The 144,179-nt window shown below is 48.9% G+C and overlaps 1 protein-coding gene across 1 annotated transcript; it reads left to right on the top strand.

The window, feature by feature from the left end:
* The first annotated feature begins 30,912 nt into the window (after nucleotides 1–30,912).
* Nucleotides 30,913–143,248, top strand: CLMN (calmin). The gene is given in 16 exon segments (XM_070357905.1): nucleotides 30,913–31,221; nucleotides 108,965–109,026; nucleotides 112,764–112,859; nucleotides 115,187–115,270; nucleotides 117,936–118,028; nucleotides 118,910–119,100; nucleotides 121,116–121,309; nucleotides 124,569–124,651; nucleotides 129,615–130,326; nucleotides 130,329–130,889; nucleotides 130,892–131,110; nucleotides 131,113–131,246; nucleotides 135,028–135,224; nucleotides 139,238–139,298; nucleotides 139,952–140,022; nucleotides 142,929–143,248. Coding segments are annotated over 16 exon segments (3,009 nt in total). The 5' UTR covers nucleotides 30,913–31,139; the 3' UTR covers nucleotides 143,098–143,248.
* The last annotated feature ends 931 nt before the right edge of the window (nucleotides 143,249–144,179 follow it).

Genomic DNA, 144,179 nt, shown 5'->3' with positions numbered 1-144,179 from the left:
TATTTCACCTCCCCTGGATGCCTTCTCATCCCACTCTCAGTCTGGAGAATTAACGTCTTCCTTCTAGCCCTTGTCACCTCATAGCCACACTGGCGGACGATTCAACTTCCCCAGAAAAACCTGACCCTTCTCTTATTCTGATGCTCACAGCATCTAATCTGCCTTCATCCTGACATTGATCCCACCCACTGCATGACCTTCAGCTGATATCTCACTCCCCACATGTACACACACACACACACACACACAGGATTTTGAACCATGGCTTATGTATTTACACAGCTCTAGTGGACCTGTCCTCCCGGCCGCCGCCCCTGGCCTTGGGCGTGGGGTAGCTCCTCTTGGCCGCTGCCCCTGAGCTCGGACTTCGGTAGGTCTTCTCGGCCGTTCCTACGCCGTCGCAGCCTGGCACTCTCGGCCGCTGCCCCTGACCTCGGACGTGGGGTAGGTAGCTCCTCTTGGCCGCCGCCCTTCAGGCATGGGGTCCTCCCGGCTTCTGCCCCTGACCTCGGACTTGGGGTAGCTCCTCTCGGCCGCGTGCCGCCGCCGCGCTTAGTGCGCCGGTCGCAGCCGCCACCGCCGCCGCCGCACCGCGCTAGTAAAGTAATGCTCAAAATTCTCCAAGCCAGGCTTCAGCGATACGTGAACCGTGAACTTCCTGATGTTCAAGCTGCTTTTAGAAAAGGCAGAGGAACCAGAAATCAAATTGCCAATACCTGCTGGATCATGGAAAAAGCAAGAGAGTTCCAGAAAAACATCTATCTCTGCTTTATTGACTATGCCAAAGCCTTTGACTGTGTGGATCACAATAAACTGTGGAAAATTCTGAAAGAGATGGGAATACCAGACCACCTGACCTGCCTCTTGAGAAATCTGTATGCAGGTCAGGAAGCAACAGTTAGAACTGGACATGGAACAACAGACTGGTTCCAAATAGGAAAAGGAGTACGTCAAGGCTGTATATTGTCACCCTGCTTATTTAACTTATATGCAGAGTACATCATGAGAAACGCTGGACTGGAAGAAACACAAGCTGGAATCAAGATTGCTGGGATAACCTCAGATATGCAGATGACACCACCCTTATGGCAGAAAGTGAAGAGGAACTAAAAAGCCTCTTGATGAAAGTGAAAGTGGAGAGTGAAAAAGTTGACTTAAAGCTCAACATTCAGAAAACAAAGATCATGGCATCCGGTCCCATCACTTCATGGGAAATAGATGGGGAAACAGTGGAAACAGTGGCAGACTTTATTTTTCTGGGCTCCAAGATCAATGCAGATGGTGACTGCAGCCATGAAATTAAAAGACGCTTACTCCTTGGAAGGAAAGTTATGACCAACCTAGATAGCATTTCAAAAGCAGAGACATTACTTTGCCAACAAAGGTCCGTCTAGTCAAGGCTATGATTTTTCCTGTGGTCATGTATGGATGTGAGAGTTGGACTGTGAAGAAGGCTGAGTGCCGAAGAATTGATGCTTTTGAACTGTGGTGTTGGAGAAGACTCTTGAGAGTCCCTTGGACTGCAAGGAGATCCAACCAGTCCATTCTGAAGGAGATCAGCCCTGGGATTTCTTTGGAGGGAATGATGCTGAAGCTGAAACTCCAGTACTTTGGCCACCTCGTGTGAAGAGTTGACTCATTGGAAAAGACTGATGCTGGGAGGGATTGGGGGCAGGAGGAGAAGGGGACGACAGAGGATGAGGTGGCTGGATGGCATCATTGACTCAAAGGATGTGAGTCTGGGTGAACTCCGGGAGTTGGTGATGGACAGGGAGGCCTGGCGTGCTGCAATTCATAGGGTCGCAAAGAGTCGGACACGACTGAGCAACTGAACTGAACTGAACCAAGTGGACCTGTACTTAGCAAGGATTCTAGAATGATTGTGTGATGAGTGAATGCAGAATGGATACGTCAAGGAATAAAAAAAAAAAAAAAATCCGTCCATCCATCCATCCATCAGTGAACTAGAAGTGAAATTTTCCTCAATGAATTTTGCCCAAAGTTACCACCTATACTGAGTATTTGTTTTTGTTTTTTGAATGTTTATTTATTTATTTGGCTGCATTGGGTCTTTGCGGCAGCACACAAGATCTTTGTTGAAGATGAAGGACCTTTAGTTGTGGCACATGGGATCTAGTTCCCTGACCAGGGATGGAACCAAGGCCCCCCTGTGTTTGGAGTGTGGAGTCTTAGCCAATGGACCACCAGGGAATTCCTCCTGCCAAGCATTTGAGTGGCTTAAGCAAAGCTTGGGGATTTTCTCTGCATAAAATTGTATCTAGATTTCACGATGCCATTCACCTGGAAATATAGACTGGTGGGAGCAAGGGTGTGGTTCACCTCAGGTCCTCAAAGCAAGGCATACAACTGCCTTGACTCTGGAAAATCCCAAGGTCCTGAGACTAGTACAGTCAGTGCTTTGAGTGGCGATGGTCATTCCTTCACTTTTCACTGAGGTTGCCATTCTCATGATTCAAGAGATGGGAGGGACATATTCCCTGTGGAGTAATAGTGATTGTGATCTGTGAGTTCTGCATCTGACACTGCTCCTTGACAGTTTGACAAGGAAATTCATTTACCCAGTCTCACTTTTAGTCAAGTCTTTACACTTCCAATTTGCCAAATCCAACGATCAATTTTCACTCCCATCTTCCTGGCAGCATTTATTAATAACACTGTTGATCACTATTTCCTCTGCCTTGAAACACTTTCTCAGACTTTCATGGGTTTTCCTCCTACTTAGCTGGTTTCTAATTCCAGATTCTGTTCTCCTCTGGACTTTTCCTTTCTTTCCCTTCCTTTCCTTCCCCTCCCTTCCCCTCTCTTCTCTCTTTTCCTCTCCTCTTCCTACAACTACACCTTTAGTGACCTTGTCCATTCTCAAGGCATTAAGTATCTTTTTACACTGATGACTCTAAAATATTCATCTCCAGCCATGCCAGCTCTTCTGAGCTTCACAAAGCCAACCGCCTATTTGATACTGCCTCACCGTGGATGGGCTTCCCTGGTAGCTCAGCTGGTAATGAATCTGCCTGCAATGAGGGAGACCTGGATTTGACCTCTGGGTTGGGAAGATCCCCTGGAGGAAGGCATCACAACCCACTCTAGTATTCTTACCTGGAGAATCCCATGGACAGAGGAGCCTGGAGGGCTCCTCTGGGGTTGCAAAGAGTCAGACATTACTGAAGTGACTTAACACACACACACACACACACACACACACATATACATACCTTGGATATCTCAGACTTTGGATTCTTGATTCCCACTGCTCATCTAACCACATTAGGTTCCCCTGGCCTTGTTCATCTCAGTAAATGACAGCATCATTCATCCAGACCAACAACCTCACATAGTCATTCTTACCTTTTTTCTTCCCCCTTATACTCATATACTCATAAGAGATGGTTGGATGCCATCACTGACTTGGTGTAACTGAATTTGAGCAAGCCCTAGGATTGGTGATGGATAGGGAAGCCTGGCATGCTGCAGTCCATGGGGTTGCAAAGAGCTGGACACAACTGAGTGACTGAACTGAACTGAACTGATACTCATATTGGCAAATTCTATTGGCAATGGCTTTAACGGCAGCTGACTGCTTGTCTCCTTCCAGCTCCTGCCCTGGTCCATGTCACTGTGATTTCTCGCCTAGTTTATTGCAAAAGTCTCCTTACTTGTCCCCTTACTGCCACACCCTGTCCCATTTGTTCTCCATACAGCACCAAGAAATATCTTTCAGAACAAGTCATAATATGCCTTTCCTTTGTTTGAAACTCTCAGGTTATGTCCCAGCCAATGCAATAAATCAAGAAAAAAAATAACAAGATTGTTAAAAAAAAAAAAAAAGAAGAAGTAAAAATGGCATGATAGAGTCTGGTCATAAGAAACCTCAAGTTGCATTTTGTTGTCATTTCTTTTCAGTCTCTTCTGATGTGAAATGGGCTCTCATTCTTTCCTGCCTTTCACATCCTCAACAATTATGTGGGATGATCTTCAGCCTGTGCTGGCCTGACCCATTTATTGGTAAGATATATGGTATGTTCAGTTTTGGTAGAAACAGTCAAAAAGTTTTCCAAAGTGGCTGCACTTACCTTGCATTCCCACCAATAGTTTGCTGCACATCCTCATAAACACTTGGTATTTTCTGTTTTGCTTAATTTCAGTCATCCTGGAGGATGTGTAATAAAATCTCAGATAATGTGAACTGGCATTCTTCTCATGACTAATGAGGTTGAACACCTTTTCACGTGCCTACTGGCCATTTGGAGGTCCTCTTTTGTGAAGATCCTATTCAATAATTTTATTCACTTAAGAAGTAGATTTGTCTGGATTTTTAAAAAACTTTTTATTTTGTATTGAAGTATAGCTGCAGGTGAACACCTAAATAGTTTCAGGTGAACAGCAAAGGGACTCAGCCATACAGACACATGCAAGCATTCTCCCCCAAACTCCCCTCCCATCCAGGCTGCCGCATAACACTGAGCGGAGTTCCATGTGCTATACGTAGGTCTTTGTTAGTTATCCATTTCAAGTATGGCAGTGTATACATGTCCATCTCAAAATCCTAGCTGTCCCTTCCCTTCATCCTTCACCCCAGCAACCATAAGTTTGTTCTCTAAGTCTGTGAGTCTCTTTCTGTTTTGTAAGTTGTTTATTTGTAAATCATTTCTTTTTAGATTCCAGATAAAAGGGATGTCATGTGATATTTCTCCTCCTCTGTCTGACTTACTTCACTCCGTATGACAATCTATAGGCCCATCTATGTTGCTGCAAATGACATTATTGTGTTCTTTTTGATGGCTGAGTAACACCCCATTATACATATGTACCACACCTTCTTTATCCATTCCTCTATCAATGGACATTTAAGTTTTCCCCCGTCTTGGCTACTGTAAAGAGTGCTGCAATGAACACTGGGGTGCATGTATCCTTTCAGATCTTTTTCTTATTGATTTGCATGAGTTCGTTATATATTTTCAATATGCCTTGAAATGTTGAAAATAATACAATAAAGTTTCTAGAAGAAGCAATATTTTTGTGTAGGCAAAATTTTATTTAAATTGTTTAGGCAAAGATTTCTTTAAATCAATATAAAAAGCTCTAACCATAAAGGAAAAGATTGATAAATTGAATTACACTAAAATCAAGAACTTTTGTTCACTGAAAGATATTATTGAGAGTCTAAAGGCAAGCCATAAAATGGGAGAAGATACTTATAATACATACATCCAATAATGACATTTGGGGGCCATATTTACTAAAATTGATCATTTCTATATACTATGAACTTGTACTAAACATTCCTGTGTACATATGTAACAGAAATGCTTACATATGTGTAACAAAGGCATGAATAAAAATGTTACTAGCAGGATTATTCTTTATTTTTTAAAAAACTCTTTATATTACACTGGAGGATAGCCAATTAACAATGTTATGATAGTTTCAAGTGGACAGCAAAGGGATTCAGCCATACATATGCATGTATCAGCAGTATTACTCTTAATAGCTACAAACTGAAAACCACCCAAATGACTAGCAACGATAAGAATGGATAAATAAATCATGGTGTGGTTATATAAAATGAATAAATATTTAGTTTAAAAATAAATAGTTATGGGGGGAGAAAGATCTAATTGCTGCATGTACAGATAGGGATGAAATCTCAAAGACAAGGTTGGTCAAAGAAAGACAGGCACAAAGAAATATGTACAAAGTATTTGCAGTCATATGAAGTTTAAAAATAGGCAAAACTGCTTTTTACTTTGTAAAAACTTATCACTGATGTATTTTCTTAACAATTGTATAATTCATAGTACATGAAGTATTTTGATTAAAGTTAAAAGAATGACAAATGGTACTCTAGCAGCTTCCTATCGTACTCAGAAGTCCAGGTTCTTATCAAGACTGTATATTATTGGACGCCCTGGTCACTCACCTCAACTTCTACCTCTTTACACCACATTCACTCTGCTCTAGCCATACTGACCTTGTGGCTGACACTTGAACACACGAAGCTAGCTTCCACTTGTGATAAATAGCACCACTGTTCCCAAGTCTGCGTCTTCTCTATATCTATGCACTTTGCCACATGACTTTGCAATCGCTATAAATAAAGTATATCTAGTATATTTCCACTATAAATAAAGTATATCTAGTATATTTCTCTGCCCCATGGATGTTAGCCTCAACATGGGATGTACTTTGCTCAATGAAATATGTTTAGAAGCCATAGTGTGCCAGTACTAAGCCTAGACTGTAAGAGAACTCATCTCTTTCTGCTCACCCTATTGCTCTTCTACCTCCATCTTGAGAATATATCCTTCTTAGCCAACTGAGCCAAAGAGGATGAGAAACACAGATATGTACCCTGGAGCCAAGCCCAGATGAGGCCACCCTGGATCAGCTACCTACTAGTGGATCTGCAGAGGCATCATCAAGAATAAATAGATGTCGTCTTAAGCCACCTCATTTGGGGATGTTTGTTATATGGCATCATTGTAGCAACAGTTGACGAATACATCACTTCAGGGTCATTACCTTCTGCCAGAAAAGCTTGTTCTCCAAATTCTCACACGGTTCACATCCTTATTCTAGTCTTTGTTCAAATGCCACTTCTGCAAAGGTGCCTTCCCTAACTATTCTACCTTAAATATCCCCATTCCATCCCTTCATTCCTCTCCAGCTTCCTACCCTGCTTTGTATTGCTACCTAACATTTTATTGCACAGAAATACAAAGTGATCAGATGTTAGGTTAGTAGAAGAAAAAAATACTAAAGCAAAAAAAAATCTGCAAAATCCACAAACTGTCATACCAGCCCCTGGGAAAACAATTCCATCATGATAATGATTGGATATGAGCTACTGGGTGCCCAGGGAGTCCAGTTTCTCAGTCCATTCTTCCCAGAGCCCTTTCTGGGGCTTCGCTGCAAGAGAACATGCCCCAGGCAGGAAACAGCTACGCATCAGTGTGGCGTTGCGCATTTGCCAAACACCACCCACATGCCAATCTTTCTGGAGTCCAACCACTGGCCATAAAGAGGAATGAGTGCCAACTATGTGGCTAGCCCCATGCCAGGGTCTTTGTGGGATTTATGACACAACATTCCCAAGATCTCACCAGGTAAACAGCATCAGCGTTACTGTTTACCAAGGAAACCACAGCCAGGGTGGTTAAAGAGCTTGTCTAAAGAAAAGTGGCAGAAGGATTTGAACCTCAGTCTGGACGGGGCTGAAGCCCAAGTGGCCACCACATTATCAAGTCCCTCTGCACAGAGAGAGACAAGGGTGACTGCACCCGAGCTGGTGAGTCTCAGGGCAGGTATTTGAGCCCCTACAGTTTTAGAGTCAGGACTTTGATTTTTACCACATGTTCCTGGTTCTGGAATTCAATTTTGTGAAAGCATCATCTTGAACCTGACCTGCTCATTGTGAAATATTTTCGAGGTCTTAGGTGGATAAACAGACAGTTCTCAGTTGTAGCTTCAGATCCCAGCCTCCTCTTGAAATGCTTAAATAAAGGTGGGGGAATAGCACATTCATAGCACCTATAAAGGTTGGTGCAGGCATAGTTAGAAAGGTGTACAATGGTTGAAAAGAAAGGAGGAAGTGGCCATGGACATATTTAGAGGGAATTGACATAGAAGGAAGGGAGAGAATAAAAATTGCCTTGCTTCTACAAGGAACTGGCACAGCAGTTTGCAGGGTTATGTATGCCGAAGCCTGTGGCAAGAGGTAAAGGAAAAAATGCAAAAAGTTTCTCATCAAATAACTTTCCCAAGTACAGTACAAAGGTCTCTGGGTGTGTGCCCAGCACACCTCAGCCCAGAGGGAAGCAGTGGGAGCTGGAGGGGGGTAGGGGGAGCAGGACAAACTCGTGAGAACAGGCAGTTCAGGTCAGTGCTCACCAGCCTGGAAGGCAAGAGACACTGGGTCCTGAATCAGCCTGAAAGAAAGAAATCCCATATGACTGCTTTGCGGCTCCATAAACCTCCCATGTTGGTGGCCCAGGTTAGTGGCTGAGAGCTGCTGCAGATATTTATTACTGCATGTAAATTGTCATAATCTTTGTGGTACTCCCAAAGAACCTTCCCCTCTGCATATTGTTCATACTGTTCACTATTTGTCTGCAGGAGACCCAGGTTCAATCCCTGGGTAAGGAAGATCTCCTGGAGAAGGGAATGGGTAACCCATTCCAGTATTCTTGCCTGGGAAATCCCATGGACAGAGGAGCCTGGTGGGCTACAGTCCATGGGGTTGCAAAGAGTCAGACATGATGGAGTGTCTAAACCACCGCCACCACCACCACCACCATCTGTCTATCCCAGTGGAATACCAGCGCCATCATTCTGAGGAGTGAGGATGCTGAGTCCTGGGCTGCATGCTGAGAACCTGCCCAGGGCCGCATACAGCAGGAGTGCAGAAAGGGCTTGGGGGTGGGGTGTGAACATATGTACCCCTAGGAGCTAGGACAGGCCCTTTGATGAGCTCAACCCTCAGTGGACACTGGCCAGCTTGCAGCCCCAAGAGCTCTGCTACCTGCCAGCTGTAAACTCCTGACAGCACTGTTGATAGATTCAAGGTTCAATCTCCTGGAAGCTTTCCCCTCCCCCTGTCCCCCAGTCAGAATGAATCCTCCTGCCCATGGCTTCTGCCATGGCCTTTATCAGATGCACATGCCTTTCACAGATGCCAGGCGCTTGGTCAGGGACCTCCATGAATCTCCCCCTGGCGGAGTCAGGAGCCACAAGGTTGAAGCAGAAAAGCATCCCCTTCTGAATGAAGTCTTAACAGGATCTGTCTGGCTGCTGGGCTGAGCTTAGTCTGCGGCAGGCCGGCAACGACAGACACAAGGAAGCTAATTCAGAAGCAACTGCAATAATCTCATTGTGAGAGGATGCAGCCAGTGGAGGGGGGTTGGGGGAAGAAATGATTGGATTATGGATTGTTAATTTTTAGGTAGAATCAATAGGGCGTCTTAGGCACAGAGAGAGTACCCAAATACTAAGATCTGGAAGACGCGGGGAGCCAGTTTTGGAAGAAAAATAAGGAAGTCAGTTTGGGATGTGTTGAATTTGAGATGTCTGTAAGGCATCAAAGTAGAAATACCAAGTAGGCAGTTGGATCTATGAGACATAAGTGTGGGCGCTGTCAGGGTGGAGTTAATGTATTAAAGCTAAGAGTCTGCTTGGGATCACTGAGAAGCGAGGGTGAAGGAAAAAAAAAAACCAAGGAACTGATCCCAGGGCTTGACTACACCTCGCTGAGCCCAGCTTTGTATTAGGAGCCAGGGAAGTGCACAGATTTAAATGAGATGCAGTTTCTGCCTTCAAGGAGCTCACGGCCTGGCTGGGAAGATGGAGTTTGCATCTCACCCATAGATCTAATGAGCTGGGCAACATGGAAAGAACTCTAGCCCCGAGCCAGGCAAACCTGGGCTGGACGTCTCCCTCCACCATCCTCTCCCCACCCGCTGACCTGCCTTATCCCTGCTCTACAAGGATCTCTGAGCCTCAGGCTCTTCCTCTATAAAGCAGGGATAATTATACATCTTGCAGAGAAGACGCTGAGAGATGTAAAGAAAAGAGAGGTGCTTGGCGCAAAGAGGGCCTCAGCATCCTATGTTTTATGATTTGCTAGCATGTTCCCCTCCCTTAACCCTCCTGTTCAGAACCCCTTCTTAGCTCATAGCCTCGGTTGGGTTTCCGCGGGGCCTGGTCCCCAGGAATGGGCCCTGGGACCCCCTTGCCTGCTGCCCACCCTTCCTCCATGGCTGCTGCCGCCTTGTGCAGGCTGGGGACGTCTGGTGGCAAGGTCAAGGCCACAGCTGCCCCTTGGAGTAATTGAAGATGACAACAATATTTCGTGTCTCAGGGAGACTGGTAGAGATCAAAGGCATTGCAAACGGGCTGCTGCGACAGGCAGGAATTCCCCGGCAAAAGCCACCAATTACCCCAAATTGGCTGCAGTTATGACTATTACCATTAAGGGCTGCCTGGCTTCCCCCAGACTGCCGCCGAAGCGCCCTTTTGACGGTGTGTGTAAGAACATCCTGGCCGGGCTAGAGTGGGCAGGTCAGAGAGAATCCCAAGGGTGTCCACCTGCCACACCTCAGGCTTCAACATGGATTATGGGCCAGAGACAAGCAAAAGGGAATCTGGAAATGTTCTCTGAGCAAATAGGATTCAGGGTCCTGGAAAAATGTGTGGGGAGAGAGGCTGAGCTCTTGTGCCCAGCAACGAAAATAACTGTGGGCTCTGGACTTTATCTCCATGAGCTGTGGCTGTGCCTCACCAGAGGGCCGGGCATCAGTCCTCGGCCCAGGGTCCTGACCAGAGGGCAGGACTCTAAATGTTGTGCCAGGGGATGGCCTCACTCTGGACCTGAGAACAAAGCAAAGGGGACCTTGACAGGATGCAGGAGCCTGAACAGAGCTCCAGGGCTCTGCTGGTATCTGATGCTGCTTCACTGCCTTCTGGGCCTGGCAGTGGCTTTAGGGAGAAGCTCCTGAAGAAGATGGGCAGCCAGAGAGTGATATCTAGGCCATTGACCTCTAGGCCAGCATATCAGAATTCCAGCAGGTGCCAGGGATGAGTGAATAGTACAGGAGCAAATAGTTCCTTCAAGGCTTTCTTCATTCTAGCCATGAAATATCATGGATCTGATCTCTGCCTCTAACACCTATGAGCTGTGTGACCTGACCTCTCTGAACCTCTGATTCCACATGTGAAAAGTGAGCAAAATAATACTGACATCAGAATCATACAAGATGGCACCATAATATGAATCATGAAATTATTATCACTGCTAAGAAAAGGTCCAAGACTAACTGCTGCTTGGTGATCTGAGAGGGGTCCTTGCTGTCCACAAGGAACACACAGACCACTGTTTCTTGTGCTATCAATCAGCTAGTCAACGGGGATTGAAGGCATCCTCCTGAGAGTAAAAAGCAAAATGACTTTGTGTTAGGTGCTTTGGGCTGCAAGTAACAAGATGCCTAATTGACAGGGGCTTAAACAATGAAGATTATCTCAGCCAGCAGCTGAGGGGGTAGGTTTAACAGCTTGACAAATCAAGAATCCAGTTCCTTTCTCTCTTTAGTCTCTGCCATCTCCAATTAGTAGTCTCAGCCAGCACCAGCTGTATGATTTACAGAGCTCGATGCAATGGAAACGAAGGACCCCTTATTATAAAACAGGAAAAGAAGCTCTGTAAAGGGTACTAAAACATAAAACATATTCCTTTCTTCCACAGTCTCTTTCTTGATATATGGTGTTTTTATTTGCTATATAATGCCGTGCTTCATCATGAGGGCCTGGGGGTGGTGGGGGTCCTGCCCTGCAACTGGACACTGCCGGGCTCCTCTCCCTCAACCTTGGACTGACATTTGGTGGCCAGATGGGACCTGGAGCAGCAGGGGAGCAGACAGCCAAGAGACCCCTTGGGAAGGCAGTGGGGAAAACCGAGGATCCACTCCTCCAGGACATGCTCCATTGTCCCATGAGACTTCACTCATGAAACAAGAACTCAAAGATAAAATTATTCAGAATTTTAATACAGCAACTACAGAGCATGACACCATAAGCACAGGGACCTTCAAAATGACTGCACTGGCCACACACCCTCAAAGCCAGCCCTGACCTGGGCTCTGCCCCCAGCGTCTTCACATGATGACATCCACAGGTAAGGAGAAAAAGGGCTTTCTCCACACCCTCTCCCTTTTGCGAGGGGAAAATAAATATTTCCCTGAAGCCTCCCAGGGACCAGCAAGATGAAAGAGGAACTTCTGTCATCTCATTGGCTAAACTAGGTCATGTGACCTCTGGTAGCCACAAAGGAGTCTGGGAAAAGGAGTATTTAGGATTTTCAGCTTCTGGAGGAGGAAGTGGGCAGGGAAGAAAAACCCTGGCAATAGCTGCTGCCTAGACAATCAACAGTGTAGACCACAGGCAGGTGTGGGAATTGTTCCTGAAACCCAGCTCCTGTGACCTAGATCCGCTTCTGGCTGATGGGTCATCAGCTGTATGGAGTTCAGGTCCACTGACCAGAGGGAGGGGTGCCGGGGACTGAGCAGGCAAACATCACGTGCCAGCTTCCTGGACACAACGCATCTTTCTCGCCCCAGCCTAAGGGACAGATGGTGTTAGTCTCACTTTCTGCAGATTGGAAAACTTGAGACTCACAGCTTCAAGTAAATTGTCCTAAATTCACAACAAGTGAATTAAGTGAGAGGCTGAGAACACGAGCAGACATTTCTCTGACTGAAGCCTCTGCCACCTCCTGTATCTGGTCCAAGGCCAAGCCCCCGAGGACAAGAAAGTTCCAGTGGCTTGCCTGAGGGATGGGGACGGGGCAAGGCTCCAAACCAGGAAGGGTGTGAGGGAACATTCTCCAGAATGCCACAGCTTAGTCAATATTTATTGCCCCATTGTTAAGTGAAATGAGGAAACCTGACTCAGGATGCTTTCCACTTTTGCTTTTAAAAATATGTGACAAGCTGAGGACTTGAATAGCGAAATAGTTTGCTGAGGGGAGCAGTAAAGATAGTCCATGAAAAGGCCACAGAAGAGGGTGTGGTGGCAGGAGCTCTCAGGCTTCCCAAACCTGCCTCCTGTGGCTGCCGTCAAAGCTCGCCTCCCACACATTGGCCTCATGACAGCTCCGTGACCCCGAGGGCACGTGCGTTCCCATCAGGGCCTTTGCTGATGCCGCTCCCCCCGCCCCTCACTGAAGGCTCTCCCCAAGGCCACTTCTGTGGCATGGTGGGAAGAGCACTGGCCTGGCAGCCTGGTGACGTGGTCCTTGTCTTGACTCTGCCACTTCTCCATTTGTGACCCTGAGGACTCACTTCCTGTGTCAGTCAGAATTTGGGGGCTGCAAGCAACAGAAACCCACCTGGCTGACTTAGGCAGTAAAGGGCAGGCCGTAGACGGTTTCAGAATTAAGAGGAAAGTGAAAGGACCCGATTCTGAAGGCAGGATAACGCTTCCCAGGGTGGGGCTCCACGCAGCAGGAACTGACGAGCGGGTTTCCTTCACAGGCTACCGCACCCTTCTCTTCTGGCTGTATCAGCTATCCAGCCATCTTCAGTGCTTGAAACTCGGGGTTGAGAGACAGAGCTTCTGATGAGTTGAGCTGGGCCCCACACCCATTCCTTGGCTAGAAGATGTGGGCACCTTGATAAGTCCACTGGCCAGCCGACCACGAGGAGGAGGTAACTCCTCCCAAAGAAGTCAGAGTACTATTTTCAGAAGAAGCAGGAAGCGATATTGGTCAGAAAAAAGTCAACACATGTCTACTACAAATCCCGCTTCTGGAGTCTCAGTTTCCCCATCTGTACAAGGGAGACAGGCTTCCCAGGTGGCGCTGGTGGTAAAGAATCCACTTACCAGTGCAAGAGACATAAGAGATGTGGGTTCGACTCCTAGGTCAATAAGATCCCACTGGAGGAGGGCATGGCAACCCACTCCAGTTATTCTTGCTTGGAGAATCCCATGGGCAGAGGAGCCTGGCAGGCTGCAGTCCCTAGAGTCACAAAGAGCTGGACACGACCGGAGCAACTTATCACACACACACACAGTGGAGGCGGTGATACCCATCTAACCTGAAGGTGGTGCTGATCCGGAGTAGCTGTGTGTGCCCCACACCGAGTAAATAGTGACTGTTCATGCCGTAGCCAAAGGGCTGTCGTGAGATACCAAGACCATCCTTCACGTGGATCTCAGCTGATGGCTGCGCAGTGGGACTGGATAAGGACTCGGTGTTCAAGCCCACTTATTGAGTCCAGAAGGTGTTTCCTTCCAGGAAGAAAGAGGTGAGCCATATGGACATTTATGCTCATGTACTCATTGTATCCAGCCCATTTTCCAGATGGGACCCAAGTCTCAGAGAATCTAAATAGCTCGTTAGTGTCAGGCACTGCTGAACCCAACTCAGGTCTGCGTGACTCCAACGTGGCGAAGGCAGTCACAGCTCAGGGTCTCACTGGCGCCTCTGGGGCCACCGCCTCCCTCCAGAAGGGCCTCGTGTGGAATTTATCACCGAGGCTCCTGGGGCTCTGCAGATGGTTCTGCTTATTCTCTAAGGGAGTATTACATGGATTCACTTGCAGTCATTTTCTGGGGGCAGGCAAGTTACCAGATGCTGGTACGTGGCCTCCCCCACACTCTTCCTGAGAGGTATGAAGCTTTAATTTTTGCTTTTCTTAAAAAATAATGGTTCTTGGGGCAGGAGGACATGTAAAATGGAAAGGAAATTGCAGGCAATGTGCAGACAATTCTTGGTTTCCAGATGCCTATCAGCCACCTCAGGAAATGGGCCCTCCTCACAGGTAGGAGCTGCCAGAATCCCTTTTCTGCGGCGGAACACCCTGGTGGAGAATTAACGTGAACTCTGCCTTCTCACCAGGGACCCTTCTTCGTATTTAGCGGCATTTAAGAAACAATTCGCCATCACTGCTGATTAAGAGGTACATCAGTTTTACTGGAGAGGTGATACCAATGTTTGGCCACCTGCCCTCGCTGCAAGAGGTCACCCCCTTTTCTGAGTGTCTGCATTTCTTTCCTTTCCAAATTAGGCCCGGGTGTGTGAGGAGGCAGCCTCTGTCACTTCATGGGACCTGGGGTCCTCCTGGCAAAGATACCCAGTGGAAAGAAGGGTCCACTCATCTGTACAGGGCTGTGGGTCGGGAGACAGGTTACAGATTTTTCTGGCCCTGAGGTGTCACCTAGATGTCACTCTGGGAAACGTGATCACCCCTCCTCCAACCACAAATACTCCTTGTGTGATGTTCTCTCTTGTGTTATGTCATGCCCGTGTGAATTTCCAGCAATCAGGCAAAGTTGAGGGCATGCAGATTGCAACTTTCCAAATTCTGAGCCAGTCAGTTGTTCCATGTACAGTTCTAACTGTTGCTTCTTGACCCGCATAGTGATTACAAATTGGGAAAGGAGAACAACAAGGCTGTATATTGTCACCCTGCTTTTTTAACTTATATGCAGAGTACATTATGCAAATTGCCAAGCCGGATGAATCACAAGCTGGAATCAAGATGGCCAGGAGAAATATCAACAACCTCAGATATGCAGATGATATTACTTTAAAGGCAGAAGGTGAAGAGGAACTAAAGAGCCTCTTGATAACGGTGGAAGAGGCGAGTGAAAAAGCTGGCTTGAAATTCAACATTCAAAAAACTAAGATCATGGGATCCGGTCCCATCACTTCCTAGTAAATAGAAGGGGAAAAAGTGGAAGCAGTGACGGATTTTATCTTCTTGGGCTCCCAAATCATTGCACATGTTGACTGCAGCCAAGAAATGAAAAGACACTTGTTCCTTGGAAGAAAAGCTATGGCAAACCTAGACAGCATATTAAAAAGCAGAGACATCATTTTGCCAACAAAGGTCCATATGATTTTTCCTATAGTCATGTACAAATGTGAGAGTTGGACCATTAAAAAGGCTAAGTGCTAAAGAATTGATGCTTTCAAATTGTGGTGCTAGAGAAGACTCTTCAGAGTCCCTTGGACTACAAGAAGATCAAACCAGTCAATTCTACAAGAAATTGACTGAATATTCATTGGAAGGACTGATGCTGAAGCTGAAGCTCCAATACTTTGGCTACCTGATGGGAAGAGCTGATTCACTGGAAAAGACCCTGATGCTGGGAAAGACTGAAGGCAAAAGGAGAAGGGTGTGGCAGAGGATGAGATGGTTAGATAGCACCATCGACTCAATGGACATGAATCTGGGCAAACTCCAGGAGATAGCAGAGAACAGAGGAGCCTGGTGTACCGCAGCCCGTGGGGTCACAAAGAGTTGAACATGACTTAGTGACTGAACAATGATGACAAATTGCAACTTGTAAATCAAAGAGAAGTTGAATAATTGAATGGAAGCCCAGTCTTCTTGGGCTGCAAGTTTCACGCTAATCTCTTTACCAAAAATTTGCTGAGGCCCAGCGAAGTTATGGATGGGTTTACAGCAAGCAAGGAATGGAGAAAGAGAATGGACACCATGTGGCCATCAGTCCTGTTTAAATTCTGTGAAAGGCTTCATTCATGCTAATCAGATGTATCGGTTATACTGCTGTAGTTCATAAATCCAAAAAATAAGTATTGATAAGAAAAGGTCATTCTACGTTTACAGAAGAACATCCATGCTAGCTATGACGCCAAGACCTAGGGATGGATTGAGAAATTAAACAAATGCAGGACTTGAGCCTGGATTCATTTTTTCATTCGTTCATTCATTGCCACTCATTCATTTCCCCAACCAACTTGGAGGGTTTCCCAAGTGCCAGGCAATTTTCTAAACACTGGGATCCAGAGATGAGCAAGGCAGACAAGATCCCTGACCCTGCGCAGCTGTACCTCTGGGGTTGCGGCACCAGGGCCATGGAGGAGAGAGAAAACAAAAAGAAGCAAATATTCACATCTTATGGAAAAACCTTAACAAACTTCTTGGCACACCAGCCCATAATAACTGCTAACAAAGACCCAGGATAGTATGATAATAATGGATTTCTTACTGCAGGTTAATGCACATGGATGTTGCAGGTATAGAGATACATGTGTAAGGAGTCTAATTCTCCTGGAGAAATTGGGCAGGAAAAGCTTCCCAAAGATAAGTACCATTTTTGGAATGCTTATTATGCAGCAGAATTTGTATCAGGTGTTTGACAGGTATTTTCTCTAACCCGTACAATGACCATCATTGTCCTACTTTGTAGATGCGTAACATTGAGGTTCAGAGAAGTTGTGCCTCTTGTCTAAGGTCACACAGCAATATGAAGCCAAGTGAGGGAGGACCCCAGGCCAGTCTGTGTCAAAGGGCACAGGCTGTTGAGTCTCACTCTCTTTGCAGAGGTTGTAAGGCCTGAGTAGGTGTTAACCTACTGGGCTGTGACTGCAGGGGTGGGAAGAGCATAGTGAGTGAGTCAGGTGAGCAAAGAGGGTGGTGTGTAATTGTCTTAGTATATCTTTCCTTTTCTCCTTTGCCTTTAGCTTCTCTTCTGGGGAAACAATGGAAACAGTGACAGACTTTATTTTCTTGGGCTCCAAAATCACTGCAGATGGTGACTGCAGCCATGAAATTAAAAGACGATTGCTCCTTGGAAGAAAAGCTGTGACCAACCTAGATAGCATATTAAAAAGCAGAGACGTTACTTTGTCAACAAAGGTCTGTCTAGTCAAAGCTATGGTTTTTCCAGTAGTCATGTGAGGATGTGAGTTGCACCATAAAGAAAGCTGAGCACTGAAGAATTGATGCTTTTGAACTGTAGTGTTGGAGAAGACTCTTGAGAGTCCCTTGGACTCAAGGAGATCCAACCAGTCCATCCTAAAGGATATCAGTCCTGGATATTCATCAGAAGGACTGATGCTGAAACTGAAACTCTAGTACTTTGGCGACCTGATGTGAAGAACTGACTCATTGGAAAAGACCCTGATGCTGGGAAAGACTGAAGACGAGAGGAGAAGGGGACAACAGAGGATGAGATGGTTGGATGGCATCATCGACTTGATAGACATGAGTTTGAGTGAGCTCCAGGAGTTGGTGATGGACAGGGAAGCCTGGTGTGTTGCAGTCCATGGGGTCGCAAAGAGTCAGACACGACTGAGTGACTGAACTGAACTGAATTGCCTGGTGTGATCCAGGAGCCCAGTGTGGCAGGGAACAGGCATGTGAGATGAGGGGTAAGGCTGGAGGGCCTGGTGAGAGCAGGAGCCAGTGTTCAGCACCAGAACTGTGGAGGGTGTGAAGCCAGGGAGGGCCATTTGTAGGTCTTTTCCTATCTTAGCCTCCTAAGCCTGTTTTTTGCACAGGTCCCTGGCACCCAGCTGCAGGATGGAGGCTGCTCCATGTCTGCAGCCTGTATGGACAGGATGCGCAGACAGACAGCAGAGCCAGGTTCAAATCCCAGCTCCATCCCCTCCTTACCGTGATGCCTTGGGGAAAGGCACATTACCCACTGTGTACCTTGACTTCTCCCTTTGTGATCTGGGTCATCATAGGGTCACAACAAGTTGTTGTCTTTAAATAGCCTTTCATTTTCTTTAAGCAGTTTTAAATTCAGAGCAAAATTGAGTGGAAAGCACAGAGATTTACTGTGTACCTTCTGACCTTACACATGCACAGCCTCCTCTATTATCAACAACCTCCCCAAAGATCGGTACATTTATTGTAATCATTGAACCCACATTGACAAATCATCATCATTCAAAATAGATACTTTACATCAGAATTTACTCTTGGTGTTGTACACTCTATGGGTTTAATGTTAATGTATGTATCCATCATTATTATAGTATCACACAGACTAGTTTCACTGCCCTAATAATCCCCAGTGCTTCCCATTTATCTCTCCCTGTCCCTAACCCCTGGCAACCACTGATCTTTTTCTTGTCTCCATAATTTTGCCTTTTCCAGAAAGCCACATAGTTGAAATCCTACCGTGTAGCCTTTTCACATTGGCTTCTTTTACCTAGGAATACGAATTTGAGTTTCCCCATGTCTTTTCATGGCCTGATAGCTCATTTCTTTCTTAGTGCTGAATAATATTCCATTGTCTGGAGGGACCACAGTTTATCCATCACCATGGTGAATCTTTGACAAAGTAACACATAAACAACATGGAGAATGGCTCCTGAATGTAGGAGCCACTTGTAGGCAGAGTGAGGACAGCTTGCTGCCCTTTAAGGTGTCGGTCAAGTGTCCTACAGAGTAGAGTGGCTTGGGGGCAAGTTTGACCCTCTTCTGAGAACTGGACCCCAAGTGAAGGTAGGGTCTGAGGTTCTCAGTGATCTCAGAGTCCCTGTCTAGCAGGTGATGCAGGCCCAGTTAGAGCCGTGGGCTGAGTGCTCCTCTGAAGGTGTAAGGCTGCTGGGTTCATAGTATCCTTGAGCTCATTTCACTCAGAGACAGGGCCTGTGCGGTATCCATCACCAAACAGAATTCTTGTGTAAGGATAATCTCATCAATGGAAAGTATTTGCAATATCGCCCCTGCTAATTATCTAAAAATTTTTGGTATCAATTCTGGGCTTCCCAGTTGGTGCTAGTGGTAAAGAACCCACCTGCCAATGCAGGAGATGCAGGACATGTCTCCTGCATTGGAGGATGGTTAGGGTTAGGGTCCCCTAGGTCGGGAAGATCCCCTGGAGTCAACCCACTCCAGTGTTCTTGCCTAGAGAGTCCCATGGGCAGAAGAGCCTGGTGGGCTACATTGCAAAGAGTTGGACATGACTGAAGTGACTTAATCACACACGCATGCACCAATTCAACAAACTGTTTTTGAGGCTTGCTGTTCTGTGGAGCGTGATTCCTAAATATATTACTTTAAAGATGTGCCCTAGGGTGTAGGTTCTAGTTAACCAGTGCACCTAACACGCATCTGGCAGCTTAAACCAAAGCTCAGTTCTAAAGATATTCACAGGCATGTCACAAAGGCTGATAATGGATTCCATCCCAGACAGTATCTGCCTGCTCCCTCTGCCTCTCCCCTCCCTCCTTGGCCTTGGGAACTGGCTCTTTAAACAACTCATTCCCCTGGACTGGCCACCAGCCAGGCTGAAAGCTGGGCATGGAGGTGGGCAGATGGGAGTTGTGAAGGCAGTAAGGAAGGACAGGGTGTGATAGAAAAGCCCTGGCCTCCATCGTGGGTCCCTGGGGTTGCCCTGATTTGCTGTGTGGCCTTGGAAACCCCTTCCCCCTTGAGAATCACTTCTTCTCTGAGAGGCGCTGGGCTCTCTGATGGCCCACAGAGCCGCAGAGGCTCGCCACCCACAGGGCATCGCCTGGGGAGCTGCAGGTATGAACCAGGGCCCGTCATCCCAGGACCACCCCTGGCTGGCCAGGAGACGGCAGGTGCCTCCTCCTCCCTGTTGGCTTTCTCTCTCACCTGCTCTCACCCAGAGAGAGGGGAGAACCCAGGTCCTCAGGCTCTGGCATCCACAAAGGCAAACTGCTCATGCCTCCTTCCTGCATTTCCCTCTGCCCTCAATGAACCCACTCCTGTCCAGACAGAGGAGAGAGCCTCTTCCTTCGGGGGTATGGAGTCTGACTCTGGACATCACAGTTTGGGGATCTTTGAGCCAAGCTGACCAACACTGGATCCCAACACCACCTCTTCCTGGCAGGTGACCATGGACACAGAGATTCCCCGAACCCCATGTTCTTATCCATTTAATAGAAATATTGACATACCTAGCCCAGATTTTTCCTGGGGCTGGGAGGGTGTTGAATTGAGATTGTGAAGAGCCATGTGTTCGTGACAGCGTGGGCAGTTAATGCTGGGGATCCCTTGAGCCATGATGATGTTCAGGAGAAAGGCAGGAAGGAGAAAGTTGCTTTGGTTAGATGAGGAACCTTCAGCTGCCCACTGAAAAAGCCAGGGACTGAACAAGCAGAAGAAAGAAGAAAGAAGTGGGGAGACCAGCCAGTGGGAGGAACAGGGTGAACCAAGACGCAGAAGCTGACCTGCGAAGAGTGAGTTGGAAGGATATGTAGCATGCCCAGCCTACCAGAGATGGTCCAGCCTGGCCCCTACCAAAGAAATGCCTCCATTTTCCCAGGACTTCCTCCCTCTCTCCCTCTTAACCCCTTTATCCTCCCTTCTTCTCCTCATTTTCTTCTTTTTGCTTCCTTGTCCAAATACTTACTGGCACCTAACATGTCCCAGCCACTGTGCTGGCCATGGTGACCACATACCAGCCCCTGCTTGTACAGAGTTAAAGTGGGAGAAGCTCTTTTCATGAACAATACACTTTTCAGATAGTCAATTACAGGGGGCTGAGTGCCCTGCAGGGCAAGTTCAGGGAGTGTGAGAGTATGTAATAGGGAAGCTGTCCTCTCTGTGGGTTGAGGGCAGGGTGGATGGTTTAGAAGACACGGCCATGACTTCCCCCATCCAGAGGTGGAGTTTATTTCTTTACCTCCTGAATCTGAGCTCGGTTTGTACTTTGCTTTGGACAATGGACACTAGCAAGTGCAACACAAGCAGAGGCTTAAGAAGCTCTTGTGTGCTGAGACCTGCCCTCTTTTGTGGCTCTTGAGATCCTGAGATGATAATGTGATAAGCCCAAGCTGGCCTGCTGACCACATGGAGGAGGACTGAGGTGACCCCATCAACAGGGTGCCAACTGCCATGCATAGGTGGCCACGCTAGGGCACCTAGCCCAGCCAAGGTGCCAGCTCACTGTGGATACCTGAGAGAGCCCAAGGGAGACCAGTGCAAGACTCACCCAAACTGGCAACTATGGAGTCATAGGCTCGTTATTGATTGTTGCTTTAAGTCACCACATTTTTGGGTGCTTTGTTACACACTCAGGACTGACTGACACAATAGGAAAAGAGTTTCCTAATGATGAAAGGTCTGGGCTAGATCTGAACATCCGGTAGGAATTCACCAGGGAAAGACTAAAAGAGGGCAGAGAATTCCACGTAGAGCAAGAGTGTATGCAAAAGTGGCTTGGCAGGAGGCAGGGCAGCGCTCTTACTTTTGAACGCTTTACGGAACTTCACCCTGAAAATGCACACATTGGCAAACTATCAAAGAGTGAAGACACACTTGCACAATCAGACTCGTATGGGAAACAAAACATGACGAGCACCCCAGAGGACCCCTTAAGGTCCCTTCCCAGTCACCACCTCCCTCCAGAGCTGTCCACTATCCTGACTTCTGTCATAGAAAGTAGTGCTTTTGAACTTGTTAATTTTGAACCTCACAGATTGTTTCTGAACTTCCTTTTTAACTGAAGTGATTTATAATATTGTGTTAGTTTCGGGTACAGTGATTCAGTTTTTTCAGATCATATTCCATTAAGGGTTATTATAAGGAAGTGGGTATAATTCCCTGTCCCACCGAGTACATCCTTGTTGCTTATCTGATTTATGTATAGTCATTTGTATCTCTTAATCCCAGAGCCCTAATTTATCCCTCCCCTCCCCCCTCTCTCCTTTGGTAACCAGGAGTTTAGACTGTGAGTCTGTATGCACATTCATCTGTGTAATTTTTTAGATATCACACATAGATGATACCATACAGTGTTTGTATCCTGTAGAGCACTGCAGACGTGGGAAGGAGGCAGTTCTTCATGAAAAGTGTGATGGGAAGCCGGAAAATGACAGGTCCTGATGCCATCCAAGATTGCTCTGGGGACTTGTGGGGAATACACACTGGGATGTGAGGTTGGGCACAGCCGGGGAGCAAGGAATCCAGCAAGAGGGGTGGAGGTTGTGGAAGAGAGAGATGCTGGTGGCCTGAATCAGGACGCCTGGGGAGGCAGAGACAAGAAACTGGCGCTCTGGTTATCTAGTGCCGCATAACACAACTTAGTGACTTAAGACAGCAACAGCGATGCTTTTTCTTCAACAAGGCTGGGCTTGACGGGGCTCTCTGCTTAGAGGTTCTCACTTAAGGTCTCTCATGCGGTTACTGGCAGACGGTATCCAGGGTAATCAAGAGTTCAGCTGGACTGAAGGTGAGCATCTGTTCAAGATGGCTTTTTCACTCTCGTGCCTGATGGCTGGAGCAGCTGAGAGCTCTTGAGGCCTCTCTCTTCCTCTGTCTCTCTCCTCCTGGCTGCCCATGACTGGCTTGGCTTCCTTACAGCATGGCAGTTTCAGATGTAAGGACATCCCCCTGGAGTTAGTGTTCTAAGAGGCCAAGACAGGAACTGCAAGGCTTCTTAGGACTCAGCCTCAGACGTCCTACAACATCGCTTCTACCGGATTCTCTTGGTCTAGAAAGTCATTAGGTCCATCCTAGGTTTAAGGGAAGGGAAATTAGACTCCACCTCTCCATGTGGGAGCAGCCATCCTTGGACGCTAGCAACCAAGAACAGATTTGGGAGACCAGATAAAATCAATAGGACTTATATCACTGGTTTAGATCAAGGCTTTTGCCCTCACTCCTTAGCACTCTACCTGTTAAATTCCATGTCAACCACACGAAACATACATCCTTCCCAGTGAAGCTACACTAAGTGTTTCTTACAACGAAATGCTGCCCGCTTTGAAACGCTTAGGGGTCAGAAGTAGAAATGCCGCTCGGCATTTTACACAAACACAAGAAACCTCCCTACAGAGGGCAATGGACAGAGTTTTTCTACTCCTGACCTAGCAGGAAAATCTCACCCCCAGTGGTCTTGCTTACCTAAAGCCAACAGTTAGCTGACGGATTTTATTTTCTTGGGCTCCAAAATCATTGTGGAAGGTGACTGCAGCCATGAAATTAAACGACATCTGCTCCTTGGAAGGAAAGCTATGGCAAACCTAGACAGTGTATTAAAAAGCAGAGACATCATTTTGCCAACAAAGGTCTGTGGTTTTCCAATACTCATGTACAGGTGTGAGATTTGGACCATAAAGAAGGCTGAGCACCAAAGAATTGATGCTTTCGAATTGTGGTGCTAAAGACAACTCTTGAAAGTCCCTTGGACTGCAAGGAGATCAAACCAGGCAATTCTAAAGAAAATCAACCCTGAATATTCATCGGAAGGACTGATGCTGAAGCTGAAGCTCCAATACTTTGGCCACCTGATGCGAAGAACCTACTCATTGGAAAAGAGCCTGATGCTGGGAAAGATTGAGGGCAAAAGGAGAAGAAGGCGGCAGAAGATGAGATGGCTAGATAGCATCACTGACTTAATGGACATGAATTTGAGCAAACTCTGGGAGATAGTGGAGGACAGGGAAGCTTGGTGTGTTGTAGTCCATGGGGTTACAAAGAGTTGGATGTGACTTAGCGACTGAAAAACAACAAAAAACAGCTAAACTCATTTCCCAGTGAATCTACAACATGAACCATTCCACTTAATAAGTTGGGCCAGTTAAAAGATTCTAAAGCTGCAGCCATAGAGAAGAAAGATCAAATTGGTTTTGGCACAGTATCTGGGGTTGCGTCCTTTCTCTACTAACCTATGACATGTGTGACCTTGGGGACATTCCTGAATTTCTTTCTGTCCTTAGTTTCCTCATCAATAAAGCCAGGATGATAATCATACTTCCTTCAAAGGGTTGTTGAGAGGATTAAATGAGATAAAGCAAGACATCTGATAAATTCCCCCACTCAAGACTGATTTTGTGGTAAATGTCAGCTGCACAGCAGGTAAGAGAGGCAATAAATTTGTTGAAATTGATTTGTCTGTGCAGGGACAGGGGCTGATCCAGGGACTTTTATTTGCCTAACTTTTGGCTTTTAAACCACCCTTCCTGAGCTTATCATCAGTGAAGTTTTCTTTTGATTTCAAAATGTTAAATTCTATATATTTCCCTAATGTTGTTGCAAGTACCTCATACAGGGTGTTTATTCTTCCTCGAAGCATCCTGTCCCTCCCCACATCATCACATTGCCAACATCTCACACTCTGGGGGAGAAAAAGTTTCATCATTTGCTTTACTGGAAAATGTATACTCCTTAAATAGTGTTCTAATGCCGGTAAAAAAAAAAAAAAAAATTAGCAGAGCTGTCTCCAGGGAAGCAGCCTTTGACTATTCAAACCTGGAAGAAATGAAGGGTTTTATTTGTGGAAATTGGGACATCCGGTGGTGTCTACTTAGGGAAGCAAGATTTTTTTTTTTTTAACCACCCATCAACACCTCCACACTCTAAAAAGTAATAAAATCCCAGAGAATACATTAATATTTTACATTATGGGGAATCTCCCAGATTCATGGGCAGTTCATTTTATGCCACAGAAATGATCTGAATTTACTAAAGCATCTCTTCTCTATATGCATATCTTTGATCTCACAGTAGCTTTGCCAGGTAGCGACTCTGGGCCCCATTTTACAGATGAAACCCCCAAAGGCCCAGAGAGTTTAAAAACTTGCCCAACGTCACACAGCCTGAGCCTTCACTGTCTGCCTACACACGTATATCCTCCATGCTTTTGCTTGAACCTGAATTCCTTCTGTTTTTCAGTGTGTCTCCCTGCTACCAGCCTTTGTATCATGTCCTTCAGTATTCCTGGAGGCAGGTAGTAATCAACATAGAGAATTTAGCAGCAGAAAATTAGCAAATAGCAGACATGTAACATTCTGTGGGGTCACAAAGTGCAGAAGGCAATGGCACCCCACTCCAGTACTCTTGCCTGGAAAATCCCATGGACGGAGGAGCCTGGTAGGCTGCAGTCCATGGGGTTGCCACGAGTCGGACATGACTGGGCGACTTCACTTTCACTTTTCATTTTCATGCATGAAGGAAATGGCAACCCACTCCAATGTTCTTGCCTGGAGAATCCCAGGGACGACGGAGCCTGGTGGGCTGCTGTCTATGGGGTCGCACAGAGTAGGATAGGACTGAGTGACTAACACGTTCAGTCTCACTAGCATTCCTAAGGCATAGAAGAGACCCCTTTTGTGGTGACGCTGAATGGCATGTGGGCTTTTAGTTCCTAGATGATGTTGTTTAGCTGCTAAGTTGTATCCGACTCTTTTGCAACTCCATGGAGTGCAGTCTGCCAGGCTCCTCTGTCCATGATATTTCCAAGGCAAGAAACCTAGAGTGGGTTGCCATTTCCTTCTCCAGGGGGTTTTCCTGACCCAGGGATCGAATCTGTGTCTCCTGCATTGGCAAGCAGATTCTTTACTACTGAGCCACTGGGAAGCCTCATAGTTTCTAGACCAGATATCAAACCTGTGCCTCCTGCATTGAAAGTTTGGAGTCTGAACCACCGGACTGCCAGAGAAGTGGGACTTCTAGTCGGATCTGGGGATCCCAACTAGAGGAGCCCAGGGCTCCAAGAGATTTTAGAGTTACTGCTTCACGGAGTTAAATACACATTTATTCATTCATACACGCAACTGAGCTTTACCGACCGCCTGCTATGTGCTTAGGATGATATCAGGTTCTGGTAAGACAAAGATGAACTAGGCAGTCCTGCCTGCACAGCACTTCTGAGAAATGTGCAATAAAGTGGGTTTAAGAGACATACACAAGGACATGGACAGATGCTTCAAAATCCTTTAGCCAGCCTCCAGGTACTGTCAACACCACTATCTGAACAGCCAGAGAATCTGTCTCTGCACGAGCTGCTCTGGTGTGGGCCATCACCATCTCGCACCTGTGTCACTGAGACCAACAGGGTCTCCCAAACCGTGATCCCTTCCCATGCCACAACAGAAGGGGCAATCTGACCCCTTTTCATCCTACAAAGGCTCCTCTCTGCCCTTAAAACAACAAAGTCCAAACGCCTGCGCTGGAACACCTGCTCACAGGCAGACTCTTGGTTTTGTCCTCTATTGGATCCTCCTGCAGGGCCAGGCCATGGGTGGGCACTGAACCAATGTTTTTTAAATGAATAAATGAGGTCAGGAGGTGGGAGTCTACCCTACAATGCAGCCTTATGACATCACAGTGCAGACTCCTTGCTCAGAAGATGTTCTTAGTCTAGCTGAAGCACGATTAGGTAGGATTCACCACAATTTTTAAACTGGACTTGATATGAAATTGCTAACAGTTTTATATGCTGATGAGCACTCTGATTTTAATGGAGCTATGATTTTTCAAATGTTATATAAACAAGACAAGGCATAGGTATGTGGGATTGATGTGGGTGGGCAGAGAGGACAAAGTCTGGTTTTGGCTTACTCTGAATTTGGACAGGTTACTAAGCAGTTTTAAGCCTCGTCTAAAAGTGATGCCTGCCTAGCTGGCCTAACAAGGTCATGGTGAAGACCAGATTAGCTCTGATTGAGAAAGGACTGGCCAAACCCGAAAGAATTGTGCACACAAACAGGGCGATGACAGTGACCAGGGAAAACAATTTCCCGATGGGATGCCCCCATCACACTCCTCTCCTGGAAATGGGTGGGAGGGTCCACTGGGATTATCTTTGTTGTTTGTCTTCTCTGCCAGTGGGAGTGTGGATGGGGTGATATAAACCTCTGTCCAGATGACCTGCCTGAAGTCATCAGTCTCTGTTAGCAGAGGCAGGAAGACCTGAGGTTTCAAAGTCCTTCTGCGGGCAGGGATGTTGGGTTTGAGGCTCTCTGAGGTTCGGACCAGGGATTCTCTACAACTCCTTTCACTTGGCAGAAATCAGTTTTTATTTATTTATTTATTTTTACACTCTTTATATATATATTTTTTTTTTTAATTTTTATTTTTAAACTTTACATAATTGTATTAGTTTTGCCAATCAGTTTTAAACAATGATAAGGATTCTAGCAGAATTGGACAATTTCTAGAAAATTAGTTTCTGGAAAGTCCCGGGAAGTCAAGCCTTCAGGCAGAGTACTTTTCCTCCTCTGAAATGAAAGTGCAAAAGAAAAACAGTACTGTTAATTCATGCTAGAGGGCAAATAACCTTATCTCCCTTGGAAGTCACATGGCTCTCCCTCGCAGCCAGAATTCCAGACCCTGGAGGCTGCATGGACCTGAGAAGGAAGGGACCTTTCGCAGTGTGGTGCTTCCCTGGTACCCAGCAGCATGGGTTTTACCCACTGCCAATGCACAAACATTTTCTGATGGCCTCCCCAGAAGTTTACTTGGGCCCAAGACCTAGGGATCAACTGTTTGCCATTTGATCCCTGTTTTCTGAGTTCAAGCCAATACAAAAGTCATTTATTCATCCATTCACTCAGTTTTGAGACCTGGCTCTAAGCCTAGCACTGTGCTAAGTGCTCAGATAGAGAAATTAATGAAACACGACCCTTATTCTCAAGTAGTTCACAGTTAAAGTAGGGGGAACCATCAGTTCAGTTCAGTTCAGTCGCTCAGTCGTGTCCAACTCTTTGCGACCCCATGAATTGCAGCACGCCAGGCCTCCCTGTCCATCACCAACTCCCGGAGTTCACCCAGACTCACGTCCATCGAGTCAGTGATGCCATCCAGCCATCTCATCCTCTGTCGTCCCCTTCTCCTCCTGCCCCCAATCCCTCCCAGCATCAGAGTCTTTTCCAATGAGTCAACTCTTCGCATGAGGTGGCCAAAATACTGGAGTTTAAGCTTTAGCATCATTCCTTCCAAAGAAATCCCAGGGCTGATCTCCTCTAGAATGGACTGGTTGGATCTCCTTGCAGTCCAAGGGACTCTCAAGAGTCTTCTCCAACACCACAGTTCAAAAGCATCAATTCTTGGGCGCTCAGCCTTCTTCACAGTCCAACTCTCACATCCATACACGACCACTGGAAAAACCATAGCCTTGACTAGACGGACCTTTGTTGGCAAAGTAATGTCTCTGCTTTTGAATATGCTGTCTAGGTTGGTCATAACTTTCCTTCCAAGGAGTAAGTGTCTTTTAATTTCATGGCTGCAGTCACCATCTAGGAAACGTAATTATAATGCAATGTGGAAACTCCACAGCAGGGTCCACGGGACATCATGAGATTGTACTGAGTACTATGGGAATTGTATAAGACGGGCACTCAGCTGGGTCCAGAGGTTTTGGAGAAGGTTCTCTTATGGTAGATATGATAGAGCAGGAATAAACCAGGTGAAGGTGAAGGGCAGGGAACAGGGAAGGGATAGGACATTTCAGAGGGAGCAGAAGGAATCAAGGCCTGGAGGTGATTGGACAGGACCTGAACTTGATCAAAAAAGTGGAAAATCAGGATGGATGGAGAAGGAGGTGGCATAGGGACCAATCAGGAAGGGCCGGAGTCCAGAGACCCTGAAGGGAGGAGGGAGTGATATGGACACATGAGTTCAGGGACTATTCTTGGGCCTTGTAGAGGCCAGCATCATGTTCAGTGTTGAGTCAGGCTCCCAGCCCACTTTAAAAAACCACCTAAAAGTTTCTTTCCACTTGGATGCAAAGAAAGAACTTCTTTGGGCTGGTGAGCCAACATCTGCTACACAGTTGGTGCTCCACCAATGGTAACCAAGGCCCCTCCTCGCCAGGGAGTGGCTGCCGCCTATGCAGTGGCCCCCAAAAGACGAGGTGTTCCCTTCACAGGAACAGACATCTTTTTATCATGAAAGATGGCCCATCCCTGCAGCTAACATCCACGACGCTTGTTTAAAGCCCGCTGTTCCCTGAGATCCTGATGTCAAGGAAGGCTGATTCTCTTGGCTCTCGACTGGGGAAAGAAAATGACTTTCGGCCTAACTTAGCCCATAACAATTATGAAAAATAAATTGAAGTGTAAAAACAGGCGATGGCTAGCAGATGGGGCAAAATGAGCTGAGGCCTGGCTTCTTGCACCCTGCTCTGCAGGACACATACACAGACCCTGCTTCCTGGAGTGTGAAATGACCATGCATTTTCTAATCAAATCAGGAGGAAGGCAGCACCAACCTCAGCCTGGGGACATGTGCCTGGACGCCCATGGGCTCCCGTCGGCAACACAGGGCCTCCTTTAGGCTTCTAGACCCTCAAGGAGAGCCAGGGTAGGCTGGGAACTCCTGGGAAGGGCCTTGAGAGGTTAAAAAAGAACTTACTGGTTTTCTGTCTGATTGTAAAACTATATGCTCATGGCGGGGAACTTGGCAAATGGAGAACAAGGAGAAAGAGAAAGCAAGCTAGAGCTGTGGACCCGGACAGTTAGCTTCTCATTCATCTTCCAGATAAAGTCCCCAGACGGAAGTGGTAGCCCATGCGGGCAGCCACGTCCCTCTCTGGCTGTTCCCCGGGACTGCCTCCACTGACCTCCTGCCCCCGAAGCTGGCTCCTTTCATGTTTTAGGCTCAGCTCCAATTCAGTCCTCGGAGACCTCCCTGACCCCTGTCTGCATCCCAGTTGCTTAGCCTGGGTGGATTTTTTTTTTTTTTTCCTGGAACTCACTTCTGTTTCTAATTCTCTCATTTCCTTGTTTGTTGGCTGGCCACCATTCCCAGGAATCTACCTGAGGGCCCTGCCTCAAGGGCACAGGGTCTGTGCATCGGTGGGGGCTTCATTGTTATTTCTTAATTAGGGAGTAGCCCACCGAGGTTTCTAGTATTTCAACCACATGAATGTGGCGATGATGAACGTGGCCCATATGTATAAATATTCACTGAGCCCTGCCTGTTTTTTTCCCTCTCTTGGAATATCTCATATGTACGCCATTCTCCTCCCCTCTTTCTCTGTGTGTCTGTTGTTTGTTTTCTGGAAGGGGTCAGAGTACTGAGCTGGGGGCAGGGACTTCACGTCCCTAACTCCTGCTTCAGCCTTTGGCAAATTCCATGACTCCAATGCCTCTTTTTTCTTTTCTGTGTTTGAAAAGCCAGTAAAGAATTCTGCCTAAGGTATGAGTTGTGAGCCCCAAATAAGATCCTGGAACTCTCTAGACTCAAAAGAAACAGTGAAGAAACACACACACCCCCCACGGAAAGGTCCACACTCATTCTTCCGCTTTCAGTAAAGCCCCAGAGAGGGTCACTTGGAGACTGAGGTGCCCCAGACGCCACGGAGTACCCCAGCTCCCCTTGTGTCGCCGGCTTCTCCCTCCTCCCTAGAATCTGGGGTCACCTCTGTACTGGATCCCCGCGGAAGAGGTTCCCAATATCCAAACCCAGAAAATAAATCTGGAGAGAGAACCCCTCGACTCCATCTGCACACTCGCTGGCCCCCTTCCCAGGCCCTGGACGGTGCCCGAGTGTCCCAGGGATGGATGGGCACGGCTTGGGGCGCCCCACTTCGTGGGGGGCTGCCTCCTCGAATTGAGCGGGGTCAGGGGGCCTGGGGTACAAGGGTGTGCCTGTCAGAGTCCTAGGTGGGACGGGAGCGGGGTGGGGGGAGGCGCTGGGAGTCAGGGTGGAGGGCGTATAAGGGACCCGCGGGGTGGCGTCACCCGACTCACCGCCCCCCGAGACATCACAATCTGGGGGCCGGGACCCCGCGCCTCATCACCAACCCTTTTGCAACCACACAATCCCAGCCACAAACACCCCGGAAAAAAAAAAGAAAGAAACCGGCCGGAGTCCAGCCTCCCTCCCCGCCCCGCCCCGCCCCTCCCCTCGGCCCCCGGGGCCCCCGCCCCCGGATGGGGGAGTGAGCGCTAGCCCGGCGCCCCGCACCCGCCGCCCCGCGCCCTCCCGCTGCCAGCCCGCGGCGGGGGCGGCCAGCCGCGCGCTCGCCCGCGCCCCGCCCGCGCCCGCGCTCCTCCGGCTCCGCGGCGCCCTCGCCGGGTGCGTGCCGCTCGCACGCCAGCCCGCCCGGCTCTCCGCGCCCGCCACCCGCGCCCGGCCCCGGCGCCCCGGCCCTCCCGCCCGCGCTTCATGGCTGCGCAGGAATGGGACTGGTTCCAGCGCGAGGAGCTCATCGGACAGATCAGCGACATCCGAGTCCAGAACCTGCAAGGTAACGCGCCCCCGCCTCCCCGGAGAGGGGCGCCGATCGGGGGGAGCCCGGAGCCCCGGGAGCCGCTCCCCACCCCCACCGACCGAGCTCCGACCCGCGACGGCCCCAGCCCGGTCCTGTCCCCGTCCTGTCACTTACTGGGGGCCCTGGCGGAGGGGGGGTGGGGTGGCGGCGAGACACCCGCCCTCAAACCCGGGCATTGCCGCCCCCGGGCCAGATGAACAGTGACCCGGGAGTGGGTGGCACACGTGTGTGTGTGTATGTGTGTGTGTGTGTGTGTGGCGGGCGGCATCCCATTTGCTTTGTGGAGGGGACGTCACGACTCCCCCTCCAGCTATAGTTGCGAGTTTGGAGAAGTTTGTACTTGGGCTCTTGGGGGTGGTGGCCCAGGTCAGGGAGGGGAGGAGAAAGTGCGTTTGCGTGTGTGTGTGTGTGTGTGTGTGTGTGTGTGTTTGCACACAGTTCCTAAGTACCTCCAGGGCTAGGGGAATTGAATGGGGGGCGGCGCCTCGCTATGGACGAGGAGAAGGAGGTCAGAGGCGCGCGGGGTCAAGAGGCCGCTTTGTTCGGGGAGCTGCGGGCTGGGGGTAGGATAAGGGCGAGGGCCGCCCGTGGCACGGGACGCTAGGACCTGTGTGTATCTTGGGACAAGGTGAAGGAGAAGCTAGGGAGCCAGCAGGTCTGACCTGGGCTGGGGGTGGGGGGCTGTCTCCCGCCACAGAGGAAGTGTCTTTATCTTCCCGAGGAGTCTGTCCATTGTGGAAACTTAGAAAGCACAAACATATTTAAAGGAAAAACTTCACCCACAGTCTCCTGGTAACCCACGCATCCAAAGAAAGCTGCTTTTTGTGGAGGTGTACTTCCAGCCTCTCTCTTTTCATATATGGACTCTGCAGAACTGGACCAAGTTCCACCTCTGGGCTCTCTTCACTTATATAGACCCCAGCAGGGAAGTTTAGTAGCTTCCTCTTCAGGCTTGGATTTCTAGAGATTCCATGGTTAGGGGGTGACTCAGAGAGAGCTGGGAGGCCTGGATAGAGAAGTAATGCGGTGGGGTGGTGAGTCCCCCCTCTCATTCCAAGTGGGTGGGGTACAGTCTTGAAAGGGGTGCCCAGGCAGTAAAGTTTAATTAAATATTACACTTGGTAGAATATTTCCTGGGGGCCCACATGGTCTGTTCCACCCCTAGGCTGGGCAGGGACAGTGTAGGCAGAGGTGACTTGAAGTGGGGAGGAAGGGAGCCCTGCGCACTGGACACTGGAAATCGAGTTTGTTCTGGGCTCCCCTGAACCTTTTGTGCTGTGACTGGTGTAAAACAAGGAGGACTGAGCTGGAGATACTGAAAATCATCTTTTTCGATGCCTCACATCTGGGTCCCGTTGCCTGAGAACAGACATCCTCTTTTGGGGGTGAGCGTTAGTATCTTTTGCTGAGATGGCATGTAGTTTGGGCTGTCAGAGGGTGTGTGTGTGAGGCAATCAGTGGGTGTTTAATAAGCACAGACTAACCAAATCTTGGTGCAACCGTTCCCTGCACTCCTCAACTCTCAGTGTGAAGGATATCTGCTTGTGAAGGGATGTTCAACAATATGAGCAGCTAGTTAAACCTGGAACAGTGAGAGAAGGCTTTGCTGAATGGGGGCAATTTGAAATGGGTCTTGAGGGTTGAGTAGGAGCTCACTGAGTGGACTCTCCTCTCTCAGCTCCCAGTAAACTGCCCTCACTTCCATTCAATTGCTGATTACAGTTTGAGCGTCAATGGGCTTTGCTGTTTTAAAAAAACAAACTTTTAATGTTGTGTGTGTTATTTGTGTTTATTATGTGTATATAAAATATGCATTAATCTCAAGGACAAGCCCAACGTATTTTTATGGGTGGATACACATGTATAACCATTACTAAGATCATGATGTAGAAATTTTCTAGTACTCAGATGGATGTTTTGTCTCCCTTCCCACCACCCCCCCCTTAATAAAGCAGCTACTATTTTAATCTTTATTGCTATAGTTTTGCCTCTAGAATTTCTTACAAAATTGAATAGTACAGTGTATGTACTCTTTTGAAATGGCCTTTTTTTTGGTTCCGCATTATATTGGTCCTTGTATCACCTTCTTGCTTGTATCAGTAGTTCCTTTTTTAAAGTTTTTTAAGAAAACACTTCACTGAAGTATGGTTTACATATCATAAAATTCAACCTAAGTTTATAATTCAGTGAATTTTAGTATATCTGCAGGGTTTTGCAAACATCCTAACAACGCAGCTGGGGAACCCTTTCATTACCTGCTAAAGGTCCCCAGTGCCTGGCATCTCGCTGTGTCAGTCGCGCTCCTAGCCCGAGATCAGGCAGAACGTACTTCCTTGTTTTTGCCAAGGACTCACCCACTGTATGGATGTACCACAGTGCGTTGATATGTTCTTCAGTGAGGCCCCTTTGGGCTGTTTGCAGTTCAGGCTGTCCTGGAGGGCTGGAGCTGTGAGTCCTGGGGGGCGCTGTGGAGTTGCTGGCCGATAGCTGTGCGGCTCTGCCCAGCATCGCTGAGAAGAGGCTGGGAGAGGAGGTGGGGACAGGAATCTGTCTTGTCTCTCTCCCACTTTCCCTTGGCATCCCCATCTCTTGAGGATGCTAAACGGCCGTTTTCTCTCCTCGTCTCTCTGGTGCTCAGGAAGTCCAGCGAAAGGACCAGGTCTGGAAGGCAGCCTTCACCGTGCTTAGAGCATCTGCCCAAACCAGCTGGTGGGTGTCGGCCGGCCCTGGACGTGTCTGGGTGACATGTAGGCCGTGGGCCGGGGCCTCGGTCATTTGAACTCGGTACTAGTCCAGGGAGGCAGGAGTCCAGGCAGAAGGGTTGTTTTCCAAACTCTGTGCTTCCTTCGAGCACAGGTGGGCAGCAGTTGTCGTGGTGATGGGATGCCGGGTACAGTGGCATTTCACAGATCTGCATCACGGGGACCGAGGCGGATCCTCAGCCTCCAACAAGCTTTTCTCTATGGCCTTGAACTGTGGAATTCTGGAATCCATGCAAATATGATTGTAATGTCACCAGACCATCCGCCCTGGAATGCTGGAATGAAGACTTCCCGACCTGTCTCTGAAGGTCGGGGTGAGCAGGGCAGGAAGCATGGCCTCTCTCAGGAGGGCTGTGACGACTCCCTGTACCTGACACATGAAGTCCTTTCTATGTGCTCGCATCCGTGGGCTCCTAAAAGTGTCTGCAGATGAAGAACTCTCTGGCCAAGAGCACAGAGGTCCATCTGGGCAAGAAGCTGCTGGTGTCACCCCCACAGGGTCCGTCTCAAGGAAACGGGGGCGGCCCAAGCTGTTGACCTTTTCAGAGGGGAGAACATGGAATTGCAGGATGTGGGCAGCTGCCACCTGGTGGCCCCCACTTCCCGGGAGCCGTGTGGGGTGGAGTGGAGGCTGGAGGCAGCTGGTTCAGGTCTGCGCCTTGGTTCTCAGCCCGGCCGGGCAGCCGCGAGCTGGGTGCCCTTCCGATGACAAGGCTGCCCTGACTGCCCCGCTTTTGGACTTAGCCTCAGGGTCCAGCTGAACGCTGGACCAGTTCCAGGGTCCCCTGACTGTTGGTCCAAGGCTGGTGTCAGGCCAGGATTTGGAAGACGCCCCTGTTTATATAGGGAGCCTCCACCACCCCCAAGATTCACAGCCCTTTTCCTGTTGAGTTTAGTAAACATATAACAAGAGGATCGTGTCATGCAAACACCAGGGAGCTCAGAGTCGGTTCCTGTCCCTGCTTTGAAGGAGTGTAACACCATCATGGCACTCAGCCAGACTGGGACTCCAGTTTTCTGCTTCTGGCAGCAAAGTCATCCGTTTAGTGCAGGACCGTCTCCTGTTGCATGGGCGCCTGTTGGGTTTAATGCTGTGAAGCTTGACCTCATTGCTCCTGAGCGACCTGGCTAAGATCTGGCACCCAGAGTTGGAGGTGGATGGAGTTAAGTAGGGCTGGGCTTCCTAGGGGACGCTGAGGTGAAGAATCCACCTGCCAATGCAGGAGATGTGAGAGTTGTGGGTTCCATCCCTGGATTGGGAAGATCTGGTGGAGTAGAAAATGGCAACCCACTCCAGTATCCTTGCCTGGAAAAATCCCATGGACAGAGCAGTCTGGCGGGCTACAGTCCATGGGGTTGCAAAGAGTAGGGCACGGCCACGCATGTACTCAGCGCAGCAGCGGGCGTACGTAAGCCTTCCTCACTGCATTTCTAGGGGAGCCTGCTAGTTAGGGGGGTCCAGCACTGCCAACTGGGCCTGCTAACTGGGGTTCCCTAAGCAGCATCCCTGCCTTGTTTCAGTGTCTCTCTCAGCCAGGATTTATCGGAGAGCAGTATCACCCAGGGTTAGCAAAACAAACTGTGTCTCGGGACACTTGGAATTGACTGCCAAACAGAGGTGGTGACAGTTCACTCAACTTTGAGCAGCCTGCGTGCCAGGCAAGGCACAAACCGCTCTTTAGAACTCTTTGCACAAGCCTTGGAGGCTGTTTGGGAAGTGGAGAGCTTGAATGACTTGCCCCCAAGGTCATGGGCTCGTAAGTGGGGCTGAGATTTGAACGCAGGTCAGACTAAGCCACATTTCCCGTCTCAGTGGCTCTGTAAATCTTGGGCAAAGGCCGCCTGGGTGAAGGAGCTGGTAGCCTCAGGGTGGGGAGCCAGGAGGGCCTCTGGGGGGAGTCGGCACTGAAACCAGACCTTGAGTGTGTGTCCTAAGTCACTTCAGTCGTGTCCGACTCTCTGCGACCCCATGGACTGTAGCCCGCCAGGCTCCTCTGTCCATGGGGTTCTCCAGGCAAGAGTACTGCAGTGGGTTGCCAGGCCCTCCTCCAGGCAATCCGACCCAGAGATTGAACCCATGTCTCTTAAGTCTCCTGCATTGGCAAGTGAGTTCTTTACCACTAGAGCCACCTGAGAACCCAGACCTTGAGGGCATAGCAGTAACTTGACTGCACGAATTCTATTGTGTTACGCAACACGGAAGGCAGGAAAGTGGCCCAGGATTGCCTGAAGGCACGCTCAGGGACAGGACTGTGCCTGTGTGCTCAGGAAGATCGGCCCTGGCCTTTATACCTGCTTCCTCCTCTCCTCCTGTTGGCCCATGCCCAGGCCCTCCTCACGCCAGCCCAGACTCCATAGTGACCTCCTTTAAGTCACCCACCACCCGGCCACCAACACACGTCCCTGCTAATGCTTTCAGCGGGTCTCCATGGCCAACCTGAGGGCGCAGGGCAGCTCCCGTCCACCCTAGGATAAGCATCCTTATTCATGAGTGCTGGGGTGTGGAAAAGGTCAGGCTGCGCTGGTTTACAAGGTCAAGTCCAAGTCCCTTCCCTAGTGGAGGAGGCCCTGTGGGGTCTGGTTCAGGATGCCACATCAGCCTTCCCTCCTGCTCCTCACACCTGGCACCCTCCCGAGGGCAGGAGGAGAAGGGGACGACAGAGAACGAGATGGTTGGATGGCATCATCGATTCCATGGACATGAGTTTGAGCCAGCTCTGGGAGATAGTGAGGGACAGAAAAGCCTGGTGTGCTGCAGTCCGTGGGGTAGCAGAGAGTCGGACAAGACTGAGCGACTCAACAACAAAGACCTCTTGCGCAGACAGCCATGGGATCAGGAAATTACGCCATGGTCAAAGCTGGTAGCACCCAGAGAAGCCAAAGAACCGACAGGGAATCTCTCCTGCTTCTGCCTTCCTCAGCTCTCAGAAGGCGCAGCAAGCGTGCTGGCGTTTGTCTACAAAAAAAACCACCAAGTAAATCAAATTCAGACGCTTCGCATCCTCCAGAAACTTGCTGCCCATTAAGGCTCTGCCCCCGGGGCTGTGTGCTTGGTTCTAAAGGATGAGTCAGTATGTAGAACATGGCTTTCGGCCCCCCAGCTGGAGTCATGCCACCGGCTTTGAGTTAACTCTGGATTTTGCCCACGAAAGGCTGTGTTCCAGCCCCGGCTGCCTGCCTCCCTCCGGGTGCGGATTCTTCTCGAACAGCCTTTCCAGGCGGAGCAGGTGTGCAGCTGGGGAAGCCGCAGCCAGGACAGGGCGGCTACAGGCCCGGTCTGGGTCCTGGCTTTGCCCGCTCACTTGCTATGGGATCCTGGGAAATCTCTTCCCCGTCCCTATGCCTTAGTCTCCTCATCCGACGAAGGAGAGGGTAGGACTGTCGGGCTCACATGGGACCTTGAAGGTGGTGCAGGGAGGGGCGGGCCCTGGACAGAGCGGGTGTGCGTGCCAAGTTGCTTCAGTCATGTCTGACTCTGTGCGACCCTGTGGACTATAGCCTGCTAGGTTCCTCTGTCCATGGGATTCTCCAGGCAGGAATACTGGAGTGGGTTGCCATGCCCTCCTCCAGGGGATCTTCCCCACCCAGAAATTGCACCCAAGTCTCCTGTGTCTCCTGCATTGCAGTTGGGTTCTTTACTGCTGAGCCACCAGGGAAGCTCCCTGGACAGAGCATCCCCACGTAAAGCCATCCTGGTTCCAGCCCCTGGTACACATGGGTGGGCGGCCATCCTGAAGCTCTTGGCACCGCTGAGCACAGCTGGCTGAGCTCCTGAATTCTTCTCACTGTCAGGAGCGGGAGACTTACTCCCATTAAGGGTCCCGTGTAGAAGAGGTTGCAGGTCATGAGCTCTGTTAGAAAAGAGCACTTGGATAAATAAGGCGCCTTCTTGGTTTATTCTTGGGCTGCTTAATCGTGGTTCTTAGGGTGATCCAGGAAAGGTCTGGGACACGTACTCTGAACTAGCTAGGCAGAGTTGAGGGTTGACCTGGGGGAGGTTCAGGGACCAGCTCATGCATGGTCCCTGCCCTACACATGGGCATTTGTACTGAGGAATGTTCCAGACCATGTGGAACAGAAGCCCATCACCGAAAGGGTTGGTCCTCAGTGAGACAGAAGCCCTCCATCCAGATGGCGACCCCGGAAGAGCTTTTTCTCACAGAATCCCTTGTTAGTGATTGGCCTTGATTCCATCAGAGCAGTCCCGGGGTTGAGGGGAGGCTTCTGAGCAGATCCAGCGCTCTGGGGAGCCAGCCCTTTGCCCAAGAGGCCCAGGTTACATTAACTGCCCTCCCGGAGCCGGGGAACATTCTGACATTTAATTTTTGACCGGAACAGCTGAGACAGTGGGCAGAGTCCTGTCTGACCAGCCAGAGGTCACACCTGCCCTGCCTCAGAGGGGAAGAGAGAAGAAGAAAGTAATTGTCTTTTTAGTGGTTGAACCATTAGAAACCTTTTCTTACTCCCCCCACCCCGTCCCCGCACCTCTTATTTTTTTAAACAGTGGTGGATTGTCTCAGTCACAGAAGGAATTAGAGGCAGCATCAAAAATCACAAAGGGTGGTTTTAAAGAATCTTTCACAGTTTTTCCCTGAGTAGTCTGTCTGCTTTTCTTTCATTAATTTTTTTTTTTTTTCATATCAGGGCAGGGATTAGTGAACTATGATCTGAAGGCTGAATCCAGCCTGCTGCCTGTTTGGGGGGAATCAAGTTTTATTGGAATACAGCTCTGCCCATTCAAGTGTATCACAGTGACAACTGAGAACCTGTGACAGCAGAGACCCACAAAACCCAAAATGGTTACTCTCTGGCCCCTTCGGAGTGTGGGAATCCAGAGACCTTCCTGTTGGGTGGTAGGGTCCTTTTGTTTTCTCAACCCAGACCCAGGTCTCCTGACCAGTCAGAGATGCTTGTGAAGGGTTGTTGCATGTACGCGGCCCAGCCTTATTTGCAGAAGGTTGACACGTGCCTGGGGTGGGTTCTGTGCCCGCTTTAGAAATGGACTTCCCCCTGGAAGCCTAGCCGTTTGTTCAAATAATCGTTGTTGAGTCCGCCCTGGAATGTGGGAGCTGGGATGGAGGGATGGATGGATACTCAGGACACTGTGGACAAGGGCGTCTTGAGGCTAAGATGAGCACTTTAGGACTGAAGATGCTAAGGTGGGTGCTACCAGGAGTAAGGGGCCAGGGGAGGCCTGATCCAGCCTTAAGGATGTGGGCCTGAAAATATCTGTGATCCCAGAGGCGGACAGTGTGGGACCACGGGGTAGGGGAGTGTGGTGGGGGCGGGAGAGGACTCTCTGGTGGGGTTGCAGGCAGGGTCGGGCTGGGGTGCAGTGTAGGGGGTGGACCCCAGAGGTGGCCCGTTCAGCTGCATTCCCCTTGCCCTTCCTGAGCACCAGGATCCACTGCTGCTTGGAGGTTATAGTCCAGAGCTCTGAGGACCAGGAAAAGCCAGGGAGGATTTAGGGAATTTTGTAGAAGCCTTGGAATCGTTCTGGTGTCAACCAATGGGACCTTCTACTCCTGCAGAACTTGTGGGTGTCTAACTGGAAGGCATTAGGGCTCGATGTCATGCCCCACCCCGCTTACCCCTCCTAGGGGGGTGCACTCCATGCAGGCAGGAGCCTTTGCAGTATTTATATCCCTTTTTATATCTCTTTTAAACTATTTTTAATCTTCTATGGTATGACATACTTAAAAAGCAGCGTTCTGTGGCCTCCTTGCTGGGAACTGGGGCAGGGGGTGGGGAGGGGGCGTGGAGGTGACCTGAGAGTTTGGTGGTGAAATGACTGGACTCTCACGTGGGGCCCTGTCTCACCTCCCACAGCCGTCAGTCCTGACCCTCAAGCATCTTTGTCTACCCCTTTCTTTGCCTCTCTTGCCTGCTTTTGCAAACATCTTCCTAGTCAGTTGCCAGGACCACTGTTTTCTTGCTTCTAGCTTCTCTGGTCCCACTTCAGCCCTGTGATCCGGAGGTCTGGCTCTCTCTGTCTCTCTCTCGCCAAGTCAGTCCTCTACCAAAACTTTTTGCCCTTGGGCAGAAACCCTGCCGTGTCCTCTGGGCACCCTCACTTCTGTGTTTGCTGGAGTCAACCAGCTGCATCCAGAATAGCTGGGTCCTGTTTCTCCCACAAGTCACTCCTTTCTCATCCCTGTACCTTTGTTTGCCCTTCTCCTTCTGCAGAGAATGACCATGGCTATATCTAGGGCAGCACCCTGCCTGCGCCCGCCTAGGGAGGAATTCACAGCCACCTCCCCTGGACTCCCGGCCACCCAGCCCTGAGTAGGTCCCCAGAGGAGCTCATGCATCTTTGTCCCGCCAGCTCTCAACTATAGAACTGTTTGCCGCGCTGCTATTGGCTGAATGACGGCCCCCAAACGTGTCGCCAGAACCAGGGACTGTGTTCTGGTAAAAGGGACTTTGAAGATACAATTAAGTACAGGATCTTGGGGTGATCACGGGTTACCTGGGTGGGTCCCCCTGATCACAAGCATCCTTGTAAGAGGGAAGCAGGAGGGTTGGAGAGGAGATGTGTGGATGGAAGCAGAGGCCATAGTGATGCCATTGCTGGAAGGAGCCGTGAGCCATGGAGTGCGGGCAGCCTCTGGGAGCTGGAGCGAGAAGGAAAAGGATTCTCCTTTAGGGTCTCCAGGAGGAACACAGTTCTGCTGACAACTTTGATGTTGGTCTGTCACACCCGTTGCGGACCCCTGACTCCGGAACTTTCAGATAATACAATTGTGTTGTTTTAATCCTCTGTGTGTGTGGTAATCGGTCACAGCAGCAACAGGAAACTGACACATGAATGAATTACAGGTGGCTTTTCAAGCCTTCTTTTTCCTGGAAGAGACGCTCCTGGGGAACATGTGCACACCTGGAATACCCTTTTGTTTCTAGGGGCGTGTGATAGACACCTAGGGTGGTGGTGCTGAGCCTGAGTCAGGAGTGCAGAGGCCTGGGCTCTAGTCACAAGGCTGGCCCCACTTGGCTGTGGAATCTGGTGGGTGGGCTGCCTGGCCAAGGGGCAGCAGAGCAGGACTTGAGGGGACAGGCGAGGGGGGCTTGCCTAGGCCTACAGAGACTCTTTGCTCAGAGGTCCACGTGCAGTAGTGGTGTGATCTGAGATACACGCAGGGCTGTGAATGACCGGGGGACGCCGCTCCGGGGTGGCCCTGGCGACGTTCGTGGTGAGGCAGGAAGAGGGTGACGTCACAGCAGCCTCTAGGTACCCCCCTGTTTTGTGGACCCTGCGATTCAACATGCTTGGACAGCCATACCGTCTCCGTTCTAATCCTTGTGTTCCTTTAGAGTTGAGATACATGAACTCCGGAAATGCTGATAACCCCGAGTGAGTCAAGTCTCGGATATTCTGGATAAACACTCTTTATTTAATGGGAAATATCAAAGTGTATTTAGAAAACCTGAGAGCATCATTAGAGGATTGGCTTATATGCAGTTCGTGATTTTTGGCAACGTTACATCGAGCGTTAAAAGTTCAGACATAAACATACAATTATGAGGAACCTAAATTCCCAGAGAAGGGAAGGAAAGCCCTAATCACTCTTCACTGTTTAAGCATGGTCGAATGACATCATGCTGTATTTCTGTTATCTCATTTATGTCCCTGAATGTCCCCTCTCTGCTTACTTGAAGGTCACCCCATAATGTTCTTTGCTCTGGTTCCATCGGTTCCATGGTTAAGTTTATGGAACCAGTAGTGCTCACTGATTATGACACTTTTATTTTTTTCTATTCCTGCTTATGTTTATAAAACAAGGAGGAATTGCAATCGGATGTTCCAGGAATTCCCCAAACATGCGGGACAGTGAAGATGACAGGGTAGCTCAAAGGCTCTCCTGTGCTGTAGCCTGTTCCCGTCCTTGTCAGGCTGATCTAGCTGAGACCCGGCTTGAGTGACTAAGGATGATTTTGGGCATCGATGTTGTAAAAATGTATACTGTAGAGTACAGGCTGTATAAAAATCAGTTAAGTCAGGGATACATGGGGCTTTGATGTGATTATGGGGAGTGTAGGGATGGAGGGTCGACCCCTTTCTGGACCCTGAACCTCATCTTCCAAATAACCCATGTGGTGGGCATTATTAGCTATCATCCCCAAACTAAGGCTGAGCAAGAACATCATGAATGCCAAGCTCTACTGAGCTAGTAAGTGGTAGAACCAAGAAACAGAACCAAGTCTGGGCAGATGGAGTAAGTTGAGGGGAGGGGATGTTAATAGGGGAGACTGATGGGACTTGGATTTGGGGGAAGGGGGAAGACTTGGTGAGCCCTGGCCCAAGGCTGGCTGTGGAGAGGGCAGTTGATTTGGAACCCAGGAAGAAAACTGGGCCAGGCTAAAGGCTGTTTGGCCAGCTGTCAGCCAGCCTTGGGTTCTGCTTCTTATCAGAGTGGGCTCAGTGACTCAGCTGTTTTGTAAGTCACGTACATACCAGGCTCCTTACACTGTGACAAAGTCAAGTCTGAATTCCCAACTGATGGTTCCTGACTAGTGATTCCCAGGGGCAGCTCTGAGAAGAGCTGGGACAAGGATCTCCTTTCAGAGGTTGACAAGGTGAAATCCCTATAACCCTGAATTATGGCTGAAGCGGCTAGAGGCAGCCATGGGAAACCAACCTGTCAGCCTCAGCCTGCGCTGTATTGTGGCCACGGCAGATTATAAAGCACCGTGGGAACCCTCTGAGGTCGGTGGTGTTTCCCCACTCTACAGATGTGGACACTGAGGCCCAGCGAAGTTTGGCTACTTTGCCCCATCCTGTAGCTAGTGACATGAATTTGAGCCAACTCTGGGAGATAGTAAAGGACAGGGAAGCCTGGTGTGCTGCAGTCCATGGGGTCACAAAGAAGTGGACACGACTGAGTGACTAACCCTCCCCACTCTGGTATCTGAGCCTTACACTGGCCCTGCATACTTATCAGTGCCTGCTGAGGCCAGTCTGTGCAAGGTTATGCACTTTCCCTCGATGTACACAAGGGACTCTGTGTGTGTAGCTCTCCCTTGGAGAACTGGTCTGGCCTTTGAGTTTGACTCTAATCTAAAACAAAACAAAACGTGATACCTTCCAAATCAAAGCCGAAGGCCTTGGACCTGGGTGGCAGGGGGTTGGCAGGCCTGGGTGATGGCCTGTTGAGTTCCTGAAGTGTTGTGGGCAAGCGCAAGGGTGTGGCATATGATGACTCACCTGTGCAGGGGGGTTGGGGAGGACAAGGTGCCATGATGCTGTGGGACCAATGGTGGGCTGGCAGAGGAGAAGGCCAGGAACCAGATGAGCGTTACCCTTGATAAACTGTGACCACCCAGGGTGGGCACTGCTGGGCTTGGATTTGTTATTAGTTGTGGCTTGTTGACTGTTGGTTTGCCCTGGTAGACCAGAAGGCTCAGTGGTTCAGGCACTGGGACCTGGCTCATCCACTACTCTATCCCAGGGCCTCACCTTCTGTCCCAGGCTCAGTGTATGCTCAGTTCATATTGGTTGAATATATAAATGAAGACTCAGAAGGAAAGTATAGATTCTGGGATCTGGCAAAACTAAGGTTTAGGCTTCAGCCACCTTTTAAAATTGCCTAGCTGTAGATGTCTGGGCCTGACAATATCTTTTTGGTGAAAGGGGGATAATCCCAACTTCTCTTAGCTGTGAGAACATTCAGTGATGTCACCCGTCTTCATCCATGTCTGTTAATCCCTTTCCCTTTGCAAGGCATCTGAGACTGTAGTGTTCTCCAAGGTTTATATGCAGAACAGGTGGCGTCCCCTTGTCGCTTTTCCTAGAGGCAGTCACTCACAAATTCTCCCAGCTGATGGTTTTGCTCTTTTCTTCCATACATGTAAATAACATGCATGTATTCCTTCATCTTGATATTTTGGTTCTAGGCTCTGATTTCGTATTATGGAAAGGAAGGAGGTAAGTCTCCTTTTTACCTCTTTTAACCACAGATCTTTCCTGTCCTCCTCACTTCCCGATATATTGGCATCGTAATTTTGGTAAGATGGGTAATTGAAGCTAACAGTGATCCTACTAGGCTGGTGCAGTTCAGAGCTTTGTCGTGAGTAAACTACAGTCACCGCTCCTGCTCTGCTTTCTGATTTCCTGGAGTTGCCTGGTGTTGTTGGCGTATGTGTTTAAATTATCCTCACACCGGGTTAGTGTTCTCAACAGTCCCTCACGTCATTTGGATGCAGCAGGTAAATTCTCTGTTTCCTCTTCTTCAGCACTTCAGGATCCTCTGACCTGTCCCCATTCTGGGCTCATTTCCCCACACCTGGGACCTGGCTGTCACTGGAGGCCTCTGTCACGATCACCTGTGGCTCCCTTCTGTCCTGGGTCAGATCTACCATTTCCTGCCTGCCTCTATGGCTTTGTCCCTTGAATATAGGAGCACATCCTTCCTGAGAAAGAGTGATCAGAGGGGTGAATTTTCTGAGAATTTGCATGTGGGAAAATTGGGTTTCTTCTCCTCTAATTCTTGATTTGCTAGATTAGCTGGGCATCAAATTCAAGGTTGGAAATAATTTTCCTTCCGATTATTGAAAACCTTGCCCCACTGTCTTCTGGCTTCCAGGGTTGCAGTTTTTTGATTTGTGGTGTGGCCTGTTTTTGTTCTCCCTGAAAGTTGATAGAATCCTCTTTTAGTCCGCAGTTTCCTGAGACTTCCAGGTCACTTGCCCTGGTGCTGGCCTCTTTTCATCTGTCATGCTGAGCTCCTATGAGATCCTTCCATCTGGAATTATGTCTTTCAGTTCTAGGACATTTTTTGGAATTCTATCATGGTTTCTGCTCCTTGGTTTTCTCTAACCTGCTGGAACTTCTTTTATTTGGGTATTGGTCCTCCTGGACGAATCTTCCAATTTTCTTATCGTTTTCTGTTTTCCATCCCTTTTGCTTTTTGCTTTCCTTTCTGGGAGACTGCATCAATTTAATGCTCCACATTTTAATCTATCACATTTTTAATTTGCTAGAGTTCTTTCTTATTCTTAAGAGGAGTTCAGCACCTTCTCTTTCCCACTGAGAATTGTAACAATGGACCGTGGTAGCTGGGGTGATGCTTTGAAAGGCAGTGGTTGAGAGCATAGGGCCACATGGCCCGGTTTAAATCCCACCTCTGCCTCTTCTTTGCTTTGTGACTTCGGGCAAGTTGTTTAACCTCGTCATTCTTCAAATGCCTCATCTGTAAAATGAGAATAATCAGCGTGGTATCTGTCTCAAGAGCTATGGTGATCACAAGAACGACCAGAGGTGAAGGGTTGAGAGCTGCCCAGGCACACTGGATGGGCTGACATGTGTGTGTTCTTTCTGCCTCTCCCTCTGTTTACTGTGTTTGTTTGATCTGGAGCTTTCACGTTAGAAAGTTCTTTCTTTAGCTGACTCATTCACAGTCCTTGGTTGGCTTCTCCAATTTAAGAATTGGGGACTAAAAAGTGTCCTCTGAGCACAGGGGGCAGGGCTCCCTGACCAGAACTCCTCTGATGGGTGCCCTGTGGGTTGTTTCGTGGGGAACCCAATGCCACTATGCTTAAGTCTTTCCTTCTGTCTGAGCAGACTCCTCATGGAAGGGTCTTGCAGTCTCCTGTCTGGAGGGTCAAGATCAGACTGCTGGGGGTAAGGGCTGGAGGTCTGGGAGCTGAAAGGAGGAAGAAGGCTTAGGACAGGGTGGTCCTCTGCATCCAGTAAGTGTAAAATCATTTAATCTGCCTGTTTTGAGTACAACTTGCATTGAGGCCTCTCTTTCTCTTTTTAGAGAATAAACTTCCAGTCTTATGCCTGGTGGAGGAGGGACAGTCACCCAGCTAGATGTGGGGAGGAGATACCAGGACACACCTGGTTCTTTCCTTTCATCCTCTTTTTGCATGCTTTAACCCCAGCCTGTTTCCAGAGGTACCTGTCAGTACTCTTTTCTGAGCCTTTGAGATGTCCATCTTGTACATGGAATTGGTTTTTGTCCCTTCTTACTGCCATTTGAGTTTGTAAAAATTTTTTATCGGAGTCCAGTTGCTTTACAATGTTGTGTTAGCTTCTGCTGTGCAGCAGAGCACGTCAGCTGTACAAACACATCCTCTTTTTGATTTGCTTCCCATTTAGGTCATCGCCGAGCCCTCAGTAGAGCTCCCCGTGCTGTACAGTAGGTTCTCACTAGTTATCTGTTATTTCTTTAATTTGGTAAATCAGGTATCAGAGGTTGGTCTTTTCCCTGCTCCGCAGAATTTGTCACTGTGTCCCTTTCTGTCCTTTCCGTCCTGGAGGATTTCTGTTCTCTGGATGCAGTACATCCACCAGGCAAGATCCCTGTACTCTAGGTTTTATAGCATTTCCAGGTGAACATGAATCAGAGTCCATGTTCTGTCTGTCCTCTTTTTCCAAGAAGGCACTCCCTCACTTTTCCAAGAGTCTCAGGACAGCCTCAGAGGAAATTGGCAGGCAGGTGCTGCATTCACCTTAGCCTTGAAGATTCCAAGCATGAAGATGCTTGCTTGGTGATGTTGTCTTCCCTTTTGACTGTTTTCCAAGAGCCCATTGCTGAATACTCATTAACAGGTGACCTCAGGGAAGTCATGGTGTGGGGGGTAAGCGGGGGGAGGCGGTGTGAAACAGTCGCCTGATGGCTGTTTTCCCAGCCACACACAATGGATACCTGGGGCTGGGGATCCAAGGGAGTCAGGGGTCTGCACGGGCTGCATCTGTTCAGGCGGAAAGACTTTCTCCCTTGAACTTGCCACCAAGGTCCCCCCAGGCATCAGCACCCTGATCAGTAGGCTGAAAACTCCTCTCACCTTGGCAGGTGGGGTTTTAATTGGACTCCCTGTGCTAACCTTTATGTGCTTGTTTTGCTGTTTTTGTTTTAAAGCAGCTGCCTCTGCTGCCCACGAGTTGCCTTGGTTCTTTGGAAGAGAAAAACCAAACTGCTGAAGGAACAGGTTGTTTGGTTTCTGCATTGTTTGATGTTGGAACCCTGCCTGCTTTTATAAAACCTTCCCAAGCCCAAAGCCACAGGCCACCTGGGGGAGAATTGGCTGGGGCCAGGCTTTGAAAGTTAAACTATTCTTCATGGCATGATTAAAGATTATCCTGCCTGAGCCTCCATCAGACACTGCCAGGCTGACTTGACTTGATTGTCTAGATTTGTGAGCGAGTCGGATTATGCTGGAGAAGGAGCACAGGAGAAACATTCTTTGGAGAGTCCAGTAAAGACCAAAGCAGTACATGACCCCCCAGGACCCCTGAAATGATGCGTCTTTGTCCTGCAACCCTTAACAAGTAAGCACATTTGATAAATATGAACAAAACCAGAGAAAGAAGAGCCTGTCTGGTCATGGCAGAATGAGGTGTTGGAAGCCAGGACTGAACTTGAATTTTAGTTCCTTCACTTTGTAGCCTTCACTTTTTGATCTCTTTCACCTGTAATGTCACTTTGATCGCAGGAAGGCGCTCCCAGGGTTGTTTGGAGGATTCAAAGAAGTTGTGAATGCTGAGTGCCTGCCACTAACCAGGACCTTTGAATAAATGTTTCCTTCTTTATTTTAAGAAAAAGAGGAGTTGTGGTGGTCGATGTTTTGGTAGGGGTTCAACTGAACAACCATGAATGAATCCATCACTTAGTATTTTGAGGTCAGATTTGGTGTCTGTACTGGGTGATTACATTGTGGAGACCATGGGGCAGTTGACAAGCACTAAGTGAGTTGTCTAGCTGAAGGCTGGAATCCCTTGGAGATGGGCAGGATGAGGGGGGCCAAGCCATCCAGCAAGGTGCCACGTAGCAGGACCATGTGTTGGGTGGGCACGGCAGATGGTTAGGTGGTGAGGGAGAGGGTTGGTACAAGCCAAGGTGCAGAGGTAGGAGTGTGCCAGAGTGTTCAGAAGGAGACTGGTCCAGCCTGGGTCGGAAAAGGATCCAGAAGGTGTTAGTGGATCCTCATGAAAAATGAAGTGATTTTTGGACTGATTTTTCCCCTTGCCGCCATGTCACCTGGAGACATGGTCTGGGCTGGCTTGTGGCCAGAATTCCACAATGTGTAGGTATTGGGGGGATGCTGTTGGGTTTTGGAGCAGATGATCTTCCTTGGGTGGGATGTTCCACATGTTACAGGAGATTTAGCATCCTTGGTTGTGCCCACAAAATGCCAATCATGTGATGATCAAAATCTCCTTCTACTTGGGGGAATTGATGCTTTTGAATTGTGGTGTTGGAGAATACTCTTGAGAGTCCCTTGGACTGCAGGGAGATCAAACCAGTCAATCCTAAAGGAAATCAGTCCTGAATATTCATTGTGGAAGAACTGATGCTGAAGCTGAAACTCCCATACTTTGGCCAACTGATGCGAAGAACTAACTCATTATGCTGGGAAAGATTGAAGGCAGGAAGAGAAGGGGACGACAGAGGATGAGATGGTTGGATGGCATCACCAACTCAATGGACATGAGTTTAAGCAAGCTCTGGGAGTTGATGATGGACAGGGGAAGCCTGGTGTGCTGCAGTCCATGGGGTCACAAAGAGTTGGATATGACTAAGCGACTGAACTGAACTGAACTTGGGGGAGTATTACCACCCATTTGAGAACTAACAGGGCACCGTGTATGCAGATGAAAGGGGGAATGTTGTGTTTTTCTAAAGAGCCATCTCCACTCTCGGACACAGAGGAGCTATGGTGACTTCGTGTGCCCCTCACTCAAAAGACTCTTTGATAGGACACCCCAGCTTTGAGGCTCTTGGAAAATCAATAGTTGATGTAATAGTTGTTCTGTGAATTGTGTCCATTATAACCAGAGTGCTCTCCAGTTCTTGGAAGTGTCCAGCAAAGTGATGCAACAACGCACGACCCTTTAGACTATTCACGGAAAATGGCTTAATGCCTCGGGTGCAGCTGCTGCAACTTTCGTTTGTTTTCCAAAATACTGCCTCTTCTCGCCAAATCAAACCAACCAGAATTCTTCTGGTTCCTGAGAGAACTTCATGCCACAACAACTTGCAACAGGTATTTGTTGAGTATCTGCTTGATGCCAGGTGCCCTCTCAGATGCCAGGGAGAGACGGCCCTCATCTCTGGTCCACAACAGGGAGTCGGTCCCCAGGGTCCCACCAGGATATAATGACGACTGTGATAGTGGACAGTTACGAGAGCGTCCAGCAAGGGAAGCCTGCGGCAGGTGCTGTGAAGGACTTTCAGATGAGGTGACATTTTAAGTTGATGTGAGAAGGATAAGTGGAAATTAGCCAGATGGAAGGGGAGAGGGACATTCCAGGCAGAGGAGACATCTCACCCAGAGGCTGAGGCGGGCAGGCATGTGGTTCGTGGACACAGCTCTACCGACTGGAGGGGCCGGAGGTGGCCTTGGGGGCTGTATTCGATCTGGAACACCTAATGCACAGAGCGCTGGGCGAAGGTGGGCATGTCTTTGGAGTTGAGGCAGAGCTCCTGGATTTTTTCCATTCAGCGAAGCAGTAGACTGGGGCGCTGTGCCATTATCACAGGGGCCGAAAGGTCTGTGATTTGCTTGCATGCAAATAGGCTCAGCTCTGGGACTTCCCTGGCGGTCCAGTGGTTAAGAATTCGAGTTTCCACTGTAGGGGCACAGGTTCGAGCCCTGGTCAGGGAACTAAGATCCTACATGCTGCACAGTGTAGTGAAAAGAAAAGAAATTGACAAATAGGCTCAGCTCTGAAGAGGGGCTCCCTGCCATTGGCAGAACATGAGTTGGCTCTGGTCCCTGGAGTTGGGGTGCCTTGGGCACAGCAGGCACTGTGGTTCTGGTGTCCTGTGGGCATGTCCTCGCTTCCCATGCCCATCTCTCTCATTTCCTTTTCCTGCACTGTCCTAGGTCAGGCAGATCTGCCCCTGCTAAGACAGGAAAGGCTGCTCCCTTCAAGCGTCATTTTTCTGGGTTAGGGATGATGAAAATGTAGATGATGAAGGCAATGTATTCACCACCTATATAACCATCATGTCCCCATATTGAATGCTTACAGTGTGCCAAGAAATCTGTTGGGTATTTTATATTTAATTCTCATTGCCACTGTATGAGGAGGGGAATTACCTCATTTTTCATGTAGGAAATTGAGGCTCAGAGAGGTCAAGTGTGAGGTTCATGGTCACACAGCTGGAGAGCAGCTGGATTGGAATTTGGCTTTAAGTATTTCTTGCTCTAAAACCTATGTTCTTTCATCTAAGCCATACTCATCCCAAGATCATGTCGGGCACTGCAATTAACAAGCACGTGGCTCTGGCCTCATTCAGCCGCCTCTGTGGACCTTAGTATCCTCAGTGTAAACTGAAGGGTGAGACTTGCACTACCTGTTATGGTAGCCACCAGTCACCTGTGCCTACAAGTGCATGTCCAATTGAGATGTGGTGTGAGTGTAAAATTTGAAGACTTTTGGAAAAATGTGAAACATGAGTAGTTTGACAATATTTTGTTTTCATGTTGAGATGAAGATACTTTGGATATAGTAGGTTAAAAGTATATTATTAAAATGAATTTTGCCTGTTTCATGGGACTTTCTACAACATGGCTACTAAAAACTGTAACTTCACACATGTGGCTTGCCTTATATCTTGACTTGGCAGGGCTGGGTTAGACTATGATTCTGGAGGGCCTTTTCATGCTTAAATGTGCAGACTCTGGGGCTTGTATTGCTCTTCTTCCTGTGTGGGGTCTTTGAGCCCCAAGCCCCCTTTGACTTCCTTGTTCTGTGGTTGACTCTCCAAGTGGGGGCTCTTACCCTTGACTCCTGCCTGACTTCTGACTCCATTGCAGGAAAGAAATTTACCTGCTCCAGTAGCATCTGCCGCCCTGGACAGGTTGTTTCACCTTTCTGAGTCTCAAATGCCTCATCCATCAGGTGGAGGTGGATCTTGTCCTCCTCACAGGGTTGTTCTGATAAAACAAAGTCTGTAAAGCCCCACACCTAATTGGAGCTCTGCACACACCCACCGCCACTCCCAGTCTGCAACTGACGTTTGTCACCCTCGCAACAGAGTCCAGTTGCGCTTGGCATCGTCCCTGCCATCACTGGTGTTCATTCTCTAGCAAATTTGTTGGTGATGGGATGCGGCAGAGTCAAATGAGCCTCCCGCCCTGCTGGACTGCTGGCCAGGAATCGGGAGTGGAGTGTTGCCCGACCCTGTGCCCTGGAGGCCAGGATGTGGGTTGGAGTCTCGACTTGACTTTGCATCTGCTGCCGGAAACTCAGAGTCCTCTGAGCAAATGGGTCAACCACCCACCCGGAACTCTGTCTCCGGAGGCCGTGGAGCCCAACACTGGTCCATCTCTTTGGTCTTCATGGGCTCAGATCTAGAAGCTCCGGGGTTAAAGAGTTAAAATGGGTCATTAGGGTGCTGGTGGGGCAGTTCTGGTGGGCACAGATGGTGGTGAGGAGGGGGCAGGTGTAGGAGAGGGGCCTGTGCTGTCTGAAACAGAGCCCTCACGTGCTACCGAAGCCGTGGGCTGCAGGATGAGCCCCCTGACCTCCTGGGCTCTGTTCCCCAAAGTACCTAGAGGAAACCAAGTCCTGATTTACTGACAATGTATGCGAAGCACTTGGCACGACCCAGTGGCATGAATCTGCTGTATTATCATCTATGGCAGTGACTGTTTTTGGTTTCACAGGGTTGTCAAAGTCAGGAATCACATTTTGGGGCCACTGTCCTGTCACACCAGCCGCCGTTAGTTTTGCGTGACCCCTTCTGGTCTTTTTCATATGAGTTTGTGTTTTCCTCACTTGTATCAGTTACCCGTTTGAGTCCTGCTTTTTTCTGCTCCCTGTCGTGTCTGATCCAGCGCCTTCTTCCGTGCTGCTGGGTGGCCTCCCTGGTGCCCCGTGCTGGGTGAGGCCCCCTCTGCCCTTGGCACCATATCTCAGCTTTGTCCCTTCATTGTCACTCTGCTGTGACTTATCCCCTCCTCCATCAGACACGAGCCCTTTGCGGGAGGGTCTGGTCTGAGCCGCCTCCGTGGGCTGGTTCAGCAGTGCCCAGAGAATAGACACACCCCATCCCATCGAGCACAGGCTGTGCTTCTTGTAACCAGCTCCATCCTGGGAGGCGTGAGGCTGCGCTCCAAGCAGAGTTGCCTTCTTGAGCATCTTGCACTCTGCAGGCATCTCCGCTTTGGGTGATGTATTCTCAGGATGCGTGCTCAGTTGCCTCAGTTGTGTCCGACTCTTTGCGACCTTATGAATTGTAGCCTCCCAGGCTCCTCTGTCCATGGGCTTCTCCAGGCAAAAATACTGGAGTGGATTGCCATGCCCTCCTCCGGGGGATCTTCATGACCCAGGGATCGAACCCGGGTCTTCTGCATCTCCTGTACTGCAGGTGGATCTGTTACTGCTGAGCCACCGGGGAAGCCCATTCTCAGAATAGGGCCCCTGAAAAACGATGACTGGGTCAAACATGGTGCGGCTCTTTGTTAACCTTGATGGTGAGAGGAGCCTGGCGGGCTACAGTCCATAGGGTAGCAAAGAGTCGGACACGTTGACGGGGAGTCACATTCCCGTCACTAAGGTTAACCATCTTTTTGCACGACTGACCCCTTCCTCCCTGAGGTCCCTGGGCTGGTGACTCTGTGGCCCCTTGAACAGTCTCTTGTCTTCTCGTGCAGCTGGTCTCCAAGAGTGGTAGACGGCACAAGAGAAGGTTGTGGTGGCTAAAAGGGGAGCCCTTGTCAGGCAGCGAAGGGTGACCTGGGATATGACAAGCTGAATCCATCAGCTCCCCCCAGGCAGATAGATCTTTCTGTCCCTAATGACAAGAGAGAACGAGGCTCCCGAGGTGCTTTGTGGTTCACTGGGGCACAAAACTTGGGGAGAAGTGGGAGAGGAGAGGGGGTGCTGCAGGCAGGAACCAGTTGGGAAGGAGGTGCGGCAGGGGTGGGCAGGTGGGCTGAGTCTGGGCGGTAATTGACCTTACAGTTGGAAGGATTATCTAGAATGCTGTGCCTGGACCATGGTCCTCTCTCTGCAAGGGCTGGCCTGGCCGTGGAGCAGCTGGACTGCTCCTCCCCTGCTGGTGGGAATGCAAAATGGCACAGCTGCTTTGGCAAAGTTCAGTTGTTTCTTATTTTTTGTTGTTGTTTCATATTTTATTTATTTATTTAGATGCGTTGGGTCTTAGTTGTGGGACACAGGATCTCTCGTTGCAGTGCAGACACTCTACTTGTGGCGTGGGCTTAGTAGTTGCAGTGCTCAGGCTTAGTTGCTCTGAGGCACGTGGGCTCTTGGTTCCCAGACTAGGGATCGAACCCAAGTCCCCAGCATTGCAGGTGGATTCTTAACCACTGGACTGAGGAATCCTGGTAGTTTCTTACAAAGTGAAACATACACTCTTTGCTGTTTCACCAGCAGTTTCCCACCTTGAGGAATACGTGTGCGTGATGTGTGTGCTCAGTTGTGCCTGACTCTTTGGGACCCCATGACTGTAGCCTGCCAGGCTCCTCTGTCCATGGGATTCTCCAGGCAAGAATACTGGAATGAGTTGCCATTTCCTTCACCAGGGGATCTTCCTGACTCAGGGATCAAACCCACATCTCTTGCGTCTCCTGCACGGGCAGGCAGGTTCTTTACCACTAATACCACTTGGGAAACTCTATGGAAATATTTATAGCTGCTTTAATCCCAAGAGCCAAAAACTGGACATGATGCAAAAGTGCCTCAGTTGGTGAACAGTGGAACAATGCTGAGAATGAAAAAGTTCCTGCACGTGTGACATCCCTGGATCTCCAAATCAGAATTTTTAAATGGCCCTGTGTTTACCAGGGGCCAAGAACCGGGGGAAGAAGATTGGCTACCGTGGGGCACGGAGGAGCTTTGTGGGGGGGGTGGGCTGATAGAATAGTCTATGTCTTGAATGTGCCGGCTCCATGATTTTATTCATTGAAACCTACAACATTGTACACAAGAGGGTAAATTTTACTATATGTAAATTGTACGTCAATAAATCTGACTTCCAGAAGAGACAAAGAATGAAAAACCACTGACAAGCTGATAGTCTCTGTATCACTTTTTTGTTTTTTTTTTGACTCTGGTGTGTTCATGTATTCAGGATGGCATAAGAGTGGTCTTTTATGGTCCTGTGACCACTGGTGTAAGTAAGCACTTTCTGGGCTGATCTTTGAAATCTCTTCCTTGTAAAAGCCACAGAACCCCACTGAGCCCCAGGCATAGATTTACCTTGTAAACGAGACTTTACAGACTTCTTTCACATCTAGTAAAGTGAGACCCGCAGGGAGGGACACAGGTAGGAGTCTGACAGCACCTTTCCACTCTGGGCCCCACAGGCACCAAGCCCAGAGCCCTCCCTGGGAGTACATTAGCTGGCCTGCCTTTGCTTTCTGTGCCTCAGAGAGAGACAGACCTGGGGGTGACTCTGGATCTGTCTTGATTAGGCTTGGCTGTAAGTTACTGAAAAACCCAGACAACAGTGTTGTAAACAGATATTTGTTTCTTTGAGGGCAGTCCAAAGCTGTTAGGCAACCATCTGCCACAAATATCTTAGTGACCCAGGCTCCCTCTAGCCCATTCCACTGCCATCTTCCTGTGTAGCTTTGACCTCACAGTCCAAGATGGCTGCTAGAGCGCCAGCCATCGCATTAGTGTTTTAGGCAGCAGGATGGAGGAAGGGACAATAAAGAAGGGTCAAGGAGTAGATTCTAGCTCTTTGTTAGTAGAAGTTTCAAGAAACTGCCTCTTGGCATTTCTGCTTTCATCTCATTGGCCAGCATGTGGTCACATGGTTATGATTCAGTGCAAGGGAAGCTTGGAAATAGTCTGTGGTGCCCACTTAAGAACAGGCAGTCTATTTTTATGGAAGAAAGAGAGAAGGGATATTTGAGGTGGGGAGCAACCAATAGTCTCTACCACAACTCTCAGTTTTGCTGTGTCTTTGTTGTGGGGCATTGAACCAGTCTCTAAACTCTTGAGGTCTCAGTTTTCCCACCCATAAATGAGCACGTAACTGCTACCTCACTTGCTCGTTTTGGAAATGAAACAAGACAATGTATATATAATACCTGGGACACAGTTTCCCCGTGGTAACCAGTTTTATTATTCCCACTGTGTTTACTATGGATGGTCTCTGGTTTTTAACTTCTGGGCTGAAACGGTGCAGCGGAGAACAGCATAAAGAGGGGAGACGCTTTGTCGTTACCAGAGCCGGTCATCCTGCCAGATTTACTCAGCAGTGAACTCTGATAGGCCCTGGGGCCAGGCTACTACATGTCAGTGTCTCCACTAACCTACCCTGTAGCGGGCGCTCTGCACAAGGATGCTCGTGACATCCCCTTTGGGCAGAGGGGAAGCCGGAAGCACTGAAAGGCTCAGGGACTTGTGCGAAGTCACATGGCCAGTGAACGGTGGGGCATTTGCGCTCAGGCCAATGTGGGATGGGGTCCTGAAGTGTGTCGTGGGTGCCCACAGCTTTGTGCCGGGACAGACTGCACAGCAGGGCAGGACAGTGGGGCAGGGTGAGCAGACGTGTTACATGGGGCCCCCAAGATCAATGTCCCCCTTGAAAGCAGCTGAGTAGAGAGGTGGTGTAGGGGGAGGATGGAGGGCATCCCAGGCAGGGGGAGAAGGCGGCAGTGATGGAGTGAGGGGGTGTGCCATCGGGGTGGGCTAGATGAGTCATGGCGATGCACTCCATTCCCCATTGAGCTGCTGGTCTTCATGGTTCCTGCATGTGGAGGCGTGTTGTCCACACTGTTTACTGGGTCACGTGCATCCCAGCCCCGCCACTTGCTGGCTGTGTGGCCCGTCTGAGCTTCTGATGTATTCCCCCCCATATTCTGGGCTCTACACTAAGCCTGGGTGAGAAGGCAGGACATAGGCCCTCAGGAGGCACCTGGCACTTCTTGGCAGGGGCCTGTCCTCATCTGGACCCATCTGGCCGTGGCCTTCCCCTGCTCTGTGGTCTCCTCTGCACCCAACTGGGGGTCTGCTCTGTGGACAAGCCCCCTGATGTGTCAGGATCCACAGTGCCCATTTCCTTGGGTCCAGAGCAGGCCGCTCCTCCTGTGTCTCCAGATGTCCAGGTCTCTGGCCTCCCAGCCCCACGCTTGGGATCCCTGTCCCCCTTCTTCTCCCCCTCCCGTTAGGCCCATTGCCACCTTGTCCTTGGCACCCGCTGCCTCACCGTGAACCCTCCTCCACTGGCCCTCCTGTAACTGCTCTTTCTAGATGGTGAACTTTGGCAGCTCTGTGAGGAAGCTTTGCAGACTCAGTGCCTGTTACCTACCTGAAGTCAAGAGCCAGGCTTTGGAAACCGCTGTGTCCCAGGGGCGGGGACAGGGTGGGAGGCTTGCCAGGGCTTGGCTGACAGGTGGGCCTCACTTGCCCGCCCCCCTCTCTCCTCCCAGTGCATCTTGGTTTGAGCATCTCCTGCATGCCAGACACTGTTTTCGGTGCTGGGAACACGAGGTGGGCAAGACAGGCTAGACCCCACTCCCCCGGAGCTTCACATCCTAGTGGGGGAGATGGACTGTACACAAGCGCACAAGCAATCAAGATCTGGGTGTTAAAAGTGCCTGGCGGGGACTTCCCTGGTGGTACAGTGGATAAGAATCTGCCCGCCAGTGCAGGTCACACGGGTTCGATCCCTGGCCTGGGAAGATCCCATATGCTGCAGAGCAACTTAGCCTGTGAGCCACAACTACCGAGCCTGTGTGCTGCAACTACTGAACCCCGTGCGCCTAGAACCCATGCTTTGTGACAAGAGAAGCCACTGCAGTGAGAAGCTCGTGCCCCGCAACTAGAGAGGAGGCCCTGCTCGCTGCAACTAGAGAAAGCCCGCATGTAGCAACAAAGACCCAGGGCAGCCAAAAATAAATAACTTATTTTTAAAAAAGAAGTGCCTGGCGGAAAATCAAGATGCTTTAGGGAAGGAGGGTGATGGGTGGGGAAGGAGGACATGTGGGAGCCAGAATTTTGGTCCCCAGAGAGGTCCACGTTCTAACTCCTGGAACATGCAGATGTGTGCTTTCCCAGGACAAAAAGGCCTTTGCAAATGTGATTAAGTGAAGGATCTTGAGGTGGGAGATTATCCCGGATTATCTGAGTGGGCTCAGTGTAATCACAAGGGTCCCTCCAAGTGAAAGAGGGCGGCGAGAGGTCAGAGTCAGAGAGAGGCAGCTTGAGAAGGACTTGACCAGCTGTTGCCGGCTTTGAAGAGGGAAGAAGACCGCAAGCCAGGGAATGTGGGTGGCCTCTCAAAGCTGGAGAAGGAAAATTGGTTTTCCCCTAGAACCTCCAGACCTAACAGCGCCTTGATTTTGGCTCAGTGAGACCCCTTTCAGGGTTTGATCTCTAGAACTCTTGAGATGAATTTCTGTGGTTTTGTGTTGCTGCTTTTGTGTTGATTTACAGCAGCCAAAGAAAGCCCATACAGGAGACTCTGCAGTCAGGGGAAGCCTCTGACGAGGTGAGTGATGACCAGCAGCAACTCTGCAAAGATGGAGTGAAAAGTACTCTGGGCAGAGGAAGCTGCAAGTGCAAAGGTCCTGGGGTGGGATTGGTTTGTGTGGCTCTTCTGTCCCGGCCAGCTGTCACGTGGAGTGACCTGGTCCTTTGGTCAACATGAGAACTCTGTCTTATGTCCTTGTCTTTGCTCACCTTTTCCCCTCCGCCCTGTGTGCTCCCTTAGCCAGCAAACTTCTATACATCCAAAGAGGCTGAACCCAGTGTCTCTGAGAAGCCCCTCCTGACATCAGGGCCGTACAGACTGGCAGTTCCACTCTTTGCTGCCGTCGGCTCTCATCACTCTTATTCTGTGCACACCAGTCACTTGTTTACACATCTGTCCCCTCAGCTGGGCCATTCCCCAGGAGGAAAAGCTGTCTCTTACGCTGCTATCTTTAGCACTTGGCACAATGCCTGGGGTGTTTGTTGAGTGCCTGCAAGCTTTGACCTCTGAACTGGTTTTTTTTCTGCAGCCTCTCACTTACTCTTTCCGGCTACCAACCTCTGGGATTAGCCAGCTTGTGGGCGTGGCAGCCTGAACACATTTTCCCGAGGGACAATGTCCTCCACCCTGTCATCAGCACTCAAATGCCTTGAGCTTATCATGAGGTCTTATCAGCTGGGAGCCCAGCAGGAAACTCACAGGGGAGAGTCTGCAGGGTTTGCTAAAGGGCTGTTCACAGGGTGGGGGTGGGAGAAGGGCCCAGGCAAGGAGGTGCAGCCCTGGGGACTCAAGGAGAGGGGGTCCCTGTGGAGACCCCCCCACCGCCCCACAAAGCACCCTTTACAAACTGGTGAGGAACTGTGGGTCAAGGTGAATGAATGAAGCCCTGGCATGAGAAGAAGTGAAGTGAAAGTTGCTCAGTCATATTTGATTCTTTGCGACCCCATGGACTGTAGCCCACCAGGCTCTTCTATCCATGGGATTTTCCAGGCAAGAATACTGGATGGGTTGCCATTCCCTTCTCCAGGGGACTGTCCCAATCCACGGATCAAACCCAGGTCTCCCGCACTGCAGGCCGATTCTTTACCATCTGAGCCACCAGGGGACCCCATGAGTGCCGGGGACTGAATCATCAGACCCCTCTCCATCCCCACCTGGTCCTTCCAACAGGTGGCCGGAGGACAGGGGTGCCCAATGCTGCAGTCTGAGGAGGGTCAGTCTTCCAGATGGGCATGAACTGGGGAGAGGGGGTAGGGAGGGCATTGCCTGGGGAAACCACACACCACAGCGACCTAATCCTCATCCTCAACCCAGTGCTTTAACATGTGTACTTTTCTGCACGTTATTCGAGACCAAGAGTCACTTGTCCAGTATGGAGCTGCTGGGAAGGGCTAGGCAAGGGAGGGAGCTGGATTGTGGATGTGGGTCTGTCTCCCAGGTCTTTCTGCTCCACCTGATCCTTCCACCCAGATGCCAGTGGGTGTGGGTCCCTGAGCACCGACTATGTGCAAGGTGCATGCCTGACACGCACCCCAGCCCACCTCCTTCCTGAGGGACCCTGGGTTCCATCTCTTAGAGCCTAACCTTCTTCATTCATCCTTGCAACAATCCCTCTCTGTGATTCTATGGCTGGCTGTGTTTTCCAGACTAATGTCTGTCTTCCCTTGGCAAGCAGGACCCAGGCATCTTGCTCATCACTGTGGCCTCATTCAGTGGCTGACACATAGTAGATGCTTAGTAAATACCTCTAGATGGAAGAATGCGGCCTACCTATTCATTGCAGGTCCTTCAGCAGGCGGGCTGCCCTGCAGTCCTGGCTGCTTGGGGTGTAGTGAGTGGGTGGGTAGGGGAGTTGCCTGGGGCGGTAGGGCAGCTCTTCAGGGCCAGACTTCATACCTCGAGCCCCACCTCCCCAGCCCCGCATCCCATTGGTCTGTTCTCCATGAGGGTGTGGACCTCTCCCACTTCCTCCCTCGGCAGCCCACACCCACCCCCAGCCAGGCAGGGGACTGGCACCCTCCCTGCTGGCATTCAGGAGCTTTGGCTGCAGCATTAAGTGCGAGACGAGTGGGACGGATTTGTTTTTTCCCTCTTCCTTTCTTTATGCTGCCTTCTTCCTTACCACGTGGAAGTCCAGGCCTGGTTTCTAGAGATCGCAGGTTTGTCCCGTGGCCCCAGTGTGGGCAGGAAGGAGCCCAGGCTGTCATTCTCTTGCAGGGACAACTCCGCCTGGGGATGTGTTGTTGCCATGAATGTCTTTTTTCCTTTTATGAACCAGAGAGGGCTTCCCGGGGCGGTGCACCAGCATGGTTCTGCCCTTCCCTGCTGCCCCTGACACAGAGCCAGTTCCAAACCTCTCCTGGGCATGGTCCAAAGGGAGCGGCACAGACCAGAGCCTGGCAGACTTCCCAGGAGAGTTTCAAAAAAACATCTGTTTATTTGATTTCATTTCAAAATAAATTAGGGAAAGCTTAGAAGGTGGGGGGGGGGGGGAAGAAAGCAAAGTACATTCAGGCCCATGCACTCTGATATAATTAGTGTCATTTTTAATTTTTTTTTTTCATTCTAATCCTTTCCCAAATACATTTTTATTTGTTCTCACAGTCATGAAAAAAAAAATGAAGAGTGTTAGTTGCTCAGTCATGTCCGACTCTTTTGCAACCCCATGGACTGTGGCCCACCCAGCTCCCCTGTCCATGGGATTTTTCAGACATGACTACTGGAGTGGGTTACCATTCCCTTCTCCAGGGGGTCGTTCCCACCCAGGGATTGGACCTGGATCTCCCAGATTGCAGGCAGATTCTTTCCCATCTGAGCCACCAGGGAAGGCTACGCGTAAAATTTCCTTCTGCTCTGTCACTTGCAGACGTCTTCTTCCTGGCACTTAGGTGCCTCCGTCTGATCACCTCTGATGGCTGGTTGGGTGTGCTGGGATTGAATTAGCTGTGACCTTGGAGAGACACAGACTCAGGGCCTCCGGTCCCCATGCCCCCATAAGCATCCATCCTGTGCTCTCACAGGCCTGACCTTCCGAGCCTTATCTCGCCCTCCCAAGCTTGTCTGTGCTAATCCTCCATGATTTTTCTCTCGCTCCCAGCAAATCCTGGCTCCTGGGAAAGCTGGTGTTTTTGCAGGGTGGGGGGTGCAAATGGAGTCCTCCCCCTCCCTCGCCGCCCCCCCCCCCCCCCGACCTCCATCCCTGGCCTGGGAACCGGGAGAGCAGGTAAAGCCAGAGGGCTCCCCTCTGCCTCCAGAGTGTGGAAGGGAAGTGCTGTTGTCAGGCTTTTGACTTGAAGGCCTTCAAAGTCAAGGGCGTCTCCTGGGAAGGAAAATGAATGGGTAAGACAGTATGGCTTTTGTCTGTTCCCAGGTGGGGGCAAGGGGAGTCGGTCCTGGGAGGGCAGATCTCTCATTACTGGTCTTTGTTTGTGTCGTTGTTATTTAAGCCATTCTAGGGGACATTATGACATCTCTGGAGGCCTTTAAAAATAGCAGAGTTTCTAGGTTTAAAAGTAGCACATGTCCGCTGCATAAAATTTGGAAAATACCCAAAGTATAAAGAAGATGAAAATCATCTCAAATGGCACCATGCAGAAATGACTGCAATTAATATTTCAATACATCTGCTTTTCTGGCTTTTCCCCCCATAAATGTATTGATGGTTTGAGGATAAATGGTGTAACATACAGTCACTTGGACCTGCATACTGGTTGCAGTGTCGTCACCTACAGGCAGAGGAATAATTGAACTAGAGATTTCTCTCCATGTCTCAGTCCCTTAGTCTGTGAAACGGGCCTAAGGTGGAACCTTCCTCGATGGCTTGCAGTGAGGCTAAATGATGTCGTATAAATACATGTCAAGCCCCAGCCCAGTGCCAGACACACAGTAGTGCTAAGTTGCTTCTGCCATGTCTGACTCTGCGACCCTATGGACTGCATCCTGCCAGGCTCCTCTGTCTTTGGGATTCTCATAGTAAGGCACACAGTGAGCGCTTAATAAATGCTTGTCGTCGTTATTTGGTCAATCCTGTACATAATTTTGTGTGCTTATGAACCCTCTTGCCAATGCAAGAGATGTGGGTTCAATCCCTGAGTCAGGAAGATGCCCTGGAAGAGGGCATGGCAACCCCCTCCAGTATTCTTGCCTGGAGAATCCCATGGACAGAGGAGCCTGGCGGGCTATGGCCCATAGGGTCGACAGATAGTCAGACACGACTGAAGTGATTTAGCACGCACATACACAGTGTTGAACCCTGCTCCTTTTCATTTTGTATTAGGAGCTCAGAATTTTCCCACATCTTAAAAGCTGGATAAACACCATTTCTGTGGCTGCATAAGACTTTTCCCTATGACTTTTTAAACCACTGTTTACCATTTAGGGCTCCTCCAGCTTTTCCCTGTTTTTGATATGTCCTGCTGTGATGAAGTTCTATGCCCGTTCATTCATTCTCCTGGTTTCAGATTATCTTTAGGACAATTAAAGAGGTGCAAACATATTGGGTCGCTGGATTTAGGAATTTCTTTCTGGCGCTTCGGATAATGCAAGACCTGATTACTTTTCGGGAGGGCGATACTGCTCTACATTCCCTTGATGCCTTTGCAAGGACCAATCTCATCTTCCCTTCACCAGGATTCTGGGGGGTTGATGTTTATTTGCAAAAGTGACCATCCTGACCATGCCTGTAACCAAGAACCTCTGGGATGAGAGGCAGACACTCTGGCCAGGGACATTTTCAGGCAGGATGAAGGTGTCTGGTTTCCGTGTGTGTGTGTGTGTGTGTGTGTGTGTGTTTTGTTCTGTTGGCATCGGCACTCTGCAGCCATAGGTATTAGCTCCCAGCAGGGCAGGAGCTGTGGGAACAGGAGGATGCAGATTGGTGTGGGCAGGAGGAGGCATCTGTTTACAGAGCATTGCTAGGCAGCTGGGCTCCCATTGAACGTGGCGGTCCCAACAGGTGGTTTCCTGGAGGGTGAGCCAAGTCCCAGGCAGTCTGGAGGCGCCACGCCTGCCGCTCGGTGCGTGGATGTTGTCATCAGTAACCAGGGACACAGAAACATCCCTGGTTCCGCTCCACCAGCTAAAACCCGTTCCAAGGTGGTTTCTTTTTCAGTTGTTCCTGTTCTTTTGGAAACGAAGAATTCGACACAACAGCTTGGTGAGGCCGGAGCCTAGCAGATAGCTCGGAGGCTATTAATAATAATGAAACTAACACAATGACCATTTCAGAGAACAGGGCCCTTTCCAGCCATGCTTTCCTGTGACCTGTCTGCAACCACGTGAGATGCACGCACGCCCTCTTATATCCTGGCTTTTGTGCATCATTATTCCTGGACTGCTAAGGCTTATTGGCCCTGTACTGAGCGCCACCACCCACCCCACCCCCACCCTCACCCCCAACTGCCAACGAACTCTTGGAATCTGAGCAATGCAGACAAAACGAAGCAGATAGAGAATAACACAACACCCATTTTATAGGTGAGACTCAGAGAGGTTAGCTTTTCCCAGCTCACCCAGCTGAGAAAGGACAGAATCAGGATCTTACAAGGTCTACCTTCAAGCTCTGCTCTTTCAACATCCTCTGCATACTCCCTTCATACAACTGGTGTGGGTTTTTGTTTTAAATGGTTTTTTTGTTTGTTTTAATGTGGATCATTTTTAAAGTCTTTATTGAATCTGTTACCACAATGTTTCTGTTTTATGTTTTGGGTTTTTTCTCTGCAAGGTATTCAGTCAGGGATTGAACCCACGTTCCCCATATTGGAAGGCCAAGTCTTCACCTCTGGGCCTCCAGGGACCTCCCACAACTGGGGTTGAGAAATTCAGAGAACAGCAAAGCTGATCTGACATTCAGCTCCTCACAGCATCATAAGGAGGCTTGTGCGTTTCCTGTGGACACTATCTCAAATTGCCACACTTCCTGGTTTCAAAGAACACAGCTTTATTTTTTCATTAATTTTTATTTTAGTCTAGTTGCTCTGCAGTGTTCTGTTCGTTTCTGCTGTACAGCAACGTGGACCAGCTCTACGTTTACATATATCCCCTCTCTTTTTGGATTTCCTTTCCATTTGGGTCACCGTAGAGTGCTGTGTCTGGGCTTCTCAGGTGGCACAGTGGTGAAGAATCTGCCAATGCAGGAGCCGCAGGAGACGCGCGTTCAGTCCCTGGGTCGGGAAGATCCCCTGGAGTAGGACATGGCAACCCGCTGCGGTACTCTTGCCTGGAAAATCACATAGAGGAGCTTGGTGGGCTATAGCCCGTGGGGTTGCAAAGAGCTGGACGCAACTGAGCACAGCACAGAAGCTCAGCTGGGCCTTGGGTAGGGTTTCCTGTGCTCAGTGTTCAGTAGGTTCTCATTCGTTATCTGTTTTATACTCAGTCATGTATATGTGCCAATCCCAGTCTCCCAGTTCATCCCAACCCCTGCCCCGCTTCCCCTTGTGGTGTCCATATGTTTGTTCTCTCTGTCTCTTTATCAAATAAGATCATCTGTAACATTTTTCCAGATTCTACATGTACGCATTGATATATAATAGCAGAGAACATAGCTTTATTATCTGATGGTTCTGGAGGTGATGTGGTCTCACTTCCAGGGACCAGAACGGTATTCCTTCCAGAGACTCCAGGAGAAAATCTGTCTCTTTGCCTTTTCTTGCTTCTGGAGACCACCTGGGTTCCCTTGGCTCGTGGCCCCTTCCTCCAGCCTCACAGTCAGCAGGGTCTCGTCTTCTGTTGCCGATTCTGCCTCTGTTAATGGCTTTCCCTTCTGTCTTCTGGGTCAAATCCTTCTCTGCCCCTCTCTCATAAGGACCTTTGTGATTCCACTGGGCCTATCCAGAAAATCCAGGATCTCTCCACATCCAGATCCTTAATTTAGTGGAGATGGGATAGGGAAGAGATAAAGTAAGAGTTAGGAATTAGTATTTAACACTGCTATATATAAAATAGGTCAACAGCAAGGACCTACTATATAGCACAGGGAAATCTACTCAATATCTTGTAATAACCTCTAATGGAAAAGAATCTGAAAAAGAATATAAATATATATGTATATGTAGATATATGTATATATGTGTGCATAACTGAATCACTCTGCTTCACACTGGAAAATAACGCAGCACTGCACACTAGCTGTGGTGTGGTTTAGTTGCTAAGTCATATCCGACTGTTTGCTACCCCATGGACTGGAACCCACCCGGCTCCTCTGTCTATAGAATTTCCCAGGCAAGAATTCTGGAGTGGGTTGCCATTTCCTTCTCCAGAGGATCTTCCCAACCCATGGATTGAACCCATGTCTCCTGCTTGACAGGCGGGTTCTTTACCACTGAGCCACCTGGGAAGCCCCAAGGGTTGCATGTCAGGATTCTAAATAACCATACGCGGGTCTGACTGCTGCAGAAATCCATCCCTCTGACTTTAACTCTGTGCCATTCTCTCTATAATTTCTCCTACTGGTAGGGGAAAAAGTCAAGGTGTAATATAGATACAGTAAGAATATCACTCAGTAGGTCTCTTTTATCGAGTGTGATATGTGTACAGTATGATGTACAGATTGCCCAAATCTTCAGCGTGTGTGTGTTCTCAGTTGCTCAGTTGTGTCTGACTCTTTTGCAGCTCCATGGACTGTAGCCCACCAGACTCCTCTGTTTGTGGAATTTCCCAAGCAAGAATACTGGAGTGGGTTGCCATTTCCTTCTCCGGGGGATCTTCCCGACCCAGGGATTGAACCTGTGTCTCTTGTGTCTTCTGCATGGGCAGGTGGATTCTTTACCACCTTGCCACTTGGAAAGCCCAACTTTTAGCTTACAAATCGGTGAATTTTAACAAGTGCACCATCTATGCAGCTACTCCCCAGAATCACAGGAAGGGAACTTGTAGAACCTCAGGAGCTTCCCCGCTGTGCCCCTTCCCTATAAACACCGGCCTCCAGCAGTAACCTCTGTTCTGATTCCTTTCACCATGACGAGCAGTCCTTGTTCTTGAACTTTATATAAATGGAATCGTGCAGCCTGCATTCTTTGTGTACATGTGTTGTGGCTTCTGCTTGATCTGTGTCTGTGAGGCTCATTCAGGTCGAAGGGAGCAGTCATTCGTTCTTTTTCACGTCTGTATAATATCTCTTTGTGTTAAAGCAGCATTGTTTTCCTTTTTCCTTGTGGATGGACAGTTAGGTTGTTTCTGGTGTGGGGCTCTACGAATACTGTGATTAAGAACATTTCTTGGGCATGCCTTTTGGTGGACTTCAGCACCTGTTCTGGGTTATACTCAGAGGTGGACTTGCTAAATTGAAAGGTTTGACGTGTTTCATTTTTGTAGACATGTCCAAACAGCTTTCGAAAGAGTCCTCACTCACACTCCTGCCCTCGATGGATAAGATGAGCCCAGACTCCACTGTGTTCCTCGTGAGACCCCCAAGCGCAGAATCCACCTGTCTCTTCGACTCGCCCTTAGTCGCCTAGGAGAACCGGTGCTCTGGCTGCTCGAGTTTCAGTCGCTCTCTCTTGTCTCTCATCCTCTGCATCTCCTATTCCCTCTGCCTGGAGCACTGTTCTTTGCAGCCCTGCCATCTCATTCGACCTCACTTCCCTTCATCTTACCTCTTTCGAGACGCCTCCTCTGATCCCCAGCCTTCATTCAGGGCCCTCCATGGGCTTCCTTGCTGCTGGGACTGGCCAGGTCATACCTGTGGCCACTCTGGGCTGTAGCTGCCCAGGTTAGTCCTCTCCAAGTGGGGGATCTGGTGTGAGTGAGGCCTTTGTATACAGGACTTCTGGGGGGATGCTGCTATGGTGATGTTGAACTCCTACAGGGTTTAGAGGCTGAGGCCAGAGACCTCTCCCAGGCCCCTCTGTTCTTCAGCTGTGAGATCTTAGGCTAGTCACTACCTTCCTGAGGCTGTTTCCTCAGCTGCAAAGTTGGCATCAAACCTGACTTGAGTCAGAGACACACTGAAAGAACCTACCAGCTAATGGTCAGGAAATGCTTTTGTAAACTGGTAAGTGGCATTTAAGCATGCACACAGAATCTTGATGTTCACTAATTGTTTTGGGGTTGATTGAGAAGGGAAACTGCAGAGAGCTGGCCAGGAATCCTTCTGTCCCCTCAAAACACAGGAGGATGTAGAGATAAAAGATATTGGGTGGTTTTGGTCATGAGTGGTGAGCTATGGGATCCCACCAAAGACCCAGAATCCCAGAACTTCTCCAGCGCCCGAGTCTTACTGAAGGTTTGGTTCATGGAAATCTTACCTGCTAAGCTCTTGGAGCAGAGGTTCTTAAAGTGTGATTTCTGGGTGCCAGCTTCATCATCACCTGGGGATGGACTAGAAATGCTGGTTATCAGGCCCCACCCCAGGCTGCTATATCAGAGACCCTGGGCATGGGGCCCCACAGGGTTGGCAACCCTGGCACTACAGGAAGGGAAACTCACAGACTCTCCTCTCATTCTTGGAATCATTGGAAATTATGGATCCAGTTACTGCGGGCTGATTCACCCGGCTCCCCTGAGATTCCCGGGGCCCCAGACCTGTGCTTAGAAGGCTGGGCAGGTTGAGGCAGGCCCCGCAACCTGGCCCTCTGGTCTGTGTGAGGCACTGGGCTTCGGTGGAGACTGACCACAGAGCTGAGCTAGGAGAGACGCTGCTATCAGATGCAGGGTTTGTGGGCAGAGGACCGACGTAGGCGGACAGGTTTTTATTTATTCATGTAGACACAGACGTGATGCTCAGATCCACAGGATTGTGCTGGTTTGCACAGTCAGCTCATCAGAATCACTTCTCACTGCTTCTGCAGATTTGCAGGAGAGGAGTGTCAGAGGGGAGGTGCAAGGACCAGCTAAGGCAGGGACTGGGATTCCTGAAAGGTCATGGAAGCAAAGTGCAATAGCCCTGGGGGACGTGGCCTGAGAAGCCGCTTAAAATGTGACCAGTTTCTGCTCTTGTCCAAGCTCCCATCACTTGGGCCTGGACCGAGACAGCTTCCTAAATGACTTCTTGACTTGTTCTTGCTTCCCATTCCAGCCTCCTCTCCATAGGCCGCCAGAGTGATGCTCTTAACTCTGAGTTGGCCATCTGCCATAGTTGTGTTGAAGTCCAGATCTTGGTGCAACAAAGACCATCCAACATCTGGCGCTTGCCTTCTGCCCATCCTCTGCTCCTGCAAAACCAAACTGCTCAGGTGTTTTGTACACACTGGTCCCTGGTCATTCTCTTCTCTGGCTACTGTGGCTGGTGAACTCCTGTTCATCCTTCAGAACCCAATTCACATTCTCACCTCCTCATGCAGCTGCCGCTCTGAGGAAAATTACTACCCTTGACCAGAGACACACAACCACGTCCAGAGGGTGTGGCCCATCACAGACAAAAGTGGAGAGTTCCCTGGTGGATCAAGGGATGGAGAAACACACACACACCCGCTCCCCTCTCTCCTTCCATCTCCGAGTGTTGGAGTAGCCCATCTCCGTGCAAGAAAACACTGTGTTGTCACAAACCATTGTCAAGAGTTGAAAGTCAAAATTTCTAAAACCTGCTTCCAAGTGTCCAGATAGGAAGATTTCAGCTAAGAATGGCTTTGAATAGGGCCGTCTTAATTTCAAGCCAACATATGCTGTCATAGCAGATTCCAAAAAGTCTCAGAAGCATTTCCCAGTTTAGACTTAATTCTGGTCCTGTGTAGTAGTTTACTTGTGTGTGAGCATGAGATACATGCCACTGATTTCCCCGGGGCCTAATGAAGCATCTCTGAGCAGAGAGACTGCTTTGCCTTTGCAAGGCCAAGAGATTCCTACATCCAGAGGTCTCCTGATGCTGGTAGTTTCAGACTGACCCAGAGTACTGCCTGGGAGAGCACCTATGTAGCCTTTAAAGCTTAGCTTCTCCAGACATCACCTCCTCTGGGAACCTTCCTTTATTTTCCCCCAGTCGAGGGAATGAGGAGCCTACTGCAGCCGGAGATGGTAGCTTGGACTTCCTTGCTTTTAGACCATGAGCTCCTGGAGGGCGGGGATGCTGAGTTTTCATCCTGTGAGTTCTTGTGTCTAACACAGTGCCAGGCACAGAGTTAATATTCACGGCTTGTTGAATGAATGAAAGATTCCTCATTGATTGATTAATCTGGATTTGAGGGAGTCCCTGACCCCAACCTGATTCTCTGTGCTTTGCACTCATCTTCTTATTTCATGTTTTCATTTCCTGTTTCTCTTCTGCTCTTGACTAGCCCAACTAATCTCTAAGCACTGCCCTGAACTCCTGAACCAAAGTGACTGCTACTTTCTATTTGAAACACCAGAAGGAAAGTTATTGAGCTCACCAAAATTTCCATCAAGAGGAGTTCGGATCGTCAGAAGATAAGCTTTGGTTATCTAGGACTTGTGTGACTTGGGATAGTTTTGTCCTGATGACCTCTCTAAATGCTGTTCTTTGAAATGATTCAGTAAGGTTGCAGGTGGAACATGAACTCGCATCTAAGACTTCAGGTCCTTACTTGTTTGCATCTCCAGCATGTCAGTTAATCAGAAGTCTGACATCTAAGCTTGATTCTTCATCTTTGGCCTGGACCAGGTCCCCATCTATAAGATGCTCTTGGTGGCTTGGGACTGGGAGTGGGTCCTTGGCAAAGGCTTCTTGGCACATACAAGCTCCATTTTATTCTGAGAGCACCTTGAGATGGTCTATCCAAAATGCCAGCCTCTTATTAAGGCCTCACTCAACCAGGAAATTAGTGAAGGGGGTCCTGGCAGCAGGGGCACATGATGAGACCCTTCCTCCTTCTCTCCCTGTGCTCACGGCACCAGGAAGTACCAGTTCAGGACCCTGGGATGGGCTCCCGCACCCACGTCTGCCTATCGGGAGGGGATGACGAAATTGATTCCCCAAACCTTTTCCCTGAAGTCTCTTACGTCTCCTGAATTGGCAGGCAGTTTCTTTACCACTGGCACCACCTGGGAAGCCCACCATATATTTTAATTCCTATTAATTTTAGAAAATGCGATTATAGAGTATTTCAAGCATTCACCAAAGTAGAAAGACTAGGACGGTGCACCCTTCACCCTTTGCAGCTTCAGCACTAATCCAGCTGCGACCTCCCGTGTGTCACCCTGGGCCCCGAGCCCGCCTCCCCCACCGGCCCTGATGGTTTTAAAGCAAATCCCAGACCTCAGATCATTTTATCCACAGATGTTTTAGTCGAGAACTCCAAAAGAAACATTTTTAAACCATAGCAATGGCAACATCATCACACCTGACAAGTCAAACAAAATCCGTTTAATATTGTCGATACCACGAGCGCTGAGATTTCCCTGATTGTCTCCGTGCACGGCTTTGGTTTTGCTTTCTGCCATTGTTGTTCAAGTTGGGATCCAAACAGGGGCTCCCATTGCACCTGGTTGCTCTGTCTTCCAGGTCTCTTCTAATTAGAGATGCTTTAAGGCAGAGATGTGAGAATCCTTTTCATTATTATTATTATTGTTATTTTTATTGGAGTATAGATGCTTTACACCGTTGTGTTGGTTTCTGCTGTACAGCAAAGTGAATCAGCTATGCATGTTCCAATATCCCCTCTGGATTTCCTTCCCATTTAGGTCACTACAGAGCATTGAGAGTTCCCTGTGCTGTAGAGTACGTTCTCATTAGTTACCTGTTTTCTACGTAGGAGAGTTTATCTGTCCGTTCCAACCTCCCAGTTCATCCCACCCCTCCCTTCCCTGCCTTGTTATCTGTAAGTTTGTTCTCTGCATCTGGGTCTCTGTGAGGTTTGGACATTCTGGAAGGGTTTAGAGGGGTCAGTCCACTCCAGCCCCACTGACCACCTTCCCTGCCCCTCCAGCCACAGCCCGGCCCCCGGCGCGAGCTCCCTGGCATTGGCTGCACCGCTTCCTTCTGCTTCCATCTGTCCCTCCACCTCCTCAACAAGCGCCTTCTTGTCCTGCCTTTACTTCCCTGTGTCCTCAACATCCCCCAGGAGTCCGTGGTACTGACCTTGATACAGGGATAACAGTGATGAATCTCACCGAAAAGATACTACATGCCCAACCTGTGTCAGAATCCATGTGCACCAATGTGTGTGTATGCATGTGGGTGTGTGTGTGATCATATACATTTGCTACCCTCTGTTGCCTCAGGTCTGAACTGAGATGTCACCTTTTCGATAAGCCTTCCCTAGCCAGGGTTTCTGGAACTCAGCACTAGGGATATCTTGGAACGGATCACTCTACGCCATGAGGGGCCGTACTGTGCATCAGAGGAGGTTTAACAGCCTCCCTGGTCTCTGCCTGCCAGATGCCTGTGGCACCCTCCTCCGAGTTGTGATGATCAAAAACTAGGAATTGCCAAATGTCCCCTGGGGTCAGAATTGTGCCAGAGTGAGGACTACTGATTGAAATTTTAATTGGGAGAATTAAAATACTACCACTTTTCATCTATTTCACTCACAGACTCCTTCTCCCTTCCCCTTTCGTGTTTTATTTTTCTCTTTGGCCCTTATACCCTTCTACCAGACTAGACATTTTGTGTATTTATTCCCTTGGTTGTTAACCTCTCCATATCAGACGTGCAGGTGTCACGCATCTGGGGCTTTTGTTGGCATCATTTGCAAGATACCCACCTATGCTGTTTCCCCAGGGCCTGGAGCACTGTCTGGCCCATAGGAGGGGTCAGTAATTGTTTGTTGAATGAAAAAGTGATGGTCTTATAAAAATATTGTGAGACACACCCAGTCAGGGGCTCCCCCACCAGTAGTCACAGGTTTGGAGGCGTCCTTCCGAGGCAGCGTGCTGGGACCAGCTCCCTGGGGCTCAGGACACGCTTCCCTCCTAACCAGTGATCAGGGCCATGTGCCCTGGTGTCTAGGAACCAACAGGAAATGGCATGTGGCAGCCGCTGCTGAACAGAGATGCAGGCAGCTCCCCAGGGGGTATGTTTGCTGACCATGTGATGGCATGATGACAGCTAATCATGGTCCATGCCTGCCAAGCATGGGCAGGGGTGGCAATTAAAATATCGGCTGATTTCAGTGTCCCAGATGCCACGTAGCCTTGGGAAGCTTAAAAGGTGTGGTTAGTGCAGTGTGGGTCTGATGGGCGGGCAGGGAGGAGAGAAAGAAAACAGACGTTTCCAAGCAGAGCAATGGGGAGAAAAAGACCAGAGGAGGGAGAGGGGACTGGGGCTGTGCAGAGCTCTGAGAGCTAAGCATTTCCAGGAGGAAGCAAGCTCAAGCCAAAAGCAGAGGGCGGGGACTACACTGCAAATGCAGGGATGAGAAATGATAATAACTGGGAAATAGAAAGACTGCAGTCATGGATGGAGTGAAACTGATCGCTAAGCCAGAGCCCAGGTCATGAACCTATGAAGATAACAGGGCAAAACTCTTCCTTGTCTTTCTCTGCCACAAACACACACAGAAAGAAAAAGAAGTAAAACAACTCTCAAACCATATGGGCAAAGAATTTGTTTTTTATTTATCAGCCAAAGTAGGGGAAAGGTTCAAGATTGGTCAGCTGAGCGGGGTTCAGAGTGAGAGTCTGAGTGCAAGCTGGACTGGATGGAAGATGGCTCCATAGAAAGCCTTTGAAAGGGCTACGCAGTCACTGATTGTCAGGCTGGCTCTGGCAAACAGAGCTTTGTAGCTGTTGGTATTATTGTTGACCTAAGGTGTGTAGTCAGAGTGGAGACCAGGTAGGTGAGAACAGAGGCGGTGTTTGTAGAACCGCAGGTCAAATGTCCACTCACAGTTATCCATCCTGTCCCAGGCTGATAGTCAAAATTATTAAATTCCCTGGATGCAGCCGTGAGTGTACAGATGCACCGAGTATGTGATTGTTACTGATCCATCCCAAACACCACTGAGCCTTTCGGAGCCTTTCTTGAATGCTCTTGTAGTTCGTGGATTCTTGTTTATTTAGTAATGAGCCAAGGCTCAGCGGTAAAGAATTTGCCTGCCAGTGCAGGAGATGTGGGTTCAAACCCTGTGTCAGGAAGATCCCCTGGAGGAGGAGATAGCAACCCACTCCAGTATTCTTGCCTGGGAAATCCCATAGACAGAGTAGCCTGGTGGGCTACAGTCCACAGGGTCTCAAAAGAGTCAGACACATTTTAGCAACTAAACAACAGCAACAACATATCTGATAAGGGACTTGCCTCAAAATGTCCCCTTGTGTCTCAATAGTAAAATGACAAACAACCCAAATAAAAATGAGCAAAGTTAGTCCTTAGGGAAATGAAATAGAAAGTGCTTCACAAGCACTAGATGGCTTAAACCAGTAAGACAGACAATAACAAGTGTTGACAAGAACGTGGAGAAACTAGAACTTTTATATGCTGTTGTGCGAATGTAGGGGATGGTGCAGCTGCTTTATAAAGCATTCTGGCAATCCCTCAAAATATCAGTTACCATATAATCCAGCAATTCCACTCATAGCTGTATTTCCAAGATAAATGAAAACATCTATCCACACAGAAACTTGTACATGGATGTTCATAACAGCATTGCAGAATTATTCAAAAACTGGAAACAACCCAACTGTCCATCAACATGGAATGGATAAATGAAATGCTGTATATCTGTACTATGGAATATTATTCAGCAATAAAAAGGAATGAGGCCCTGGTTCATGCTGTAACATGAATGAACCTCAAAAACATTATAATAAGCAAAAGAAGCAAGTCACAAAAGGCCACATAATCTAAGACTCCATTTATGTGAAATGTCTCAAGTTAAGGGAGGTAGAAAGTAGATTAAAGTTTGCCTGAGGCTGGAGAGGAAGGTGGAGAGTTTAGTAGTATTAGCTGTTGTTTTGCTAAGAGTTGGACACGACTGAGCAACTTCATTTTCACTCTTAACTTTCATGCATTGGAGAAGGAAATGGCAACCCACTCCAGTGTTCTTGCCTGGAGAATCCCAGGGACAGGGGAGCCTGGTTGGCTGCCGTCTCTGGGGTCGCACAGAGTCGGACACGACTGAAGCGACTTAGCAGCAGCAGCAGCAGCTGTTGTTTAGTTGCTAAGTTTTGTCTGACTCTTTTGCAACCCCATGGAATGTAGTATGCTAGCCTCCTCTGTCTGTAGGATTTCCCAGGCAAGAATACTGGAGTGGGTTGCCATTTCCTTCTCCAGAGGATCTTCCTGACCCAGGGGTCAAACTTACATCTCCTGTATTGACAGGCGGATTCTTTACCACTTAACCAGGGAAGGGAGGTATGGGGAGTATAGAATGATTTCTAATGAGTATGGGATTTCCTCTGAAGCAAGTATTCTGAAATTAAATTGTGGCGACATTTACACAACTCTGCATATGCTAAAACCCGCAGACCTGTACTTTTAATAGGAATATAGAATGTAAATTGTGTCTTAAAGAAAAAAAGTGATGATCTAGCAAGTATAAGGGGGAATTAATAATTTTTCATTGACTTACCAGGGAAACACTGAGTTAGGTGTCAATGATAGGGAGATGGTCAATAAAGATAGCATTTGACCGGACTGTGGTTTGGCAAAGAGATGTGGTACTTTGTTGAGGGAGGGTCCCCACTGACGGCCTGAGTCCTGGGCTTGGCCCTCCCGGCTGGCTGTTTGACCCTGCCCAGGTCATCATCCTCCTTAGGTTTTGTTTTCTTCTTCATAAAATAGGAACCTGTGTTGGGGAAATGTGAGCTGCTCTAGCAGATAAGCCCGTGCATCATAGCGGTTTCATGGAGCAGAAGTTAATTTCTCACTCATGCCAAGTCATACAGCCCTCCAGCCAGTAGATGGGATGGGAGAGCTGGGATAGGAGTACATGACAGGGTGGAAGACCAAGCCAGAAAGTGACATGGACACTTCCACCCCATCCATTGACTAGACCTCTTCACATGACCCCAGCTAGATGCAGGGGTCAGAGGATGCAATCACCTCCCAGGAGTGTCTTCACATTTTGGGGTGGGAGCCTGAAGCTTGGTGGGCAGGCAGCTGGGCTTAGGGCTGCAGGAGGGGAGCCTGGGAGTCAAGAGGCCACGTCATTGTCCAATGGGACCATGAGTACAGACCGTGTGCTGAGTTGAAAGGCACCATATGAACCCAAAGTACTATAGGCTTTATCACGAATCACAGGCTGGGATGAAGACCTTTCAGTTCTGCTGTGGGTCAGGCCATCTGGGAGATCTGGGAATTGGGGAAGCATATGTTTATATGAACACCTGTGAACCCCAAAATCAAAAGACAGTGGAGCTGCTCGCTTCCTCCGCTTCATTCAGGTCTGAAGCCAAGGAGCAGCTCTGACCCTCCGTCCCACACGGTCCTGCTGTCTCAGGCCCAGATGGTGGCTTCTCCTCTGGCCTGCATGTGAGCTGGGTTTCACCGGGAGATGGCTCGCAGCTGCCGAGAGGATTGTGTTGTGAGACTGTTGCTATAGAGAGAATCTGATTACATTCAAACTTAAGTTCATTCAACCAGAGTGTTATTTTTCCTCAAGGCTGGAGAATGTCACCGGGAGGCCCTCCTTCCCTCTATCTGCTTCAGGCTACTGGAAGGCCAGTATTCCACAGGGCTGTGTCTGAGCATGAAAAGAATGCCTTGTTCCTTCTGATCCCAGCCAGCTGCTTGACATATGATTCACTGGGAGCAAAAAATGAGAAACTGATATGGTAGGAGCAGTGGCAGATGGCTGCAGGCAGGAGGTCTGATTTGCAGGTAGTGACTTTCTCCTCTTACCCACACTCGCAGGGGCCACAGCTCAGCCCAGTGGGTTTCAGTGAGGGTCCTCTAGAGAAACGGAACCCACAGGTTGCACATACTTGTGCTGTCACTTCAGTCATGTCCAGCTCTTTGTGACCCCATGGACTGTAGCCCACCAAGCTCCTCTGTCCATGGGATTCTTCAGGCAAGAATACTGGAGTGGGTTGTCATGCCTTTCTTCAAGGGATTTTTTCTTGACCTAGGGATCAAACCTGTCTGTTATGTCTCCTGCATTGGCACCTGGGTTCTTTACCTCTTGCAGCACCTGGAGATCCCATGTGTATACACAGATTTATTTTAAAGAATTGGCTCATGTGCTTATGGAGGCTGGCAAGTCCAAAATCTCCATCAGGCTGGAGACATGCAGAAGAGTCTCAGCTCAAGTCCAGAGGCCATCTGTTGGCAGAATTCCTTCTTACTCAGGGGAGGTCAGTTTCTGTTCTGGCCCACCCTTCAACTGATTGGGTGAGGCCCACCCACCTTATGGAGGGCAATCTGTTTTACTCAAAGTCTATTGATTTAAATGTTAATCTCATTCCCAAAAAACAAGCCTTCACAGAAACATCCAGAATGATGTTTGACTAAATATCTGGGTACATGGCCCAGTCAAGTTGACACATAAAATTAACCATCACACCAGGTTTTATTACAAACATGCTCACAGAGGTGGTGAGCTGACCGGCCAAAGTGCTTTGACATGGGAACCTTGGCTGTGGATCTTGCCTCCTGAATATCCTAAGAATGCAACTGTAACCTCTTTGAGCCTCTGTGATCTTGTAAAAATACCAGCCACTTATTGAACCACTTCTTTAACTGAGGATGGTGGATTCATGATTCTCCCCAAGTTTAAAGACAGGGTATTTAGGGGACCGGCCCAAGGCTGTACAGCTGCTTAGTGAGGAGTGGAGCCCGCCAGGTCTGGCCTCCCAGCTCACAGTCTGCCCACCGTTGGGCACTAGGCTGGGGAAAAGGATCAATTAAGTAGGTGCTGCTGCTAAGTCACTTCAGTCATGTCCAACTCTGTGTGACCCCAGAGACGGCAGCCCACCAGGCTCCCCCATCCCTGGGATTCTCCAGGCAAGAACACTGGAGTGGGTTGCCATTTCCTTCTCCAATGCATGAAAGTGAAAAGTGAAAGGGAAGTTGCTCAGTCGTGTCCGACTCCCAGTGACCCCATGGACTGCAGCCCACCAGGCTCCTCTGTCCATGAGATTTTCCAGGCAAGAGTACTGGAGTGGGGTGCCATTGCCTTCAAAACCAAGCACAAAGCTGGCCCCTGTCTGGCTGGAGCTTGGTTAGTAACAGGTTTCTTTTCAGAAGGCCCCTTTAGGGGTGGTGATATTCAGTCTGGACTTGGAGAGTCTAAGGCTGTACTGGTGGGGGTGACAACCTTCTTACTGGGTGTCTGCTGTGCCAGCCATTTGTCTTCATTCTTCCCAGACACTTGCTCATTCACTTCTCATGGCAACCCCACGAGATGACTGTGGAGATGATCCCTAGGCCTGCATCCCACCTCCCAGAAGGACCAGCCATGTGGCCTGGGTCACATCCCCTGACTTCCTAAGTCCGACTTCCTCCTCCAGAAAATGATGAGAAAATCTAGAAAACAGCCCCTACCTGGAACCTAGTGAGGTTGGATCAGATCATATCTCTGAAACCTGTAGCACAGGGCCTGCCTGGCACACAGCAAGAGCTTGAGAGATCATTTTCTATTTTTACGAGCCATGTAATAAATGCCAAGTGGATATCTCTTGGCTGATTCTCTGCTTGTTCTAGATCATTTTTCAGGTCATAGCTTGCTGAGCTGTCCTATTATCACCGGAATATATTTGTCTTTTGTGGAGGGAAATACAGTGACCTGTCCAGTGAGCAGAACAGCTGGGGAAAGGCTAGATAGATGTTTGGTAGCCAGGCTGAAAACTGGGTCAACCACAGGGCTGATACAGACCCTGAGAAAACGGTCAACAGAGCCCCCAGAGTTGGCTCTGAGAGTGGCTTTAATGCTTTTGAACAGGTGATGACACTTGATGGCTGGTGCCCCGCTTGAGGTGGGGAGACACGTGGAGAGTTCAGCTTGATTTCCCAGGATGATCGGGAATGCAGATGCAGACACTGGCCCGGCCCTGGTGCCTGCCATCCTCTCCTGCGCCCTGAGCTGAGCTACGGCTCGGAGGAGGAGTTCCCAGGAAAGGCATCTGAGAGAGGGAGCTTCCTGCAAGTTGTCAGGATTCATTGCCTATCAGAACGCAGTTGATGGTTGCTTTCAGAGGCCTGAGCAGTGAGGGGACACTGATGGCTTCCAGGTTCTTGCTGTGGGTGGGAGATGGGCTGTAGGTTGTGTCCCCTGGGGGGTGGAGGAGCCAGCATACCTGCCATCAGCCTTGGATGGCCGGGGTGGGCGAGCCACCCTGCCCAATAGCAATGATGTGGTTTGTGGTGTCCCACTGCGCAGGTCTCAAGACCCTGGTGACTCTCAGACTGTAGAGAGGAAAAGATGGCGCGGTGGTTCACAGTGAAAGGGGATGCTGTTGGGTACAGTCCGTGCTCATTATCCCAGGATTCCGTATTTGCAGCTCGCCTCATCCCGCATGTTATTTGTGATCCCCAAATCAGTTCTTACGCAGTCATTTGCAGACATGTCAGAGTGACGGAAGATTTGAGTATCTAACTCACAAGTTCCAGCAGAGACAGAACAAAGTGATGACTGTCTTCTTGTTTCAAGTCTCTTACTGTCCACAAGTGTTCTTTCAAGGTCTTGTTAGTGCCATGCTTTTAGCAATTTTCTGCTTTTTCTTGGTAATCTCGCTATTTAAAATGGCCCCTGCACACAGCACTGAAGTTCAGGAAGGCTGTGATGTGCCCTACAGAAAAAGTACATACATTAGATAAGCTTTGTTCAGGCTTGAGTCACAGTGCTATTGGCCCAGAGTTCGATGTTGATGAGTCAATGATGTATATTAACTATAGGGTGTTCAGACAGAAACACACATAAAACAAGGTATCTGTTGATCAGTTGACAAAAAATGTGTCCATGAGTAGGAACCCAAACTCATGTTTCCCATAGGAGGAGTAATTCAACTTTTGCTAATTCAGTGTTTGTGGTGACTTCCTAGAATGGAACTACTGTGAATAATGAGAATCAACTATATTGCCTTTGATCAATAGGAATAAGCCTAATCACATCATCACTCAAGATCTAATGCAGTCACCTCTTCCACGAAGCCTCCCATGGTCTCTCCAGCCTCCAAAGATCCTTTTCTGACCCCATCTTGCCCAAATGTATTACATTTACCGTGGATTTGACATGCGACATTGACTGCAAGATATTAGTCATTTTCCCCACATTTATCTTACTGAGTGACAATGGCATGAACTCCTTAAAAGCTGGCACTGTGTCTGTTATAACTCTTTGGACTCTACTCATAGTACTGTGTATTTGATTCTTTTTGCAAATATTTGATTGATTAGTTTGATTTGCATGTTGGATTTTTATGGAGAAATAAATGCAAGGTTGACTGAAGGAAGGAAGAAGTGATGTGCACACTGAATGCCAGGCACCCATGGGAGGCAGAGATGATGAGAGAGTCACAGGACACAGGCCTGGGTGCTGCAGTCGTGGGAAGCAAAGAGGAGGCTCCCCCCATTCTAGGGTGGGCAGGGCAGGCCAGGAGAATTTGACGAGTGGGTGGAGGAGGGCAGGAAGGGTGTTCCAGGCAGTGCAAAACCCATATGTGCAAAGGCCCAGAGGCAGGTGAGCAGGCATGTTAGGGGGCAGTGAGAGGAGAGAGAGAGAGGAGTGGAGGGGACAGGTGGGTGGGCCAGGCCCCCACGGCCTTGGGTCTGCATGCTGAGGAGTCCTGCATTAGGAAGGGCCACTGGGAGGTCAAGCACTCAGGGGGTTGTGGTTAAATGTGACGCTTTCATCCTCCATTCTCTCAGCAGCACACACACATAATTTGGAATGGGTGTCGCCCCGTGCTGGTCACTGGGTCAGAGGACAGAGGCCCTGTCCTCTGGGTCAGTGCCGGGGCCCTCAGGGAGCTCAGGCCCAGGAGGGCGAGATGCAAACACGTCAACTCCTTCCGCAGCCCCACCAGCGGGGCCTAAACCAGATCCTCAAGCAGGTCAAGATTGTGCCTTTCTGTCCGCTCCCAGCAGCTCCGTGGGAAACCGCGGCCCTGCCCTCTCGCTTCCTCCCAGATGATTCTTGAAACCCCAGAGGGTCTGGGCAGAGGTAGGCGTGGAGCAGGCTCCCAGGTCCTGCGAAGGACACGCTCTGGCAGCCCCCAGGCTGGCCCACACTGCCCTCCCTCCCTGCTCTGGTCAAGCCTGACTGCGGGCAGCCGGGGGACGCCCATCATCCGAGCTCCCAGGCTGGGCCTGCGTCACAGCCACACAAGGTCGCCTCCCTCCATCCTGCCCCAGGAGGAGCTCTCCGGGTCCAGCTCCTTTCCCAGCCCCTTGGGCCTCTGTCTGTGCTTCTGGGTCCAGCAGCGACCCCTGAACACACCTGCAAACACACCCATCACAGACACACACACACACCAACAGAAACACACACATGCATACACACTCACAGACACGCACACCACAGACACATACACATGCAGACACACTCACAGACACACACACCACAGACACACACATGCAGACACACTCACAAACACACCACAGAAACACACACATGCAGACACACAGACACACACATCACACACACACATGCAGACACACTCACAGACACACACATCACACACACACATGCATACACACTCACAGACACACACATCACACACACACATGCAGACACACTCACAGACACACACATCACACACACATGCAGACACACTCACAGACACACACATCACACACACACATGCAGACACACTCACAGACACACACATCACACACACACATGCAGACACACTCACAGACACACACATCACACACACACATGCAGACACACTCACAGACACACACATCACACACACACATGCAGACACACTCACAGACACACACCACAGACACACACACATGCAGACACTCACAGACACAGACACACACACCACAGACACACACATGCAGACACACTCAAAGACACACACCGCAGACACACACACATACGTACACACAGACACAGACACACACCACAGACAGACACACATACATACATACTCACAGACACACACATATATACACACTCACAGACACACATATCACAGACACACATGCATACACAGACACAGACACACACATACATATACACTCACAGACACAGGCATATACCACAGACACACACACATGCGTACACACTCACAGACACACACAGTAGACATACACACATACATACACACTCACAGATATACTCCACAAACACACACACATGCATACACAGACTTGCACATCAGAGACACATACATGTATACACACTCACACAGACACACATACCACAGACACACATATACGCACACACACTCACAGACACAGACACATACACACTCACAGACAGACACACACACCACAGACACACACACATGCATACACACACAGACACACACCATAGACACTCACACACATACATACACAGTCACAGACACACACACATACATATACACTCACAGACACACACACATACACACTCACAGACACAGACACACATCATAGACACACACATGCATACACACTCACACACACACATACACTCACAGACACAAACACACACCACACAGACACCCTACATGTACTATTAATACATAAACCATACACAAAAATACAAACATACTGTACACACCACCCAAACACATTACCACCCCCCACACACATACTACACACACATCATATACAAACACACACACTGTACACAAACATCCACACACATCACATACCCTCACTACCTGTACACAGCCAACATGCCACACACACTGCATATACGCACACACAGGCACATCACATGTATTACACAACCAGACACACAAAACACCCAGACGGGGCACATCCTCTCCACACGCGCCACACAGGTACTGCACACACAGCACACACCCTCACCCGCACACCACACACACGTTACCACTCCCCACACCATGTACCACACACACCCTATACAAACACACATGCTCAACACAAACACCCACATGTATCACATACCCCACACACACCTGTACACACACACCCCACACGTAACACACACTGCATACTTGTACACACCGCACACCCCTTACACACATCATACGCCCATACAAACACACGTGCCCCTACACCACGCCCACACACCATGCACAAATACATACATACTACACACACCACCCCCCCACCCCACATACACGCATAGTATACACACACACGCACACATGAGATGCTCTGTTACCTGGTGCTCGGGGCCAGGCCCCACATGCTCCCTGTCTGCCCAGACGTGTTTCCTCCCAGCACTGTCTTTTTTGTCTCTCGGGTCTACATTCCAGGTCCCTTGGCTGGAGGCTCCCGTCAGCACTTGTCAAGATCAGCTGCACAGGCATGCCCCATGCCAGGCTTGACATCACGCCTTCCCTCCACAGGAGACTCTTTGCGGGCATCCAGTGAACCATGCACGCTTCCTTCCCTCTTCTCTGGGCATGAGCCTATCCCCAGAATCTTCCTCATCCCACAGACATAGAGACCAGGCTGGCTTCCCCCTAGCCCTTTATCTTAGAGCCTTCTGTTTAGGAAAGATGGGAACGTGGCTCCTCCTGTCAGAACATGGTTGTCAAGGAAACACCAGGCTTCCTTGGAGTTCTAGCAAAGGAGGGAGGATCTTCTGCAGCTCTTGGGGCAGCGTGACTGTTAGAACAGGAGACACAGCTACAACTGAAGGCACACCCGTGGCACGACTGCCATGTGCCGGCTTTATAATTCTTACCACGACATGCCCCACACACCAGGGCCACCGGTATTACTTCAGTCATTGCACGGGTGGGCAGGATGGATCTCAGAGCGTCTGTTAGTTTGTTAGTGTTGCCTAACAGAGTACCACAGATTGGTGCTTTAACAGCAGAAACATATTTGCTCACCGCTCTGGAGACCAAGTCCAAGATCAGGGTTGGTTCCTCCTGAGATCCCTGAGGGCCGGATCTGTTCCTTGGGTGTGGACGGCCGTCTTCTCCCTGTGTCTTCACGTGGTCTTCCCCGTGTGTGTCTAAGGACCCCAGTCCTCTTGGGTTTGGACCCACCCTAATGACACTTACTTCTTGAAAGGAAAGTTATGACCAACCTAGATAGCATATTGAAAAGCAGAGACATTACTTTGCCAACAAAGGTCCATCTAGTCAAGGCTATGGTTTTTCCAGTGGTCATGTATGGATGTGAGAGTTGGACTGTGAAGAAAGCTGAGCGCCAAAGAAGTGATGCTTTTGAACTGTGGTGTTGGAGAAGACTATTGAGAGTCCCTTGGACTGCAAGGAGATCCAACAAGTCCATTCTAAAGGAGATCAGTCCTGGGTGTTCTTTGGAAGGAATGATGCTAAAGCTGAAACTCCAATACTTTGGCCACCTCATGCGAAGAGTTGACTCATTGGAAAACACTCTGATGCTGGAAGGGATTGGGGTCAGGAGGAGAAGGGGACGACAGAGGATGAGATGGCTGGATGGCATCACTGACGCGATGGACGTGAGTCTGAGTGAACTCCGGGAGTTGGTGATGGACAGGGAGGCCTGGTGTCTGCGATTCATGGGGTCACAAAGAGTCGGACACGACTGAACGACTGAACTGAACTGACAGATTCTTTGGCCAACTCAAAAACTGTGACCAGAGAGGATCAGAACAAGGTGGCTCCACAGCCCTTATAGCCATGTGGCAGGGGCAGGGGGAGCGAGGGGGCAGTCTCCTAAAGACAGAGTTTGGAGGCACCATTGTTGAGAAAATTAAACAAGATGATGGTGAGGACTCAGCCGACTGCCTGACTCCAGAAATGTTAGCTCTTTTCTCCCTCACCCGCCCGTGAAGTAATGCTAGTGAATTGGAAGAGAGTAATTTGAATTAATGAGGTGTGTGCCAATATTTTAAACACTTAAGCACATAGTTACTCTATTAGCAAAACATTTTCAGTGGCTCCTGCTGGGTCTTTGTCAATGAATGGATGCCTTATTTACAGTTGGCATCCTTCACAACCAAGAGAATGACTTAGAATCTATTACTTGAGTAAGATAGAGAGGGAAAAGCGAATAAAAGTGGTAACAAGTAGCTCCTCGTCTAGACACAGCTGGCAGCAGGTCCCGACAATTGTTTCATTGGGTGAGCAAAGTATAAATCATCCGTTTTCCTCTTGCCTCTGCCTTGGTTTACTTCTCAGATTCTAATTGGCATCCTGCAACCCAGAATGAAAGAGCGCATGTTCTAATTCAAGGAAATCCACAGGAATAATGGCCTTGTTGTGTATTTAGTCCAAAGGAACCCCTTGGGTGGCATTCATGGCTCTCTCCCCCAGCCCGCCCCCCCCACACTTTGTAAAATAATTTTATGTATTGTTTATTGGCTGCGCTGGGTCTTCTTTGCCGTGCAGGCTTTTCTCTAGTTGTGGCAGCGGGTCTGTTCTCTCGTTGTGATGTGAGGGCTTCTCCTTGCTGCGACTTCTCTTGTTGCGGAGTGGGGGGCTCCGTAGTTGCTGTTCCGGGCTCTAGAGCACAAGCTCAGCAGTTGAGGTGCACAGGCTTAGTTGCTCCGCTGCCCGTGGAATCTTCTCGGACCAGGGATGGAACCCGTGCCTCCTGCACTGGCAGGCGAGTTCTCCACCACTGAGCCACCAGGGAAGCCCACCGTCCCCGTTTTTGCCCTGCTTCCCCCTGCCAAGGAGCTGGGGGCCGACGGGTCTCAGAACCTACCCTTTGTTATGAGTCAGGCTCCAGGCTTCTCTGTCCTCCTGCAGGGAAGGCCCCTCCTCCCCCTTCCCTTTCTGCTGACCTTGGACCTCGAAGTTCCTGCTTCGGCTCCACTCCTACCTGGGAAGTTTCTGAGTGGATGCTGCCTCCGGCGTGAGAGCCCTTCTCCTGGCATTGAGTTTTTCCTGTGCCTGTGTGCTCGGTGGGGTGCTGGCCAAGCCCCATCTGTTTTCCCTCCTGTCGACACAGACGCCCATTATGCGTCCAGCGCATTGTTCGGTTTTATTCTGAAATGAATACGTGAAGGAAAGTCTAGCCAGGAGCCACCTGCTCATTTCAGTGTCGTGAGTGACATTTAAATGAGATGCATGGGAAGAGAGGTGTTGGGTCCTCACTGGGTACATGCCACCACATGCCACATGCCCGCCTGGGAGCACGGCAGGTGAAGTGTGCTCTAGGGCTTTCCGAGGGAGTCACCAAACTCATCAAGAAAATGTTTTCTAAGCATGAAGCCCGGCAGTACTCTGCTGAATCACAAAGATCCTGGTTGCCATTTCCTCAGGCAAGATGCACTGTGGCTGACTAGGAGAGAGCTCTTTCCTGCTAAGCACTCGTGAACCAGGCTGTGCTCTTTCGTCAGTCGGACTTGGTTTAATATGGTGTGGGAGCTCCGTGAGGACCTTCCAGACTGGTGTGGAGGAGCGGGTGGTGGGGACTCAGTGGAGGGTGTCTGCGGGAAGGAAGGTCTCGGGGCCTCACTCCCCTGAAGTCCAGCTATGTAACCTCTGTACATCCCTTGGTCCAGAGCCTGGGCTCTGGAGCCTGACCTCTGGGGCCCAGATTGCAGTTCTGCCCACTTGTCAGCTGTGTGACTGAAGGCAACTTACTTACCCTCTCTGTGCCTCAGTTTTCTCATTTGTAAAATGGGGAGAGTTGTAGTGTTTGCCTCAGGCTTCCCTGGTGGCTCAGCTGGTAAAGAATCTGCCTGCAAAGCATGAGACCTGGGTTCGATTCCTGGGTTGGGAAGATCCCCTGGAGAAGGGAAAGGCTACCCACTCCAGTATTCTGGCCTAGAGAACTCCATGGACTTATATAATCCATGGGGTCGCAAAGAGCTGGACCCGACTGAGCGACTTTCACTTACTTACTTGCCTCATGGGATTAAAAGACTTGAGCTTAAAATAAGTCATTTAGGTGAAGTGCAGAGAATAGTACAATCAGTTCTGCTATAACATATGTACTCCTGAACAATAGTGTCCTAATGCATAGCACAGGGGACTATATTTCAATATCCTGAGATAAACCATAATGGAAAAGAATATAAAAAAAAATATATATATATATATATATATATATGTATGTATAACTGAGTCACTTTGCTGTATGGCAGACAGTAACACGACATTGTAAATCAAATATACTTTAGTTTAAAAAAACACTAAAAGAATCGGCCATAATATACACTCATCCCCTCTGTTTTGGGCTTTTTCCCATTTAGATCACCACAGTGCATTAGGAAGAGTTCTCTGTGCTACACAATAGGTTCTCATTAGTTGTGTATTTTGATGTACAGTAGAAACTAATGCAACATTGTAAAGCGAATATACTCCAATCAAAATTAATTTTTTAAAAGATACACCAGAAAAACCACTAAAACACATAAGTACTCCTAAAAGTCTCCAACTAATAAGAAAATAGAAATGAGGGGAAATAGGACTAGAGGCATGTCTTGGAAAGTTTGGGCTGCTGGAGAAAAATGCCAGAGGCTGGGGGACTTATAAACAACAGGGATTCGTTTCTCACGGTTCTGGAGGCCGGAAGTCTGAGGTCAGGGTGCCAGCAGATTGGCGTCCGGTGAGGCCTCTTCCTCCTGTTGCTCGGATGGCCGTCTTCTCGCCGTGTACTCACAGGGTCTCGCCCTGTGCATGCGCTCCCCTTGTCTCTGTGTGTCCAAACCTCCTGTTCTTAGGACACCAGTCAGATTGGATCAGGGTCCCCCTTCTGGCCTCCTTTTAACTTAATCACCTCTTGAAGGACCCCGTCTCCAAATATGGTCACATGTGGAGTTATGGGGGGTTTAGGACTTGAATATATGAATTTTGTGGGGGGACCCAAGTCAGCCCATCGCAGGTTGTAGCGTTAGAGGTGATCGGCGTGGCTCATGATACACTTGGTGGCCCAAGGGAGCTGGTAGATGTTTGAAGTGTGCACACAAGAACGTGTGTGTGTGTGTGTTGTGTAGTTGTACGTGGCTCTATTTGGCTGCGATGAACTGGTTGTAGCTTTCTCTATACATTCAGCATTTCTCAAAGACAAAATTGTGCATCAGCAAATGCAGAATTCAGATTGTGCTCAGATTGTCCCCTAACATGTCTGCTGCACTGGGACTGAGCTGTGTTTCTAACAAGCCTTGTAGCAGAACCATCTGTCCTGCTGCATGGTATGTGCTATAGGCTGCTCCTCTTTAGGGGTGGCTGTGGCTCCCGGGTCTCAGTGCCAGGGCTGTCCAAGCATGGCATCCTCACAGCTGTTCCACAAGTGGGAAAGGACAGCTGTGACCATCATCCCCATTGTGTAGATGGAAAAACTAAGACCCAGAACTTGAGACCTGCCCAGTGGCAGTGCTGCCAGAAACAGGAATCCACTCTCTCTGTCTCTGTCTCCTCAAATCTGCCCCTGTGACAGCGTCAGCCTGCAGCGGGGATGTTCCGTGTGCAGATCCCAGGCTCCTTCGTTGCCATCTGGGTCCTGTCCATCAGAGCCTGGGCCTGGGCAGCTGTGTTAACAGACTCGTGATCGTGACTTGACCAGGCAAGTCAGGTGACACTGTCCTACATCTCCCAGCATGTAGATGAGACTCGATCCACGATTGTAGTAGTGATTTAAAAAAAAAAGTGTAGAAACCGGCATTTTCCATGTGTGTGGGACCTCCTTCTGAAGGTGGGCCTGGCTCATCCCCACGCTGACCTCTGCTCCTGAGAGGTAGGGTGGCCCAGTGCAGAGGGCTCGGGCCATGGAGTTGAAGCCTGGATTCTTCTTGCTCCCACACTTGCGAGACCCTGGGCAACTCACAGCCTGGAAAGGTAGGTGCTGTGGGTCCCATTTTACAGATGTGGAAACTGAGGTGCCCATGAGAGTGTATCTGAAACGCCCTCCACTTTGTTGTTTCCAGTGTGGGTGGCTGGAGGTCCCAGAGGACATGAAACTCAGGAGGGGTGGCGTTGGGGAAGTTGCCTGGAGCGCACCCTTATTTCTGTCGCTAACTGCAAGTTGGAGGGGTTCTAGACCACCCTCAGGTTTGATCATGTCTTAGAAAAACACACAGCTCACATGAAAGTGGTTCCACTCACATCCCCCTCCTGGCGCTGGTGTGCAGCAATACACACAGACGTCACCCACTAGGGGAGCTCATGGCAGCTTCAGTGCCCGGAGTTTTTATTGGGGCTTGGTTCATCGGCATGATCAATTGATTGATAGATTGATGGATGGCCCACGTGGTTGCACTCAGTCTCCAGGCCCACTGGTACTGTCTGACCCACAGCCCCCATCCCAGGTCACACTAGTGGTCTCTCTGGCGTGGTCAGCCCCAGCCTAAACAAAGACATTCCCGCTGAATGGCACAGGTCACCTCCCAGAAGCCGAGGGCAAAGGCCAGACCTGTCCTTGGCCAAAGCCAGATTTCTGTGCTTCTCAGAAGTGATGGCAGGAACTGGCTTTGACTGACCTGATGGATGTAGACGTGCTCACCGTGCCCAAGGGCTGGGCTGTCCCATCTGCCGTCACTGCCACCTGGCAAGTTCTAGTGAAAGTCGCTCAGTCGTGTCCGACTCTTTGGGACCCTGTGGACCGTAGCCCGCCAGGCTCCTCTGTCCATGGGATTCTCCAGGCAAGAATACTGGAGTGGGTTGCCATTTCCTTCTCCAGGGGATCTTCCTGACTCAGAGATCGAACCCAGGTCTCCTGCACTGCAGGCGGATGCTTTACCATCTGAGCCACCAGGGAAGCTGCCTTTGTCAGGCTTTGGCTGACCTGATGGATGTAAAAGGGCTCACCCTGTCCCAGGGCTGGGCTGTACCGTCAGCATCACTGCTATGTGTCAAGTTCTAAGTATTCTGTAAATACCTGCTCTCACTGCTTCCTCATGCCAACCCCACGGTGTTGGGGACTGCCCCCAGCTTTGCAGATGGGACCCGTGATGGGAGGGGCACCTTGCTCAGCAGTGCAGAGCTGGTACATGGTGGAACCAGAATGCCCTGGGCCCTGCATGTTCACTGCCTTCGTCTTAAAACTTTTTTTAAAAAAAAACATGAGGAAGTTGCTGCCCGACTTCATGTGGTCCGCTCAGCAGCCCTCCGGTGCTCCTTTAGTAATTTCCGGTCCCTTGGAGAAGGAAGGACCACCCTGAGTCCAGCAGTCTTGGGGCCAGACTCAGCCAGAGCTGAGAGGAAGGGGTGCGAAGCCATAAAGCGGCCGGGAGGGAAGTTATTTTTCAATCAAGTTGGACTTTGCCTGCTAATCCTTCCCCTCGGCAGGGGCCGAGGACAGAAACTCTTCTCTGCGTGAAGACCCCGTGGTCTGGCCCCAGTCCTTGGACCTGCATTTAGAACGTGGCCTGCCGCTTTTGAGAATAAGCAAAACGAAAGGAATGTCTCGGAAAACCACCAGGCCCCAAAGAGTTCCAACTGCTCCTTTTATGAAAGAAGCGATTGGAAGGACGGAGGAGGTGACCTCTCCCCAACAAAGAGCCAGCAATTTTCTCTGTGACACCCCTTGCTCTAGAAATCAGAGCGCATTAGCTTAAGACATTTAAAAGTCCTTTTTTTCCCCTTCCCGTGTGACCCTGAACACAGAATTCCCCCACCTCTCTGAGCCTCAGTTTCCTCATTTGTAAAATGGAGATATTAGCATTCACAATGCTCACACCTCACAGGTGGCCAGTGCAGAGTCCAGAACGTAATACTCTTAGCGTCCTGGTTCTCACAGTCGAGGGTAAGAGAGGATCTTTGTGATTTTATTGCCAGGGTGTCGAGTCCTTGTTCTGCAATAAATGAGATCTATTATATAAAGTTGAAGGCATTCTGGATTGGACATGTAGAGAACAAATGTGTTGTAAAAAGTGCAAAGACCATTTGATTGGGAGATGAGTCTCTTTTACTGCACCTCTGATTTTATAGGGCTGGTCCGTGAGGATACAGGGATTCACTTTACAGCCAGAGTGATTGGACCTCGTCCACAAAACTGACATCAAGGGCAGAGGTGCCAAGCTTTTTCCAAATGCAAGATGGCAGGTGGTGGTTTTATGATCGCCATCTAAGAATGAAGACGGACGTTGTCTTTGGCCCTTCAGTACTTCCCCCTCCCCCACCGGCCCCCCCACGCAGGACGGCTATGTGCAGACGCCAAATGCGTGTACCACGTGGGAAATAAGAAGTGCCTCAGGAAAGCTCGAGGTTAGAGGGGGTGATGGTTCCAGGTGGTCCCTGGAGCAGATTTCCTGTGTTTTTAAGAACCAGCCCTCTCCTAATGCCTTTTCCAGACCTCACAGTCTTTACCACCTTTTCTAATACCTCCCCAGCCCCTCCACCCGCAGCCTGCTACTCCTCCAGCCCACCCGACATGCAAACGTTGGTTATCATCTCTGGGTTTTTTGTCCCACCCCTCAGTGTTGTTCAGAGGCCCCACGCAATATACAATATTCCTGAGCCATCTGTGTGGCTTAATCTGTCGTGGTCATGGTTCTCTGCACCCTGCAGTTGGAGACAGACTTCCTGGCTTCACAGGGTGACCTCCAGTAGGGTCAATCTGCAGGGTTTTAGAACCTGGACAACACGCCTAGCTCTTCACAGTTTGTACTTGTTTTTCATTTCTCACTTGGACTCAGCAGCCACTATTCAGCGAAGTTGGATGGCTCTTTGAACAAAACTTAGATGCTGAGGGAAACATAAAGGAGAGAGAAGACATCATGGGAATTCTGGTGCCTGTAACTTGCCCCTGAGTCATCCTGTCTTGAATCACGTGTCTCTGGCTTCATGAGAGAATGGACGTGAAAGAGTTTTGCAGGTTGTACAGTGCTATAGAAATGTGAGGACCCACAGGTGCTTATGCATAGATGTGCTTAGTACTGAAATATTTTTAGCAGCCAGAAAAAATTGGAACTAGCCTCACTCTCCAACCATCGGGATATAGTCGCATAAGTGTTGAAGAGTTTATGCTGGATTTATCATATCATACAAGAGGGTGTGTATTGTGTCAGTTAAGATTGCATTGAGCTGCAAGTAACAAAAAACCAACTTCCAGTGATTTCATAAACAGGATTTATTTATCTCATACAGAGAAGCCTGGAGATAAGCAGCTTGGAGCCATTTCTGGGGCCCAGTAGAGGCATCAAGGAACCAGCTGCTTCTATTCACTGCTCAGTCACTCTGAGCAGTGGCTATTATGTTTTTCAGCTTCACAGCTTCATGACTGGAAACCGGAGGGCTAAAGGAAAAGTAAGCTCCAGCCCTCTCTGCTCGTTTTTACAGAGCACTCCTGGAAAGCCCACCTCCTAACTTTCTCTTCCACTTTATTGGCCAAGCTTCGTCACATAACTCTCCTGGACTGCAAGGGACACTGGGAAATGATCATTTTTAAAGGAGGCAGATTGCTGGCTCAAGATTAAGATTCTGTTAGTTGAGAAGAAGGGAAGGATAAGTATTGGTGGTGGTGACTAGCCATGTCTGCTGCTTTCCACTCCGTTGGCTTCCTGCCATCCATGCATACCTGATTTCTATCTCAGGACTCATGTAAATATTCCTTATCAGAGCATTCCCAAGGAAAAGCCGGAAAGTTTCACCCTATCTGAAGTGAGTGGAAGTCGCTCAGTTGTGTCCAACTCTTTGCAACCCCATGGGCTATACAGTTCATGGAATTGTCCAGGCCAGAATACTGGAGTGGGTTCCCGTTCCCTTCTCTAAGGGATCTTCCCAACCCAGGGATCGAACCCAGGTCTCCCACATTGCAGACAGATTCTTTACTAACTGGGCCAAAATCCAGGGTCATGAAGAGCTGTGCCAGTTACCCATCAGGTTTGACTATGTCTGTCTGGATCCTTATACCTGTAAACTAAAAGACAAGCTCTTTGCCCTCTCTCCCAACACAGCCGATACGCAGTGATGGAGAAGGAGCAAGCCTACTGGTAATAATAAAAATGACAGCTTCTACTACTGACATTCAGGAAAGGTTAGAAAAGACATTGGGCAAGCAAACTGCAAGTGCCCGGCCCACAGAGTACCACATTGTAAATATAACATGGTCAGCATTATTTTAAAACAAGCAAGCAAAATTGAAAAATACATAGAGGAAGAATAAAAGGAAATAAGCTCGCCTTGGAATAACTGAATCCATGGCGTTTTTTTTTTTTTTTCTATTGTACTTTCTAATTTTTTCTTTTATAAGTGTCTATTCATTTTACAAACAGAACCCTCTTTTGTTAGGTAGGACATTGGTAAACATTTCTCCCAATGATATTAGGGACAAAAGATGAAAAAAGATTGTGCTATCCCCAGAGTTGGGTGCATAGCAAATTTTTTAAAGTAAAGCTTAAAATGTCTATCCCGTGTATGCACATCATTTTAAAAATTAAATATACAGAACGACCTTGTAATAATATTCGTAGTCTCCCTCCCCAGCTCTCTCCACTTCCAGGCTTACTTCTCCAGGGAAACTCTTTGATAGGTTTTAGGCTTTGAAAATAGGATTCTTCTCTGGCAGAAGCTGTGGTCTAACGTGGGAAAACTGACAAAATATATGAACCGCTAATAGCACAGCCTCAGAAAGTAGGCGTCCCTGTGCAGAGGGAGCCGCCAAGGTGGCCTCCGGTGCAGCAGGAGTTAGTGACTGAAATTGGAAGGGCTTAGAATAGTTCTGCTAATGAGTTCTGTCCTGGTTTGCTGCGAAGTCTGGGAGTGGCGGTGCTGGCTGGTGTCCTGGTCAAGGTTGAGGTCAGAGGCAGTGTGCCCAGTGTGCTGGGTGGGACACAGGCTCTGGGGCCAGACCTGGGTGTGAAAACTGGCTCTGTTACTGACCAGTTTCATCCCTGCCTCAGTTAGTGCATCAACAAAGCCTTCAACTGTGTGGATCACAATAAACTGTGGAAAATTCTGAAGGAGATGGGAATACCAGACCACCTGACCTGCCTCTTGAGAAACCTGTATGCAAGTCCGGAAGCACCAGTTAGAACTGGACATGGAACAACAAAAAAACAGACTGGTTCCAAATGGGAAAAGGAGTAAATCAAGGCTGTATATTGTCACCCTGCTTATTTAACTTCTATGCAGAGTACATCATGAGAAACGCTGGGTTGGAGGAAGCACAAGCTGGAATCAAGATTGCTGGGAGAAATATCAATAACCTCAGATATGCAGATGACACCACCCTCATGGCAGAAAGTGAAGAAGAACTAAAGAGCCTCTTGATGAAAGTGAAAGAGGAGAGTGAAAAAGTTGGCTTAAAGCTCAACATTCAGAAAACGAAGATCATGGCATCTGGTCCCATCACTTCATGGCAAATAGATGGAAAACAGTGGAAACAGTGGCTGACTTTATTTTTGGGGGCTCCAAAATCACTGCAGATGGTGACTGCAGCCATGAAATTAAAAGACGCTTACTCCTTGGAAGGAAAGTTATGACCAACCTAGACAGCATATTAAAAAGCAGAGACATTACTTTGTTAGCAAAGGTCCGTGTAGTCAAGACTATGGTCTTTCCAGTGGTCATGTATGGATGTGAGAGTTGGACTATAAACAAAGCTGAGCACCGAAGAATTGATGCTTCTGAACTGTGGTGTTGGAGAAGACTCTTGAGAGTCCCTTGGACTGCAAGGAGATCCAACCAGTCCATCCTAAAGGAGATCAGTCCTGGGTGTTCATTGGAAGGACTGATGTTGAAGCTGAAACTCCAATACTTTGGCCACTTGATGCGAAGACCTGACTTGTTTGAAAAGACCCTGATGCTGGGAAAGATTGAGGGCAGGAGGAGAAGGGGACAACAGAGGATGAGATGGTTGGATGACATCACCGACTCAATGGACATGGGTTTGGGTAGACTCTGGCAGTTGGTGATGGATAGGCAGGCCTGGCGTGCTGCAGTTCATGGGGTTGCAAGGAGTCGGACACGACTGAGCGACTGAACTGAACTGAAAGTGGGATTCGGGAATGTTCGAGTTAAAGGACTTCTTGTTGTTGATTTTATTTTTAAACATTAAAAAAAATATTTTGTTGATGTGGACCATTTTTAAATTCTTTATTGAATTGGTTACACTATTGCTTGTGTTTTGTGTTTTTTGGCTGCTAGTCATGTGGGGTCTTAGCTTCCTGACCAGGGATTAACCCTGCACCCCTGCATGGGAAGGTGAAGTCTTAAGCACTGGACTGTCAGGGAAGGCCTTTAATACCTGTTGGTTTATTGAAATTCTATATTTCTTCTTGCCCTAATTTTGGCATTTTTACAATCTTTTAAGAATTTATCTTAGCTATGTGTGTGAACTTTCAGAATACAATTATTTTATCTTTGAAGCTATTGATTTGAATCAGGATCTGAATAAAGGCCACACACCGTAACCAGTGGGTATCCCTTAAGCTTTGCTTCATCTGGTTGTCCCTTCATCTCTGTCTTTGAATTTGTAGTTTTCTTGTTGAAGAAATTAAGGGGGATGCTTTCGTTGCGATCAACAGAAACCCATGAGAGCTTAATTAAGCTAAAAAGCTGCGTTTGCTTTAAGAAATAAGTGCAGGAGTCCCACTGAATCCAGAGGCCAGCGTGTGTGTAGCAGGGCCTCAGTCAGAGGCCCGGACAGAGCTCTCCTTTGCATGCTTTCTGCCTCTCCATCTTTCCCACCCATCTCTCCTCTCCCTGTCTCTCTTTCTTCCCAATTGCTCTGTCAGCTCTCCAGTCCAAGTGGCAGTGACTGGCCCCCATGCCATTTGCTGCATTCAGGGGGCCAATCAGACTTCAGTCAGACCCATTCTGATTCCTAAGAAGGAGCTCGGGCCCAACCCTGCTCCAGTAGCTGTGCTGTTGGCTTCTAGGGTCCCCCTGCCTTTACCACCTGGGCTGACGACCAGGGAGGGGCATCTTCATATCAGGGGGTGCCCTGCAGAGCACTCTGGAGTACCTTCTACAATGACGGTACCTGTCCCTTAGGGTCACAGGTCAGAGAAAAGAGATAGGGGATGCCAAGTTCGGGGTACGTAGTGAGCCTGGGAAAGGTAGCAGTTTCAGTAATAAAAGGCAGACACCAGAAATTTTTAAGGGTTAGGAAGATGAGTTCATACACAGCAGTGTCATGTGGCAGAGTGCCCCTTTTCTTCCTGAGTGGCAGTTAGCTGCAGGATCTTGCAATCATCGTTGTTTTTATTTGAAAACATTCTTAGGTGCAGCATCCTGGTTGGCCATTCATTTAAGCTAAGTGCGGAGGTGCCTAACCTGGGCCAGGTGTGGCTCTTGACCGCTGTGTGCAGGTGGTGGCCCTTTTGCAGTCAGGCTGGTCCTCTTGATACCTGAACCCGGGAGAAATTGGAATCCAACTCTCACTGATGAGCCACGATAACTTGTCACATCAGAGACGAACAGTCACAAGTTCCTTGGGCCAGCACACGCCCGAGTTGGTTCCCATACTGACTCCTGGGTATCTTTATCCAGGCTTTCAGGGTGCCATCCCATAGATTCCACCAGGAGACTGTAGCTTACGTCAACAACCTGGCCATACTGTGAGCAGGAATGGCAGGTACGAGAAAGGAGATGACCTAGTTTTTGTTTCTAGAGCCGCACTGGTGAGGTTAGACGGACAGATTGGAGAGGTCACAGCTGAGAAGTGAGTGATCCAGGCTGTGTCAGGATGAGCCTGGTAGTTTCAGAGACCAGATGTAATGAGCAGACTAGTAGGTGGGCTTTCCACTGATGGACTGATTCACTCATTCATTTATTCATTCATTCGTTCTTTCAAGAAGCATCTCTACTTATACACCAGGCATGGGTGGCGTGAGGAGGGTAGCAATCATGTAGCAACCACTCTGTTTACTTATGAATTCACTCGTTCACGTGTCTGTCCATTCATTTATTATACTCCGCTTTCTTGAGCAAAAACATGTAAGGTAGTTTATACAAGCCACAAAATAAAGTTTAAAAGTTTATAAACAGAACAGTCTGTATCAAATTCAGCTGGCCCTCAGTATCTACAAGTTCTGCATCCGTGGATTTAGATAAAAAATAGTCTGAAAAAATTTCCAGAAAGTTTCAAAAAGCAAAACTTGAGTTTGCCATGGGGGCAACTATTTACATAGCATTTACATTAGGTCTTATAGGTAATTTAGAGATGATTTAAAGTACCTGGGAGGGTGTGTTTAGATTATCTGGAAATTCTGCAGTGTTTTATACAAGGGACTTGAGCATCCATGAATTTTCTTATGGACTGAGGTCCTGGAATCAATTCCTTGAAGATCCTGAGGACAACTACAAAATTTTTGTGAAAATTGAAGCCCAGGGGAAAGTTAATATCCAGATATGCAGGCCACAGTTCCACTCATTTGTTAAACTTGGCCTTCACGTTTAAGGAATAGGGCTTCCCTGGTGGTCCAGTGGCTAAGAATCCACCTGCCAATGCAGGGGACATGAGTTCGATCCCTGGTCCGGGAAAACTCCACAGGGCATGTAGCAGCTAAGCCTGTGCGCCACAACTACAGAGCCTGAGCTCCAGAGCCCTCAAGCTGCAACTGAAGTCTGCCCACCCTGAAACCCATGCTCTGCAACAAGAGAAGCCACCTCACTGAGGAACCCAAGCACCATAACTGGAGAAAGCTGACGTGCAGCCACAAAGATCCAGCGCAGCCAAAATTCAGTTCAGTTCCGTTCAGTCGCTCAGTCGTGTCCGACTCTTTGCGACCCCATGAACTGCAGCAAGCCAGGCCTCCCTGTCCATCACCAACTCCCAGAGTTTACCCAAACTCATGTCCATTGAGTCGGTGATGCCATCTAACCATATCATCCTCTGTCGTCCCCTTCTCCTCCTGCCTTCAAACTTTCCCAGAATCAGTGTCTTTTCAAATGAGTCAGCTCTTCACATCAAGTGGCCAAAAGATTGGAGTTTCAACTTCAGCATCAGTCCTTCCAGTGAACACCCAGGACTGATTTCCTTTAGGATGGACTGGTTGGATCTCCCTGCAGTCCAAGGGACTCTCAAGCAGCCAAAATTAACTCCCTGATTTTTAGGGTGTAAGGAAGAATTTCCCAACCGAAAAGTGGAGAAGTAAACTGGTTATGAGAGTCCTGTCCGTCGCCCCCGCCCCACTGAAGAGGAAACCCTGAATATTTGATGTGGCATCTGCCCCTTTGTATAACAACCTGTTCAAAATCTGTTAGTGATAGGATATGGCCCCTCTTTTAGCAGATTAGAGTGTTTTCCTCTCCTGCATAAATGTACAAATTCGTCTTCAAATAAAAATTCACCCACTAAGCAACCAGTGCCAAGGACTGGTCTTCATGGCGTATCTGGTTGGAGGGATCGCAGTAGTTTTCAGGCAAGGTGGCAAAACCTTCCTCCAGCTCATCAGATTTTCCAAGAGCCTAAAAATACATTTTCCAGGGCTTCCTGGCCAGAATCTCAGAATATCTGTTTGTTTTTAGTTTTTCTCTCCAAGGTTAGGATTTGAAGAACTGGGGGTGTCTGGCTTCTCTAGTTGTCCCGTGCCACAGCTGGTGAGCTCTGATGGCCTCGCTTCCTGACACCAGACCGAAGCCTGAGATCCTCTAGCTCCTCACTCGTACCCACTGAGCTTTCCCCTTTTCCATAAGACAAGCTTTGGGATCGTGGAAGCCAGATCTTGGAGAGGTACTGAGCGCTTCATCCTGAGAGGCATTCACGTAGATGCTGGATAACTGCCTCTATGGCAAAATTGAATGAGAAGCTGCTCTTGGTGTTTTTTTTTTTTTTAATTTTACTTATTTGTTTTAATTTTGGGCGCCCTGGGTCTTCATTGCTGCAGGCGCTTTTTCTAGCTGTGGTGAGTAGCTACTCTGTAGTTGTGGTGTACGGGCTTCTCACTGCCGGGACTTCTCTTGTTACAGAGCACGGGCTTTAGGGCACACAGGCTCAGTAGCTGTGGCTCATGGGCTCAGTAGTTGTGACTGAGCTTGGTTGGTTGGTTGGGCTTGGTTGCTCCTTGGCATGTAGACTCTTCCCAGACCAGGGATAGAACCTGTGTACCCTGCAGGTGGATTAACCACTGGACCACGAGGGAAGTCCTAGTCTTGGTATTTAATGGCCTCTCTATGCAGAACATGGGCTGCCAAGCATGCTGATGAGCAAAATAATTCTGGGTTCCTTGTAATGCTAAGAAAATGGGTGGGTGGGGGATCGTTCACCTTGGACAAAATTTAATCTACTAAGAAATTTTACCTACAGGTAGCTCTGTTTGATTTCTTTAAACCTGTTATCGTTTAAGCCTACTGATTTCTTTAAACCTGTTCCCATTTAAACTTTATAAAAGAAGAAGAAAAAAATGATTGTGTGGAGTTGTTTTTCTGCTCCATGCTTGCTCCCTTGGATTCTTCAGACAAAATGGATATTTAGCAGGGGATGAGGAGGGAGAAGCAATGGCACCCCACTCCAGTACTCTTGCCTGGAAAATCCCATGGATGGAGGAGCCTGGTAGGCTGCAGTCCATGGGGTCGCTAAGAGTCGGACACGACAGAGCGACTTCATTTTCACTTTTCACTTTCATGCATTGGAGAAGGAAATGGCAACCCACTCCAGTGTTCTTGCCTGGAGAATCCCAGGGATGGGGGAGCCTGGTGGGCTGCCGTCTATGGGGTCACACAGAGTCGGACACGACTGAAGCGACTTAGCAGCAGCAGCAGAGGAGTGAGAGGCAAGGTGATAGAACCTGATTTGTAAAAGGCCAGCTGTTGAAGAAGGAAAATAAGAGCAAGCATGACTTTAGAGTCTGGTTGCCCCACATGTGATTTTCCTTGTTGGTTTTGGTGGTGGGAGGAGAAAACCCAAGTGGCTTTCTCTGACATATAGGGACCAAATACTTGTTCGTTTTTTGTAACTGCTTTTATTTCCCATCCATTTTCCGTCCCTTCCACACTGCCACTGCTGTTTGCTTTTTCTTATGACAGTAAAGTAAAAGTGTTAGTCACTTAGTCATGTCTACCTCTTAGTGACTCCATGAAACGTAACCTGCCAGGCTCCTCTTCTATGGGATTTCCCAGGCAAGAATACTGGAGTGGGTTGCCATTTTCTTCTGCAGGGGATTTTCCTGACTCAGAAATTGAACCCAGATTTCCTACATTGCAGGCAGATCCTTTACCTGAATCTGAGCCACCAGAAAAGCCATTTTAACAGTAAACAGAATGCAAACAACTCCCTGCTCCTGAAGCCCAAAACTGACTTAAAAGTTGGGCCGTGAAGGGTATGGGCTTCCTAGGTGCCTCAGTGGTAAAGAGTCTGCCTGCCAATACCAGGAGACGCAGGAGACGTGGGTCTGATACCCGGGTCAGGAAGATCCCCTCGAGGAGGAAATGGCAACCCACTCCAGTATTCTTGCTTGGAGAATCCCATGGACAGAGTAGCCTGACAGGCTACAGTCGCAGAGTCAGACACAACTGAGTGACTGAGCACTCACGGACACGAGGGGTATGGCCACCAGCAAGGTCTAGAATGGCTGCTTAAATCAGGCAAATCTTGCAGAGGCTTGTGAAGTCTCAAGCAGGGCTTGGCAAGCTGCAGCCCACCGGCTGTTCTTATAAATAAAGTTTTATTGGAACACAGCCATGACCATTTGTATATCACCTTGGCTGGTTTCCAGCACCACCGCAGAGCTGACTAGTTGCTGAAGACCATATGGCCTGAAAAGTCTAAAACATTTACTATCTGGCCCTTGACGAGAAAAATTTGCCAACTCTTGGCAGGGAGCAATGGTTCTCAGCCGTGGCTCAGCATCAGGATCACCTTGGGAGCTTTAAAAATGCAGATGCCTGGGCCCACCCCCAGGGATTCTGATTCAGTTAGTCTGGAGTAGAGCCCAGGCATCCAGATCCCCAGGTGATTGTCCTGTGTAGCCAGGATTGAGCATCAGGAGTCTAGTCTCAGTGGGGTTTTGTAAGATTAGTGAAAGGGAAAATGTTAGTTGCTCAGTTGTGTCTGACTCTTTGCAACCTCATGGACTGTGGCCTGCCAGGCTCCTCTGTCCATGGGATTTCCCAGGCAAGAATACTGGAGTGGGCTGCCATTCCCTTCTCCAGGGAATCTTCCTGACTCAGGAATTGAATCTGTGTCTCCCGCATTGCAGGCAGATTCTTTACTGTCCAAGCCACCAGGGAAGCCGTTTGTCAGATTACAGAACTGGAATTTGCCACTCCATAGGGTTTCTACCCAGTGGCAATGATCTGACCTTGACCTCAGTGTCAGAGTGCAGTCCTGGAGCCCTGGACCATCATGGCTGTGGCATAAGGGAGACCATGTAATGCCAAAATTCCTCCAGTGACCCTGGGAACTAAAAGTCCCTGAAGAAGGTTGAGGGTGATCCAAATTACCTTGAGGTATGTATGTGTGTATACATACTCAAGCATGCACTCTTTAGATGGTTTGTATATGTAGATAACTTTTGTCTGTTTTCAAGCACATGCATTTCAAAAAGGAGCCCGTGGTGTGTGAAGCATTCATATTTGTCACCTTGGCAGCCTCTCGACTCTCAGGCTAATAATTAACGTGAAGTGTTGGGGACACTTCCAGCTCCGGGAGAAGTTGACACCTCTTGTCTTTCTCTACTGTCATTTCCAATGTTACCTCTTCTGCTCATGGTAGGAATTTAAATTCAGGCCAGTATCAGTTTTCATTGGCAGGTGAAGTTGTAAATGGGAGTTTCAGGGTTTGTTCCGTCCCTGGCATTTTTTTTGGTGGTGCTGGGCTTTTCTCTAGTTGCAGTGCACAGGCTTCTCCATGCAGTGGTTTCTCTTGCTGCAGAACGTAGGCTCCAGGGCACGTGGGCTTCAGTAGTTGTGACACATGGGCTCCAGAGTTGTGGCTCCCAGGCTCTAGAGCACAGGTTGAATTATGGAATATGGTTGTGGCTGCTGCTGCTAAGTCGCTTCAGTCGTGTCCGACTCTGTGTGACCCTATAGACGGCAGCCCACCAGGCTCCTCTGTCCCTGGGATTCTCCAGGCAAGAACACTGGAGTGGGTTGCCATTTCCTCCTCCAATGCATGCCTGCATGCTAAGTCGCTTCAGTAGTATCCAACTCTCTGCAACGCTATGGACAGCAGCCCACCAGGTTCCTCCGTCCACAGGACTGTCTAGGCAAGAGTACTGGGGTGGGCTGCTGTTTCCTCCCCCACAGTCCCTATACTCCACAGTGGAGTACAGGCATAGTTGCTCCGGTGCATGTGGGATCTTTCCCAACCAGGGACTGAAGCCATGTCCCATGCACTGGCAAGTGGCTTCTTATGCACTGTGCCACCAGGGAAGCCCCTGTCCCTGGCACTTAAAGCAAATATTAATTGCCTTGTGTTCCACTGTCTCTGCCTCCCGTGTGGCTCCCAAGGCCTTCTGCCCCTCCCAGCAGCTGTCCCTCCCACCCTGCTGTCCAAATACACCATGTCTACTGCCTGGAAGGACACCCTCCTCCTGGTTTGCCTTGGACTTCCCCAGTCTTAGTGCTGTTGATCCTGGGTCTCGGATCTCCCTCAGTCCAGGGCAAACCAAGATATCTGGTCACCCTAATTCTAGAGCATCACCCTGAATTCTAGAGGCCAGTTCAGATGATTGGACTTTGCATGGACATAAAAACATTGGCATTTGAAGGGTGAGTGTGGGGCTTTATGATTGGCCTTTGCATGGACATAAAAACATTGGCATTTGAAGGGTGAGTGTGGGGCTTTATTAAAGACAGGTGTGCTTCAAAATACACATCAAGGTCATGTGTAAGAGTATTTCAGTCTCCTTTTTTTTAAAAATAGCTGAACCCAAGAGGTTAAGCTAATTCTTATTGCTAAGTTGTTTCAATCATGTCTGACTCTTTGCAACCCTATGGACTGTAGCCCAGCAGGCTTCTCTGTCCATGGGATTTTCCAGGCAAGAATACTGGAGTGGGTTGCCATGCCCTCCTCCAGGGGATCTTCCAGGGATCAAACCCAAGTCTCATGCGGCTCCTGCATTGCAGGCTGTTTCTTTGCCACTGAGCCCATTAAACTCAGTTTGGGAGCAAAGCACCAGGTCAGCCTGTATTCTGCTGTGGAGCTCACCCGGGTGTGAAACAGATTCTTCCCGAAGATTCTTCAACAAGATGTTTGCTTGGAAGGGGATCCACCAGCCCAGAGAGGTGCCATAGAGAGGGTGCTGGCTCGTGCCACCAGGCTAGTATCTTCCTCAGCTGTGCCCTCAAGATGTGAGGCAGGTCATTTCCCCTTCCGAGACTCAGTTTCCCCATCTACACCGAAAGCACCATTACTTGCCTGTCAAGGTTGCTGTGAGAATTCAGTAATGGATGCAGAGTGTCTCACTGTACTTGGAAGAGGCTGCAGACCACAGGGGCGAGTTCAGGTCCCCAGGAATCACCATCTCTGTAGAATGGGAAAAGAATATGGTTCCCTCTTTCTTCCCTTCCTTAACCTCTTCCCCTTCTCTCTCTCCAGCTTTCTTTGTGGGCTCTGGCAAAGGAAGCCCGTGAGGATGGGGTCTGCATTCTTATTTTCCATGGTTGGGTGTAAGCATCAACCCTTTTGCTTCCTGGATAGGTGTGTAGTATGTAAACAATCTAAGGTGTCGGATACCACTTAAACCTACGTCTCCGTTTCAGCTGGATGCGTCCGGGCAGTCTGCCTGGCTTGGTCGTGTCACCTGGTCTGCCCATCTGGGTGGGTGTTAAAATCCTTTTTCCCAAGCTTGGTTTTTATGATGGGCTGTCGTCATCTATCGTAAATCAAGGTGGACCAAGGTTGAGCCCTGAGGTTAGACAGAGTCACTCACAGAAAAAGCTAGAGTGGGTTTAGTTTTTTTTTATTTCAGTTACAGGCACCAGTCCTGTATATATATATATATATATATATATATATATATATATACATACACACACACACATATAGCTTAAAACTTAATTTGGTGTGTAATTGGGACTAGCTCTTTGGAGCCCTGGGTTGTGTGTTTTAGAGCAGCTGAGAAGCAGGGGCATAACAGGGCAGGACGTGGTATGTTAATTGGTGGCCTCTGGGACCCGTGAGAGAATTGGATTTAAGTCCCTGGTTCGAATGAGCTTGGCAGTTTTATTGGGAGTCTCTCCGGGCGCAAACTGGGGAGAGCACCGGTTTGCGCCAGCTGGAGCCGGGAGTTGCTCTTGGCCCCGATGCCCATCGGAGCACCCCTGGCTGCCCCAGGGACAAAGGCAATGGAGGAGCCAGAGAGACAGTGAGGGGGCCCCCACCCACTCAGCCGGCCACCCTCTGCATACTTTTGGTAGGAGTTGCAGGCTTCCTCGGCCTGTGGTCCCAAGGAGGGTTTTGCATTTTATTACCAAAGTCTCGATAAAAGGGACCTGGGTCAGAGCAAACACTGAGGGAGGAAAAACAAAGGAAATTAAATGCAAAGTCACCGCTGGCGGGGCAAACCACGTGGAGGCCTCGGCTTTACCACCGCCAGAGCCGATGGGGGACGTGGCCCCCAGGAGTCGGAACCGAAGGCTGCTGGCCTGGTATTCCTGAAGCCTGGCCCCTCTGCTGTTTAAAAAGAAATTGCCGTTTAATTTGTTTCTGAGTTTTATTTCTCAAGTGAACCAGCATGGGGCCATGTAATGAGGTTGTGTTTCTGGGAGGTGTTGAAAGACAGGGGAAGGAGCGAAACCACAGTTGGTGGGGGGGCGGGGCGTCCCTTGTAGGGGCGGCCGGGGGCTCCCGGGGGTCCTTGCTGGGCAGGGGGGCAGGCCGGGGCCCCCGAGAGCTGCCTTCTCTGTGTGCTGTCCGTGGGGCAGCGGGTGCCCTTGTGTAGTCTGGTGGCAGTCCAGCTGAGAGAGAGGGATGTGTCTGAATTCCAGGTTTAAGATCCCCAGCTGATGGAGAGAATTGGCACAACTGAAGGGAGCCAAGGTGGTGGTGGGGGCGTGGGGGTGGGCAGGGATGGTTCCTTAGAATGAGAAGGGGTCTGAGCCATGGAGAAAAAGAAGGGTATTTGGCAAGGAGAGTGGGTTTCCCACCCAGTGGAGAAAGTCAGCTCAGACCAAAACGGGATAGTGAATGAAAGTGTCTTAGGATGTCACTCATTTGAGGTTGGACAAGAGGTTTCTGGACCCGTCTGCTATCGGAGGAACCCCTCGAGACTGTCACCAGTGGGGCTGTGACTTCCCCTGGAGCTGAGATGGCCCTCTGGACAGACCTGGGCTTTGTAGCAAACAAGGCCTGGGGTATGGGGGCCGATGGATGCATGCCAGGGTCCTGCCCACTGGCCTCCAATCCAACAGGAGTAAGCTTGAAAAGCTCAGGGCCTCTAGCCACCTTACCTGCCCCAGCCTGCTGGACAGAGAGGGGTGAGTGGGGCCCTCAGTGACCTTCCCACTCTGGGGACAGAGGGCCGCCACCCATCACAAGGGCAGCCACTCTCCATCTCTGTAGAAAGCTGCCTGTGGGGTGCGCGTATGTGTCCACTGGACTCCTCTGTGTTCCCAGCACACACACACACACACACACACACACACACACACTCGCATCATCATTTTGTTTGGTCAGGGTAAGGGGAGTGGTGGTGGCATAGTCTCTATTGTACAGAAAAGAAACTCAACTTCGGAAGAGTTCAGCAGCTTGTCAGAGGTGAGCAGTAACACCCATAGCTGCATTTGTTCAGCACATGTGCTGTGCCCGGCCCTGGGCGAGGGCTTTGAGCTCCTGGAGATGCGGCCACAGCTCGTCCATCCCAGCCGCCTCCCTCCTCCCGCCCGGGCAGCGCTCCTGAAGCTGGAAACAAGGCCCCCAGCCGCCCCCTCGGGATGGGCGTCAAAGGATCAGCCTCCCCTGTGGGATTCCGGTCTGCGGCCCTCCTAGGTGAGCTCCAGTTCATCTCTCAGGCGTATCAGAGCAGCTGTATGAAATTAGCGACTTAAAGCGTCATCAGGAAGAGCATTTTTGACAAAGCAGGAAAGGACTCTCGTTGCTGCTGCTGTTGTAAACTTTATTGCACTTAACGATCAGGGCCAGCCCGCGAGCCCTTATACATGTCTCCATCTCAGAGTCTGGGGTGGTGCCCGTGGGCCTGGCTCCAGAACGCCAGCTCCTTCTCCTCCACAGGAAATGTCCCATTGCTGTCTCTACTCTGCCCCAAGATGATCAAGGAATTGTGTCACTTGTCTCTTCCCAGGAGGCCCCACTTCTCCAGCTGTGTCCTGTCATCACCCCCAAGCTGATTCAATTCAGATGCCCAGGCCCCAGTCCCAGAGAGTGTGACCCAGTAGGTCTTGGCTCAGGCCCAGAGATTAGCACGTTGACTCTCACATGCTCTTGATATCAGAAGCTCTTGATATTAGGGATCCCTGAGCCGTGCTTTGACAAATACTTAGTCTTTAGGTGATCACGTTGCAATTGTGTACAAGAGCACCCACGTGGATTAACTGAGCATGTGTGTGTGTGTGTGTGTGTGTGTGTGTGTAGTTCTAAGAGAATGGTCATTAAAAAGTTCATAGTGGTGATCCCTGGGTGTAATGAGATTTCAAGAGGTTTGAGATCTATTTCTCTGTGCTTTCCTATATTGTTTTAATTTTTTTTATATAAAGGGCATATAATTTTCCTCAACAGATAAAGTCATCAGGTCTTTCCCATGGGCAGGGAAGAGCAGACTATTATAGAGGAAATATTTACTGTGTGGGAAGTAGACTTGGGGGAAATGTGGACCTACGGCAAGAAGGCCACAAGTGTGAATGAGTCCGTTTTAATTCCCAGAGCCTGCATCCCTCTTTCTATGGCGTCCAACTCCTGAGCCTGCCATCGAGAAGGAAGGAATGTCACACCTCCTGTTTTCAAATGGCCCGTTCTTGGCAAAGCTGGGGCCAAAGTCATGCCCGGGAATTTTGGACGGTGGGCTTGAGAGAGAAGGCTGAGCCGCCCCTCCTGTCCCTGTCTCTGGATCCCCACCTTGCCCCTCCGCCCTGCTCTGCGTACGGGCACCCTGGCCGGCCAGGCAGAACCGAGATGGTGATTTTACAGCGCTGTTACGACTCTGTTGCTGTCCAGTAAACCCACACGGGGCCCCACAAACGCTCCTCGAGAAGGCCAGACCCTTCTTGAGAAATGGTTTCCTACACCTTTACAACGTGATAGGTGCCGTGGAAAAAAGGGGCCGTTGGATTTATGGAAACTATATAAAGTTTATAGAGTCTTGGCAAGCCAGAAGGAGAAAAAGCCTATGGGATGGGGGTGGGTACTTGGAAATGGAGAAGGCCCTGAAAGGGCGTCAGACCTCTGTGTCCAGACACCAGACGCAATACCTCGAGGGCATGCGGTGGGGGGAGGGCCACGGCCCTTCTGGAACAGCTGCTGGGGGCGCCCTGCAGGCAGACCCTATTTGGTCTTCAGGGCGTCCCTGTGAGGGAGGCATGGTTGCCCCCATCCTGCAGAGGTGACGCTGAGACAGAGGTGCTCGGAAAGTTCTGACCTTGCCCAAGGTCACACAGCGAATGGTCTGAGGGCGTGTGGCTCTCAGGTGGGCCTTCTGGGGCAGGCTCAGTTCTCGCACTCCGTCTCCTGTGTACCGAGTGGCGTGTCTTGGTTTCAGGTACAGAAAATATGGTCTCCGTACCCTGTTTCGTGTCGGGACCGTTTGCTATTTGCGACTGCGTTTCTTGGTCCCCTGGTGTCTTCTGTCACCACGGTGCTGTCCTGTGACTCCACTTTGCTCTGAAAGATGAGTTGTGCCCGCATCCCCACCGGCCTTGGCTGGAACCGGAGTGAAGCCACCCAGAGGTTGGCTGTGGATCGGGGTGGGGCTAAAATGCTGTCTTTGCCTTTCGGGATCCCCTCCGTGTCCCAGTTCTATGGGGGATCCTCTTAGGGCCCCCAGAGGAGTCCCCCAAGGAGTCTGAAATTACCTCCTCCAAACCCGTCAGCCCGTGAAATTTCCAATTCATTTTTCCTTGCTTATGTGCCTTGCGGCACCCATGTTTTCTCTCCTCCTTGGCTGTAATTCTTGGAGTGCAGATTCCATGAATGCTTAATTCTTCATCTGTGATTTTGCCCACAGGGTTGGGCATGGTTCCCAGCAAGTAGTAATCACTGAATAAGCATCAGCTGGGAGGCTGGCTGGCTGGATGAATAGATGGATGAGTGGATGGCTGGCTGGCTGGCCTGGTGGGTGGGTGGATGGAGGGATGGACGGACAGACCAACTGATGGGTGGATGGGTGAATGGATGGACAGATAGGTGGGTGGGCGGGCAGAATGATGAGCCGTATATATAGACTAACAGACACCCACTTCCTCATTTGCACCCTTCTGCGCAGTTAAACTAACAGCCTACGCCTGGTTCTCTTAGGCTTTCACTGAATGCACTTCTGTTTCAGGAGACAGACTTTGCTCTCTCTGAAGCCATATGGAGAAACCAGCCTGAGTGTTTGAATGTGTGTGTAAATACTTTACAGTCCCCATAAACTTGTTTAAAGACAGGTGGGGGTGAAGGTATAAACTGGGGCAGCCTTTTGGGAGGGCCATTTGGAAGTAGCTATTAAATTTTTAAATGTGCCTACTACTAAGACACAGCAGTTCCACTTGGAGTCGTCAAGCATAAGGAATATATTCACACGTTTGTGCACAGAGACTCACGTACCAGGGTGCTTGTGCCCGGTGCTGGCTACAGCCCTGCTCCATACAGTGAAAAACCGGAAACTGCCCATGTTCATCCACAGCGAGACAGACACAAAACTATGGGAGACCCACACTATGGGAAAACCTGCAGCGGCAGAAAGCTCTCCCGTATTCTGGAAAGTTCTGAGACTCTGTAACTCATGGCCCTTCCTGCCTCATTGCCATCAGCTTCTTTTCCTTTCTCCCTCCTCTCTCCACCCACAAAACACAGTTTGCTGGAAGGAGATCTTTCAACCTGATGCCTGTTAGCCAGTGACCTTCCCTTACAGAAAAGAAGGAACATGGGAGAGAAGCAGTTATGTGTATAATTACTGTCTGCTGGCTCTTCAGTTAAAAAGATTGAAAGGCACAATATTAAAATTTGATTTATGGGCACCACTATCTACCTAATAATGAGGCTGGGAGGAAAAAAAGAACCACAGTCGTTAGAGAAAACCGTAGCCTTTTTTTTTTTCTCCGCCAGGAGATAAATTGCCTCTCATTTTCTTATTGCTAAAGAAATGTGAAATGGTTTTAAGCATATGTGATATGTTCTTCCAATATGTTGAAATCCAGAACTTAGTAATTTAGGAGTCATCTGGCTCCGACGTTTCCAGGAAGCTTCCTGAGAGACGTAGCAGCTTCAGCAGCGGGGGCTGCTGCCATGGTCCACGGGGCTCCCAGACCCAGACTAAGGCACAGGTACCACCGCTGGTCACAGAAACTTCCTCCAGGTCCTGGGGCATCAAGCTGGCTGATGCCACAGAACCTGAGAGAGAAGGGGAAAAGCACCGACTCTAGTTCCAAGTCCCAATTTTGTGGCCTATTCGTTCTCTGATCCTTGGTTTCTTCATCTGTAAAATAGGAGCAATACCCTTACTTACTGCGTGATGCTGGGCAAGTGCCCAGGTTTTCCCGCCTTGAAGGTATAATAGTCCCTCCCTGAGAGGGTTGTAGGAAGGATTAAGTCAGTGAATCTGTGTAAAGTGCATAGTTGGGTACCTGCCATGTAGCAAGTGTGCAGTAGATATTTTTTACAATCGTCATCATCACCACTGCAGATGCCTTTTCGTAGTTTTTGGAAGGGTTGGAATTCAAACCCAAGTCTTCCAATTCTAGGGTGCTGGCTGATGAGGGGTGGATAGACAGATGCTTGGCTCTGTCTCTCTCCAACTGATGCCCAAGGCAAGTCAGAGTACTTCTCTGAGCCCCATCCTGTTTATCTCTAAGATATCCATTTCTACTTTGCAAGGTGATGGTGTCAGATTTAAAGATTATTGGAAACAAAGTGTCCAGGACATAATTAGTTCTGGGCTGACAGATGGTAATAACCCTTGAAAAGGAAAGATCTTTCCTTGAAACCTATTTGGGGAGGGGGGGAATGCTGTCCCCCGGGAGGAGACATCTGTTTCTAGTTGGTGCCCTCGCACCTCACTGGGGCTGCACAGAACTCCCCTGCCCCAGGAGTGGAGAGGGGAGGGTGCAAAATATTCCCTGGCTCTAAAAATAATAGCTGCAAAGAGGAAAACAAAGGAACAGCCAATGTGCCAGGAACTGTGTGGAGCTTCACCTGAAGGGTCACAGGTCAGTCTCAGGGCAGCCTGGTGGCAAGCTGGCCTTATCTTCAGGGGGCAGATCAGATATGGGGACAGGTGACTGGCCCAAGAACACAAAGCTGGAGGTGATCAGGCTGAGAGTCCAAGCCAGGACTGTCAAATTCTTTCTGCCACACATTGCCGAGCCCCCTCCCAGTTCCTAGTCCCTGACCTCCCCTCCTCTCCTCCATCCCAGCTCTTCTAACCCATTTCTGCCACCTAGAAGGTGTGGGGCACCATCAGCCGGTGCTTTAAATTTATATCTTCCCACCAGCGCTTGTGCTGGAGAGTCAAACGCCCCAGGGATCATGTTAGCTTGTGCCGATCATTTGTTCTATGTCTCTGAATTTGTGGGTGTTTTTAATCTGTTCAAGGTGCTCGGGGTTGGGCTGGAGAAAATGGATTCTAGGTGCTGCCAACGCCTTGCCAACTGCATTCCGGGAAGGTTTCCATACCTATGGGACTTCCGGGCTCTCCATCCTGCAGAGATTCCGTAGACTCTCCCCCTCGGGAAGAGGAGGGCAGGATTTTGCACGTATTTCTTTTCACCCAGCTAATGACATCTTTTTATTTGCAGTTGAGAGGGAGAATGTGCAGAAGCGGACTTTTACTCGATGGATAAATCTCCATCTGGAGAAGGTAAGCGAGGCGCTTGGGTTGTTAAGTGATCGATGCCTCCATAACTGGGTGCACAGTTCAGCAGAGCAGTGAGGAGGGAAGGGGGATGCTCTGTGTTCTCGTTGTGTTGGTGTTTTTCAGTCATTCATTTAAACGTTTGTTGAGTGCATTCTCATTGCCGAGAATCAAGTTCAGTGCTGGGAACAATCCCTTGGACAGAGAAGCCTGGTAGAGCCTGGCAGGCTACAGTGAATAGGGTCACAAAGAATCAGACATGACTGAAGCAACTTAGCATGCACGCATGCACACTTGGAACACAAAGACATGTAAGACATGAGGTTCTGGCCTTGTGAGGTTATCAGCCTAGCTGGGGAAGGAGAGGGTCCATCTTTAAATGGGAATTGATGAGCAGAAGTTAGGAAGCATTCATTGTTGAATAACCCAAACATAGGATTGAGGGGGGATCTTAACTTCTAGTCTGGAGAGGTCGGGGAGGCTCTCATTAAGACCCATCTATAGGTATTTGGGTTGATTTAAGCAAGAACTCCTTACAGTTTTTAACCAAGCCAGATTGCCTGGTTCCTCACATAAGGTTCAACACGATCGACAGTGTCATCTGCTCGTTTTGGTGCATCGGGCACTCAACTCCTCTAATCCTCAAGACAGCCTTCCTCACCTCCCACCCCCATGGTGTTCCAGAAGCCTAGAGACATTGAATTGCATCCCTGTAATCCCACAACTCTTGGAGACGAAAGCTCTTCCTTTGGCTTCCCTTGGATATTCAGTTTGGTAGCCCCTCTTCTTCCTGGGCAACCCCCATTTTTTTAGCTAACATTCTCTGGCCAAGCGGGGTCCAACTGCATTTTGTTTGCCAGCCTCTCAGGCACACAAACCCTAAAACAAAAGCGTCTGAACCAGACAGAAGGATGGGCAGTGGAGGAGGGGCAGGATGGATAAATGAACCCTTCAGAGGCATAGAAATCCAAACCTTCCTCACCACGAGCTTAGCCTCCGGGGGGAGAACATTCTAAATTTTCCCAGCGCTGGGGAAGGAGGGATTCTTTTTCTTTTACAAGAAAGCTGATTTATGCGGATTCATTTTACTCACTTTGCATCTTAAATTCCACGATCTGGTTCTCCCAATAAACCCAACCAGTAGTCTCCTGTGTTTCAAAGCTGGTGGTGGTACTCAAGGATTCCTCTTCAGTGATATTTCTTCTTTTTTCTCCTCTTTAAAGGCACAGGAGTAATATTGATTGCCCTTAAGAGTTTGCCCCAAAGAAAGGTTCATAGAGGAAAATCACTAAAATGATTAGAAAGCAGAGAAAATAAATGTGGTGTTTTAGGAAGTGGTGCTCTTGACCGACATTCTAATTCACGCAGTGTGAGCTTTAGGCCTATAATATTTCCCCAGTAGCTGCCTGACCACCCACACTTCTGCTCCCCACCTGTAGAATGGGCTCCACTCAGCCCAGGAGGTTTCTCAAATCTCCAGGGCGAAAACTCTCTACATCACGGATGAAGCATTGTAAATCATTTGCCCGTTGTTTTGACTATTGGTGCATTTTCGGCAGCGCTCATAAAGTGAAGTGTTATTTTTGGAAAAAAAGGAAAACTGTTCCCAAAACTTGAGTTCCCCGAACTCCTAAATTAATGCCTGATGTGTGTCAGGGTAACTGGAAATTCCTCCTGGTGGACGGAGCTTAGCCAGGACGTATTTCTTTCTTTCTTCCCTTTTATAAATTAAAAAAATAAATACAGAAAAGCATGGAGGGTAATAGAGCAAATGCTCATGCACCAACTCAACCCCCAAACAAATCTCTGTTAGCCTCGATCACATCCAGAATTTTCTCTCCGGCCACGCTTCTGCCCCTGTTTCAGGGCAGGTGGGTAGCACCCACTCTGAAGATAAATCAGACAGTACTTGAAACTGATGCCTAACACACAGGGCAAAATTCACAGCCGTGTTTCCAACCTTGAGACTTTCAAGAACAACCTTTCATGTAAAGGAAACCGAGAAACTCCTTGGGGAAGTGGGCTTAGCTGCAATTTGAAGGCTGTCAGAAATATTTACGGACTCTCTGGCTTCTGGAAAAAATCCTTAATTTACCAAAGGAGTTAGATCATGAAGAAACCCCTGGGGGTACTGTTTACTTGGCCATACCAATCTCATGAAGCCCACGGAACGTCTGGAACCCCGAGGAGTGTTTTCACTGGAGTGGGTTCAATTTCTCCTCCTGCCATCACGCGGATGGCTGCCGGCCAAGGCCCCGCTTGCCGCTCCCGGGCTGGGGGCTCTTACAGACAGTCAGTGGGAATGACCCTCCTGGTTCAGCTCCAAGGCATGGCTCGGCCACGGTTGGGGCTGGTAACTGGAAATGCTGTGAGTCCATCTATCAGGGGCTGTTTTTGTTCAGGTCCTGTGCCGTTTCTGCCCCGCGTTAGCAGGAATAACGTTCCCCTATGAGTCTTGGTAACCTGATGCCCTCGTGCTCCGTGTGGAATGTTCCTGAGGAGCAGCGGGGAGTTTGCAAAGAAATAATATGCCTCTGGGTTCAAAGTCACTCTTGCCCTTGAAGCAGAACCCTCTTCTGTGCACCTGTGGGTAGAATTCCCCTGTTTTGACTACCTAGAGGTGTGGGTGGGGGGCTCGCATAAGAGGCCAGGAAATGCCACCTTCCTGAATAGAAAAAGAAAACACAGGCCCTCCGAGGCTTTCACGGGGTGGGAGTTCCCCGAGGAAAGGGTGCCCGGGCCACAGCTCCGAGAGTTCCCTGGCTCTCTGGCTGGTGACAGCAGCCACCCCCTGCCCCCACCCCATTAATCCTGTCTCCAGTGGGAACCACCCCCTTCCTTGTACCCAAAAGCAGAGAGAGTGAGTACCCAGCTGAAATGTTACAATGCTTCCAAAGATTCCAGTACCAAAAAGTAAACAGAGTTGCTGTTGTTTAGTTGCTAAGTTGTGTCCAACACTCCATGACCCCGTGGACTGATGCCCACCAGACTCCTCTGTCCATGGGATTTCCCAGGCAAGAATACTGGAGTGGGTTGCCATTTCCTCCTCCAGGGATCTTCCCAACCTGGGGATTGAACCTGCGTCTCTTGCATTGCAGGTGGATTCTTTACCACTAAGCCACCAGGGGAGCTCCATTCATGCTAGTGGGGCGGGACGGAGGTGGTAATTAAAAATGCAGGTTCCTGGCCCTTTGCCCCCAAGATTCAGTAAGTCCTAACCATCCTGCATTAAAATTTTTATCAAGTTTGTTTAGTCAACAGAAGCCTTTCTGTAAGCATAGAGTTCTTACCTAGAACTCTAAATAAAAGCCAATAAGAGCTGATGGCAGAGAAATGTAGTGGGTTAGTCTCCTTTTGGAACTGCCTCCCCAAGTAGGGGTCCCTGAAGCTGCTGTGCTGAAGCCTAGGGTTCGGGGAGCATGGTGTGCATAGCCCTGTGCTGGGACAGCTGACCAACAGGTTCCTGCTGGCCCCATGGACTCCAGGGCACACCTAGCCGAGCTCTGGGTGGACAGGACATGGTGTCCCTCAGATCTGCCCAGGCCAGAAAGGAAAGCAGTGGGCTTCTGGCTTTTTCCACCCGGAGCCTCCCTGGGGGCTCCCCAGCACAACGCCTGCCTATGTAGCGCCATCTCCGGGGAGAGAGGGTTACTCCCTCCTCGGATGCCCGTAGGCAGCGCTGGATGTTGTAGGTTTTTTCTCCAGATCACTGATTGGCTACTTTCTTTTCCCCTCTTCCACAGTGCAACCCACCTCTAGAAGTTAAAGATTTATTCATCGATATACAAGATGGCAAAATCCTAATGGCTTTGTTAGAAGTCCTGTCTGGGAGGAATCTGGTACGTATGTTCCAGAAGGGTTGGGAAGAGGTAAAAATTAAAGGAAAACACTGCCTGTAGTTCTTTTCCATACAGTTCTCTATGTCTGTACATGTATCTGGCCATCCATAAGTTCCTATGACGGGAAACTTGGGAGGGCAACATTCCTTTTTCAGTGACTAAGACTGATAGAATCATGTATAACTAAGCAAATATACCTTAGCAAGTAAATAAACGTCCCATGTTTTCTGTGAGTCCAAAGCTGAAGATTTTAACTGGATCAAGAGTGTTTAGCTGGCCAGCCATTCAGTTAATGAGAATGAGAGCTAAGATTCAGGAATACGGATGAGCAAGACATCTTATCAACCAGATTCTATAAATTCACCCCACGACTAAAGCTGATACACAGAATTCTAGAACCTTCTTGTGAATATGGCTGAAACTGAATTGAACCAGCTGGTCTTGAGGTTCATTCCAATTTGGATCTTTGCCAAAGCGCTCCACATTGCCTTGTCTGATGTGTGCAAGTCAGTCCTCTCGCCTCGATTCACCGTGCAGTGTTAACAGCTTCGGCACCATTGGCGTTTCGTTTTGTTTTATTTTTTATTCATTTATTTAGTTGACTGCACTGAGTCCTCGTTGCTGCACGCAGGCTTTCTCTAGTTGCGGTGCTCAGGCTTCTGATCGCGGTGGCTTCTTTTACTGTGGAGCACAGGCTGTAGGGCACATGGGCTTCAGTAGTTCCAGCTCATGGGTTCTAGGGCACGGGCACAGTGGCTGTGGGACATGGACTTAGTTGCTCCGAGGCATGTGGAATCCTCCCGGACCAGGGATTGAACCTGTGTCCCCTGCATTGGCTGACCTGGTCATTGCCGGATGTGTGACAGCATCCTTGCTCTCTATCCACTGGATACCAGTAGCACCGCCGGTGTGACAACCAAAAATGTCCCCAGGCACTGCCAGATATTCCTTGTTGGGGGGTGGGGGTTGTCCAATGATCTGGCTAGAGTACCAGAGTGTCAATCTTGGGAAACGGGCTCTAGAGTCCAGTGTTTGATTGGCCTACGTGACCCAGTGTGGCTGATATGAAGGTGTCTCTGTAGGGCCCCAGCGCTACCAAACCATGGCTCAGCCCATGCAGACCTCTCTGGGTTTGCTCTTAACTCTGGGTTTAAAGTCAAGAGCTCCGACTTCAGTGCTCAGCTCTAAGGCAGCTGGAGTCTTACGCAACCCCTCACCTCTTTCTTGCCTTTCTTTTCCCAGTAGCCACCCCCAAGGGGGCTGTAGCAAGTGACATGAATGAATTCTCATGTGGTAGAAAGAGTACTTGGTTTCTTGACAGATGTCACTGTGGGCTGCCAGCATAGTCCTCAAAAGGCTTCCTGAAAAAGCATATTCTAGTCCCTGAGTCTGTGTTGCCAGCAGCCCAGGCTCCCACTTTGTTGCCTGGGCACTGACTGGGAGCCGCTATAGCCTTGGTGGGAAGGGAGGCTGTGTTGGGAGTGTTTGATCCGGGAGTCCAGCCGAGAACAGCCAAGACCTCACCGGTGAGATCACCTGGCAGTTCATACCGTGTGCAAGGGATACCCACTGGCTTTCCTGTTAGTGTGACGCACTCACCCAAAGGGGTAGGGGTGGGCTTCCGTTTCAGGATGAGTTTCCTCTGCTGGTGCTCCTAGCGTGTGCAACGAGCATTGTCAGAGTTTTTGCTTCTGCTAGCTCCTTTCTCTCTTCCTCTTTGGGTTTCTCTGTGTCCATCTCTTTCTTGGTGTCTCTGTCTCTCTGTATTTCTCTCTCTGTCTCCATCTCTCTCTCCCTCTGTCTCTCTGACATGGGACACATGTCCACCAAGCCCTTGGCCAGAAAACAGAAACATCTGTGGCCGCCAGGGAGGGTTTGCCGGATGATTTAGCAGCTGCGGGTGACGCTCCCGGCTGGCGCTCTCTGCCTTGACAAACAGCATCAGCGCAGAGAGGAGAGCATGTCACCGATGGTCTCTGGGGGAGGGAGGGCTATCAAAAGCCAGGAGCTGGGTCAGAGAGGGAAATTTGACAAATCTTCCCCCTGTTTAACCCCCGGGTTCCCCTCCCTCACCAACTCAAGTGAGTTTGGTCCCAGAAACCATAAATAAGGCGACCCTTGGGGACCCCTGAGACTACGGTGGTGTGTCCCAGGGCCCCGTGCATGGGTTTGGATGTGGTCCATGCAGGCTCTGCTGTGAGCCCCGTCCTTCTCTTGAGATTCATGTGAAAAAGGTAAAGAAAAAGGCAAGCGCGTCCAATGGCACCGCTGGGACCCGAGTGCCTGTCTGGGCTTAACTGCTTGTGTTGTTCTGTTTTGTGTTACAGTTGCACGAGTACAAATCCTCATCCCATCGTATTTTTCGGTTAAACAACATAGCGAAAGCACTTAAGTTTTTGGAAGATAGCAATGTAAGTATCTGAAACACATCTTGTTCACAGAGCCTTCCCTGAGACAAAAAAAGACATGATTTGAAGTCTAGTGCTAGTCACAAGAGACGCGGGCAAAGGGGTCCCTGCTAAGACAGTCAGATGGAACAAGTTGAAATGTTAAAGGAGCTCCATCAGTTGAGATACAGCTAATCCATCAGGCGGGATGCAGTCCCTGATTCCCTGCCCACCTGCCCCTCCAGTTCCATCAGGACGAAAACTGTGGATGTCTGGGCGTGGGAAGGGCGGAAATGCTGAGTGGCTCTCAGATGTTCAGAATTTAGTTGACATTTTCCTTTGCACTTTGGGGGATAAGAGTACAGTGAAAATCCAGTGCTCTGTGACTCCTAGAGGGGTGGGATGGGGCGGGAGGTGGGGGCGTGGTTCAAGAGGGAGGGAGCATGTGTATACCTATGGGGGATTCAGGTTGATGTATGGCAGAAACCATCACGATATGGTAAAGCAATTACCCTCTAATTTTAAAAAGAGTACAGTGAGCATGTCAGGGTGTAAAACTTGTTCTTAGCACTCAGACTATGGCAGAAGCAAGGAAGAGAAGGGGGCTGACTGAGCCAGAGGAAAATCACGTAATTCTGTCCTCTTTGATAGAACTTTCCAGACTTAAATTAGCCTTTTTTGTGTGTTTTGAACTCTGCTTCATGTCCTTCAAATATGGGAGGGAATGGCCCCAGAGAGATAAAATTTCCAAAGTTCCCCTTTCATTAAGTTTCATCAGTTACTCTGGGTGAAAAGCCCTCAGCTCGCCTGACACGTCGGCATGTACAGTAGAACGTCATCACAAAGTGCCGTTTGGCGCTCCTGGGTCATAAGGGGATCTAATCTGGGCTGATTTAAGCAGCAAAGGAATGTATTGAAAGCATGCCAAGAAGTCACAGGATGACTTCAAAGCCCAGGGAATCAGAGATGGAGCCCAAGACTGCTAAATGCCAGGACCACTGCAGAGCCCCACCCCCTCTGAATGCAAGGACCCACTTGGGCATGGCTGCCACTACCCTGTCCCTCTGTCCCCACTCCCTCAGCCCCTGGAAGGAACTCTCAGCGTCACTCATTCAAGTTCAAAGGCCTGGGCTGATAAGCCTGCATCCTCGCCCATGTCCTGGCTGCCAAGTGCAGAGAAAAGCAGTTTTGGCTTTTGAAGAGGGAGGTGGGCTCTGCTTCCCATACTGTGGGGAAAGACCCGACCTAGGAGGCGGTTCAGATGGTGGTGACCAAAGGGCACGGCCCAGTTCACAGCACCATCATTCATAATAGCCCAAAGGTGGGAGCAACCCGGATGCCCATCCACGGACAAAGGGATGAATAAAGGATGGTCTTCCTGTGCAGTGGAATATTATTCCACCATGAGAAAGAATGGAGTGTTGATACAAGCCTCAGTGTGGATGAAACTTGAAAACATTATGAAAGATGCCAGACCAAAAGGACCACTTCTTCTAAAACATTCCTGTGATACGTCCGGCACGGGGAAATCTCTCGAGTCGAAAGACAGATGAGTGTTTGCTCAAGGTTGAGAGGAACTGGGAGATTAGACAGGTGACAGTTAAAAGGTACAAGATTTCTTTTTGAGGTGATGAAAGTGCACTAAAATTATGGTAACGCTAAAAAACCATGGAATTGTGTGCTCTGAATGGGTGAATTGGTTCAGTTCAGTTCAGTCGCTCCGTTGTGTCCAGCTCTTTGCGACCCCGTGGACTGCAGCATGCCAGGCTTCCCTGTCCATCACCAACTCCGAATTCCCTGTCGTTGGACCATAAAGAAAGCTGAGCGCCAGAGAATTGATGCTTTTGAACTGTGGTGTTGGAGAAGACTCTTGAGAGTCCCTTGGACTGCAAGGAGATCAAACCAGTCAATCTTAAAGGAAATCAGTCCTGAATATTCATTGGAAGGACTGATGCTGAAGCTGAAGCTTCAATACTTGGGCCACCTGATGTGAAGAACTGACTCATTGGAAAAGATCCTGATGCTGGGCAAGATTGAAGGCAGGAGGAGAAGGGGATGACAGAGGATGAGATGGTTGGATGGCATCACTGACTCAATGGACATGAGTTTGAGCAAACTCCAGGAGTTGGTGATGGACAGCGAAACCTGGCGTGCTGCAGTCCATGGAGTCACAAAGAGTCAGACACAATTGAACAACTGAACTGAAGTGTCTTAGCCATCATGGCCATGATCGTTGATGTCAGTAATCTGTGTTTGTCCAAAGACATGTTAAATCTGGAAGTTTGGTGGTGTTAGTGTAGCATGCAGACAGACCCTAGGCATGTACCATCTGTTCTTGGAAAAAGATGTCTCTCTTACTAGCTGTGTGTTCTGGGCACTTTCCATTGACCTCTCTGGAATTTCTTCACCTGAAATACAGAGATAATAAAAGAATCTGTGTTGTGGGGTTGTTGTGAAAATAAACAGAGCTAATACTCTAAGAATAGTGTCTGATAATGGGAAGTACTGTGTACTGTTTATGAGACACACTTATGTACACTTTTGCATGTTGGGGTCCCCGAGAGGTGGCCTGTGGCATCACCAAACAGCACAGGTGAGAAAGAGAAACAGGCCCACAAGGGCATCAGGAAATAAAGTGCTGCAACCTACTTGGACCCCGTCTTTAAGCTCGTACATTGCTTCTCTCCAGGTAAAGCTGGTTAGCATTGATGCAGCGGAAATAGCAGATGGCAACCCCTCCTTGGTTCTTGGGCTGATTTGGAACATAATCCTCTTCTTCCAGGTAAAATCACTTCTTTCCCATAACATACATCAGTCATCTCCGCCAATACAGGAGTGGGGCCCGGATTGTGGGAGACAGTGAGATTTCATTTCTGACAGATTTTTGCCTCTTCTCTTTCCTAGAAAAGAACCAGAGGAATCTTGGTTGCTAAAGATTTTGAGTCCCTGTGATTCTAAAAGTGATGTGAGCTCTGTTCTTCTCTTGGGACTTGAAGAGTTAAATATTTACTTGGAAAAGTAGTTTTCTTCTAAAGGGTTCCAAGAGCCAGGGAAATACTTCCAGCCAAAAATTGAACTAGGTAGAGTTACTCTCCTAACATGACAAGTGTTCATAAGAGATGGTTAGAAAGCCTCTACAAAGACAGCTCTAGGAAGAGGCATGTGTAACAGGGAGGCCTTGCAGCCTTCACACCCTCAGCATCTGTCTGAAAATGCAGATTTTATAGAAGAAGGACAGGGTCTGGGGCTCGAGTGTAAAGGGGTTACTTCGAGTTGTGCTCAAGTTCTTTCCCTGAATAGGAGGGAGTAAGCTGACAGTTCATCTTCTAAAATCCCCCTCTTTTGAAAGAGAAAATTATGGCTCACTATTTAATGGCCCTCCCAAGAGTAAAAATGATGTACACAGAGGTGGAGCCAGGTCAGGAGGCCCTCAGCAGCAGCTTCTGCCCAGAGCTAGACAGACTCCAGGAAGAGATGATTCTCCCTGCTAAGCATCCTTGCATGCAGCACAAGCCACACGAAACAGCCTGGCCATCATGAGTACTGACACACAACCCTCAGGAAGGAGTAATCAGTTCTGCGTGAGCTGATCCCTCCAGCCGGGGTCCAAGAGAGCCCATGCTGGGTCTGCCTCCTGGGTCTGAAATGTCATTTCCCTTCCAGATTAAAGAACTCACGGGCAACCTCAGCAGAAACTCTCCATCCTCCAGCCTGTCACCCGGCTCGGGGGGCACAGACTCAGACTCCTCCTTCCCACCCACACCCACCGCAGAGAGGAGCGTGGCAATCTCGGTGAAAGACCAGAGGAAAGCCATCAGGACGCTGTTGGCCTGGGTGCAGAGGAAAACGAGGAAGTAAGCCCCATGCCCTGCTCCCCAGCACCTCGCGCTGCTACCAGGCAGAGGGAGGAGGGCAGAGGAAGGGGGTATCACCGTGTATTCAGTTCTGTATCCATTATATGCCTGGCGCCTCACGTAAACTCTCAGCACAGGGAATTCTGTCCTTTCTGTGTCTGCACACAAAACTGTATTTGCTCAGTGTTTGGTTTGCAGAAATCTGATGAGAGAATTCGGATAGAAATCCAAGGGGCCTTCACCACTTTAAATCCCTAAATGGGGTTGGTCCTTGGATCCTAGTAACATGGACATGTTTATTATTATGGGTTTCCCAGGTGGTGCTAGTGGTAAAGAACCCACCTTTCAGTGCAGAAGACCATAAGAGATGCCGGTTCGATCCCTGGCTCAGGAAGATCCCTTGGAGGAGGGCATGGCAACCCACTCCAGTATTCATGCATAGAGAATCCCACGGACAGAGGAGCCTGGCGGGCTACAGTTCATGGGGTCACAAAGAGTCGGACACGACTGAAGCAACTTAGCACGCTTATTATTAAGCTTCTGGGTATCTTTCAGGGTCTATACCTACTTAAAAGCGAGTAGCAATCAAGGCTGCAACCTATCAGAGTCAGGTCTGGCCCTCCCAACACTGAGACAGGTGAACTGGAACCAAATCCTTGGACTTGTGTTTAATCCCTGCCAGATTGGGAAGACATGGTACATCAGTTTCCTCTCTAAGCTGCACCTATAAGATGGTGACTTACTACTCGCCCCCTTATGGGATAGTTGGGGTTAAATGAAATAAACTCTGTGAAAGCAGAGTACCAGCACTTCATAAGCACTTAGCACCAGATCCCATCTTCCCAGTATATGGAAATAAAAGGTGGCAGGAAAAATAAAAGATGGGAGGGAGGTTAGATCTTGGGGGTTTTGATTAAGGGGTTGAACATGATAGAGTTGATTAATGTGAACAACCATTAAATGTTGTTTTAAAATAAATCAAAAGTGAGCTCATTGCCAGGAGTTAGGGTGACTGTAATGGAGAGGAAGCGTATTTCAGGGGAGACAGTCTGTATGACCGCTGTGGCAGTGGTCACAAGAATGGGTGCTTGAGACAAAGCGTCCTGGCGCTTCTGCCACACCTGTGACAGTGAACCGATGAAACACTAGTACATGGCTTATAGCCCTGGCTCATCTGTGACTCATAGCCATGGACTCACATCCGTGTCTGGTTCTGATGACACTCGCCTCTAACACAAGACCCTGTGTTGAGGGAAGCAGATGATGTGTACCAAGGGCTCTTTGTACTGCTTTTGCAACTTATGACTCTCCATAAATATCTAAATAAAAAGATATTTGTGTTTTTTTTAAGAGCATTCAGTGACCCCAGTAGGGAAATTGGCAGCAGGAAGAGGGGCTCTCGAGGGATGGAGTCTAAAGGAAATTAATACAGGATGACCTCTCCTTGTCATTTCTAAAGTTGTAATTTTATTTCTACCAATCGTGACATTAGCTAGCACTTAGTGAGTGGCTTCTGTGGGGCACCTACATCACACATGGTCCACGTGGTACGGCCACTCTGGGGGCGGGTTCAACCTAATCCTTCCCCATGACAGTTCTGTTTTATACGTTTGAGTCTAAGAAGGTACGTGATCTGCCCAAGGCCGCAGCGCTGGAAGCACAGAGGGGCAGCCAGGGTGTGAACATGAACTTTTTGGCTCTATTTTATGACACAACACACCCGTGTTTGCTACACTTCAAAGATCACTGATAAAAGGAATCATGTGTTAAATGAAGGATTTATGTATCTGGGAGGGGAACTCAAGTTCCTATTATGTCTCCTTGTGCGACATAACCTTCCTGTTCGTTTTGTCCGGAAATGGAAACACGGATGGGGCAGTGCAGCTGTCCTGATACTCAGGGCCCGGGGCGTCGAGTCCTCGCCAGGTCAGCAGCTCCCAGCCCCACTCGGAGGCCATCGAGGCATCCCTGAGTCTGATTACCCACCTGCCCTGCGGCTGCTGCTTTCCCTTCAGGTATGGCGTGGCGGTGCAGGACTTTGCAGGCAGCTGGCGGAGCGGGCTGGCTTTCCTGGCTGTGATCAAGGCCATCGACCCCAGCCTGGTGGACATGAAGCAGGCGCTGGAAGACTCCATGCGGGAGAATCTGGAGAAGGCTTTCAGCATCGCTCACGATGCCCTTCACATCCCCAGGCTCCTGGAGCCAGAAGGTAGCCGTGGTCCTCTCTTTCCTCATAACTCATTTTTAACCTGTAACACCTTCTGTCCACATGGAAATTCTGGAGAATACAGAAACATCTAACGAAGTCATTTTTATATCTCCTATATTCCTGCCACTGACATCATTTCCCCACTGTTTTTCCTTATATCTCAATACAGTTTTTTAACATAATTGGGATCATTCAGTGTATGTATGACTTTGTCCCTTCCTTTTTTGTTTTTTTTTTTTAAGGCTTTTAGAACTTTTTTTATTTTGAAATATAACACTCATGTAGAAAAATGCGTGAAACAAACATGCATTTTTGTGATTCTGTGATAATCACATGTGAACATCTGCGTAGCTACCAACCAAGTTCACAGCCTGCAGCCCCCTGTGCTTCTTTCCATTGCTACCCATTTTGCTGTTTAATTGTCAAGACGTCTCATATCATTTTGATTTTTTTATGTCCCACCTCTACTACTTTCTTTTGTATTAAACAAGCATTTCTACTTAAAAAAATATATTTTTAAAAAGTTTTTTAAAAAAACCTTTATTTTGTACTGGTTAGCAAATAATTAACCAGTACAAAATAAAGGTTTTTTAAAAAACTTTTTTTTTTTTTAAAAAGTAGAAATGCTTGTTTAATACAAAAGAAAGTAGTAGCGGTGGAACATAAAAAAATCAAAATGATATGAGACGTCTTGACAATTAAACAGCAAAATGGGTAGCAATGGAAAGAAGCACAGGGAGCTGCAGGCTGTGAACTTGGTTGGTAGCTACGCAGATCACTTTCACTTTCCACTTTCATGCATTGGAGAAGGAAATGGCAACCCACTCCAGTGTTCTTGCCTGGAGAATCCCAGGGACGGGGCAGCCTGGTGGGCTGCCGTCTATGGGGTCGCACAGGGTCGGACACGACTGAAGCGACTTAGCAGCAGCAGCAGCAGCAAATAATTAACAAATAATACTGTGATAGTTTCAGCTGCACACAGCAAAGGGACTCAGCCATACATATACATGTATCGATTCTAACCCCAAACTCCCCTCCCATCCAGGATACCACATAATGTGTATCTTCCTTTTTTTAACCTAAACATTATAATTGTGATGTAAATATTTTTCATGCTGCTAGGATGTCTTCATTATGTTTTTATTGGCTGCATAATGGTCCATCTAGTGGGCATACCAAAGTGTACTTAACTCTTTACCACTGGTAGATGTTCAGGTTGTTTTGGAATGGTCTTGTATGCTGCTAAGTCGCTTCAGTCGTGTCTGACTCTGTGAGACACCATAGACGGCAGCCCACCAGGCCCCGGGCATCCCTGGGATTCTCCAGGCAAGAGCACTGGAGTGGGTTGCCATTTCCTCCTCCAATGCATGAAAGTGAAAAATGAAAGTGAAGTCGCTCAGTTGTGTCCAGCTCTTAGCGACCCCATGGACTACAGCCTACCAGGCTCCTCCGTCCATGGGATTTTCCAGGCAAGAGTACTGGAGTGGGATGCCATTGCCTTCTCCGTAGTCTTGTATATAATGCTGCAATGAACATCTTATTAGATAAAGTTCAGTGTGCATCTCAGATTATTTCCTCTGGGACCACGTCCCATCTGTGGAATGATGCAGCTAGAAAGTACACGCCTTTTTAAGGCACTTGGTTATCTCTATCAAATCATATTCCACGTGGGTCAGGCTTATTTAGGATTCTCTCTGGCAGTGTGTAAGGGTCTCAGCTCAACAGACTCACTGATGGGATGGGCCGTGAACTGGCCACTCACAGGGAGGGACTTGGCCAGCCGGGAATAACAGAATCTTGGGTGCAGGGAGTCTAGGATTCTCCATCCCAGCTTCTCTGCTCATCAGCCAAGTGTGAGGCTTTACTACTCAAATCATCCCCCTTCACTTAAAGGGCTTAAATATCCTGACATGTGAAATAAAGAGAAAAAACCTCCCTGGTCTGTGGGATCCTTCAGCGTCAAGCATCCCAAGATCCCATGTGAAAACTCTGTTCTTGTTGTGGGAATGTGAACTGGTTCAGCTCTTATGGAAAACTTCATGGAGAGCCCTCAAAAAATAAAAAAAGACAATTGTGTGATCCAGCAAACTCTCTGTTGTTGTTCAGTCACTCAGTCATGTCTGACTCTTTGCAACCCCATTGACTGCAGCACGCCAGGCTTCCCTGTCCCTTGGTGTCTCCCAGAGTTTGCCCAAGTTCATATCCATTGAGTCATGAACATGACTATCCAACCATCTCTTCCTCTGTCACCCCCTTCTCCTCCTCCCCTTAATCTTCCCCAGCATCACGGCCTTTTCCAGTGAGTAGGCTGTTTGCATCAGGTGGCCAAACTATTGGCAAACCTTCTACTGAACATATAGTCAAAGGAAATTAAATTTAAAGGAAACAAGCTTGTGAATTCCCTGGTGGTCCAATGGTTAAGACTTGGTGCTTTCCCTGCTGTGGACCAGAGTTCAATCCCTGGTCAGGGAACTAAAATCCCATAAGCTGCACAGTGCAGTGAAAAAGACCCCAGAAAACCCCAAAAACAAACAAAATAAAACCAAAGGAAAGGAAATTGCAGTCTTGAAGAAATATCTGCACACTAGTGTTCATCGCAGCATTATTCACAGTAGCTAAAGCATAGTAACAACCTAAGTGTTCATTAGTGGATGAATAGATAAGGAAAATGCCGTGTATATACAATGAGATATCATTCAGCCACGGAAAGAAGGAAATTCTGTCATTTGCAACAACACGAATGAACCTGGAGGACATTACGCTGAAATAGGCCAATCACAGAAAAGTACTACATGATCTCACTTATATGTGGAACCTAAAAAAGTCCAACTCATAGAACTAGAGAGTATGATGATGGTTACCAGGAGCTGGGGGTTGGCAGTGGAAAAAGTAGAGAAATGTACAAACTCTCGTAAGTTCTGGAGAAGTCTAACATACAATATAGTAACTATAGTTAATAACACTGTATTGTCTACCAGAAATTTGCTAAAAGAGTAGATCTTAAGTTTTCTTAGCACATCAGAATAAAGTAACTGTGTGAGATGATAGATGTGTAAATTAACTTAATTGTGAGAATCATTTCACAATGTCTGTGTATGTCAGACTATCATATTGTACGCCTTAAATATATACAATTTTCATTTGTCAATTATACCTCGATAAAGCTGGAAAAAATTTAAAAATTTAAAAAAATGTAAAAATAAATAAAATACAACCTGTGTTTTACATGTCCTTCTAACTCCTCTGTTTCTCTTAACAGACATCATGGTTGACACACCAGATGAGCAGTCCATCGTGACTTACGTGGCTCAGTTTCTAGAACATTTCCCGGAGTTGGAAGCCGTATGTCTGTTTTCCTTACCTATAATTCAGAAACTGTACATTTCCATCATGAGATGATGAGTTCTGACCATGAGATGAAGCTGGTGTTTGAGCTGTGTGGCTACTGTAATAACTGAATCTCGATCTCATGTGCCTTGCCACATTTTCATTTCAAAATCATAGCTAACATATGCACTGGTAAAAAGCAGAATGGAAAGTCAGGCACACCTCTCACAAACCTCTCCCCATCCCAAACTTTTAAGATGCCCACTTGTTATATGAATCAGCGACTTGATTTTCTAGATGTCAGATGGGACATTTTAGCAGTCTACCAGATTTTATCAGAGTGTGAAAAATTTTAAAGACAATGACCAAGCACATGTTTTTAATTTTTAGAATCTGAGCATACTTGGTGACTGATTATTTGGAGCAAAATCAGACCTTTTAGAAGTTGTCAAGACTCTGTTGAACCTCCAGCCAACCCATCCACAAGCCTAGGATTATAGTAATAATTATCACAACAGTAACAACAGTCCTTTATTGACTTTATTGGAAAATTACTTTATTGGAACACCCATGGCTGGCTCAGGGAAGCTTAACGGTCAATGAGATGGATGAGGTCCCTGACCTTCTGTAGCTTTGTTCTAATAGAGAAAACAGGTGGCAAGTCAACAAACACATTATTGTTTCAAGTAGTTAGAAATACTAGACTCCCCTCCGCCCCGCCAAAAAAAAATCGTACAGAACTAATACTCACAGGAGGGACAGGCTGCGCTTTTAGCCGGAGGCTTGTCAGGTCAGCATCCTGTGTGTCTCTGGGCTGACTGCCACCCCTGCAGTCCCACTTGACTCTGTATCATGATTTTCATTTTGTAGAAGAGAAAACGGATGCTCAAAGAGGCTTAAAGACCTCTCCAGGGTTGCCCAGCTGCCAAGTGCAGAGCTGGGGTTTGATCTCAGTTCTCTGTGGTTCCAAAGCTCAGGCATTTAGATTCCTTACAACATATGGCTAAAACTGAGACCCCATTGTGCACAACTCAGAAGAGCCAGGCTGGATCCTCTCCAGGCTCCCTACGTGTGTGTTTCCCATCTGTTTCTGGGCCACAGATCACTTTCCAGGGTGCTTTAGAAGCAGGCATTCCATGGGCTGGAATGTCAGCTCTGCCACTTGAAGCCTTGTGGCCTTGAGCTGTTTAGTTAATCTCTCTGATACCTGTCTGTATGAGATGCCATCTGTAAAATGGAAATATGACCCACATTTTCAGGGTTATGTGAAGAGTAAATAGATATGTAAAGTCCTGTTGGCACAACAGTTGATGCTCAAAAAATGGTGATATTAATGTCATTCTTTAATTTAATCTTCATTATGAAATTTGGAAATACTAGGGACCGGGGCTTTTATTAGTCCTGAGCTCTTCAACCTAGGCAGAGTTTGAAATCAACTAAAATTTATGATGTGTGTGTGAGTCAAGGTCATAGCTTGGATTCAGCAAATCTGACACTTGAATCTCCCCAGTGCTGGGGTCAGAGACTGGGGCTGGGGAAGGAGGGGTCAAGCAAGATAGAACACATGGGGAAAGTCCCCCTGACCCACACAGCACAGGGCATCCCCTAAGAATGGTCTGTTTGCATCCCTAGGGGATACAGATGAGGCATCCCAGCGATACAGATGAGGCATCCCAGCTGATCCAGACTCCTGTCGAACTGTTGTTTTTTTAAGTTTAGTAATTCAGCTGACTGTAGTACACTTTAATAAATATTCATTAAGCCCTGGTCGTGTGCCAGACACTGTGCCTGGCGTTATGCCCTGACATATGGTTTACTTGGGTAAATGTACCATATGCATTTGAAAAAACGTGTCCTGTACAGTGAAAGCGTCAGTAGTCAATTAGGCTGAGTTGGTTAATATGCTGTTCTAATACTCTAGAGAAGTGCCCTTTTTTTCTTTTCTTTTCCTATCAATGAGTGTGAGGGAGAAAAGTTAAAAACCTCTGACTTATGATTGTGACTTTATTGTTCTTAGTTCTGTCAGATTTTGCTTTGTGTGTGTGGAAGCTATGCCATAAATGCATATACATTAAGGATTGTTGTTTCTCTTTGAGGTCATCATTTTATTTTTGTTTTGTTTCATCATGGAGTAAATTTGATAGGAATATAGGAACTATCATAAGTTAGTATCTGTATGATTTATCATTTTCTATTAATATCTTTCTCCTTTCAGTGTAGGTGTGCTTATATTTAAAGAATGTTTCTTGTAAAAATACCTTAGTGTTGGGTCTTGTTTTTTATCCATTTTGACAAGAATTATTAGCGTGTCACTTTATTAGTGTATTTTTTGCCCATTTACATAGATGTAATCTACCATCTTATTGTTGTTTTCCACTGGTCCTGTCTGTTTTATGCTGCTTTATTCTTCCTTTCTCATTTTTTTTGGATTGTTCAATTGTTTTTTGGTTTCCATTTTATCTCCTCTGTTGGCTTTTTAGCCACATCTGTTTATCTCTTTAGTAGTTCTCCCTAGGGATTATAATACTCATCTTGAACATACCTCAATCTACCTTGGATTACTATTAGGTAACTTTTATTTTTTAATTTGGCTGCCTCAGGATCTTCCCTGCATCACGGGGGATCCTTTGTGGTGCACGGACTCTAATGGTGATGTGTAGGCTCAGTAGTTGTGGCACACGGGCTCTCTAGTTGTGGCACACAGGCTCCAGAGCACACGGGCTCAGTAGTTGTGGCTTGCACGCTTAGTTGCCCCTCAGCCTGTGGGATCTTAGTTGCCTGACCAGGGATTGAACTCACATCCCCTGCATTGCAAGGCAGATTCTTAACCTCTGGATCCCCAGAGAAGTCCCTCATTGTACAATTTTAAATAGGTACGTATTTTATATATTTTTGAATATGCAGCTATTTGATTCCACTCACTTTTCTTCTCCCTTCCTTTTGCTATTATTGTCATTTGCTTTGCTTCTGTATACTTTAATTTGCCATGGTTTGTTATTATTTTTGCTGTAAGCAGGAGACTTTTTAAGAAAACTTTTAAGATCATCTTTTATATCAGTTATACATTTACCGTTTTAAGTACTTCTCATTCCCCTATTCCAGATCCAGGCTTTCATCTGTGATTGTTTCTTTTTAGCCTGAAGAATGACCTTTGTGTTTCTTGAGGTGTAGGTTAAACGGTTGTTTTATGGTCTTTATGCTAATTCTAACCCTGGGTTATCTTTGGGTCTGCTTCTAATGACTAATGTTTCTCTTGATTATGGATCTCTTTGTTTGCTTCTTTGTATCTTTTTTTAAATTTTATTAATAATTTATTGTCAGTAAGAGAGACTGGTTAATGGTAGTTTTCGGTAAAAACCTTTACAAGACCTTGCATCACAAATATACAGACACTATAAAAATTGTGTCTGGTGGTTTGGGTTCTAAACGATTCTGCAGAAGGTCCTCATTACACTTTCCAATAATGAAAAATGTTTATAATCCTAAAATACAGCAACCCACTTATTTAAGACATGTTCATGGATCAGACCTGTCCTCATCCTATGTACAGCTGGAAATGAATGACTATACTGAAATGTATGAATGAAATGTCCTACTTCAGTTGAAAAGGACAGAGAGTGAAACCCTGGTTATATTAAGAAAAAAAAATCAGGGTGCTAGGTAACTTTAATTTTATGCCATATCTGATATGTGATGAGGTACATGATATTTCCCCCACCCCCAGAGAATGTAACCCTTTCCCAAACAAGGACCTATGACCAGGAGCTGACCATTTTGACCTTCTCAGAACTTGATAAGGACTCTGTTGCAGTTTTATTTAATTTCAGCTCTCTGATTTCAACTAGTTTTAGAATGAGACCAATCCACTCTCCCCACCAGTACATTGGGAGCCAAGCACTGCAGAACCACCAAGATTGCTCTCTACTTTCAGCCCTGCTCTCAGCTGCATCTTTTTTTTAAATTGAAATATAATTGCTTTACAATGTTGTGTTAGTTTCTCTTATACGGCAAAGTGATTCAGTTATATATGTATATGGATCTCTGTACATACATATTCTTTAAATTCTTTGCCATTATGGTTTATTACAAGATACTATAGTTCCCTATATTAAGTGCTATAAAGTAGATCCTGTTGCTTATCTGTTTTATCTATTTTATATATAGTAGTTTGCTAGTGCTAAATTCCTAATTTATCCCTCCCCCACTTCCCTCTTTGGAAACCACGAGTTTGTTTTCTGTGGCCGTGGGTCTGTTTCTGATTTGTAAATAAGTCCGTTTATGTAACATTTGAGATTACACATATAAGTGCTATCACATGGTATTTGCCTTTCTCTGCCTTTGCTTAATATGATAATGTCTAGGTCCATTCCTGTTGCTGCAAATAGCATTATGTCATTTGTTTATATGGCTGAGTAGTATTCCATTGTATAGATGTACCACGTCTTCTTTATCCATTCATCTGTCTATGGACACTTAGGTTGCTTCTGTGTCTTGGCTTCTGTAAATAGTTCAGCCACACCGTGCTTAACAGGAGTCCCTGTGTGGGAAAACTAGTATATGAACAGAAGTGGTTTTTCATGTTTGAGGCCCTTCCGGATTCAATGTCTCACACCAGCCCGACAATCAGTAAAGATTTAGCTGCTCTTTCCTTATCTTAGGTAGGTTCACTTCTCATCCGTACCCAGACTAGGCAGTGGCCCACAGGTATGAGGTTGCCGATAATCTCCTCGCTTAGAAAGGGCCCATCCTTCTCCAGAGTTCAGTTCATTGAGATGTCTTTGCAGTCATAGCTTCGAAAATGACCTTCTCTTTAACTTATCTGACGTTTTCACATTTCAGCAGGAACAACAGTCATTTGCCCATCTATACTTCCATTCATTCTGAAGTGCTCTTGCTGGTTTGTTTTTGTGTTTTGAGAGGGGACTCTACGTGGCACTTAGACACTGATAATTTCATGGTGCCCTGTGTTTCTTGGTAGGAGGATTTTGTGGATTCTGACAAAGAAGCCCCTATAGAATCCACCTTCGTTCGCATCAAAGAAACCCCTTCGGAACAAGAGAGCGCCGTCTTCCTTCTGACCGAGGACGGGGAGCGAGCCTACACCATCAACCATGAGGCCAGCCACCCACCTCCCTCCAAAGTCTTCGTCTGTGACAAGCCTGAGGACGCTAAGGAGCCCTGGCTGGGTGGCGTTTCCAGCCAGGAGCTGGTGGACAGCTCCTCCGAGTTCATGAACCAGATCATCGAGCAGGTTCTCCAAGGGATCCCCGGGAAGCTCAACAGCACCAGTGAACCGGCTCCAGAATCTTCCATCCTATCATCCAGAAAGGACAGCCGGAGGTCCAACTCTCTGCCAATCAAGAAGACGGTGCACTTTGAGGCTGACACCTACAAGGATGCCTCCTGCAGTCAGGACCCTTTCTACAGTGCAGACCTGCACTTTGAAGGGAGCCCCGGAGAGAGCAAGGAGTCGTCCAAGCAGGATGAACGGGTCTTGGCGGCTGACGCTGCTGAACAAACACCGAAACGGGAGGCGCCGGAGATCCTGGAAGTAGCCTCCAACGAGGTCCCTGGCGACATGTCCTCGGTGGATGGTGAGATTAGTCATCCTCCGACTTCCTGGACCTCTCCCCCCTGGAATGGGGCTTCGGAGAGGGCATCCAGCCCTGGGGACGAAGGCCATCTCCCCTCACCCCGGGAGAGAACACCGTTATGGCCAATGCCTTGGAGATCAAGGTGAAGCTGCTGACGGTAGAAGCGATGGATAAAGAAGACTATTTTGAAGCCATACCATTAAAAGCCTCAAAGTTTAACAGCGACCTCATCGATTTTGCCTCCACCAGCCAGGCTTTCAATGAGGTTCCTTCGCCTCATGAGAAAAAACCTGCAGAGGAGGAGCTGTCGGAGGATCACCCGGAGAGGTTGGGCAAACGGAGAGGGAAATCCGCCCACAAGAAGACAGATTCGGATGAGGCTCCAGTGAAGCTCGACCAACCTGACCCTCATAAGGACCCTGGAGACCAAGACCAAGGCTATTCTTTGGCCCCCGAGGAGGCCCTGGTGGATAAAAAGCCAGAGGTGTATGAGAAGGCCAAGCGCAAGTCCTTCCGACGCCGCCGTCGGGGCGAGGAGGAAGGGGAAGCCGAGTGCCTCCGGGGGCTCGGGGGAGAATTGCCTTCCAACCCGCCAAGCAGCAGCGTCAGCTTGGAGACCCTCCGCAGCCCCAGCGAGGAGGGCCTGGACTTTAAGCCGTCTCCCCGCTCTCCAAGATTTCCGTCATCCCCCATGACCTTTTCTACTACCCGCATTACGAGGTGCCCCTGGCGGCGGTTTTGGAGGCTTACGCGGAAGGCTCGGAGGATTTGAAAAACGAAGAGATGGACCTGGAAGAACCGGAGGCTTATCTGCTGGACCTGGGGGCCAGGGAGGACGAGCCCGAGGAGGCCGAGGCCTCCCAGAGCAGCTTCAGCTTCTCCGGCTGGGCGAGGACCTCCCCCAGGCCAGCATCGCGGAGGATGCCAGTCCCGCCTCGGAACCCTCTCCCCAACCCTCGCCTGAGGACCACCAGCAAAGGGAGGCCAAAGACAGCGTCCCCGTGCAGGGCCATCAGGTATGTGACTATGGAGTTGGAAACCCTGCGTGGGGAATTCTGTGCTTCTCCCCAAATATCCCTGTGCGTGCGTGCTAAGTCGCTTCAGTTGGGTCCGACCCAGTGTGACGCTATGGACTATAGCCTGCCAGGTTCCTTTGTCCATGGGATTCTCCAGGCAAGAATACTGGAGTGGGTTGCTATTTCCTTCTCCTAAACTCCCCTTCTTCCTGCATAAAACAGAGAAATGCAGCTTCCCGCACAGGCATCCCAGGTCTAGAATTTAGGGAGAAATTCACTCCAGGCTCAGGCATAGGGCTAGGTGAGTATCTGAGAGGGACACTGGTCCAGTTTGGCACTCTGGACACCTTGCTGGCCTCCCCGTAGTCCTGGCCCTGCCCACAGGCTGCCTGGGAGATAAGCTGAGGTCATGCTTGGTGGCAGTGGGGGAGTCCCAGCGTAGTGATATCAGAAATCATTTTCATTAGTGATCACAGCTCCGCCTCTTCTGCACTGAGTCAACTGCAGCCCGTTCTCCTCCAGCAGCTGGGAAAACCAAGCCAGACCTCACACTGGACCCCAGCCTTGATATTTCAAGGCCTGTTATCTGTTTGGCATGATAGTTTGGCTCCTGCTGTTAGAATTGGGTTGTATAAACAAGGCCAGGGAAGGACACGCATGTCTGAGCTGGAGCAGCCAGGCACACGCTGTCTGCCACCTTGAGTCTGCCTTCACCTGGCCAAGCAGCTCTAGAGGGGCCCCCAGAGTGAGCGGTGAGAGGGTGTAGGGTCCCCTTCCCCGCCTGCCCCTCCAGACACAGCTGCCTCTTCCCCGCCTCCCAGATGCTCCTTTGCCTCCAGGCTTTGCTGGAGTTGCTCCCCTCTCTGGAGGCCTTTGCCTACCACCTATTTGTGTGTGTGTGTGTGTTTGCATGCTTAGTTGCTCAGTCGTGTTGGACTCTTTTTGAGTCTCATGGGTTGTAATTTTCTCTCCCAGTAAAGAGGGAGCATTTGTGTATTCATCTCTGGGCTCCAGAGGCCAGCCTGACAGGGCCTGCAAAGCTGCTGTCAATGTGCACTGAATGGCAGTTTGGGGTGTCCTGTGAGGACAGGTAAATTAAACCCTGAGCTGATGGAGAGTCAAGACAGGATCCAGTGAGGGCCCAGAGGTACTCGGAGGAACAAGAAAGCCTTGCCCTCCGGGGAGGCTGCAGAAAGGGAATCTGAGTAACCTTAAAACACGTTTAGGGGGTTTCCCTGTTGGCTCAGCGGTAAAGAACCTGCCTGCAATGCAGGAGACCCGGGTTCGATTTCTGGATCAGGAAGATCTCCTGGAGGAGAACACACAACTCACCCCAGTATTCTTGCCTGGAGAATCCCATGGACAGAGAAGAGCCTGGTGGGCTATAGTCCATAGGGTCGCACAGAGTTGACCACCACTGAAGTGACTGAGCACGCGCGCATACAGAAGACATTTAGGGGACTCTCCTGGTGGTCCAGTGGCTGGAACTCCAAGCTCCCAGTGCAAGGGGCCCAGTTTCCATCCCTGGTCAGGGAACTAGATCCTACTTGCCGCAGCTAAAAGTTTGTACGGTGCAACTAAAGATCTCGCGTTCCACAGCTAAGGCCCAGAGCAGCCAAATCGACGAATGAATTAATTTTTAAAAACCAGACATTTAGGGTTTAGATGGGCCAGAATCGATAGCGTCATTTGTGGCTTTGCCAACTCCAGACAGTGGAAGGGAGCCCCTGCCTGAGCGCTGGGGGTGGAGCAGTGTTCTCTGGCCCTGACGGCGTAGAAGCCAAGCATGGCCTGACCAGTTCTTCGGGGCCGAGCACCCACTCTCTGGCTTTGGCTGGAGGAGAGGGCTGGGTGGCTCATAGGTGCCATCGACCTGCCTGCCACTGTTGTGCCTTAGGGAGAGGAGCCCAGTCCTGCCTTCCTGCCCCCCCCGGCCGTCTGCTGTCTGTCAGAGCAGGCTTATCCTGTGGGAGACCCCAAAAATCCTGCGGGGTAGGAAATGCCCCTCAGTAGGTCTCAGGGTCCCCAGGTTGGGGATGACAACAGCAACTGGGATGATTCTCTGAACCGTTAGAGGCTGAAAATTTCTTTTCGGGCAAAAGAAAGGGGACCAAGTGGGTGGTGAGGAGAGGGCCTAAGTTGCCTCTCTGCCCCTCTGTGTGACTTAAAATGGCTAATGAGGGGACATCCCTGGCGGTCCAGTGGTTAAGAATCTGAGCTTCCAGTGCAAGGGGTGTGTGTTCAGTCCCTGGTCGGGGAACTAAGATCCCACAGCCTTGCTGCACGGCCAAGAAAATTAAAAAAAAAAAAAAAAAGGTTGGAAAATGACTTATGAGCGCCTCAGTCTCCTCCCCCGGTGACTGAGTGCGGACGCGTAGATGAGGCACTTCACTGTCTTCTGCTTCCAAAGGCAGGCTTTGCGCCTGTGTGTGTAGCCAGCATGTGGACAGATGGTTTGGGACAAGGTTGGAAGAGCCCTGGACTGGGAAGGGCTTCCGGAGATCTAGGTTTGCATCTGTTTTATGCTGAGCTGCAGGAGAGCTTGGGGCGAGCTTGCATTTCTGGGTTCCGGGGTGGGCATCCGCCCGCATCGCTCATCACTGGGCTGCTTCCTCCGGTGCTCACCCGTCCAACCAGCAGGTGCCCACTCCTTCCAAACACACCTTGTAATTGGCTCCCAAGGGTATGTAGCCAGGCCTTGATCCCAGTGAGTGAGCAGGGCCGGGGAGGGGAAGCGGTGAGGCCCAGGATGACAGGTGAGGTCTGGGAGTCTTGTTTCCTGACAAAGAAGATGACATGGATGGAGAATTTCTCCCATACCCGGCCTTCCTTTGAAAAGAAAAGAAAAACACTATCTTCTAAATGGACTAGAAAATGCCAAGTTCTGGCTTCTAGTCTTTAAGAAAATCAGTCCTCTCCTCATCTCACCTTTCAGAAAGGTAGCATTTGCTCACTGATGATGGAGGAACTGGCATTTCAGCTTGCTGAGAGCGGGTTTAATATCTGCAGGGAGCTTTGTTCTCCTGGGCCTCAGGGGTCTGGCCACGCTGATCCTCTTATTAGAATACCTGTTGAGCAAGTTTTTCCAGCCCATGTCGGAATTCTTGAGAGGTATCGCCAACAATTCCCACGCTTCTTAATTTCATGTGAGAGAGCTTGGTGGGGTTGACGGTCAAAGAATCTTCCTTATTATGTAAATGCAACGGAGGTTGCGCTGCCATCCACCTTTGGCTAAAAGCACAGTGAAGACTCATCTCCTCAAACACAGGGGCCACCTTTACAACCCTTGGCTCCCATGGCCTCCAGTAGCCATTCTTCTGTTAAGTGGATGATAGCTGTGTGAAGGGTCTAACCATTGCCCGCTGTGGGGGACATCATTTATAGGAACCACAGTGGTATAAGCACTTTATCAGAGGCTGATAATTATTATACCCATTTGACAGACAGAGAAACTGAAGATCAAAGGGATCAAGTCAGTTACTCAAGGTCAGAGAACTGACTTAGCCAAGATTTGAAACCAGGTCTTACTGACTGGAAAACCCATGCTGTTTTGATCCATCGGTCTGGAGCGTTTGGAACTCTGCACAGGGAGCAGGCATTCTGGCGGGTTTCTCCTCCACCCTGGGCTGTGCTGGAAGGACCCCACGGGAGTGGCAGGATTGGAGGGGGCACCTTAGCTGGGCCTTGGAGTGAAGGTGGAGCGGGTTGCTGCTGGGTGGTGTCACGCACTCCACGTCGCGGCATAAAATGCTGACTTGTATTTGGTTGTCTTGTCCTTCAGTCCCAGGAATCCCCAAACTCGGAAAACTTAGCCAGCCCCTTCGAGGAAAAGGTAATGGAAGAATCGATCAGCAGTAAAAAAAAGGAGAAAAGGAAACATGTGGACCACGTAGAAAGCTCAATATTTGTAGCACCTGGAACTGTTCGCTCCTCAGATGACCTGGAAGAAGACACCGGTGACCACAAGGTCCTTTCCAGGTATTTTATTAACATCTCGCCCCAGAGCCCCTGCCTGGGGAGCTACTCTCTAATCTCATCCCACTTCCGGTTTCTGATTGGATGGGGATGTGGGGGCAGGGCTGGACAGCAAGGGAAACAGATTCAGACAAAGTGCTCCTTCTCCACACATGGGCTCCCCCAAGGACCTCCCCACAAAACCAGGAGGACCTGCACCTCACCTTCTCTCCTCACCGCCAGCAGCTCTGGGTGGAAATGGGCAGCAAGCAGAGAGATGGCTGAACCGTAGGTAGGGGTGGGGATGAGAGGTAATAGACTTGACCCTGCCACCCTTAGTCCATGATAACTACCAGTCAGTGTAGGTAGAGACCAAACTTAGCCGTTTAGGAGCATCTTACAGAATCGGAAGGGATGTGCTGAATATGCGTGGAGGGAACCATTTATCAGTGTTGCATGGAAGCTAGATTTAATATGACAGCTTCACCCACGAGTTTGGGTCCAAGGCAGTAAGGATGGTCGATTTACCCGAGGGGAGGGGGAGGCAGGGAGGATAATGAACTTAAACTGCTAGGAAGCCTGTAACACACATCTGCTCTGTCACTCCGAGGCCACTAGATGGTCCGGATTATTCCCAGGGAAAATGTTTAACTGCTGAATGTCAGAAGACCCTGGTCTCTCCCCACCTTCACTCATCATCACATTTACCATCAGCTTGTACCAGCCCTTGTGTATTCAGGCATTTCCCTTACATTGGTTCATCAATTCTCGTGGGCACCCTGATAGGCAGGCAGGTACGACTGTGCATCGTTAGGAAGCTTGGGGGGTACCTCCCAGCTTAGGAGATGCCAGAGCTGGGGGTCTTGGACCCAGACCTGTCAGAAGTCCTCACTCCTTCTGTGACCCCACGTTGCCTGTGCTGGGTGAGCCATGCTGACCACAGAGGGAAATGATTGAGATAATCATTGCGGGAGTGGAGGGGGTCTTGAAGCCCATAGAGGGAGAGCCAGAGGGTGGGGCTGTCCAGTGCCCTGCTTCCCACTTCCCCTCCACCTGGCTCCCATGTTGGGTTTTGGGGGACAAAGAGCAGATGGGAGCCCAGGGGAGGAGACACAAGGCACAATGGGAGGCAGCTGCCAACTTAGCCTATGACTGTAAGTCCTTCTCCCTGCCCTTGGCCGTGACTGGCCAGCAGACGTCTATGCGGCTGGACCTGACCCTGCTCTAAATGCAGATGAGCACTCCCGGGCAGGTGGTCCAGGGCTGTCATCTACTCCACCCCAACTCGGGAGGGGCCACTAGTCAGATGCCAGACTGCCGCCTTCTCCCTAAGCAGATCAGCCTTAGCAGCCTTTGAGCCGTCATGTATGTGTGATGGAGCCCGCTAGACTTGGGGACTCTGGAAGACACCGGCCACAGCTCTGCCCTCCAGGAGCCCTCAGCTGGAAGGAGATAGGGAGTGCTCCATCTATCCTGCTGGGACTGGGTGGGCCCCTTGGGTATAAGAGGCAAGTAGGGATTTATGATGAGACCTCAGAGAGGGTCAGGGCAGCCTAGGTGCTGAGAGATCATTTGAATTCAGCATCAAGGGATGAGCAGGACTTGCATTTGGGAGAGGGAGAGAGATGTTCCAGGTGGGACAAACAGCCTGAGCAACAACTGGCACATAGTAGGCATCTCAGGAAGCATTCATGGAATGGGAGGGGGCGGGAGGAGAAACGGGAGCATGGGGGTGGGGAGGAAGCAAGCACCTTGGGTTCGTCCCTCTTCATCAGAAGGACCAGCAACACCCACCCCGTGGAGATGGGACTGGGGGAGGGATAGAGAAAACTAAACCGATATTTCAGTGTCTGTGAGCATGAGGCTGGGCTGACCTTTTCGTGCAAAGGTGTTACTCTGATCTCTCAGCTCCTCCATCCCATCTCACTTAAGCAAAGCTGTAACTGTGATGCAGCATTTTAGCCAAGGTGGAAACTAGATACCTAATGTCATCAGATAACGTGGAGGGGCGCTCATGCGCATGGAGGAACTTGGACCCCAACGCCCATCCTGTGCTCAGGGCATCTCACTGCCGCCCCCCACCCCCCCGAGCCTGACTCCAGAGCACTGATGACGGAGGTCATTGCCTGGCTGAGGCTTAGGAAAGGAACGGAGCCCTGGGCATCTATCTCTCTGCGCAGGGACAATACAGGGTGTTTTCCTGGCTGTCAATCACCCCCGTGGCTCCCCGTTGGTCTAGGCGGAAAGGCCGCTTGTCCAGAGCCTGCAGGACCCCTCATGGCCTCATCTCTGTCCACCCTTCCCCATCCCCATCGCACCAAGCACCCTGGCCTTAGTTGAGGTCCTGGAATGCCCCCAGCCAGTCTCCTTCACCTTTCAGGATCGTCTGTCCCCTGCCTGTTTTCTATCTTGCTCTCGAGTCTCAGCTCCACTACCACTTCCTCCAGGAAGCCCTCTTGGATTCCTCCAGGCTATTTTTGATACCCCTTTATATGTTCTCTTAGCCTCTATTCTCTTTCTTCACAGCATTGATCAAAGCAGTCATTTCTTTAATAATATGTGGAAGGACGTATTTATCATCTACTCTCCCCTTGATTGTCAGCCAGCTCCAGCCAGCTAGGACCAGTATGGTCCTAGCATTTAGCGCAGCACCTGGCTTGCGTTCGGCATTCAAGGAATAAAAGTTCTTTGTTGGGGGCAGGAGGTAGGGAATGATAAGGAGTGGGCATGCTCTCTCAGTTCAATGTGGGCTCCTGGAGGAGCGGGTTCTTTGTGTTTTTTTTTTTTTTTTCTGTTGGTGCATTTTGTTTCATTTCTGTGCTGTGATACCAGCCAGGAAAAACTAACCCAGACTTTGAATTGAGGATGAAGACTGAAGTTTCCCTAGGCCTAGCCCTGCACCTGGGACATAGTAGGTGCTCAAAACCTGTTAGCTGGAAACGTGCCATCCGCAGAAAGGGAAGAGCTTGGTGATGTTTAGGGGACAGCCGTAAGCGGTAATAGCAAGGCTGACAATAATGGGACTAAACTCTTCTCTGGACCCCACAATGCCATATAGTAGGTTTGCCTTGAGGAGACTGATGTGATGGTCTCTATATCAGGCCAGTCCACATCCAACACCTCATTCTTCTGTTGGGCAGCAAGACAGGACCACTTTGACCTACGGAATGCTAGTATCCCTGACAGCTCCAAGAAGCAGATGGAGTGGGAATGATGATCCATTTCACAGATGAGGAAAACTGATCAGAGGTGTAACTATTTGACTATGGTTAATCAACTACGGTTAATTGACTATGGTCAATCAGCTGGGAGTGAACCATAGAGTGGTGTTATCTGCATATCTGAAGTTATTGATATTTCTCCCGGCAGTCTTGTTTCCAGCTTGTGCTTCCTCCAGCCCAGCGTTTTTCATGATGTACTCGGCATATAAGTTAAATAAGCAGGGTGACAATATATAGCATTGACGTACTCCTTTCCCTATTTGGAACCAGTCTGTTGTTCCATGTCCAGTTCTAACTGTACTGAAGCAGCTTCATTAGAAGATCAGAGATACTTCCCACATCAGCCTGACAGATATAGCTAGAAAATCCGCCACCTCTTGTATGAAAGGAAACGAGGTGGTCCAGACCCAGGAATCCTCAGCATCGTGCACGGAGCACTGCAGAGGGAGTCCGGGTCCCAGGACCCAGTCCAGGTCTGACTTTAGCTTGCAGACGACCTCTGGTGAGTCCGACGATTGGGGGATGTTTGGAAAGAGAAATCTTCCTCCTGCTCTGAAACCCTATGATTTTTAAGAATATGTGGTCTGCTTTCTATTTGAAATTATCTCACTTTTTTTTTTTTCTTGTCAATGAAGGCTCAGTGTGTCTCTTTCGTATCATCCTGCTGTTTTTAAGCACGCATACTGGATAATGGGTCTCATTTCCATCACTAGGTCTTAAGTCAGAGCTTGCCTAAATCCACATGTGGCAGCCTCGGGAAGGGGGCAATGAGGAGTTCTTGGTGGCATCAATTCAAAACATGTGTTTATTTTTCAGGACGAGTCACAGTGACTCCAGCATTTACGTTCGACGACATACTAATAGGTCTTTGGAATCGGTTAGTATGTGAATTTCTTCTTCTTGCATCCGGCCCCTGCTAATCAATTCCTTTCCCTCCTTCCTTCCCCCTAGCCCAGAGCTTTGAAATTACTGACGTGCAACAGCTATGCTTTTGGATAGAAGACAAGCAAATTGAAACCTTGTCATTAAGCACAGTCCAATCAGATGTCCAGTTTGGGCATTAGGGGATGTAAATAAAGTGATGATTTTAAAGCCCAAAGCCCTCTTTGTCATAACAATCATATCCAAGACCTCCCACCCAACCCCTGCACGCACATCCAGAAAGATCACCTTCAAAGACAGAGATGCAGCCTAAGCAGAGGGTTCCCTTTGTCTTCACAACCGCTTAGCTCTGCATGTGTTGGGCCCCAAAAAGCCCGGGGATCCATAGCTTGCCCCGTTTGTGGGGGGTGGGGCCTCTCCCGTCCACCCATGGGAATAATTTGTGTAGATCATTACACCCGTCCACCCATGGGAATAATTTGTGTAGATCATTACATACTAGTTTTATTGTGGAACTAGACGTTTGCAAGATTGAGAAAAGCATGGCATGCTCGACTTTGTATATTTAAAATCATCTTATTTTCTGTTTCAGAGATTTCATCTTTACTAATTGGGTTGCGGGGGTTTTGTTTATAAATTTCACTGTAGGATCATTTTAGCTATGTTCAGTTGAGGAACGCAGCGGATGTGGATGACAGAAGAAACAGAATGTTAACCAGGTGGGTGGCTGGACTCCAGGCTCAGTAGGGTTTAAGGGATTTTTTTTTTCTTTAATCACACAGTCTACCTTCTGGGGGTGGCTATTCTCCAACTAGGGCTTTGTTGGATAATAATATTAATAGTCTAGAAACATGCAAGAAAATACCTGTTCCAGAGAAAGTGAATGGAAATTGAATGTGAGTGGGAGGGCAACGTAGATATGAATCCAGGTTGACAAGCAGGGCACGGTTCAGAAAAAAATGACTTGGTTTAAAGGCAGGTCTGGGTCATGAGACCTGGGTGTGAGTCTTCATTGAGATAATGCAGTGGCATCAGCTGGCCCTCTGAACAGAGCCAGGCAGAGGAGGTAGGGATGGGATACTGTGTGTGCTTTTTAAAATGCTGTAGCCCCTGACAACCGTGTTCCTTCTGTGTCGCCACCACAGGTACAATACTCAGAAGCTCACTGAGCTGATTTTACAGTTTTATGGCATCAGAGCAGACATGAAGAGGGAGTGGAAACATGCCAGGATGTCTATGAAAGTATTTCTTACTGTCGGAGAACTAGATGGCCCAGACTGAGTGTCGAATGGTTGTAACACCGCCCGTTTAGAACATAAGCAGGCAGACAAATCTGAAACTCTGACAATCCTGAGATGTCCCTATCCCTGTTAAAGTTATTGAATCACTTAATTTTATTTATTTATTGTATTTGCCATGGATTTGAATTGGCTTGGAAGGACTTGAAAAATGTTAGTCACTCAGTTGTGTCCAACTCTTTGTGACCGCATGGACTATAGCCTGCCAGGCTCCTCTGCTCATGGGGTTCTCCAGGCAAGAATTCTGGAGTGGGTTGCCATTCCCTTCTCCAGGGGCTCTTCCCGACCCAGAGATCAAACCCGGGTCTCCTGTATTACAGGCAGATTCTTTACCTTCTGAGCCACCAGGGAAGCCTGGAAAGACTTAGATTATTCAAACGGAAAGACTCTGAAAATTTCCCAACAGCCAGGAGTGTGATCTTTAGACGTCTACCTCTCCGGTTCTTAAAAAAAAAAAAAAGAGGCAAGATTTGTTTCCCTCTCCTGCCGTAAAATGGAAATATTAATTCACATTTTCCACTGGGCTTGACATCCTCATAGGAAAATAGTACTTTTAGCTTTTATGAGATAGAGTCTTTGAAAATTGAACCCTCAAGGTTGAGAAATGCCGTCGCGTTTTCTATGCTTTTGAGCATTTATTACCTATGCAATAAAAAAAAAGTAGTTTAAAATTTCTCTAAAAACAGTTTTAAGAAGAAGAAAGAAATTCTGCCCCTTATCTGCGTGGGAATCACTCAGTTTCCAGACCAGGGCAAAGGTTTAATCCCCTCTTGGCCTGGCTTCTTGCTATATCAGGAGATGATTCAGGGAAGAGGTGATTTTTGCTTCTCATAATCTGTCATGTGCCCCAGATTGACCCCGAGGAGCTTACACACGGGTTCTATAAATGCAGCTGCAAGCAGAGACCCCCAGCCCCGACTGCGATCAGATAATGTCTTCTGAGCCTTTTCTGTCACCACCACACAGCCCCTTTCTAGACTCCCTCCACCAGGCAACAGTAAAACATCATTTTAGTGCTACCTTAGGGCTTCCCTTGGAGAAGGAAATGGCAACCCACTCCAGTGTTCTTGCCTGGAGAATCCCAGGGATGGCGGAGCCTGGTGGGCTGCCGTCTATGGGGTCGCACAGAGTCGGACACGACTGAAGTGACTTAGCAGCAGCAACAACAGCAGGGCTTCCCTAATAGCTCAGTTGGTAAAGAATCCACCTGCAATGTGGGAAACCTGGGTTCAATCCCTGGGTTAGGAAGATCCCCTGGAGAAGGGATAGGCTACCCACTCCAGTATTTTTGGGCTTCCCTGGTGGCTCAGCTGGTAAAGAATTCCACCTGCAATGCAGGAGGCCTGGGTTCGGAAGATCCCCTGGAGAAGGGAAAGGCTACCCATTCCAGTGTTCTTGCCTGGATAATTCCATACAGTCCATGGGGTCGCAAAGAATCAGACACGACTGAGCGACTTTCACTTCACTTTCTGTTAAAATAAGATAAAAATAAGAGAAGAGGGACTTGCCTGGAGAGTGAGTGGCTAAGACTCGATGTTTCCAACACAGAGAGTCCCGGCTTCAATCCCTGGTCAGGGGACTAGATCCCGCTTACCACAACAGAGATTCCGCATGCTGCAACAGAGACCTAGTGCAGCCAGATAAATAAAATAGATATTATATATATATATATATATATATTTACTCTCTTAAAATTATATATCTACTCTGTCCTCTTAAAAAAGAAAATAAGAAAGATACCTCTCACCAATATGGAACCTGGTAATCATTTTCAAGGTTAGATTCCGAAGCCAAGAACAAAAACTAGATGGTAGAGAGGTGTGTCTTTTTGTTGCTAATGGCTGTTTTTAAATGATCAGTTAGCAGGGAACGCCTCATTTCTCTCCTTAGATTCCTTAGGAAGCCCCTCTGTTCCTGGGAGCATAAAAAAGAGCTGTCAGCCTTGAACTCTGCATTCAGGGCACTGCTGTATAACAGGACACATCCTGGAGGAGGGTGCAGAGCTGGCCCGGGTCCCGGCTCTGTCACAAAAGTCATTGTGTGGGCTGGAGAAAGCCACCCTCCACCCACCCCACGAGGTTCAGCAGGCCCATCTGCAGACTGGGGCTAACAGCTCCTCTGTTTTGGTGTCGTGGAGATGAACTGAGAGGGTCTAAAAGCTCAGAGCGTCCCGGGACCCCACCCTCCACCTGGGTCTGCCCCTCGCTGGGAAGCCGAGCCATTGGCTCTCCAGTTGGGCAGTGAGGCTGGAGGACAGGGAGGGAGTGGGGGTCCCCTGGGTGGAGGAACCCTGCTTGTGACTGCTTTGGTGTGTCTCCCTCCTGCAGGAAGGCCAACCACTCCAGCAAAGCCAGGCTGCGGGAGATCCACAGCTCCCAGAGCGACTCGCTGACACAGCTGGTCCAGCAGCCGGACGTGATGTACTTTATCCTCTTCCTCTGGCTCCTGGTTTACTGCCTGCTGCTCTTCCCCCAGCTGGATGTCAACAGACTCTGATGCGTGCGTCTGCATAATAAAAGAGACAGGACCCTGGCCGTGGGGTGGGCATTCTCCTCCCTTCCTCTTCTTGCCTATTCGGGATGGGGCACTTCTGCAGATAGTGGGAGACCTCCAAGGAAACTTAGACCACCCCCCCACCCTTCCCCACTATTTTTTTTTCATGTTTCCTTTCGTTTTCTTTTCTTGTAAGTCCTAAGCATGCTTTTCTCTTAGGCTGTGAACATAACACTCAGGTGTGTGGCCGGATCCTTGGGTAGGGTTTGTTTGTGTGCCTTGTTCTGCCAGGTTTTACTATTAAGCTTCATGGCTGAGACTTATGGGGCTTCCCAGGTGGCTCAGTGGTAAAGAATCTGCCTGCCAGTGCTAGAGACACAAGAGATGCGGGTTCGATCCCTGAGTTGGGAAGATGCCCTGGAGAAGGAAATGGCAACCCACTCCAGTATTCTTGCCCGGAGAATCCCATGGACAGAGGAGCATGGCGGGCTACAGTCCCTGGGGTTGCAAAGAGTTGGACACGACTAATCGACTGAGCACAAGCACTGATTCTTAGCTCGCTCGGCTTTTAAGGTCCCAGATGGACTTGAGTTTGTTACCTCCTGATGACAAAGGGGATGGATACCCCAGGGAGAGCCTTTATGGGAAGAAAACTGCCCCACTTTCCTCCAAGAGGGGCATTTGGGTGAAGGCGCTGGGGGCCCTGTGGTGGTCTGGTGGTTGGTCGTGGTCTTCACGGGGTGGGAGAAGGGGTTATCCAAAGAACAACACAAAACTGCTGGCTCCAGGAAAGTGCGTCCACAATCGGCAAAATTCACAGAAAGTAAAGGCTGGGTCGTGAGCTGCAGTGCACACTTGTTCACGCTAGGGTGTTTTTCTAGGGAGGGGATGCATTTTCATTTTGCTTTTGCACTGACTGATTTGAGATAAAGCTGTGATTTTTCAAACCTTTTCCACCCATGGAATCCTCCTTTCAAGAGGATTCTCAGGGGGTGGTCTAGTCGAAACATGAAAAGCAGAGCTTTGGCTGACTCGGCAAGGCCTGGGATCCCTCTTGCTTTGTCTTGGGCAGTCCTACACCCGCA

This window comes from Bos mutus, chromosome 21 (assembly GCF_027580195.1).
Source record: "Bos mutus isolate GX-2022 chromosome 21, NWIPB_WYAK_1.1, whole genome shotgun sequence".
NCBI lineage: Eukaryota > Metazoa > Chordata > Mammalia > Artiodactyla > Bovidae > Bos > Bos mutus.
This window is presented reverse-complemented; position numbering and strand designations above follow the sequence as displayed.